This window comes from Lotus japonicus, chromosome 3 (genome assembly GCF_012489685.1).
Source record: "Lotus japonicus ecotype B-129 chromosome 3, LjGifu_v1.2".
Lineage (NCBI taxonomy): Eukaryota > Viridiplantae > Streptophyta > Magnoliopsida > Fabales > Fabaceae > Lotus > Lotus japonicus.
Window position 1 is genome coordinate 70,750,642 of NC_080043.1, and position 143,718 is coordinate 70,894,359.

The 143,718-nt window shown below is 38.1% G+C and overlaps 6 protein-coding genes across 10 annotated transcripts; 3 read left to right on the plus strand and 3 right to left on the minus strand.

Annotated features, from left to right (window-relative positions):
* The first annotated feature begins 31,387 nt into the window (after window positions 1–31,387).
* Window positions 31,388–36,569, plus strand: LOC130745604 (uncharacterized). Its single transcript, XM_057597950.1, has 5 exons — window positions 31,388–32,285; window positions 32,502–32,966; window positions 33,285–33,662; window positions 33,750–33,817; window positions 36,072–36,569. Exons 1-5 carry the CDS (start codon window positions 31,620–31,622, stop codon window positions 36,295–36,297), a joined length of 1,803 nt encoding a protein of 600 aa, XP_057453933.1. The 5' UTR covers window positions 31,388–31,619; the 3' UTR covers window positions 36,298–36,569.
* A 526-nt stretch (window positions 36,570–37,095) lies between these two features.
* On the minus strand, window positions 37,096–45,785 carry LOC130745605 (O-fucosyltransferase 9). 2 transcript variants are annotated; one of them, XM_057597953.1, is made up of 10 exons: window positions 45,053–45,785; window positions 44,882–44,954; window positions 44,689–44,756; window positions 43,644–43,732; window positions 42,353–42,550; window positions 40,241–40,445; window positions 38,974–39,141; window positions 38,125–38,292; window positions 37,823–38,013; window positions 37,096–37,519 (listed from the first exon to the last, which is right to left on the minus strand). In XM_057597953.1, exons 1-10 carry the CDS (start codon window positions 45,377–45,379, stop codon window positions 37,360–37,362), a joined length of 1,647 nt encoding a protein of 548 aa, XP_057453936.1. In that variant the 5' UTR covers window positions 45,380–45,785; the 3' UTR covers window positions 37,096–37,359. The 2 variants fall into 2 exon arrangements, with proteins under 2 accessions (XP_057453936.1, XP_057453934.1); XM_057597951.1 differs by having other exon boundaries at window positions 45,050–45,784.
* Window positions 45,786–47,925: 2,140 nt separating this feature from the next.
* LOC130745606 (uncharacterized) lies at window positions 47,926–69,800 on the plus strand. Of its 4 annotated transcripts, XM_057597955.1 has the most exons (17): window positions 47,926–48,396; window positions 48,651–49,411; window positions 49,488–49,562; window positions 49,659–49,721; window positions 50,360–50,536; window positions 53,617–54,186; window positions 54,307–55,062; window positions 56,305–56,586; window positions 56,738–56,893; window positions 57,744–58,111; window positions 59,073–59,550; window positions 59,665–59,991; window positions 60,714–61,482; window positions 61,603–61,661; window positions 68,024–68,491; window positions 68,914–68,952; window positions 69,490–69,800. In XM_057597955.1, exons 2-17 carry the CDS (start codon window positions 48,713–48,715, stop codon window positions 69,673–69,675), a joined length of 5,472 nt encoding a protein of 1,823 aa, XP_057453938.1. In that variant the 5' UTR covers window positions 47,926–48,396; window positions 48,651–48,712; the 3' UTR covers window positions 69,676–69,800. The 4 variants fall into 4 exon arrangements, with proteins under 4 accessions (XP_057453938.1, XP_057453940.1, XP_057453939.1 ...); XM_057597954.1 differs by lacking the exon at window positions 47,926–48,396 and having other exon boundaries at window positions 48,439–49,411; XM_057597956.1 differs by lacking the exons at window positions 47,926–48,396; window positions 68,914–68,952 and having other exon boundaries at window positions 48,436–49,411.
* Window positions 69,801–87,375: 17,575 nt separating this feature from the next.
* On the minus strand, window positions 87,376–89,743 carry LOC130742475 (kinesin-like protein KIN-7H). Its single transcript, XM_057594580.1, has 3 exons — window positions 89,323–89,743; window positions 88,915–89,170; window positions 87,376–87,612 (listed from the first exon to the last, which is right to left on the minus strand). The coding sequence occupies exons 1-3, from the start codon at window positions 89,529–89,531 to the stop codon at window positions 87,577–87,579; spliced, it is 501 nt and encodes a 166-aa protein (XP_057450563.1). The 5' UTR covers window positions 89,532–89,743; the 3' UTR covers window positions 87,376–87,576.
* A 3,993-nt stretch (window positions 89,744–93,736) lies between these two features.
* LOC130744632 (inactive poly [ADP-ribose] polymerase RCD1-like) lies at window positions 93,737–96,365 on the plus strand. Its single transcript, XM_057596802.1, has 5 exons — window positions 93,737–94,452; window positions 94,533–94,786; window positions 95,125–95,228; window positions 95,776–95,919; window positions 96,318–96,365. Exons 1-5 carry the CDS (start codon window positions 93,737–93,739, stop codon window positions 96,363–96,365), a joined length of 1,266 nt encoding a protein of 421 aa, XP_057452785.1.
* A 20,502-nt stretch (window positions 96,366–116,867) lies between these two features.
* Window positions 116,868–125,529, minus strand: LOC130745607 (cytochrome P450 93A3-like). Its single transcript, XM_057597958.1, has 2 exons — window positions 124,005–125,529; window positions 116,868–117,817 (listed from the first exon to the last, which is right to left on the minus strand). The coding sequence occupies exons 1-2, from the start codon at window positions 124,914–124,916 to the stop codon at window positions 117,170–117,172; spliced, it is 1,560 nt and encodes a 519-aa protein (XP_057453941.1). The 5' UTR covers window positions 124,917–125,529; the 3' UTR covers window positions 116,868–117,169.
* Window positions 125,530–143,718: the final 18,189 nt, after the last annotated feature.

Below are 143,718 nucleotides of genomic sequence, written 5' to 3' on the forward strand. Positions count from 1 at the left end.
CAAAGCTTCAGGTACCGGAGAGTCAGTGACAGGTCCAGTGCCGGAGTCAGAGCATGTTGTGGAGGAGGAGGAGGACGAGATGGAGGAAGATCCCGAAGAGGAGGAAACCCGGGGATGAAGTCGATGGTCCGATGATCTCATGATCATTATTTATGTTGTTTCGTATTATGACTTATTATTTGTATTTAGAGGACTTGTATCCTCATTAGACTTTCATGTGTGTGGCTGTGCTTCCGCGGTGGACTTATCCACTCTATGACTATGTTATGTTATGTTTGTTTGTTTCGCTAATCATTCGCATCGATAGGATAGGAGGTTGATTACCTGAGAGAAAGAAAGAGGGAACCCAAGGGTAGTAATCTACCCAAGTGATCCCGATGAATTAAGAGATACAAACACTAACAAGATAGAATAAAAAGGTCGCGTCGCTCGCTCCTAAGTGATGGAGTTGGGTGAATTCGTCACTCATGGAAGGGGGACGTGACACAAAACATGTATTTTTTGGAAGGATAAATGGATTGGGGATGGACCACTGAAAAATCAATTCATCAAACTGTTTTCTTTATCAGTGCAGAAGAATTTCAGGATCAAAGAAATGGGGTTGTGGCAGAGCGGTCTCTGAAACTGGAAATTTAGGTGGCGGAGAGAGCTAAGTGAGAGAGAGAAGGGCTTGCTGGATCAGATGTTGCAAATTTTGCAGTCTACCATCTATATGAGTCTGATGGGAGATATACTATTAGTTCTGCTTATCAAGTATTGTTGGACTCAATTACAGGGGAGGACTCTTTTCTCTTTAATAGGCTTTGGTCTGGTGCTGCGTTTGTGTGGAAGGTATTGATAGACAGAGTTCAATCAAAGGCTAACCTAAGGAGAAGGAATATCATAACAGATGAGGTGGAGGCAAGGTGTTGTTTTTGTGGTGGTTGCGGCGACAGTGGTGGATGGTAGCGGTCGTGGTGGTGGTGGTTGAGGGTGAATGGTGGAAGCAGTGGAGGGTGGTGGTGATGGTGGCTTATACGTCAAATCTTATCAGGCCTTATCCATCACATGTATGGTGGATTAAATAATACATCACTTTAATGTATAAAGGTGGGTTGATGGATAAGCTTATACAATACAATACAATTTTAGCCCCAAACAATGGAAAAACCCATAATGTATTATATAAGCTATACAATCATGCCTAATACGATATACAAAACGAGCCCTAGTGTAGAAGAGTGATTAACAGCGTATGCGCTAAACCTGTAAACTGAATACAAAGCTTGTTGAAGAAGCTTAACTAACTCTAGCTTTGTGTGCCTTATGTGCCTCGTAAACTCAGGTGAGGACCGAGCAACCCGTTCTCTGACAAAATGAATATCAAGAGCAAAATGTGTTGGTACGAGAATGCAAGATAGAATTGGCAGTAAGATGAACAACATTGAGGTTGTCAAAATGAATGATTGGACACACGTGCCATAGGTAGAGCGACAATCATCAGGGTTTGAGCCTCAATCAAAAACAAAACATTGAAAGAGTATGAGTGAGCTTGTCAAACAAGCAGGGGCGGAGCCAGGATTTTGACACTGGGGTGGCCAAATATCAAACAAAAAATTAATTTTACTTTCTTTTATGTAAACAATGTTTATTTTTAAACTTACTTTTACGCATAATTTCTATACACATTTAATATTTTATCTTTTATTTTATCAAACATAATTTTATCAAACAATTATCCTAATTATTCGATATGTAAATCCTTTAAAAAAAATATGTGAATCAATTGATATAATTGATACCAATTATGATATTAGGTTATGTATAAATATATAAAATTGTCAAACTTGTGGATAAAGTTCTTCTAGTATAGTGGTAAACATGTGTATCCGTTTTTATCCTAGGAGTAGGAGGTTCAATTCCCATTCCCAGCATTTATCCGTTTTCAAAGTCTAAAAATGAAAATAAATGGTACCAAAAGGATTTGAACCTAAGACCAAGAGAGAATCCACTCATGTGCAAACTGCTAGGCCATTGATTGTTATATGATTTGTGCTACCTTGCAATGTATATTAATTATCACGGAAAAATAATATACTAGTATCAATATGAATATCGAAAAGATTCGGGGGCGCGGAACACCGGTAAGCCACCCTGGTGGCTCCGCCCCTGCAACATGTCTTTTTCAATCGATAATAAAACTAATTCATTTGATCTTTATTCAGTTTTTCATGGAGTTTTATTCAATTAATCGGGAACTTGGAAAATTAAACGTTTGATAGACTAGTCAAATGTGGGATAAAGTATTTTTTTTCTTTTTATGGATACTATTACGCTTGGTTTTTTGAACTAAAACCTTGAATTTTGTTTGAGGTCTTCTTTACAAAAAGACTACTAGACTTATCATACGAATGAGAGGTCATTTTTTTTTTCTGGTCAAAGATAGATTGTATTTGGATAAAATACGGCCCAAGAACCGGCCCGAGACACAAAGTTCCCTTAAACAAGGTTCACACAAGATATACATGAGGTACTAGAACCTATACCGGACACGTGAAAAGCTAGGACTTAGCTAAAGGTTTTCAGAGGAGACAAAATCTACTAAAGTAAAAAGTCTATCTGCACAATCCAGAGAAAACTAGTGAGATCTTAAAGACAAGATAGAAGAGTAGGTGGCCAACTCTCCACGACCCACAACTAAGGCTAAGCACTTAGGGAGGCTGGAAAGAGCTTGCAACATGGCTTCTTTGGGAATTGAGACCTCCACCAGTGTCATTATTTGAGTTAACCTGAGGTCTCAAACCTTGAACATCCTTGAGAAGAGCTATGGTGAGACTCATAGGTCGGTGATAAACTCAGTTCTGAGGGAGGGAATTTGAGGCACAGGCCGCAACTAACTCATGAGCTGGTTGGTTTCCCTCACGATGGGTCCAGGAAAAGGAGCATTCCTCAAAGTTTCTAGTGAGGCTCCTGATGTCCTGAAGGATGTTCCAGATCTTTCCAATTTCCCCTTCCCTTCTGCAAGCTTTAATGACTTGTAAATTATCAGACTCAATGATGATTTTGCTGAATTGCAGGTTGTTTGCTAGTAGGATGGCTTCTCTTACAGAAAGAGCTTCAGCAGTCAAGGGGGAGGGAACAAGAGTGCGTTTAGCAAAACCACTAATGACCAAGCCATCACCGTCTCTCACTAGACCTGCTATGGAACAAACCGGGACATCCTTAGACCAGGCAGCATCCACATTTAGTTTAAGGTGGGAAGCACTAGGGGGTTTCCAAGGTGTGTTGCGCCTTCCAATGGGACGAGTGCTGTTCTGTTTGGGCGTTGGTTCCTTGCTCTGCAGCATGCACTCCTTATGGAGCTTGGTGGCCTTTTCAATAACCAACACTGGATTAGGTGGTCTGCCTTCAAACAAAGCCTCATTTCTGGTCTTCCAAATTTGCCAAAGGATGCAGGCCATGAGGGATAAGAGGTGATCAATATCTGATGATCCTCTTAGCATGGAGAACCGATCCAAAATCCAAGCGTCAAGTCTGAGTACATCTCTCCAGGCTGTTGAAAGATTTTTTTACCACTCTACGTTCGAATCTCTCAAGACTCAATTGTAGTATAGTAAAGGGTTTTGTCGTATCCACTGGGAGGTGTAATACTTATGTCGTTCAATAGTTAACAAACTCAAATGATGGTTAACAGAGATATTAGGGGTTTGTTTAAGAACATGAAAATATAAAGAAAGCAGATAAAGTAATTGGATTCACCAAGGTAGATAGTTTTGCTGGGATTAGAGTTTCGTTGTTTGGCCTCTATGTATTCTATTGATTCACATACAAATATTATTCTATGCAATTGATTCCTCCCACCATTTCTTATCTTACTACCCAGTCCCCCGGCGTAGAAGATTATCAACTCAACTATATTAACCTTCAATCCCTTGATCGATTAACAATAGTGAGTAGCATTAAGCATGGATGTTTGAATAGACTAATGATCTAACCCTATCCCTAGACCTTAGAATCATTAGATGATTTTACCTATTTCAGATTTAAATAGTTAGTTCCCACCATCCTATTAAATCTAAATTCATGTTCTAGGTGATCAATCCAAAACAAGCATGAAGCACAAGGTAAAAATCATTGAATCATGGAAAAGAAACATATGATTAACTCTAGTTCAGACTCAAGATCATGTGAGTTCCCTACACAAGTTTGAATCAATCAAAATACCCAAGGGGATCAACCTAAGATATAGCATGAAGCAAAAGAGAAAACCATTGATTCTTTAGCATAGAAACAAGAAATTTGCATGAAAGGAAATCAAATAGATTACATGAGCATCAAAACAACTAGTTCTAATCCCAACAAATGAGAAATTAGCTATCCACTTCCATGGATAGCTTTACAATGATAAAAGAGAAGAAGAGCGATGAAAAACCGACTCGTAACGGTTCCCCGGCGATGAAATCAGCTCCAATGCTTTCTCTCTAGTCTCCTAGGTCACCCTTGATGATATCCATTGAGTTCTCCCTTTCCCCAAGTGATGGGTTTGTGTATTTATCTCTGATTTTCGTGAACTCCCTGTTTTGTGCTGAACTTTGAGTTTTATAGCATTGCAGATCTGTTACAGGGTGCTTAGCACTCCACTTTAGGTGCTTAGCACCCTGTTTCTTCATGCTGAAGGATTCCCCACCGCCAGATGATGCTTAGCATTCCATTTTAAACGCTTAGCACTCTGTTACTTCATGCTGAAGGAGTCTCCATTGCCAGATGATGCTTAGCACCCTTTGGCTGATGCTTAGCACCTTTGGACCAAAAAACTTGAAAACCCTCATTACCTCACCAAATCTTGCATATTTCTTTGGATATTCGTCCCTACAACAAAACCCAAAGATTCATCATGATTTAGACTATATTTAAAGCATAATACTAGTAAAATCTAAATATATACAAACATATGAAAATGGGGATATTTGAATGATAATTCACATGTTTAGAACAAATAAGTGTCAATTATAATATGATAATTTAAGTAAATTTGGCACTTATCAACTCCCCCCAACTTAGCACTTTGTTTGTCCTCAAACAAAAGGTCAAGACTGTGATCAAACAAGCATGACTGAAAAATTTTCAAAGTTCAAATTGCAAGATTTCACACATATTGTATGAATGATCCAAAATAGAAACATGATACCCACAAGAGAATGCATAACATTGATACAATTTCTTATTCAACTTGGAACTCAATAGGCATACAGTTAATTACTTTTGATCAGGGAACACTCAATCAAGCCAAGATATGGCATGCAAATCAGGCAAGGTCAGTGTTTCACTCATGTACATCACTGAATTACAGAAGTCAAGATTGTTACCTGTCTCCACAATCATCAAAACTACATGTGCAATCAAGGATCACTAAGGTCTTTACAGGGTTGTAATGAGGCTAGGCTTCAAAGAGTTTGGTTTTTCAAGATATGCAAAGAAACTCAACAAGCTTAGAGAGCAATCACAACTTACTTTCATGATATTCACTCCCCTCAACTTTATTTAAACCAACTCTCATTCACCATTTTCTTTCAACTTAACCTTTTTCTTTCATCAATCTCTTCTTTATTCTCTTTTTGTTTTTTACACATTTTTTTTTGGATTTTTTTTTCTTTTACTTTTGAAGCATATACAAAGATGTTGAATCCAAAGCATACATAAAATTTAGGCTTAATCCTCAAATTAGTCCTTGTCTTTGTCTCGCCGTCTGAACTAGGTCCCTCATCGGAAAAATTTGTGGAATACGTCCCTATTTTTGCAAAACGTCTGGAGCCAGTCCTCGCCGGAGCCCGGAGCTCAGGCGAGTGATGAAATGGCATGATGACTGTGTAAATGAAGCTGACATGGCACTAAAAAAAAAATAAAAAATTAAAAAATTTACACATCATATAATTAATCTAATTAAACATATTTCTAATTGTAACTCAAATCTAATTAACCAATTTTAATTCTCCCCAAACTTATCCTAATTCTCCCCCCAAATTACCCCAATTCCCAATTGCATCTCCTCAGAAACATTTCATTAAATAGATCTCATCTTCTTCTTGTTTATCTTCATCTTCTTATTTATCTTCAGACTTTTTTTTTTTGAATGCCAAACTAATATTAATACAATAGAAAAAATGCACCAGGATTGCAAAGAGACAATTACAAGGAAAAAGAAAGAGTAGGAAACGCAAGCAGCAAAAGGCAAAACAGACCCAAAACAAGCTCACTAACACAGAGGAGCCATCTTCAGACCTTCTTCATCTTCATCATTTTCTTCATAACTAAAAACTCATATCTCAACCCAGAAAACCAACTTCTCACCCACCCTCTTCCCTCAACCCCACCCAAGACAACACTTATTTCAGATCCACAACCACCAACAAACCGACAACCACATCTACCCAGAAACACAGCGAACCAAACATCTCTCTCCCCTGCATCTCCAACCTTAACCCAAACTCAAAGCTTCCACGAACTCAGCCACTCCAACACCTCGACCCCTAATTGCACACCCAACCTGCCAACCAGATCAAAACGTGCAAGTACCAGATCGAAGCTTTGTAGCACTAAAGGTTGAAACTTTTCCAAAGGGGTTTTCTTCCTGTGCTTTGTGCCATATCGAAACATGCAAGTACCAGATCGAAGGTTTCTCTTCCTGGGTTTTGTTTTTAAAGCTTTGGCTCTGTCTGAAGCCCCTTTTCTCCTCCCTCAGTGCCTCTCCTACCGATCTCTCAATCTCTCGGATCTGGGTTTGTGCTAGGTGTGAAGGTTGGTTGTTTCTAAAGAAGAACGAAGGCAGGGTTAGAGTGGATGCTCGAATGCAATGGAGATGGAGAAGAAGAAAGAACTTAGGGTTCAGATTAGAAAAGGTTTCTGGGCTATGTTAGGTGATGCAATTGGGATTTTGGGTAATTTGGGGGGATTAGGATAAGTTTGGGGGAATTAAAATTGGTTAATTAGATTTGAGTTACAATTAGAAATATGTTTAATTAGATTAATTATATGATGTGTAAATTTTTTAATTTTTTAATTTTTTTTAGTGCCATGTCAGCTTCATTTACACAGTCATCATGCCATTTCATCACTCGCCGGAGCTCCGGGCTCCGGCGAGGACCGGCTCCAGACGTTTTGCAAAAATAGGGACGTATTCCACAAATTTTTCCGATGAAGGACCTAGTTCAGACGGCGAGACAAAGACAGGGACTAATTTGAGGATTAAGCCTAAAATTTAGCACAAAAGCCTTCTCTCCCCAACTTGCGTACAACCCACACAAATGAATGCTCTCTTAGCCTATCAAGCTTAAGAGAAGCCACTGTTTTTCTATTAGGCTTAGGGTCATAATCAATAACAAAACCAAATATTTAACTTTCAGGCTCAAGGGGTAGCAAATGGATTTTAAATGACATAGGTAGGCTATTTGGCTAAGTAACTATATATATAGAACAAAATATACCTTGATCCTTTCCTATCAATTCCATGCAACCAATGATATCAGAGACTCAAACAATATCAACTATGCAAAGCAGTGATGTTCGCTCAACTCACAGTGTATAGGAACACTCTCTCACAAGCTAAAAAGTTTTAAATTTTCCTGATTTTAAGTAATTTTCATGTATGCTTCAAGAATTCCAAGTAAATCATGCAATCATATCAAGTCATGGCGTCAATGAGTGCAAACACAATTTCTATCATGGAATCACTAAATCAATTCACTTTTAAGCACATATCAAGCAATTATCATAATAGTCATGCTAGTATTGAAAACAGTCTGAAAAACATGAAATCTAGGACACAAGCGCTATATATAAAACTATACGATTAAAAAGAAACTAGAAACAATGAAAAGTGGACTCCCTCATGATGTGAATGCTTTGAATCCAAGATCTCTCCTCAAATCCTTGATCTCTCACTCCCTCTGAGAAATGGACTGTCCTCAGGCCAAACTATATGATTTTCCTGTTAATTCGCCTTATAGTCACTTGAAACATGTTAGAATACAAGAGAGAAATGAGAAACTAAAAGTGTTATAATAAAAAAAAATCAAGTCCATATGAAAATAGACTTCAAGATCTTTCCAAAGAGTGGTCATTTGCTCAAATCCGATGAAAAATGAAGAAGTTATGTTCGTTTGAAACAAGGTGTTCAATGTTGTTAAGGGGATGGCGCTAAGCGCCCCTTACATGTGCTTAGCATGAAAATGACATTCTGGAGTGGAAATTCAGAGTGCTAAGCACCAAATATTGGTGCTAAGCATCTGTTTGATAGATCTCAATATCTGCATAATTATGCAGCAAAAAACAGTGCATTTTTAAAGACTTTTCAAAACCTTATACCCCAAAACTCATTTTAATCATAATTCTTGCTTCAAAATCAGTCAAGTACATGTCTTACTTTATTTTGAACTTGTGACAAACTTCAATTTCAACATTTTATCACAATTTACAAGATCAAAGTAAAGCCAAAATCACATGCATTTTAACATCTTTACACAACTCAATACCTCAAATTTCAATCCACTCATTTTTCTTACCTCAAAATTGAGCAAACCATCTATACACATCAAGCGAAACATGTGGAGAATTTAAAATCACACTTTAAAGTACTCAATCCACAAGATCAAAATTTCAAATCCTAAATAAAACACTTAAAAACCTACAACCTAAAGTAGTAAAACATATTATACCTAATCTTTAACACTCAAACTTGCACACACACAACACAAACATAAAAGAAAATTAGATTGACATAAGTTCACACCAAAACAATAATGATTTCATGCCATTTGGAAACATTATGCAGAATTTATGCAGTTTTGGACACAAAATGAGTTGAATTTCATCACAACTTCACAACCTCTATACCCAAAATCTTCAATACTCAGCATACCAACCTTCCATCATGCCATATGCATTATATATATTAAATTGGACCTGTTCAAAAGTTAAAACACATATTACAAGCAGATATACCACAGAATCCAATTTCACTCAAGAATACATGCATTTCCACAAGTCCATAACCTAGATTTTTAAATCTTCATTTCTAATGCTTCCAAACATCATGAACACATTTCAAATACTAATTAAGACATGTGAAGCACAAAGTTACTCAATTTTAAGCAAAACTCCACAAAATCACTACCCTAGTTCTAAAAGCACATGAAAACATATAAATATAACAAAAGCAATAAAAACACCGGGTTGCCTCCCAAGAAGCGCTTGTTTAACGTCATTAGCTTGACGCTTGCACACTTAAGGTGACCATAAACCAGGGTTATAATATAACCCCTTCCTTTTTTTAGGCCTTTTGACTTGGATTTCATCTAGTTTTCTAACAAAAGTTTTCCAAGCCATCAAAAACTCTTTTTTTTTCTTTCTTTTCTCAATCAAACCCAATTCACCTACATTCAACTCACATGCCAAGGTATTTACATGCATATGAATGAATGCAAATTTAAAGTTCTATGAAGAATTTGATGGAACTTGTTCATCAAACCTATCACCAAATACAGAGTCAATATGCTCAACATTAATAATTTCATCATTGCATTGATGATGTGATATGCTATCAAAATCTTCAACGCTTACCTCATCCTCATCATGTTTTACCTGTGGAGGGCTTGAAGGAATCTGTAAATGGTGAAGGGTTGGATCTCTTTCTTCTTTATTTGATTTTTCTTCTTCTTCCTCACTTTCTTCCACTTGTGCTTCAACCATTGCTCTTCCATGTTCTGCTACCATATTAGCTAGCTTTCCCAATTGATCCTCCAAGTTCTTGATGGAAGTCTCGGTATTCCTTTGATGAATCATTGACAATTGCATGAATTGCACCAAGGTATCATCAAGCTTAGAAATCCTATCCTCTTTAAGGGCATAATATGTCTGAGATGATTGAAACATTTTGAAAGTAGTGATTCAGAAGCTTCTTGTTGCTTCTCCTCTTGAACTAGCTAACTAACACAAGAGATTAGTAACAACAAGGAAAGTTAAACTGAGAGATTTTTGTTGAGAGATTTTTTCTACACCGATACTACTTTTAAAATCCTCAAGATTCAACTACAGTATAGCATAGGGTTTTTTTCGTATCAACAGGGAATTGCTAACACAAATGCCGTTCTCTAGTAAAATTACTCAAGCAATAGATTTCAAAAAGGTTGATGATTGTTTCGGTAGCCAAAGCACATGCAAATTAAACAAAGCGAGAATAAAAAGGATAGATATCAAGATGAGAAAACTGTTGGACTTGGAGTTCACCGTTTAACTACTAGTGTCCTATGATTCTATATGCAAATTCATTCCTATCTATGATTCATCTACACCAGTTCTACCCTACTTCATTGATTCCTCACATGAGTGGATATATATAACTCACTTTCCTAAACATTGATTCCTCACATGCATAGAAAAGCTAAGTTATCCTTAAGCTTAGGTGTTTAAATGACTAACAAGCCTAATTCCATTCCTAGACATTTGGTTTATTAGATGGTTAATCCTAGGTCGGACTCTAGACGCCGTAGCTTCCGCTCTTACGCCGAATCAAGCGATATGTTCTAGGTGCGCAAACTAAAACATAGCATTAAGAACCAGAGACAACCATTGAATCATGTAATAGAAACAATATTTTCATATAAAAATCAAGAAGAACAAGTCATAGTTAAAGGCTACATCCAAATCCAACAAAGAAACTTAGCAACCCATATCCATGGATTGCTTACAAAGCTTACAAGAGGAAACTAAGGTGAAAGCGGTGACCCGTGCCGTCCTCGGTGTGTCTCCAGCACGATGGATGGTGGATCAAAGCTCCCAAAGTTCCTTTCCTTCTTCTCTATGCAATTTTCTCTCTAAGAGGTCCAAAATATGTCAAGAGATGCCTCAATTCTGATCTGGTCGAGCCTTTTATAAAACAGGGCAACAGTTTCGCTTAAGCTGATAAAGGTGTCGCTTAAGCGAGCAGGTTTCTTCACCTTCAGGTAAGGTCTTTGGCTTAAGCGAGACCAATTCTCGCTTAAGCCGAATTGTCTTCCAGAACCACTGCTACTGCCATGTAATTTGGCTTAAGCAAGGAAACATTTGGCTTAAGCGGACTTCAATATTTTTAGCCCTTTTGATCTTCAAATGGTTGGATCTTCTTGACTTTTCTCCTACAATAAAAACCAAGGAGTCTAAATGATAAAACTAACATATCTTACATTTATCTATATAAAAACTATCTACTTACTAAATTAACCTATTTGAGGGAAAATTTGAAAGATAACTTACACATTTAAAACAGATAAGTACCCAAATTTATATAGAAAATCAGGTAAATTTGGCACTTATCACAGGCCCAATTCATAGAGGATCCAAACCAGACTGGTCTGGTCCAGGAGCATCTCAGGAGGGTATGCTCAATAGTTTCAGGTTCCTGGTTACAAATAGGACATATTGGACATCTTAGAATTCTCTTCTTGACCAGGTTTTCCTTTACTGGAACAGCATTGTGTCAAGCTCGCCAAACAAAGTGCTTTACTTTTTAGGGCACCTGGAGACTCCAGATTAAATTCCACAATTCCTTTGGTTGGAGGAAGGAAGAACCTGGGGGGGAAGCATGGGCTCTAAGGGATTTAGTTTCAGTGTTAGCTGCATGATAGCCAGACTTGACTGTGAAAGCTCCATCTTTTGAGTGTTGCCAAACTAGGTTGTCTTCACCTTCTGTGACTCTCAAGGGAGTCTGGAGAGCTGTTTTAATTAACTCTGGGGGGAGCTTTTCCTTGATTTTTGCAAAAGACCAGGTTCCTGGAGCTGCACCTAACAGATCTTTGACTAGGAGTGGTGGTTCGTTCCTCGGTTTTTCCAGCTTCTGGCCATTCCATAACCACCTGTCATTCCAAGCTGAGACTCTGTGCCCATCACCAATAGCCCATCTCCCTTGTCTTCTCAGAAAATCACGACCTTGCATAAGGATTTTCCATATCCATGAGCTTGCGGTGTGGCTTGGTACTTCAAGGAAGTCTTGGCCAGGGTAGTAGATGGCCTTGAGGACTCTAGCCCAAAGAGCACTCGGGTTGGTATAGGCTCTCCAAGCCTGCTTACCAAGGTAAGCAAGGTTCTGATCTGAGAATTCACGAAAGCCCATACCACCATTAACCTTGCTGGTAGTCAGGGAATCCCAATTTTTCCAATGGATTCCCCGGTCCTTCCCACGGATTTTCCACCAAAATCTAGCAACCATGGAGCAAAGAGAAGTACAAAAAGTTTTGGGGAATTGAATGACCGCCATGGCATAAGAGGGGACAACTTGTATAACCGCTTTGATGAGTATTTCTTTCCCATCCTGGTTAAGGAGGGCTTCTTTCCACCCCTCAATGTTTCTTTGAAGACGCTCCTTAACCCACTGAAGTGCTGCCACTTTGGATCTACCCCAAATTGAAGGTAGACCAAGATATATGCCCGGGTTGTCCCAAATTTGCATGTGAAGTATAGCAGCTAGATTCTGTTTTGTTGCGGTTTCCAGAGACTTATGGAAAATAATTCCAGATTTTTGGAGATTAATTCTTTGACCTGAGGCCTGGGAACAAATATTCATAATGCTCATGATTTGGTACAGCTCTTGAGTGGAGGCTTTTGCAAGAATTAGGGAATCATCCGCGAAGAAAAGGTGGGAGATGGTGGGGGCAGTTGGGGCTAGTTTGATTCCCTATAAATCCCCATCTCTTAGGGCATTAAGAAGCATGTGAGAGAGGGTGTCCATGGCAAGCACGAAAAAGGTAGGGAGAAAGTGGATCACCTTGCCTCAAACCTCGTTGTGGAAAGAGCCTTTTGCTAAGAAAGCCATTAAACTTGTATCTATAAGAAACTCCTCTCACAAGAATCAAGACCATTTTAACCCATGAGGCAGAGAAGCCATAGGCCAACATAACTTTTTCCAAGAAATGCCACTCTAACCTATCATAGGCCTTGCTCATATCCAACTTGATAACTAAGTTGTTCTTGTGGGATTCTCTTCTGCTCTTTAGTGAGTGGAAAACTTCATGGGCCACAAAAATATTGTCCTGGATCATCCGACCACCAATAAATGCACTCTGGTTCGGTGTCACAATTCTATCCATGAACGATTTCAATCTTGTAACAATGATTCTACTCATAACCTTATAAATAAAGTTACAGCAGCTAATTGGCCTCATTTATGTCACACTTTCTGGATTGGGAATTTTTGGAATAAGTGCTACTAATGTTTCATTAATATCACTATGCAGGTTACCATTGTTGAAGAAATCCCGAACTGCTGTACAGACTGCCTCCTTTATGCTCTGCCAGTGAGACTTGTAGAAGAATCCATTTAAACCGTCTGGCCCAGGAGCCTTTAGACTTCCCAAATCTTTGACCGCCTTCTCAATTTCATCATCTCGCACTTCCTCTGACAGGGTGTCGTTCATCTCCTGGGTAATGAGTTTTGGAATCCCTTGAATGCATTGGTTCAGGCCCTGGGACCCTTCAGAGGTAAAAATATTCTGGAAATGGTAAGTGACTGCATTCATGACACGGTCTTGCCCTTCAACCCACTCATTGTTCTCATTCCTAATTCTCTTGATTCTGTTCCTATCTCTTCTTTGGATGGTGGTGGCATGGAAGAATTTGGTGTTCTTGTCTCCCCACTTGATCCATTTCAAGCGAGAGCGTTGTCCCCAGTAAATCTCTTCTTGTTTCCATAACTCATGGATTTGTTTTTTAATTTCAGCAACAACATTCCAGTCTATATCATCATGTGGGAGATTTTGGATGTCCTTGAGCTGGCCTTTGAGCTTAGCAATCTCTCTTGATGCCACCTTAAAAGTTTTCCTGCTCCAATTGGTGAGGTTTCTCTTGCAGCTATTAAGTCTGTTAAGGCAATCTTTCCACGGTTCAGTGGCAGCTATCGGTTCAGACCATCCCTTCTTGACCACTTCCTAGCAATCACCATGCTCCTCCCAATAGGCTTCATACTTGAAGTGAGATCCACTAGAGGCAATAGGGTCAGGTTCAAAGAGGATGAAACAATGGTCAGAACTCACCGAAGGGAACGCAGTAGCAGAGGCATTTGGGTACAGAACTCTCCATTCCCAGTTGACAAGTCCTCTATCCAACCTATCTCGGGTGACAAAGCCTCCTCTAGGATTGCTAGTCCAGGTAAACCTTTGTCCATTTGTCTCCATATCCATAAGCTCAGAACGATTCAAGAAGTCTCTAAATCCTTGTAGTCTAGATGCAGGCTGAGGATGTAATCCTTCTTTTTCATGCTGGTATAAAACTTCATTAAAATCCCCTATGCACATCCAAGGGGTAGGGGACCCGAGCGGAGGCAAGCAATCTCTGACCAAATCCTGTCTCTTCTACTAGCAATTGGGTCACCATAGGTGAAAGTGCATAGCCAAACTTGTGCATCTTTCTTATTTGTTATGCAGGTGTGGATATAATTTTGCTTTGCTTCCAGGATTTCAATGTCAACATCTTTTCTCCAAAGTATACACAGACCACCAGCAGAACCATTTGCCTCTATAGTATGGAAATTGGTGAAATTTAGTCGGAACTTAACTCTGTTCATTCTATTTCTATTGGCTCTGGTTTCCATTAGAAATAGTATAGACGGCTTGTAGATATGGATGATATCTTTCAGCTCAACTGCTGTCGCGACCGTCGCCACTCCGCAACAGTTCCAACTTACTATCCTCATGGCCCATTTGGGGGCTTGATTTGGCCCGCCTCCTCGGCCTCAGAAAGGGGGGTGCTGAGAGTTCCCAAACCCGAGAGAGGGGTAGGATCAGCACACAAGTGGGGGCTCCCGTTAGTCAGGAGCTTCAGAACTTTGTTGTGATTCTGGACTGGATCCTCATGGCACATGCATTGTGACCAGGCCCTCTTCAGCTGCAGGGTTTTAGTGAAACCCTCTGTTAGTGATTGCTCTATTGACCCGTCTAAAGCCGCACCTGGGGAACTAGTCGTTGTGTCATCTTCTTCAGGGAATTCCACTGTGTAAGGGACATTGCTTGTTTTCTCCTTTGTTTTCCTAGCTTGAGCAGCAGCAAAGGCATCATTTCTCCTTTGGATTTCCTTAATTTTCCGCATGTGCTGCTCTCTAGATTTAGTCCATAGATCCTGGACATCCTTCTCCACTGCTATCCTGTGCCTTTCCTGAGCTTGCCATTGGGTGTGGTATAGGCCCCTAACTGTCTCCCTTGCTCTGTTGAGCTCCTCTTGTGTTAAATCAGCACCAAAAGAGCTATTTCCCCCCTTAGTAGGACTTGGGTAGTCTTGCAACGGGCTCTGGGGAACAATTCCAATGAACTCAGGTTGTATTCCTAAGTCACGAAGATGGAGGGGGCCCAAGCCAGGTTGTAGGGTGCCAGTGGCAAGATCAACCCTGGTGGGGCTAGGCTGTTGGGGTGTGGCAGCAACACTATCCGGAGTGGGAGATGGATTCTGAGAACCTCTTCTAGCAACCGGTTGCTGGGTAGGAGGTTGATTCCGGGGGGGAGTACCTTGAGGATCATGCTCTCTGGGCCTAACCTCTTTGATTACTATTTGAGAAGACTGCATCCCCAATCGCCTTTTCCAGTAGCGAAGCTCATCATTATCATTAGTGGGTGGGTTTGTTCTGGGGTTCGGGTTTTCTTGTTGAGTTGTACCAGAAGGCACCGTATTGGCTTCAGTGGTGCCTTGTCTACCAGCAGCCATGGCAGCTAGAGATTTCACCGAAGGAACCCCAAGAGAGGGATTGTATCGGGGAACTGAGGGGTTGAGGGCAAACATTGCACGTAGGGCCTTGCAATCCTTCTGTTCATGGCCTATAACTCCACATCCATAGCATAAGCCTTGTAGTTTTTCAAATTTCAGGAAAGCCCATACCTTTGGGAGCTGTCTTCTTGGAACCCAGAACCCAGTAGGAAGGGGCCTGGTGACATCTATGATAATCCTCACTCGAAAGAAGGTTCTCAGCATGGTACCACTCACGATAGGGTTTTCGATTTCCTGGATTTCCCCTATCCTGTTGGCAATCTTCGCTAAGTTCTCAGTTGACATGACCTCCATGGGTAATCCATGGATTTGTACCCAAAACGGTACAAGGTTAAAGTTAACCTCATAGATGGAAACTTGTGGTGCCCAGTATTGCAAGCTGAGTAAGTGACCCATCATATTCCATGGAGCTTCATTCATAACCCTAGTTGCGTCTTCTTCATACTGGAAGGTGAACATGAAAGAGTTGACCCCCATATCCCTAATTTGGAGGCCTTCTGGGTTGCTCCATGCCTTTGGCAAGATGTTCTTTATGGCACCTTTGTTGAGGGCTTTCGTATAGACTATTTTCCCCATTAGGGTTTTCTTTGCAATTTCTTGACTTCCATCTTCATCAAATTGCAGGTCAATAGTATCTCCGTCAAGTTCCAGAGGTGCTTCTCCTCGCACCGAGGTGGGATTTGAATCCTCCGATGTGGGATTTGAGGAAAAGGTGTAGGTTTCGAGGCCAGGGGGCATATCATCATTTAGTGAGCTCATAAAGATTCCTACTTCCTAGGTAAAGGGAAGAGGAGAAAGTAAACGGGACAAGAAAGAGGTCAAGATGCCTCAGAAAGCTTCCAATCAGGAAGAGACAACTCCGCTAGAAGGAGGGAAGGCTCTTCGTAGGTTAAGCTGAGGAAAACCCTAGCAGAGCCTAAAAGAGAGAAAGTGAACAAGTCGAGAAGTCATTTTTACTAAGTAAATATTTTTTTGGGCCTAAAACCCTTACTTGGGCCGGCCCTGATCATGAGTGATATCACCATCGAGAAATGTGTTGCTAAATTAAACTTGTATTGACAAACAAAAAAATCAAACCGTAGAATTGAACACGTAAGAACCACTATGATTGTAGTTGGCTTAGCATTTAGCAAGCGGACTAAAGGTTTCATTGTAATCAAAACTTACTTGGAACCAAGTCTAGCCTTATTCTTATTGGTTGTACCATTAGAATTGTACGTGGTGTTTGTTGTAGCGGTTAAATACGATCACTACAGCGTATTGCTACCAAATGTCAAGTAAAAATGGGATCTCTATATATCATTGTTAAAAAAAAATACCGTCAAAAGAAATATGCATTTATTATGTGAAAAAGAAGTGACAATAGGTAATCCCTCGGTGCATAATACATTTGTGAAAGGTTGTTCATAACTTGTGTCTCACTCGCTGTCTTCCTCTCCTGATGTCGCCACCACATTGTCTTGTACGAAAATATCAAATTTGAGATCGGCGGTCCAAAATCCAGTTGGATTCATACACTATTTGTATATAATTTGCTCTTGAGAACCAGTTGGATCAACACATAACACGTGATAAATGTTAAAATTAGTCCAAATCACTCAAAGACGAGTATAGCCATGATGTAAAGCTTTTGTAAGTTGTAACTGTACCTATCTTTTATTCTTAATGAATTAAAGCAATTTCAAAAAAAAAATTAAACATCTCTAAAAAAAATGCACATCCTATTTGAGCTTTTAGAAATGCTAGCAACAATTTGAGGTGGGAATTCTCTCAAGTGGGGAAAAACTTAAGGAAATAATGTGAGTAGATCTCAACCCTCCATTTCTTTTAAAACAGATCATAGACTGAAACTAAAGGAAACTTAAATAGTGTCTTTTATGTGTGATGTACCCAATCATTTCTTTATATAGATTAAATCAGTTTCTCTACCCAGTTCTCATATACTATAAGATTAACACACCAAACTCCATTTCATTTTCGTGTAGTATGATACATGTATGTAAATAGTATTAAGGTTTTCCAAAATTCATAAAATTAACACAGCCAATTTACTCTTTTCTTTTCTTGATACCTCTATTTTTTCTGGAACCAACAAATATCTAGTGACCATTTGAAAATTCTGATTGGGTAAAAGTCCTATCTTCAGCTTCCATGGACACGGTGGTGATGTGCAGTGCTTGATAAAGAAGATAGGTGAAGGAAGGGTTGAAGGAAATAGAAGAAATAATCAACCCACTTGAGAGAACCTTATCTAATCCACACAAGAAAATGATCGGGTACATCACACATAAAATACACTATTTAATTTTCTCTTAGTTTCAGCCTTTGATCTATTTTAAAAGAAATGGAGGGCTGAGATCTACTCACATTATTTCCTCAAGTTTTTCCCCACTTGAGATGATCCCAGCCCTTTCTTTTGGACACTCTTCTAAACACTCTCTTTATAATTGGTTAAAATACATGTAGGTCTCACCACTTTGGAATGGGACCTACTAATTTAGTGGGATCACATGAATTTTAATCAATCATAAAGAGAGTGTTCGAGAGAGTGTCCAAAAGAGAGTATTTAACATTTTTAGAGTTTTTAATCACTATACCCAACACTTATTGAGTATTAATATAAAAAAATCATTTCAAAAGATATAACAAAAAGTAACAAAAACACAAGGTTTTCCTTTATAAGCCATGGAATTATATATTGAATAAAGTAGAAGGGGTACTTCAACCCAATACAAATGGAGATTAATATACAATATACAAAGACCATACTACATCTTTTAGCATGAGACTAAAATAATCTTTTACAAAATAAAAGGTGAAAAAAAGGGTTGATGCACATAAATTTCTTTTACATGTGCATCTAATTGATTTTCACCACATTATATATTTATTTTTATTAAAATTTAAAAAATGTAACTGTTTGGTATTAAAAATGCAACTATAAGAGGACTACGATGGACATCGATGGCGAGATCGATGTGATCGCTGGCAAGGATACTGGGGATGGAAAGTCTCAACCGGTGAGATAGTCGTTCAAGGAGAAGTTGTTGGGGCTGAAGGGCAGTAAGGATGCATGGAAGAAGGCTGATATGATTAAGGAGAAGCTGATCCAGATAGAGCATGAGGATGATAACATGATGCTGCCTAAATGCATTTTTGATGATTTTATGTTCAAGGAATTATGGAAGCCATGGGGCAAGACCGTGATACCAAGATTTTGGGGAAGACGTTGGGGTTCATGGTAATGAAGGAGAAACTGAGGCAATTATGGAAACCTAAAGGTAGGATGGATGTTCTGGATATCGGGCATGGCTACTTTATGGTCTTTTTTGATGATCCTGCGGATAAGGAGAAAGCAATGGGTGAACGGCCATGAATAATTTTTTACCATTACCTATCGGTAAGAGAATGGGACCCGGACTTCGTCTCATCAGAGGCAAAGGTTGATAAGACCCTAGTCTGGATTCGGTTTTCCAGTCTGGGGTTAGCGTACTACGAGGAGAATGTTCTCCTAGCACTAGCCTCTACTGTGAGGTGTGTTATCAAGGTGGATAATAACACTCTGAGTATCAATAAAGGTCGTTTTGATAAGGTCGGCATGTGAGTGTTATGGGCATTTGGGAAGAAACTGCACACCGAGGGCTAGCCCAGTCCCTATTCCGCAGAAGACTCCAATTGTACCATCAGAGAATGTACCAGCACGGACGAGTGGGGTGGATCCTGAGCTAGGGCCGACAAGGGTGGCTGTCGCGGCGGGTCATGGTCCTGCGTTTTCCGAAGTTGAAAAGGCATGAGTTAAGGAGGGTGCTAAATCACATGAGAAACTGGTGGAGAATCCTGAGATGCAGGGGGATTAGCTGACGATTATGATGAGAAAACCCCCTCCTAAAAATCAGAGCTAATCAACAGTGAATGCCAATAAAGGTGGTTCTAAAAACAAGTTTGTTCTAATGAATGTTGACTTTTGTGTTGTGTTGACTTGTTTGGTTAACTTTGACTCATAGTTGTCTTGAGTGTTTTTGATTTTGAAATAATAATGTATGAGCATAGTATTATAAGATGAATATATTTGATAAAAATAATGACAATTAGTTTTATTTTCGTTATTATGGAGAATATTATTTGAAATTAATTAAAAATAAACTTTCCTTATAGAGAAAGAAAATATGATAAAATTTATTTTTGGTTAAGATAATTTTTAAAATCCGAGATTATTATTTTAAAAAGTTATCTAGAGGTTATTTTGAACCTTTGGAATTAATTTTGGAATTTTTAAAATTGATTATGAGATGTCAGTTAAAATTTAGTTTCTGCGAATAGAGTTGTTATATTGAAAAATTAGGAGATAAAGGTGGAAAATTAGAGGAGAGGTTAATTTTGAATTACATTCATAGATAATAGTTGTAGATATTCTTTATAAGATAATTATAATTTTTTGTGATTTATTTGGAAAAAATAGGATTATCTCTTATTTTAATTAAGAGTTAAGATAGAGATAAATTGGGGTTTGTTGGGTGGCCGTCGCGACGCCTTGCGCGGCGGCCACCCCTCTCGCTCCTCTGGCTTGCTTTCTTTGTTTCCCTTGTGCACTTTTCATTTAGGGTAAAATTAAGATTAGGTCTGAGGTGACTTAAAAAAAAATTATTAAACAAAATTATTTTCTTAAATAATTCGTAATTGTTTAATTTAATGATATTAAGGTAATACTTTGTATATCTAAATAAAAATCCTAAACGCTGCCATGAAAGGCTCTGCTAGGGTTTCTTGTGTTGCCAAAAAGGACGCTGCTTCTCCCTGTAGTGAAGATTCACCTCTAGAGAGGACGATGAAGAAGATGGGGTGTAGGGTGGTGGCTCTGCAAGAGTGGTTGGGGATGCAATGGTCTCTGCACGTCTGTGCTACCCCTTATTCATAGATGGGATTGCAGATAAAGTGGGTTATTCTCAGGTGAAGGATTTGTTCCAACAGCATGGGAGGCTGACAAACGTTTTCCTGCAACGCACGAAGAGAAGTGGGAGAAAGTTTCGCTTCAGATTTGTTCGGTACGCAAGTAAGGAAGACATTGTAAAAGAAATGGAACGCTTGGATGGAGTTTGATTGGGAGGCGCTTATTTATCTGTTAAACCTGAAATCTCCGCTGGCAAGATGAAGGGTCTCTCTCGTATAATGGTTCCTCTGTCGCCGGCGAAGGATTCTATCGTGCAGGGGCGGAAGCTCTCTCTGAGTTGCCTTTCTCAGTCGCGTTGCGCCTGGCGGGACGTGGTGAAAGGAGTCTCTGGTGAGAGTTCTGCAGAGGGTCTACAGCAGGCTTTGAGGCCATTTTCGTTGGGGTGGGTGGCTCTTTTCCATGTTCGCAGCGGATTTCAGACGGTTATCTCTTCCCTAAGCTGGGTTTTGCAGGTAGGGCAGAGGACAGAGAGGTGCCGCGTGTGAGCTACGCCTTTTTGTTCCCGGAGTCGGTTGCTTGGGCTGGCGGTGGTGCGGCTCTGCCCATGGCGGTTGAAACCGTTGGATCTGTGGAAGTTGTTGGGTCGCGATTGGAGGTAGATGAAGCAGTGTGGATACAACCTCATCCACGTCATATTAATTATGAGTATTTACTAGACTTTAAAGGAATGATTTGTTCTAGGATTGTTGTCAGGGACGGTTTATTTTCCTTTGATATAGGGGATTTGAATTTTAAAATATCATTGATTGCTTCCCTTGGAACTAGGTGTAATTTTTGGACTTGGATTAAATGACTATCTACTACATCAATCTGATATTTATTCTTCGATTTTTTCGAATTGCACTTCCGTTAACCATGCGGCGGCAGATTTTTGACCTCTAGGGAGGATGGTGGGGATCTGATATCCTCTGCTTACGATTTTGGTACTTTGAGTTGCGATGGGCTCGACCTTTTTCGTCCATCGCATTCAGTCTTTGAGTTGGCGCGTGCTCTACCGTTGGCTCTGCTCTTGTCAATGACACTCAAGGTTTCGTGGAAGCTTGATCAGTTCTTGTGAAGGAAGAAGACACCTATGAGGTGGATGGTGCTAGTGTTGGCGTTGATCCTGCTCTTGATTGTCCCCCCCCCCCGAGTCCTCGCCCACGTGGTCGGCCTAGGAAAATTAAAGAGGCTAAGCGTAACTTGGAGTGTTCTAGGCGGCCCAGGGGGCGTCCTAGTAAATCTGAGAGCTCGGCTCTCGTCTTTGCGTCAGCGCCGCCTAGTCCTCCTTCTCCTTCAGGTCCTTACTTCACGCGAGGTGTGAAGGCTTGGTGTCTTGCTAAGTTTTTAGGCATGACCTTCCCGGGTAGTGATGAAGAGGCTGTGCGAGGGTTGACAACAGTTATTAAAGAAAATTTTCCCTCTAGGGATTAGGGTGGTTGTTCCTTTTATTTGTTGGGTGGTTTTTTTTTATTTGCTTCTTGTTAGGCTTGGCGGTTTTTTTTTCATCTTTTATTTATTTATTAATAATATTTCTTTTGCCCTCACAAAAAATGATATTAAGGTAATTTAAAGACTATATAATTAGCATATCTTAGAAAAGTTTGAAATTTGGGTTAGTAAAAATAGTAGATAATATCTGAAGATAACCAACATTATTTGAAGTGGAAAATTGATTAAATTCGAAATTTTTTATTTTTAGTGATTAATTCATCAATTAAACCTTGTTTTGACTTAAAAGTTAAGCAAAATATGAGATAATGATTTGAAATTTTTCTAGGAGACTTCTAGAAGGTGAGGGAAACATGGGAGAATGAATGTGATCAACTTTTAGGGTTAAGGTAATTTATTTTCGAAATTTACCCTTTTTATTTTAATTAATTTCATCAAATTAAGGTTTAGTAGCTTGAAGGGCAAGCAAGCTAGGTTAACTTGGTTCTAGAACCTTGGAGGAGCTTATAGAGAAATGTTATAACCTTAAAAAACTGAATGGAAGTCATTTCTATCTTGTTTTTATTTGATTAATTAATTAGGGAATATTCTAGATATAATTTGTTGAGTTCTATCTAGTAATTCAAAAGAAATGGGGAAGAGAATGAACCAAGACTAGGGGTAAGGGAAAGGGGAGTTAAAAACAGAAAAGAAAAAAAAACACCCTCATATGATGGGCTGGTCGAGCTCTTTAAGGGGGATGAGTTGGTGAACCTCCCCTATAAATATAACCTCAGTCAGAAGGCTAAAATAATACAACTCAGTAGCTGCTTCCCTTACTAGAAAAACTACACTTGATCATCAATCTCAAGTGCTCCCTCTTCCTTTTGGTGGCCCAAACCCCTCCTTCCTCTGCTTTTTTTATAAGCTCATTCCTTTGGTAGATAATAGCACTTTTTCCATTCTCGAAGTTCTTCGAGATTTTGTTGACATATGAACTACAATCTACGAAGGTAAGGGTAGTTTCTTTCTTAGTGCGTGAGTCTGGCTGATATTTTATTCCTTGCATGGTATATGAGACGAAGATGTTATGGCGTTATGGTTGTTGTTGTATGTCTTATAACATGTTGATTAATTTCTCACATGATTATGCATGCTTGTTGTTGATGTATTTTATTCCCACAATTCGTCTATTTTATTCCCCGTCGTTATTGTGAAGGTTAGAGGTCCCCTATAAGTAGTCCTCCGCGTCACCAAATCAAAAGGTCCACGCATTGAGATCCTCCTTATCTTCTAGCTCAAAGTTCGCGATCCGTCGGATCGTCATCTAAAGCGTTAATCGCCCAAGTATACATATAGCAACCATTAAGGGTTAGTCTCAACAAACAAACAGCAACAATTCAAAATTTGAAAATAAGATAAGATCATGGATAACGACAATTCAAAATTCAATCTTTAACAACAAATTTTAGGATAACAACAATAAACAACTTATGAAGAATAACAAAAAGTCACATGAATTATCAAGGTTAGTCTTAATACCTACATGCTTCTACCAAGATGGATCGATCAAAGCCTCACAAGGCTAGACAACCACGTTGTCGATTAATTCAAAACACCCCCATGAGGTTGGACAACGGTGGGACAAATAACCACCGTGTTGCCAGTTCAAAACTCAAACCCTAGATGATCTTGTTAGAAATCAAAGGCCCACGACCAAACAACAACAAAAGAGGGTCGTTTATTTTTCAAAACTCCACTTTTAAACGACTTAAACCCAAATCATGGCATATCTCATACATCAACAACAAGCATGCATAATCATGTGAGAAATTAATCAACATTTTATAAGACATACAACAACAACCATAACACCATAACATCTTCATCTCATATACTATGCAAGGAAATAAAAATCAGGCAGACTCACACACTAAGAAAGAAACTACCTTTACCTTCGTAGATTGTAGTTCATATGCCAACAAAACCTTGAAGAACTTGGAGAATGGAAGAAGTGTTATTATCTACCAAAGGAAGGAAGGGTTCGGCCACCAAAAGGAAGAGGGAGCACTTCAGATTGATGAGTCTCAAGTGTAGTTTTTATAGTAAGGAAAGCAACAACTGAGTTGTGTGATTTTAGCCTTCTGACTGAGGTTCTATTGATAGGAGATGTTCACCAACCCATCCCCCTTAAAGAGCTCGACCATCCCATCATATGAGGGTGGTTTTTTTTCTTTCTGTTTTTAACTCTCCCATTTCCCTAAACCCTAGTCTTGGTTCATTCTCTTCCTCATTTCTTTTGAATTACTAGATAGAACTCAACAACTCATATCTAGAATATTCCCTAATTAATTAATTAAATAAACACTAGATAGAACTGACTTCCATTCAGTTTTCTAAGGTTATAACACTTCTCTAGAAGCTCCTCCAAGGTTCTAGAACTAAGTTAACCTACTTGTTTGCCCTTCAAGCTACTAAACCTTAATTTGATGAAATTAATTAAAATAAAAGGGTAAATTCCGAAAATAAATTTCCTTAACCCTAAAAGTTGATCACATCCATTCTCCTATGTTTCCCTCACCTTAAGTCTCCTAAAAAAATTTCAAATCATTATCTTCTAGTTTTATGAAGTTTTAAGTCGCCAACCTAGCTGTCGCCGTCGCTGTTTCGAGAAGGAGAAGAAGAGGATTCGCGGCCGTGGAAGAGAGGACGTGAAGGAGAGGGAAATACAGCAAGGAATCACTCTTCATATTCATCTTTTTCAATCCTCAAGGCCAAGGTAAGGGTTGATTCAGTCTTGGGTAGTGTCTAGGTTGTTTAACTGTTGAACTCATATGAGAAAAAAGGTGTGATTCTTGATGTTTTAGTGATGATTATATGTTGATATTCTTGGCTGCCATGTTAACATGAAATTATGAAGTTTCCCATCCTATTTCAATTCCCTCTTATGATCACATGAAAACATGTCAAAAATTGGTGGAATCTTGCTAAGTTTTCCTTGTTTTGCCATGAGATTTGTATTATATGATCTTTGTTGTTAAATCTGGAATTTTGATGATGAATATATGATGTATGTTACTGGAAAATGGCCTAGGAACCCTGAACTTGAATTTTCGGAAATTAAATTTGAGGCAGAAGTGTCTCTGCCAGTTTTCTGTACAGGGCAGCGAACTTCGTGGCCCATTATCACCTAGTTTTGGTCTTCAAATGAAACATTGGTAAACTAGAAAGTTGTAGGATTTTAAATTAGCTTTTCAGGCATGTGTAGAACATAAATTTTGGTTGAGAAATGAGTTATGGAGATCGTTTTTAGTGATCGCTGTATCTGCTGTTTTTTTTCTTCAGAAAACGACTGTGACACTTGATTTCAGAAAACTTGTATCTATCTGTTATTTAGTTGGGTGTTCTTCTGAATTTTGGAATATCTAATTTACTGGTACTGTTTTTGATGTAATTTGTTATTGGCTGGAATATTTTGTAAAGGTCACTCATGTAGCTGTAATTCCTACTGAGACTGTTTACATTCGACATGTTCAGTCAACTAGCATTCCTCACCATCACACACCCACCAAAACAGGGGACACACAGTACCACCCAAATCACAGGACACACAGTACCACCCAAAATCTCAAGGAGACCGCAGTCAACCTTATCTCGTGGAGCAGCAATGATCCACAAAACACCATCGCGTGCAAGTAACTGTTTGTCTCTAACTGTATCATCGTTCTCATGGTCCATAAACTACGCATAGCCCTATGTTCCAATTATTCTCAAAATTCTCATCTCTACTTGCATGCAATTTAATTCTCTTAGTTTTCTTGTTTAAGGCTCTAAGCCACAACTTAAGTCTTAAACGAATTAGCTGTAAATGTTACAATAGAATAAATATTCGACAGAAAGTAAACAATTCCACTAGGAATTACAACTAGATGAACGACCTTTACAGAATATTCCAGCCAGTAACAAATTACATCAAAAATAGTACCATTAAGTTAGATATTCCAAAATTCAGAAGAACACCCAACTAAATAACAGATAGATACAAGTTTTCTGAAATCAAGTGTCACAGTCGTTTTCTGAAGAAAAAAAAAACAGCAGATACAACGATCACTAAAAACAATCTCCAAAAATCATTTCTCAACCAAAATTTATGTTCTACATATGCCTGGAAAACTAATTTAAAATCCTACAACTTTATAGTTTACCACTTTTTCATTTGAAGACCAGAAACAGGTGATAATGGGCCACGAAGTTCTCTGTCCAGTACAGAAAACTGGCAGAGACACTTCTGCCTCAAATTTAAATTCTGAAAATTCAAGTTCAGGGTTCCTAGGCCATTTTCCAGTAACATACATCATATATTCATCATCAAAATTCCAGATTTAACAACAAAGATCATGTAATACAAATCTCATGACAAAACAAGGAAAATTTAGCAAGATTCCACCAATTTTTGACATGTTTTCATGTGATCATAAGATGGAATTGAAATAGGATGGGAAACTTCATAATTTCATGCTAACATGGGAGCCAAGAATATCAACATAGAATCATCACTAAAACATCAAGAATCACCCTTTTTCTCATGTGAGTTCACAGTAAAACAACCTAGACACTACCCAAGACTGAATCAGCCCTTACCTTGGCCTTAAGGATTGAAAAAGATGAATATGAAGAGCGATTCCTTGCTGTCTTTCCCTCTCCTTCACATCCTCTCTTCCACGACCGCGAATCCTCTTCTTCTCCTTCTCGAAACAGAGACGGCGGCGGCTAGGTTGGCGACTCCGCTTCTCTCTCCCTTACGGTCTCTCTCTTTCTCTCTTACGTCTCTCTCCCTTTTCTCTCTTCTTCTTAGTATTGTAACGTAAAAAGGATGGGAGAAAATAGGGTTTCTATTTCAGTTTTGAAAACAAAATTTCCCCCTCCCTCACTTAAACCAACCCGCGGCCACCGCCTCCAAGCCCATTAGGGTTTTAACTTTTTATCTTCTATTTCGAAAATAAAAATTAAATACTCAGCCTTTAATTGAAATTAAAAATTGATTATTAATTTTAAATAACCTCCTTCCTTGAATTTTGAGAATAAACTCGGAATTAAAACAATTCTTTTAGCAAAATCGCAGAATTGTACAGCCTGACCTTTGCTCACCAAAACTTGAATATCTTGAGCTACAGAGGTCGGAACGACACGAAATCAACGGGATAATTTTGCTAACTGAGAGAGCTACAACTCTCAAGAAGGAAGTTTATCAAGATTAGGTCATTAAGACCCTTCTAAAAATCATACAAGGTCACAGACAGATTTCCAATAACTCAACTTTACCAAAACTTCACATTTATTATTGATTTCACATAAATAGTACAATAATAGAATTAGGGCCTTACAACCGCCGCCATCACCACCTTCCAATACCACCACCGCCACTATTATCGCTACCAAATTATACAGTGTATGATCAAACGTTGTATAGTATTAAAATTTTATCAGGCCTTATCCTAGCAGGCCTAATACAATCAAGTCTTATACTATCAGACCTTATACAATAAGGGATACCAAACGAGCCCTGAAATTGTACACTTAAAGACTTGTTTGGAGCTCTATAGACGCAAAATTCACCGACAAAGGTAGCATCCATTCATGGCCACCACTATGCATCAAGAGGTCAACTCTAAGGTGATAAGTAAACCTAGTATCGGTCTTAACCGACGCTAATGAACATTTAGCCAACGCGAAGTTGTGTCAGCTTAACCAGTTCAAAGTTTAAGCTATTTTTTAGCTCTTTACGTCAATTTTGTGTCGGTTAATAGTTATTTACAAACTTGGCCTAATAAGCTTATGGAGCACGCACCTACAAATCCATATAGTGCAATGAGGAGCTTAGAGCCACGTGGTTCATGAGGGAACAAACTTGATATTTTGTTGTGTTTCTATTTTATTATATTTTGTAGAGATTTTTATCTTAAAGTTAGTGCATTTTTATGTTAAAGCCAAGTGCGAATATATTTTAGATTTTTAGTTCTAAATTATTAAAACAAAGGAAATAAAAGAATTAATTTAAAATGAAACCATGACCTTTTTATTCCCATTATTTTATTGCTCTATCAAATAATCTAATTAAGGCCTAATCCTTAACAACAACAAAAGAAAACCCTGGCTGAGGTGGAATAACAGCGTCGCTGCTTAGAAAAGGGAGGAAGGAAAAAAAGGAAGAAAGAGAATCTCATGTTCATAAGCAAGGATCACAATGAGTTAGGTTGTGTTTGATTTTCAATTTTAAAGTAAGTTTGGGAAATTGAAATTCAAGATCATACAATCAAATGTCTCAAACATGAAAGAGGCTTTAGACTTTCTTAGGTGAAAACAATTTTAAACTGAAAATCAATCAGACAGTTAAAGAACGCAAAGAATCAACCAGAGACATATGATTGAATAACCGATGGATTCTCATGCTAAAGTTTCCTTATAATATTCAAGCAATTTATAATCTAAGTTAAATAGGAGTAAAGACAAATAGACACAAAAAGCAAGCATAAAAAACGATAACATATTAGCATATTAGCATGAAAGGGAGAGTATGATATATTTGTTTAACCAAGCAAATAGCATAATGGAAAAGAGAGAACAAACTATTACTTGTTTCAGTTGTTTGAGTGATTCCTCTTGCGGTATTCTCCTTTGCTTCTTCTAGCTGTCAGTGCTGTCACCCTTGTATGCCTTATAGCTCTTCTTTTCCGCTCTGAACATCTTTTTCACCTGAAATCCTGATCTATTTATAACTGTTATGCTCTCCTAACTTGATATGATTTTTTTTTTAAAAGTAACTTGATATAATTTTGATTTACTTTGAAATAAATAGATTGACTTTTGATTTATTTCTCAAATCCTGATTTATATTTTATGATATGAAACATGACCATATTCATTTTCTATAGTATATCTTTTGGATTCGATTAACTTTGCAGATTTCCAATTGATTATAATCTTCTAAAATATTATTTTTATCTCTTGAATTTTTTTTTAAGAACAAAATAAAGATTTATTCAAATTAAGAAAGATAGAAGATGAGGACAACCCCTCAAGTTAGGGAAATACATGACTTCTACAAAACCTCCCTAAAAGTCCAAATAGGGGAAGATGCTTCACAACCCCTTTTCGCTAGGTAAACAGCAAGACCAATCCCCATTATTTTTTTTACTATTTTCTAGAACTACGTAATTTTTATTTTTTAGAATCATCTTATCATTGTTTCTCTAGTTTTCTAATTTCATTTATTTTTTTGGTTTCAAAAAAAACATTCATTTATTTTCTTTCAAAAAAAATTTCATTTATTTTGAATCTTCTATCACTTGTAAATTCCTTTAATTTTCATTTATTTTCGTTTTTTATTATTTACTATTTTTAATATTTTCAATTTTATTTGTTGATATTTTCAAATTTTTAATTAAACAATTAGTTGAATTTTTTAAATTAAAGTTTTTTTTGAACTAATTTTTTAAAATTAAAGTTAAAGGAAAGTAACTTAAGCAAAATTGGGTGCTGACAATGGAGCCCTTTACCTTGTTGGCTTTTTAGCTATGTTCATAACGATTTTGATCCTCTTCAAATAGACTTTGGTCCTCTCTTATTAGTAGGTTGTTTAGACGTCTTCTCCTTTCTTTTGAGAAAACGGTATGACGATGTATGATAAATCATATTGCAAATAGTACAACTTTTAGGTGGAACTTTAATAGACGATCTTAAGCCTTAAATTGTTTTTAACCTAACCTAATCCACTTTTCTCCATAAAGAATATATTAAATGAAAATCAAATACATTTAGTATCTTAAAATATTTTTTTGTTACACTTGTAAAAGTTAAAGAAAGCAAACAGGAAGGAGAAAACTTCGGTATTCGCCAATGAGCCGCATCTCGAGACACTTGATGAGCCAACACATCCGAAATCAAATTAAGTTCACGGGAAACATAAGAGAAAGTAACTAATGATTCTTTGCCCAACATCTCTCGCTCTTTCTCTCTTTCTCCCTCTCCCGATTTGTTACTATCTTCTCCCTCAGCCAATAGCTATGAACTTCAATATCATTAGTTAGAACATTAACAACTTTCATGCAATCAGATGCCCACACAACATAACAAAACCCAATTCTCGTACGTGTCAGAGACCCAACTCGACAACAAGTAACTTTACAAGAAAATAATTCCCCTCGTCAAAATTGTTCGAGAAGCCTGAAATCCATCTTCTATATGAATTGTGAATAGCCCCTCCTGCACCCATCACGTTTGCATCACGCTACAAATTTCCGTCCACTGTGAGACACATACTTGCTGAGTTTGTGACAACAATTACAACAGGAGGTGGATGTAGCAAGCTCCAATTCACATAGAGTTAGCAAGATCTGACGAAGAATGGAATTTATATGTCAGTCCTGAACCTTAAATATTGAACTATTTCTCCATTTCCAAAGCCACCATAATATTGCTATAATAAGAGTATTATTTCGCTGTTGCAGCAACATGAAAGCCCAGTTAGAAAACGTTTCATTTTTTTTTGGAAAAGCAGCCTAAACATCCTTGGACGCGGAAAATGTCGGAACAAGTGGTCCAAGTCTTTGATGGCAACTTCACACCCGGAGCAGTTTGCATTCACGTTGGGACGACAATGGTGCCTCTTAAAATTAGTTGAAAGAGCATTCTTCCCGATCAGCCAAAGGAAAAAATGAATCTTCTCAAGCACATCGCACATCCTATGACCATGACTTCCTTCATCAACAACCATGCATAAGGTGCTATATAGGTCATTTTGTGCTTGTTTACATCATACAACATCATTTTCCTCGACCTCATCAAGTATCATGATGTTTTGAAACTCATTTAGAATGAGCACATGACTAACAATAAAGAGTTGAACAAAATTCGAATGCCCAATATCTGACAAACTAGCATAAACGATATATGATCCCAAATCTTCCTCGTTCTCAACCGGTCCTCATACCATAAGTAAGAATTTCCATCTCCCAACTACACACCGAACCCATTACAAAGAGCATCTCTAGCCTTCATCGTTCCCTTCCAAACATACGAATCCCTCGACCGGTAAGTAGAAAAAAAACAACGCAATATTTCTCGATATATATGTAAATATATATTTTTTTCATTTGGTAAGTAGGAAGATAAAGTAGGAGTATATAAAATTATTTGTAAAAAATAATATCCTTCAAAAAATTATAGAATCAATTAAAATAATTACAATATTAATATGCCTCTCCTCAAACCCTCTGAATTCTAAAACCTTGTGTCTGTTCCTTTGTCCCTAATTTGTTCCTTGAAAACTGCGCAGCAGAGGAGACACTACACTAAAACCCTTCTTCTATCCAACAACAGAGCATGAGTTTGTGTCGCGCGGTCGCAGCCACCACACTCTGAACTGCAAACAGATAACCTGAAATGCTCAGAACACCACCGCCACCACCACCACCACCATCATCTTCTTCTTCTTGTTGTTGCTATTATGCAGAAACTGCTTCGTCCGTTTCCATCTTGTTCATTTCTCCCAGTCACAGTTCTCTCTGTGCCTCTGGGTAACGCTCCATTCCACGCTTCCCATAGAGCTTGCAACTTTATGACTGCAGCAATGGCAGCTTCTTCTTCTTCTTCTTCACTCACACCCTCACTTCCCCATAGCAGAAACCCTTCTTCTTTCTCTCTCAAACCCTCTTCTTCTCGATTCTCGTACAACACTGCTTGCTGTGTCAGAAGGTGTTTTTGCCGGCTAACCCTAACCCACAAACCCAGTGGAAGAAGTAGGAGTAGGAGTGGGAAGACAACGCCGTCTTGGCTTCTCCTTAACCACTCTCCAAATGCTGCCTCATTGTGTTGTTCTGCTTCTGATGCTTCTTTTCCTGTTGCTGAGGAAGGTGAAGTGAAGAGGGATGATGGTTGTGCTGTTGAGTTAACAGAGGAGGTGGAGGAGGAGAAGGAGGAGAAACCCTCTTCCTCTTCTTCCTCTTCCAACAGCTTCAGACTCAATAGGAGGCAAAAGGGTTCTTCCTCTTCCATCCCACCTTCTAATCCTGATTTGTTGGCCATTCCTGGTGTTGGTCCCAGAAATCTCAGAAAGCTCGTTCAGAAAGGTATTGAGGGTGTCGCTCAACTCAAGCAACTCTACAAAGATAAGGTACCCCCTCTTCATTTTTTTAGTACGTTCTTTTCAACTTAGATTTGTATTTTCTGTTTTGGGTATGTAACTGTTTGTCCTTTCTTGTTCTGCTATAGAGACTAATTGGCTGCCTCAAGTTATTGTACTAATACCCTTTTAAGTTTATCTGCTATTAAGAAAACAAAGAGCAATGTTGTGGTGGAGTTTTTGACAAATTTGTTTTGTTGGGTGTAGTTCTTTGGCAAATCTAGTGAAAAGATGGTTGAGTATCTGCAGAGTTCTGTTGGAATAATCCACAAGAACCATGCTGAAAGCATAACTACTTTCATAAAAAAGAGTGTTGAAGGTGATGAGGAGAAGGAAGATAAATCCTCGATGCCGTCACACCAGAAGAAACGCCTCACGTTCTGTGTTGAGGGTAACATCAGCGTTGGCAAGACTACCTTCCTTCAGAGAATAGCCAATGAAACTATTGAATTGCGTGACCTCGTTGAGGTGGTTCCTGAGCCAATTAGCAAGTGGCAGGATGTTGGACCTGACCACTTTAACATTTTGGATGCTTTTTACGCTGAGCCACAAAGGTATGCCTACACGTTTCAGAACTATGTATTTGTGACTAGGGTGATGCAGGAAAGAGAGTCATCTGGTGGAGTGAAGCCTCTTCGTTTGATGGAGAGGAGTGTTTTCAGTGACAGGATGGTTAGTATTCACTCCATTGAATCTACCCTCGTTTTTCTTGTGTAAAACCTTTTTGCTTGATGGTCCTTCTGTGTTACTCTATTTATTTATGTGCTTGGGGTATTGGAGTGACCGAGTGAGGTTGTTAGTCCACTTTTTTCTTTACATATGAAAGATAATTTTTTCTTTCAATATCTTACCTGTTTGAAAATGAAAGTGATTGATGGATTTGAATCTATGAAGTTCTTTCTTTTTACTGTTTGGTTTGATGTAAGAGGAAGGAAGTTGTGTTTTGAGAGTTTAAGAGGCTTATGTATTTTATCCCACTGTTCAATGAAGGTTTTTGTACGAGCCGTTCATGAAGCCAATTGGATGAATGAGATGGAGATCAGCATTTATGACTCATGGTTTGATCCTGTTGTGTCTTCTCTGCCTGGACTTATTCCTGACGCTTTTATCTACCTTAGGGCAAGTCCTGATACTTGCCACAAGAGAATGATGTTAAGGAAAAGAGCTGAAGAAGGTGGAGTCTCCCTAGACTATCTGCGTGACCTCCATGAAAAGCATGAAAGCTGGTTATTTCCCTTCCAAAGTGGTAATCATGGAGTATTGTCGGTCAATAAACTGCCCCATGATGTTGACAACCCTTTACACCCTGATATAAGAGACCGTGTGTTTTATCTGGAGGGTGATCACATGCATTCCAGCATTCAGAAGGTACCAAATTTGGAAATCCAGTGTCTGAATTGTCTGAATCTTTTATTTGTTATAATAAACTGGTTTAACCATTTTACTTACAAGCAGGTTCCTGCATTGGTTCTGGACTGTGAACCCAATATTGATTTCAGCAAAGATATTGAAGCAAAGAGAGAGTAAGATGTCTATCTTTTACTCAGATATTTGTTTTAATTTCTGTAAAATGGACTAAACTTTTGTCCTATCGGATGCTTATTTGTGTCTTTTAGAATATTATCATTCTTGTTGATCTAGGAGTCTTATTATGATTTGATTTTTATTGAGCATGGCTTTAACTAGTCGTATATTAGGTTCCAATTTCACGTTATGGGAATCAAATGTTGGGTTTATATGAACCTCAGCTCCGGACACCACAATGGCTAATTTTTGTGGTGTAGTTTCATATCAGTTGGTATTAGAGCCTTCCTTCATCTCTCAGTTAGTGAGGCAAGCTTTTGTAGTCTTTGCTTGGAACTAATTATGGGACTAGACTATTACACAGCCAACCTGCATACGTGCTGAGGGTGTGCAGCATGGTGTAATCAGGTTCCAATTGCAAGGTACTGGACTCAGTCCCGTGTTTGAAGTATGGGATTCCAGTGTAGAGTTTATTTGTGGGACTGGCTCCTCAAAAGTGAGGACTCACTTTTTAGGGTAAAGTAAGTCTTCACAACCATTGATTGAGCTGTTGTATTGACCTTTCAAAGTAGGTAATCACTATTAACGGTTGTGATGACTTACCTTTACCCTCACCTTAGAGGAGCCAAATACTGTCTCGATAGCTATGAAGCACGGATTCGGACACGGACACGGGACACGGACACGGGCGGGAACGCCGACACGGCTAAACTCCAAAAAGTAGGATACGGGGACACGGCTTATATATATATATTAGAGATAAAAGATAATATATATTGAAAATAGGAGTCAAAGTACAAAAAGCAAGAGGTTATAACCTCTGCAACATAAAACGGTTACAAGAAAGATACATATGCAGAAATAAAAAGAAAACAGAAGCAACAATAGCAGATAGATGACATGAATGTGAAGAGCCAGCTTGTGATTGAGCCCAAGTCTAGAACATGCACGATTACATAGAAAAAACAGGACAGTGCAACTATGAAATCAGCAGTCCAACAAGATGAATTCAAAGCTCAGAGTATATATATCTATATACATATATATATATATAAACATGATAATATGTTCACAAGATCTGATTTGATAAGGTTTTTTTGATTTTTAATTAGACAAGGTTTGTTTTATTTTTAATTTATCTTTGTTTTAAAGTCAGAAAATAATATAAAAAAAGTACAAGTGTCCCCTATATGTGTCCAGCCACAAAGGTGTGTCGGCTCAATAAACAAGCCGTGTCCAAGCCGTGTCTGAGCCAAGAAAGAATAATTTTTTATTCAGACACGCCCCGGATGTGTCCGACACGTGTCGGTGGCGTGTCCGTGTCGTCCGCGTGTCCGACACGCGGACACGCCTCTGTTTTAAAGTGTCCGTACTTCCTAGCTAGCAACTAACCCAGATTGTTGGTATAAATACGGAGTACTATTCTATTGTTTGTAATTTTAACCGTTAAAACTATACTGCACTATTAATTTTCATCGGGCCATATGATACTTAAGTTTTTACTTGGCTTGTTTTACGTTTAAATAATCAAAATTGCAATTTGATGGCTATGTTTAATTTCCCAACAAAAGGTCTCTCTAATGTGTTTCATAAATTAAACTTGGTGAATAGAAGGTGAGGGGCATTTTCTTTCCTTTGCCTTTGAATTAGAAACATAAAGGAGAAAGATAAAGGTTAATCTGTTCTATTGCAATATAATATGGCATTGTTTTTATATTAATGCTGAGTTTAAAGTATTAAACAGACTGCTTATTTCAGAACACAAATCAAAAAGTGCACTATGTTTTGAACTATTTTGCATTAAACTGGTAAATGACTTTCTGGTAGGTATTCTCATGAATTTTATGCTGTGATCATCATCTCAAATTATTTGGGGGAGGGAGTGGAGTTAATGTTTTGTACTAGTTAGGCTAAGCAGAATATTCCCCATTTGTGCATTTGTTACCCAGTCACATGTAATATTCTAAAGCTATGAACCTATGATCACTGCTACAAATTTTACTTCTTTATTCATTTAGGTAGTCACTGTTTTTGGAGGCTTAAGTAGGATTGTTGCAAAAAACATGTTTATCTTCTTTCATGTGTATCATCAGACTGTTTGTCTTTGCTTTATTCAGCAAAATTCTTTGATGTTACTATGCTCATTTTTTGAATACTAATGGGGGGAGGGGCTTATCTACAAGAATTTACTGTATTAAACTATTAGTCTAATAATCACAAACACATTATATTTTTTTGTCGCCTATTGTGCAGATATGCGCGCCAAGTTGCAGAGTTTTTTGAATTCGTCAAGAAAAAGAACGAAGTTTCATCCCAGGAAGCTGTTAAAGGTGGGAAAAATGGCCAAGCTCCACCACAGGTGCTGCTACCTCATGAAGGTGGCCTATGGCTACCTGGTGGAAAGCCTTTTCCCCAGTCATCCCTCAAACCTTTGGACTTCAGACGAGCAATGTCATTTGCGTCTGGTAGTGGCTCATAGCCTTGTGATTCACGGGCTAGATATATGCTATGCTAATGGTCCCTGGTTGACGTGTTCATGTTTTTTCTTGCGTGTAAAGATCTTTAACTCGGACCTTGACTGATGTAAAAAAGGTAGTAGTATTTTATCAAATGCTTCGGTAGTTGCTACTGTACTGCTTGGTTGTAGTTTTTTTCTCTTTAATTAGGAAAAAATTGTCTTGTGATGGATCATTTTATGTATCCCTTTTTGTGTTCAATGGGTAATTTTCTGAGCATTTGATTTTGCTCTCATGTTTATATGTCCGCACCCAGGTTCTGTCGATAAGGTTGGGTTCTGTGGTACAATATCATTTGGTATTGTTAACAAGCCTGAAGTAAAGATTCTAGTGAGAAAATTAAAGGATGGATATTAGCCGGCCAAGTTTTGAACCCGGTTACCATTTTTTCGGACAGAGGTGGTTTAAGGTCATCTATCCATTCCGTGTTAATTTGAGCTTCTACTGACATTTTTTTTAATTATTGATCTATTTTTTTATTCATGTGAACAACATGAAGTCCATGAACCACCGGCGTTAACCAGATTTACTAGTTTTTTTACCAGTTTAGTTTCTCTGGTTCTCAAGTTATTCTGCATTGGATGTAGACCTGTCCGGTCTTGATAACCATGGTTGATAATACAACATAACAATGAAACAAGTGCAACAATTGCTGAGGAAATGAACCGTTTAAGCTACATTTGCAATCAATTGTTGTTTATTGCTCGTCAAATAAATAGCCCGGTCTAGTAAGTAAAGTTGCCACAAATCTCCACGGTAGCTAGTGCTTCAAAAAATTAATATCATAATCAAGTGCAAGTCAATCTAGAGTTACAATAATCTGATATACAATGAATTGTGATTTCACAGCTAGCTTTCATCAGTGAATACAAAAAATGAAGCCTTAATATATGGCTTTTTTCAAGTTTGAATCAAACATTTTCTTTTTTGATTCTAAACTTAATGATACATACAACTATAAATTACACGTATTGCACAATTGGATTTCCTAAAGTCAATCCTATTACATTAGATTCTTTCATACATTATCTCTTGGTACCATTTTCAGTTTTGGGTTCTACCTGCTTACACATGCAATCTGGCATAGGGAAAGTATATAGGGAATCGCCAGCCTTTTTAAGCTCAGTTCCCTTTTGATCACTACGGCGAAGCATGTCTCTCATTTGTTGCTTGAATAAATCCCATCTGCAAAATCGGTAATAAAAATCTGGTTGTAAATTGAGTTCAGAAAGCTACCAAGTTCTCAAAATATTGGACAATAATCTGATGGATAAAGAACATTTTAGCCGTAAAAATTGTTGCTAAATGACCAAGAACATTTACACGTCCATTTAAGATTGATAGTTAGAAAGTATACAAATGTTAAAAATGGTGAACTATTTTTTTGTTTGTCCTACACAAGACTTTATCTCTTACAATATTTTACTGAAACGAGCCAAAAGCAACTGCAAAATCAAATATAAACCAGGAAAGAGCCAAAAGTTGTACCTTAGATTAGGATTATCAAATAACTGAGCCAATTTTCTCTTATCAGGTTTAACTGTCTTTGCATGTCCACCATACATATATCGCCTGTGACCCATCAAGAAATGTGGAAAATTTCCACCCTGAGTTGTCACAAATACTTCACTATAAAGGCAAACAGTATAATCGAGAGCAGCCAACCTAGACGAGTGGCCCTACATCATAAACACGTTCATGGATATTACTTTTTCCTGGAAGCACCTTTTCTATAATGAATAGAATGGAATTTTCTTGTTTCAAATAAGCATCAATCACTTTTTAAATACCATAAATTGAGCAAGCTCTTCTGGAGTTGCCAGTGTATTCTTAGTTTGCAAAAGCGGAAACATCTGTTTTAGTGGTGCCATGTACTTTTGTTCTTTATAAATCTTTCCTGCAGCAACATATACTGAGGTAGTATTATCAAAACCCATTCCTCTAAGCATCATTCCCACCTGCAGCATCAAATAAAATAAGTTGAAAAATGGAAACCATGACACAAATGTTTGTTTTCCTTGTAACTTTCTATTTTGATTTAGTGTTAGAACATATCTCAAACTCAGTTTGTGTATCTTCTCTTTTCTTTTTCAAAGAATTTCCAGTAACCATATCATGGGAATCTACGATTGCTATGCATCATATAAGTCTAAGATTTCAAATGGGTTCTTTAAGAAGCCTAATAGCAAGGAATAAATTTCAATTCAAAACCATGGGATATCTAGTTTCATGCTCTACTGCAGTCACCAGTACTGCCCCTACTGCTGCTAGCATTAGCTCTTCAGGAGACAAAATAGAGAATGTTCGAGAACATTTAAATTCATAGGAATCCTGTTTACGAATCAATTTAGTCTAATGTACACAGGTGCCTACTTATCAAGTTCATATTAAATTCCTTGGAAAACTGTTGGCTTGTTGCAACAGAATACTATGGATTCTGAGTACAAAACTTCTCCTAAATTCTATTCTATCAGGGGAGAAAAGGCTGAACAGTTGGACCCAAAGCACAAGAAACAAATAATTTCCAGAATTAGTATCTGTTTCTTTGAAGAATATAACACAGAGCAAAGATGAGGAAGATAAATGGAAAAGAATGAAGAAATCCAAGAAAGGAAGGAAATAAAAATGTAACTGCATACCTCCAATGGAGTCAATGGGCATTTTCCATCCACCCGATTTGCACCTGGCTTTATTATCCTATGCCTTCTTCTAAATTTACCTCGCCAACTCCTTTCACGAGCAATATCCATTTCATGTTTTTCCTCCACCCCACCATCGTACTCACAGCACGAAAATGCAACCATATCCTTTACACAGAAAAACTATTATGAATAATTGACACAGAATGAAGGAATCAAAGCACACAAGAAACACACATGAAATTGACAATGGCCTATTAATAATTTGCAGAAGATACCAACAAAAAGCAACCACTGTGTAGTTATAATACATTAGACATGCAGTCCCATCAAATACAGAAATAATAAAGCTAAAATATTATTATTTATTTAGATAAAAGCAAAAATCATTAAATTATAACTTATAAAAAAACCCGAATCATGTTTATTCCGTCTATACTATTCTCCCCCTCTGGGAAAACTCTGATATGGAGAGGTCAATATCTTGTATTATTCAAACAGGTTCAACAAGAATATTATTTCCCCCTATCTGCAATTTATAGAGCAGTATAGGTGTCGCATGGAGAATTATCCATTGCCCATAATGGCATATCCACAAGAACAGAGACAAGTCAGCAACTACTCTGGTATGTGGTGGTGCATGGAGACCACTAAGGACCTCCTGAATTTGTTGTCTTTTTTCATTGAACTCCTAGCCAGCAGAGATTTAACAGAAGACATAGAAATTAAATGCACTGATTTCAGCAGCCTTCAATGACAAAAGCTTGGTGTGGTATTTGTTGTTTTTGATCTATGCTCTTAGCAATCAGTGAATCTATGAAGGAATATGACAAATATCAACAAGTCTGTTGAATGAATCCATGGTACACAGGAAGTCAGGAACTATAGTGCTTCAAAGAAATTTGGCAGAGAAAAGGCTTGTGGCACAAAGAGCTGTTTGAACTCGCTGAACTAAGCTCTAATTATCAATTAATGCATAACCAAGGAACCCAAACATACAGAAAACTCAGAATTTAGTCTGTTCAATAATTTGCAAATTTTACACCAATGTACAGCAACCAACATAGTTTTTAAGTTATAATCATATAGAAGACATGTAGTCAATCTCCAATGAAAAACTAAAGATAAAATAGCTTATCTAGAAAAAGGGAAGACCCTTATAATCATAGATAAAATTAACATAAGTTATTCTAAATTAAGTGTATCCATCTGCACCAGTAATGCATCCACCAAATCTAACGTAAGTACAAGGATATTAGAGTAACACCTCCTCAAAACGAAGATGCACTGAAACATATTTCCCACCACTTTGGGAACTATGTTTAACCATCCGTTCAACCATTCTTTCTGCAAGTGTTCTTATAGGTTCTGAAAATATAAGAGCTCCAAAGTTGGCAAAGCACCTAAGCTCTTGGATCTTTGAGGGTACTGACTCAGCTAATCTGTTGGAGAAAGGTGCAATGCGAACAGCCCTGCAACAAGCATGAGAAAAGTTCTCTTAAGAGGCATAGACACTATATGGCAATGAGAACATAAAAGAACATTGGTAATAATAATAATAGAAGGACCCGAGTCCAGAAATAGTTCAATAGAATGACTAAAATTGGTTGGGTTTTTTTTTGTAACATGAATCTTGACCTGGAAATAATATAAGCCTACCTTTTTTTCAAGTCAGCAGGAGGGCACCATAAAGCCAACAATCTATTCATAAATCTTTGGCAATTATTAAATTCAACCTACACAAAAAATTTATACATATTGTGCTACTCATTTCTATTTTCATGTCCTCAGTGTGTGTCTATTTGTTTATATGAGCCTATGCCAACTAAACTGTTGCAAACCCGAGTACCAGGCCCAGATTTGGTAAAGTCTATGTTGGGAGGCCCAAGCAGGTGCAAGCTCTGATGACCAAACCTTCTTGAAGTTAGTATTCCAAAATAACCACCTGATGAGGTGGCAGCACCTATGTGGGTGAGGAGGGGACCATAGGAAATCAGCCTTAGGGAATATGTTAGTTATGGAGAGAGAATCTCCTTAGGCTGAATTTGGCTAGGACTTGGGAGAGATAGAGCACTCTCGAAATTGCTCTTCTTATCTTTTCATTTAGTGATATAATACAATTCCATCTCTATTTTCTAGCTCTGTTTCTGGTACCTAACATAAACGCACTCAACAAAATCTAACCCATAAATCCATCTACTTTCAGCAAAAAGAGCATCAACAACAAAGGGGAAAAATGACTGGAAGTATGTCTCAGGTGTTGTGAGAGGCCTAAACTCTCCTGAGGTTCCAGTCTGAAATTCCAGCCTACCATCACTATCCCCTCTTCCCATGCCTACTCTCTCTCTCTCTCACATTAGTACATTACAGCAGAACAGACCCACATGTATTCCCAACCCACTATTGCCGACTATGTAGTTAGCCATGACTTTTTCCCCTTTTTAACCTACATTTGAGTATTTTTGGGCTTGGGTCTTTGGTCCACATCTACAGCAGGTTAGTACAATAGGGTGTCTGGTTTGGTTCAGTTTTGCAAAGATTTAAAAAACAACTGGATCATCGTTGGCCAATATTGGTCAATTGTAGGTTCTTTTATGTGACAAGGAGGGAAAAGGTAGTCAGAAGATCATTGCTATATGACTGCAAAATATTCATCAAAGTAGGGTCCGATTTACATAATAAAAAACAAAATTATAGCACAATTCAAGCAAAGAATTGACATTAGAGCATGGAGTGTAACCTTCATTGTGTGAATACTTAAGTGCATTGTCCCTTACGTCTCTTTCTTATTTATACTGTAAGAATGGGTTGTGTACAGTGAGTTAGTAAAATATATATGTGTCAGTGAAGTAGTAACTATAGACAGCTACTCAACGGGTATACTTTGGTAACTTTCTGTCATTTGTATGGGGGACCTAAAATCAGGTACTTAGTTGTGCCTATGTACAGGTTTTGAATTTTAAGTCCTTTCCGTACTGTCTTATTATTTGGGATTTTATTTATGTTAATGGGTTTTGGACACCTTATTCCACAAGTTTTAGTGATTAATGCAATTTTAAAAGTCACGCATTCAGCTACCAAACTACCAGTGAATGAAGTGATTATTCTTCAATGAAACCCAAGCAGCCAGACATGGCATGGGAATATGATTGAGTTGCCAATATAATAAATATCTCTATCTATCTTCCATTTTTTAAGTCGTTCGGCACATCATTTAACATCTTTAGCAATTGAGCAATTTGTAACTACTATTAAAAACACTAGAACTTGCTTGAAAAAATAATGCAATTTAAAAATCCAGCTAGAAACACTTTCAGTCAGAAGAATTGGCAGCCAACCAGTAATGAGGAAACAGAAGAAGATAGAAAAGCACACACACCTCATTTCCAAAAGCTGAGGAAGGACTTTTTTAAGATAATGAGCTGGACTAGACCAAGCTTTTACTCTAAGATTGACAATGTTACTTATGTTATTGTCAAACTGTTGAAGTACGTCATCAGGAAGTTCTCTCACCACATGCACACGGTTTCCAAGTGTTTGTATGAAGAAATTTTCATCGAAAATGTCACCAAATTTGCTGCAAGATATTAAGATGAAGAATATGTTAACTTTCTAATTTTGACAAGATCACAAAGCAATGCATGGATTAGCAAATGGCCATTCCTTTAACTTCAATCGTCCAACAAAGATGAAATAAATATACACGGAAAAAAATACACTAAGGTAATTTTAATTTCTAAGATCTAAAAGACTCTGTTCTACATATACTAAACTTAGTAAAAGTTAAATCATTCAATCAAAGAGAAGTTCCTTTGAACGATGCAGAATATGCCTATAGCAAATAATGTACTTCAATTCAACATTTGTGACTGTTACTTATGAGCCTGGCATCAGTAGTACTAAGCTTAACATTTATGAAGTGGTTTGATGTTCAATGAATGATGCTTCTACCATTTTCAACGTAAAAGGTATGAAATGTCATGAAGCAAAAGACCAAAACTCAAAACTGCATGTCTGTTTCCATTTCAAAACTTTCAATTTGCTTGCTGAGATAAATTGTATAGAGAATGGAGATTATTAGTAAGAATTAAGAAACCATCTAACAGTAACCACAACCAAAGCCTTTTCCCACTAGGTGGGGATGGCTACACGGATTAAATGATACCATCAATTTTATTTTATACTAAAACGGAAGTATGCTTTATATAGTACCTAACCTCGCAACTGATACAGTTGTGGAAGTTTTACCTTCATCCTATGAATACATTAGAATCCTTATATCTTTAGTCCGCTCCAAGGATTTAACACAACAACCTTAGCCTCTTCCAACAAGGTGAATTGGCTATACAAATAGTCAAAAAAGAAAAACAAAATACAAGATGATCTCCAATCCTCATACCCTCTAATCTTTCTGAACTGAAATCATATCTAGCCTATCCTGCATATGAGTCATGTAAATGGTGGACCTACCTAGTGGAAGGACAATGATGAAGCATGATTTACTTTTCAAACTCAAACTCCTTCTATGTGAATGATACGGTTGAGCAAAAACTAAAAAATAGATTCAGAACTTCAGCAATGAGATTCGACAGCTATTAAACATGAATAAATGAAACAACCACCATAATCATGTAGCAATTTTAAAAATTAAGCATAACAAAAGCAAATACCTCGAGTCGCGCCATACACTATTAAAATGAAATATTGGAATAAGAAGAGTTGCATTTAGTAGTCCAGCCACAGCAACTGCATCAGATATCTGCATTAAAAGTAGTGTCATAAGAGCCACAGAACAATATGGGCATATGATGACTATAAACAGTCATCCACAGAACTGATGTTCTTCATCAAACTGCATTAAGCGTGTATGCCTCACAGTCTACCATCATACTTCCACTCAGCAAAATTGACAAGGACAAGATCCTGGAGAAAAATATTCACAAATTCATAGAGCATGCACTAGATATGCTCACTGGACATCCATTTTCAAAAACAAATGCTTTCTGTAGAAAATCGCCATCAACAGCAATTCAATCCCTCCCCTACATGATTTCAAGTTTCCCTACACCCATTCATAAGGAACATGGATCATAATGGTGTGTTTCATACACGGAATGATGATTCCAAGTAACGAGAGTGGGATGAAATGGCCATTACCAGTCTAAATTGGTAGCCTTAGGATCCTTTGACATTTGGAATCAATGTAGAACAACAATGAAGTTTATCTAAATTATACACATGCCCCTCATGTGAAAAATGAAGTTTAACTTCCCTCATGTTTATCTTATATATGCAATGTGAATTAAGATTTTTTGGAGTGATGTTCAAGTTTATTTATTTATATATTAATTCATTTATTCTTTTTACAAATTGTTGTGCAAAAAATAAGCATGATCATTATTGTCTGAAAAAAGTTGAGATCTGTGAAGTCATTGCAAAAATGAATGTGGGTTTTCCCATTTCATAGAGTATGAAATCCCAACCCCCACCTGTCTAGGAAGGAACCGGATTACATGCTTCATTCATGGTTGTGTCATGTGTGGAATGAGTCCTAGAACTGAATTACCACTACATTTACTTTATTAGTTAACGAAAACAGAAATCACACAAATTACATGGAATAGAATCACTACTCTGTATTCTGAACATGATGTTAAGCTCTGAGACTCAAAAAATTAATAATAAACAAATATTTAGTCTAATCAATATGCATACCGCCAAGCGCTGCTGATTCAATCCACCATTAGCTTCAATTATAAAGAACCCATTTGACTTCGGCAACTCTAAGGGCGAAAAAAGGACAAGAAAAAATTAGCTAAAATGTAATCTATAGCTCTACACAACAACCAACTAAAACAATTTTTTCAGAATTTCACAAATTTGCATTCCAGGAAAAGAAAAGTATCACCTCTTTCAGGAACACTTTTATTAGCACAGGGCTTCCACTCTCCACCCTCCTTCACATTCCACGCTTTCATCAACTGCAAACAACAGTCATCACTAAGCAAACTAGTAACATCAATTGAAATTTGAAAAAAACAACAAGAAGCTAGAATTAAAGGATTGTTAAACTCACAACATTTTGAGTAGCATTGGCAGCATCAGCTTGCATGAGAGGCCAGAGATTCTGAAAAACCTGAGGACTCCGATAAACAGAACCAGGAATATGACGCTTATGTACAAAAACGACGCCGTTGTTTATGCTAACAACATCAAAGCTCAACGAACCCATGTACAGAAGCATCCCAGTAATGTACAACAAGGGCGCGAAGAGGAGCAAGCCTCGGCGCCTGAAAACCGCCGACATGAGAAGGAACACCAGCTTCTCCATAGAATTCCCCTCCTTCGCCGCCGCGGAGGAGGAGGAGGAACTGCTGCTCCGTCCCAAGCGGCTGTACCCATGCATTGGATCCAGAAACGAGACGAAGAATCGGTGATTCTACGCAGCCGCCGCGAAACTCAGCTGCGTTTGAATCACATCACGCGTTTGGGGTTGGTTTGGTGAATTTGAACCCCGAACGGAGAAGAAGAAGAAGAATGGTGTGTGTTTGGTTGAGAGAGGAAGGGAATGGCGAAATTTGAGAGCTGTATTTTTTTTTTTTTTTTTTGTGAATAGATAATTGTATTTTGGGTAAGGGAATAATAATATTATTATATTATTATATTTAGAGGGAGTGGTGGTGATGGTAATAGTGAAGGGGAAAGAGGCACTGTGTTTGTTGGAAGTGGAAGCACGGACCACTCGGCTCAGTGGTATTGATTGATTCTATTGATGGTGGTGGGGAAGATGAGGACTGAAGAGGAAAGAATGATAAATAAAACATTTTTGGGTCCAATGATAAATAGTAGTCTACTTTTGATGTTGGTAGCCATATAGTATAGTTTCAAAGCTAGTGTCGGTGATGGATTAGTATGTATTGAATGCTAGTCTACTCCAACTTATTAAATGGTGGGACTCTCTATAACGTGGATTAGTTCCTTTTTTCTTCTTAATCACAGTGTAAAATCATTTTTTATTAATAAGGACAAAAATATCATTCTCATGATATTTCTTATTCTCATTATCATTTTCATTCCTACTCATGGTTATACCACCACTCTCTCTCCCATCTCACTAGATTCCACCATTGTTGGGTCATGTCTTTTTCTTTCTTTGTTGTCGTTCAACTTAGATCTGAGGTTGAAAACCATTAAACCACCACCCTCCACTAAGCATGTCACGCCACCTTGCCTCCTTTTCTGCTGCCTCAGCCTAAGATCTCGTTGTCTGCGTTCGCCTCCTTGCTCCTAGGAATCTGGTTGGCCACCATGCATGGTCACCGTGCATGTAACGTCCTAATTTCTTAATTACGGATCACATTAGTAAGTAATAACCATTCAAAATCTAGAGCCAATTTTGATATTTCCAAAATTTAGGTTTAAAAGCCACTTGCTTTCACAAGCATAAGCATCCGAGAGGTTCCTAGGAAAGTGAGGTGTGTCATATGGTCAACTTAAATACCAAGACTTTCCTAAACAAAAATAACTTAAGAATTCCTCACTCAAGATCAACAAGTATAACTGTCGCCTCGTTTGATAAAACAAGTTCAAATTTCAAGAACGATATCAAAAGCTATAATACTCAATTACGTAATAACCAAAATTCGAAATAAATCACAACAAACTAAAGCAACCGATAATCCAAAGTAAATAATAATCCAACGAAAAGAAAATAGTATCAAAGTCAAAGTGAAACGATTAAGATTGGTTAGCTAAATTATCGATAACGAATTCAAAAATCTCTTCATGAACAACATCAATCTTCTCATCCAATCGTTGCTCAATCGTCTTTGGCTCAACCTTCATAGGTACTGACACAAGCTCTTTAGTATCCTCTTCAATTTCTTCGTCAGAGGACAAACTTCACAAATCTACTACTTCAACACCCAAACCCTCGTCACACACGATATTAGATGTAGGTAGATTGAAGCTAACTTCTCCAACGTGAAAGTCATGAAGAACTTGGTCATCTGATCTCCTAGCTACTATCTTAAAGGGTTCACTATAAACAACTTTGCGGGCAACCAAATCAAACGTCCACGCAGTAGGTCATCATGCTCGAAAAGATCAAATGTCACACGGTGGGTCGACATTGTCACCTATGGCATTAAGCGTCCAAACAATAAGTAACAAGCAAAAATGATTAACTCAAAGACAAATAATAATAAGGAACAACAGTACTTCCAAATTAAGCATACTCATATTCAACAAAAGATTTAATCGTGTTATCATCAACATTATGAGGTTAGTAACTTAGAGTGCAGGCTACATGCTACTACCAACAATGGATCGATCAAAACATCTTGCAAGACGAGACAATCAAACGGAACAAACACTGTCACATGCCACGTGTAATTAAAAACACCTATGCAAGGTGGGACAATCGCATAGGACAAATAACTATCACATTGCCACTTAAGTCAACTCTTACAAATGCATTATGTCATGCACAACAACCTCAAGAGACTTCTTAGTCCTTTTTCAATAATTCCAAATTTAATATCCAATTCAAAATGACAACTATGCAATTTGCACAAATTTTTCATCAAGCAATAGTCATGTTATTCATGCCATAATCTCAACAAAATAACAATAAATAGACAATAATCCTAAAAAATCAACAAGCATTAATCATGCAAAAACATACCACAACCTCATCAAAATAGACAATCAAGACAATAAGAGCACCTTCATCGCAAACACATGCAATTCATTATAAGACATGCAAGACTCGAGACACTCTAAGACCGAGTTACTCTTACCTTCGAAGATAGTAGTGCATAAACTCGAACAACCTTAAACAATAAAACAAGCCTAAATCAATACGAGTTCTAAAACGGAAGAAAATGAACCCAAACCCCCTATAGAACTTGCGACCAACAATTGGAAATAGAAGTTCGAAAATGTTTTTTGACACCCTAACTAGTGCTTGAACCCGCGGACCAAAAAGAGAGAAGGAGATGGATTTTCTTTCAAAACTCAAGCAAGGAACTAACATGATTTTCCCATAGAATTTTTCAGCAAAAGAAAGAGACATGTTTTCATAAACTTTTTCCTCAACAAAAGTTTATAAAAAGAGTAGTGAGATGAAGAGAGGTTGCCCAACAAGTGAAGAAAATGGATTGGAACTTACCCTTGTTGCTTGAGCAATAAGGAAAAGAAGAGCTTGAGCAATAAGGGAACTTACCCTTGATGCTTGAGTCGTGGTCATAAAGATGTCATCTGTGAGGTTAATTGCGCTGAGCTTATGAAGATGAAGAAAGCAGAAAATTCATGATAGTACTTATGGAGATCTGGGTTTGGCTCGGCAAGGAGTGGACGGCGGCGCTGAACTGTATTCGAAGAGATTGCAATGCTGTTGCAAACTATCTTACTAGATTGGAGGCGAGTTCTCTTCTTTGAATGTCCGCATTATGAAAGGCCTCAAATAGAATTGCAAAATTTTATTTTCAAGGACTCCACTTTTGTTTTCCATTAATTTTGGTTTCTCTTCAAATTTTCGAAGTAACTAAAAGAAATTTGCCAAGTGATCAATCAAAGGCCCTTGCTGTCAAAAAAAAAAAATTCCCCTTCAAATTCAACTCATGCTATCTAATTATCTATGCTTACTCCTTATATGATTTCACACTCCGTGCCAGTTTAGTTTCTGTTTGACGGTGGTGGTGACGGTGGTGGACACTGAATTGCACGGTTCCGATCAATGGACGCCGTCGTGAACGCGGCGGTGGAAGAGATATGCGCGCAGGTTGAAGAAGGACTCACCGTCTCAGCCCTATGGACCAAGCTCGAAGCCTCACCCTCTCTTCCTCTCTCCCCCTTCGACCTCCCTCTCTCCCCTTCCGTCAAGCGAGCCATATGGACCAACCTCCTCCGCGTCCCCACGCTCCGTTTCGAGCCCCAACCCTCCTCCACCGAACTCGAAGAAGCCGAGAATCTCAATCTCACGATCTTCGCCGCACAAACCCTCGTCGACAGCTTCGTCGGCCTCTACGGCGCACAAACCCTACAACAGGCTCAAACCCGCGTCCTTCAACTCCTCGCGAAAGCCAGAGCCAGCGGCGTCACGCAGAGTCGCCTCTCGAAGCTCTTGCGCATTGATGGCAACAGTTTCCATTACGTTCTGAGGACTCTTGAGTGCCAGGGCTTGATTCTCAAGCGCACTGCGCTTGAGAAGAAGAAACCAACCTCCTCGTTTTCTGGCATTGCAACTACTAATTTGGTGTTCTTGCGTCGCTATGCCGCGAAAGTTACCTCTCATCAGAGGTTTGAACTTGACCACTTGGAGGAGGAAGAGGAGGAAGAAGAGGAAGGATCCGCGACGCCAAAAGACATGCTTCTTAAGGATTACGCGCCTCAGATGAATGCTATTCGCGAGAAGCTAGCAATAGCGAATGGCAAGGTTGAATTTACCAACTAACTTAACTGTTGATGCTGGCTCATCTTGTTTGGTAATGATTTTTTCCTTGTTATTCTAGGTTCTTCTTGTGTCTGATATTAAGAAGGATCTTGGTTATACCGGATCGGCCAAGAGACACAAAGCTTGGAGACAAGTATGTTATTTTTTTATTCGAGCTCTGGGGTTTTGATTGTGTTTTTCTGTTATGTAGCTCTAGATTGCCTTATTACTCTTTGCATTGTGTGAACAGATTTCTCACAGGTTGAAAGTGAATGGTATTGTGGAGCAGTTTGATGCTAAGGTGAATGGCAAGGTTAGTTAATTTATGCCGGTTTATGACGATTGTCTCTGCTCCATTGCTTTTATGTTTCAAATTCTGTTTGATGAATGGTGATTTGGGTTTCTTCGGAATGGAATTAACTCATTGATGTCTCTCTTGGCAAGCATTAGAAATCTTCTCCTTATGGGAAGTGAGTTCAACTTTGCAGCCAGCCACACTGCATGCATTATAAAAAATAAATAAGCAGTCACATGAAGGGCAAACACGGTTTGTTTTTGGTTTCAGTTTCTTCACATCCCTGAATTTCTAATAGCCTCTTTTTCTGTTCCAAGAATAATGAACCAGATTCATCTTTGAATTGCCTGAAAACATACAGTGTGATTATTTTGGGGTTCTATGTTATAACACGATCCTCCCAAATAACATGAACTGGTGACAAACTCTCCACTACTCATGTGGTGCGATGTGAGATTGATATTGAATGCCTGAGTAACCAAGCCTTGTTTCTGCTTTTTTAGTATACCTTGTGTTTACAGAGTCAAGTGGCACTATATATGTAAATTGAATCATTCTATACTTTGAAGTTTGAACATTAACTTCTTTTTCCGGCCATAAGTTAACCTAACTTGGTTGCGATGATATTGTAGCCTTATGTTTTTACTTGTTTGCAGATTGAGGCTTGCCTACGGCTTATTGACCCAATAACTACTGGATCTGGAAATGATGACAAAAATTCAAATTCTGGTAAAACATGTCAAGTCATTGGTCAGTTTGTGGAGCTTCCCGTTGAGCACCAAATTTTTGATATTATTGATGCTGCTGGATCAGATGGCATTACTTTGAAGGAGGTACACATTTTATTCTAATGTTACCTTCCTGGTAGGATATTAAAAGATTTCATTATTTCAATGCCAAGAAAAGAGAAATAATTATACAAAAAGTTAGAAGCTATTTATGTTGTCCGGACATTAATAATTATGAGACAGATTAAAGGTGGGTTATTCCTTTCTAAAAGCATTTTGATAAGCTTGCTGACCAATTTTATGTGTAACCTTATTTTGTTGTTACTCAGAGAAGATGTCAAGGAAATATTTGGCAATGGTATATAATTTGTGATTTTAAATTTGCAACCGACAATAAAATGGCTGTAGAGAATGAGATATACTTGTAGAGTTTGTGAAATTTAAGCAGATTGACTATCCCCTCTTGAAAATGGTCTTTGAGCTTGAAGCATGAACAGGACATAAGGTCACCCAGACTTTGTGATGGAGTTTAAGTTAGGGTGCAAGTGGAGATTGAAACCCCTGATTATTTTAGCCAAAAAGACTCCAAAACTATGTTAAGCAACTAACTACTGAAAATGCTTAAGTTGGAAGCATATTGGACTAGTCTATCAAGATTCGTGGAGTGGAAAATTATTTGAATGGCAATCTCCAAGACAATGTTTCTCCTTGTGAAGAGATGATGATGAAGAGTGTCTTTTGTTTTCCTGGTACAATCGTGATTCCTCCTTGCGCTCTCTTTCTGCCTGTCCCTAGTTCTTTAGAAGTTTCTTCTTTAGCAGTTAAACCTAGGTGTCCTCTTTAGGCTGATAGGTATTGAAAAGAGATTAAGTTATATTACAGGAAATATAGAAGAAATCTCTTTGGTAGTCACAAAATTACTAGTGTTCGAGAGCCAGTCTCTCCCTAAGACTTTTATGCCGAATTTCTGGATGAATCCTAACAGCTGATACAACTCCTAATAAATAACTACCCTTGGACAGTTTTGTATTCAAACATAATTAATTAACTAGTAAAATTAACTACTAATAACTAACCCCAAATTTCTAAGCACTCTTAAGTGCCCCTTAACTGCCTGCAGCAGTTGGGCGCCCTCCTTCCCCATGCTTCCTTGGCTGCGCCGTAGTTCCAAAGATGGCAGTGGCTGCTGTGCCACCCTCTGTGGTGGTGGCTGGCCTGAATTTCATCCTTTTACAGCTGTATACATGTATGATTGTGGTCGCCTCTAGCATAGGCCCAACCCATAAAAAGAAATAAAGAATTAAAGAGTCCAATACCATCTACATAAAAATAACCCAAAAAAAATATCTAAAACTAAAAAATAATAAAATTACTAACAATGCAATTTAAAATATAAATTAGGAATATATATATATATATATATACAGTGTAATTAATCGCGGATCGCGGCAAATCGCGATGAGCCCAAAATCCGCTATGACATATAACGGATAGCGTAGCGGGCAAATAGCGGAAACCGCATAGCGGTTAAAATAAGTAAAGTTTTATATAAAAAATAGCTTGTCACAAGCTATTATTTCAAAAAAAAAAACTGCTGCACAAAATAAAAACAAGACATGTAATGAAAATGCATGAAATAACCATTCATAACTCAAAAATATTAAAATATCCAAGGCAGTTCCAAATAACCAGACATGGTAAACTCAAAACAGTGAAAATAAAAACACAAAACCAGTCACTGTAAACTCAAAACAGTGAGAATAAAAACACAAAAAGGTTCAGGTTTCCTAATTTAATGCCCCAATCAACAATGAGGAAGAGAGAAAGAGAATTCAGAAGAGAGCGTAAGGAGAATGAAGTGAATAGGTCTTAATAAAGGGAAAAAAAAACGTTCAGGTTTCCTAATTTAATGCCCCAATCACCAATTTCCTAATTCAATGCTCCAATTAACCAATTTCCTAATTCAATGCACCAATCAAGCAATTTCCTTATTCGATGCTCCAATCAGCCAAAAAAAACGTTTAGGTTTCCAGGAAATCCGCTATTTCCGCTTCAGTGTCCATAGCCGCTATGGCTTTCGCGGCCGCGATTGCGTTTATCGCGGTGGCCGCGACGTCGCGGCGTCGCGATCGCGCCAGCCCTAAAATCCGCTACGTTATAACGGCATAGCGCCGTTATAACTGCTATTTGATTACACTGTATATATATATATATTAATCTATAATAAAGATGCATGGTCCTAATAATATTAAATGTAAAATGAAATGAAAAGTAATATTTAAAATATGCACATACCACACAGTCACAGCTGTTATTGTTGTGTGGGTTAAAGTTAAACGCAGTTTAAGGGTTCTGGCAATTAGTTAAATAGGGGGAATGGTTTGTGGAAAGGGCATCCCATTAAATTTTCTCGAAAAACTGAGCTACTCAGTTGTGAAGGGAGTTTCTCTAATGAAGTGGAATTTTCCTCTTGTTACTTTCATCAAATAAGAATGATTATTTCTCCATTTTATCTTTCTTTCCTCTAAGTTTCTATCATGAGCTGATAGGACTCAGCTCATTTAAATCCTTTAGGGACTGTGTTATGTTTATGGCTTCTATTTGGTATTATGTGTAGAGTTGCTTCTGGGGAGTTGCTACCTCTGATATGCAGGGAGAAAAAGGGGGCAGGCATAAATTAGACGGAGTAACTGCTTTTGCTTCCCACAATGGGAACTGATAGGTTTTTAGCTCATTTAAATTCTATAGGGGACTATTTTTGTTCATGGCTTCTATGCTGAGCCTTGCTTCTGGGGAGTTCCTAGGTTTGATATGCAGAGAGAAAGGTGGGGTGGGAAGGCTTGGCTGCACTATTTTGCTTCTAGTTCTTTTTATGCTACTCTGGATCTTGGAGGATATCTTACCCGCTACCCCATTCTATTCTCTCCTTTCTCTGTAATTTTCTTTTCCTATAAAAAAAGTTTTACTTAGCCTGCTTTTTTTCTTCATTTGGGACTGTGCCGGTGTTTGTCTCCTGTATGCTTGTGTGAACTTTTTAGCTGTTCAACTGCAATGAGCTTCATCTTTTCTCTTCAAATGAAGTTTTTTTCATTTTCCTTTTCAGGGCTGGTTCTCAAAGATGCTTTCTTAAATGTGCTAATGTTGCCTTTCCTCTACTAATTTATTTCGATGCTTCTTCTTAACAGATCTGCGAGAGGCTAGGGATTGAACTAAAAAAGAGCCACCTTCGACTCGTAAATATGTGCCATAGATTTGGAATGAAAGTGCAGGAAGAACACTGCCTGAAAACGAAGACAATTCGTGTTTGGACATCTAAAAATTTCAACCCTGAACCAGAAGTTGCACTCATTCGCAAGCTTGATGAAAATAAAATAATAGACCAACATGTCCCAGAAAGTTCTTTAAAATTATTATCTGAGTTTGATGCTTCAGCTTTCAATGGAGAACTTGTTGACCTTGCCAAATCAAAAGATATAGGTACTGGTGCAAAACCATCTTGTGTATCTCCAAAAAATTCAGAGTCTAACTATGTTGAAACACCAACTGAGTTGCAAGAGTTGCCACTTGAGCATAGGGGTGCTGTTTCTAACAGCAAATCGGTCAGTTTATCAACAGAAGCAGAGGTTGGGACATCAGGAGCTTTTCCATCTGATGTATTGAAGCCATTTTCTACTGGATCATCTCAACAATGTGCAAGTTTATATTTCACTTTGGATAACACTAGAAGGGCAAATAGGATACTAGAAAGACTGAAGGTCTCTACTCTGTCATATTTTTATATTATGAATCCTACTGCTGATGTAGCAAGTCTTTATTGCCTTAAAATTTTCACTCTCAAAATTCTAAGCATCTGTTTTCTGTTTTTACTAGTGCAGGATGAAAGGTTTATTTTGAGATCAGAGATAACTAGGTGGCTTAGTAGCTTTGAGAAAAGTAAGACTACAAAATTGGACCGCAAGACTATAGACCGAATATTGGCTAAACTTCAGGAACAAGGGCTGTGCAAATGCATAACAGTACATTCCCCTGTTCTTACTGAATACTCAAGGACAAAAGATTCTACGGTGGTTGTGCATCCATCCGTAAGTCTATCTCCTGAGTTATTTGATGATATTCAAGATAAAGTGAGATCATTTAATAATTTTATCCGCAGCAAAAGTACTTCTCATCAGAAAAATGATGAATTGATACCTGTAATGGAAGGCATTCAGAAATCTCAAAGCCTTCTAATTCCTGGTCAGCGGGCTGGAAAAGCAGAAAGCATTTTTGCTAATGGCTTTATATTAGCCAAAATGATCCGTGCAAAGCTTCTGCACAGTTTTCTTTGGGATTATCTGCATAGCTCAGCAAGCCATGATGATGCTTTATCATCGAAAATTTGTGTCAATCAGTTAACTAATAATCCTCACAGTAGCAGCAAACCATTTTCTCTAGAATCAGCTATTAAAGCAATTCCAGTTGAACTATTCTCGCAAGTTGTTGGATGCACTAACAAATACGAAGAAATAGTTGAAAAGTGCAAGCTGGGCTTACGTCTATCTGACCTTCCTCTTGAGGAGTACAAGCGTTTAATGGATACTTGTGCAACTGGAAGGCTGTCATTAGTTATTGACATTTTAAGGCGGTTGAAGGTATTTACGTTAACTGTTCAGTAATTTGAGGTCTTTGTTTTTTTTGGAATGCTTTAAAATTTATCTTCTGCAATTTCATTAGTTTTTGGAACTGCTTCATGATTTATATCTTAATAAAGGTTTTGGGAATGGTGGACTACATGCTTAGTGGTATCACTGTAATGGTTTTTGCGAAAAAATTATTGCTGAAGTTTTGTAAGAGTGAGCTTGCATTTTTCTTCAAGATATTTCTTTGGCCCTAAGCTTGCTCTTTATGGCATCTTTTTGGTTTTCAGGTTGTTTCTGTTTCTAGATATTTGCTCGAACTGCCAATACAAAGATTTGGCAGCCATGCTATATTTTTTAGTACTTATTCCTTTTTAATATAGAATTTTCCTTTTTAGAGGGTAGCTTATCCTCCCCCTACCTTTTCTTCTTTCATCTCATAAATTTTTTATGACGTTTTAATTTGTCTGTGAAATCATTTCATCTGCTGGCTCCTTTGCAGAAAATTTCGCAGCATATTTTTTGTAGATTTAGTTAGCCAATGATTAATTAAATCAAAACTTCTCCTTCATGAGCTTACAATATGGAATCTGAGTGGTGTATTTGTAGTAAGAAAAGGATCCTAATCATTGGGCATGAGAAGGGCCATATTTATAATACATAGATATAAAGAAAGGGAATATAATTAATGTTGTATGATTGGCTGCACTGCTGTTATTAAAAAATGATAATCATATACTTAAGAAAACTGGAGAAAATGAAAACCATTTTACTTGACAAACTGCTAGAGTATTATAAGTTTGTCATAAACCAATATACCTGAAATATGCTACATCCTTCAGCTCATTGCTTCCTGAAACTTGAATGCATTTGTTGTTATTCTTAACATAGCTATTTGGCCATTTTTTTAACCCCCACTTAGGGATTTTGTATGCCAGCATTTTTATTTGGTTATTTCATTTGAGTTTAGGTGACTGCAAATATAATTAAAGTTGGATTTAATTCTGTTAATCTTATTTGTTACTTCATAATGTATTGTATCTTGGATAAGATTACTCTTTTACTGCCATTGTAAAAATAAGTTTCTGAAAGTCAAAGAAAAGAAAGCTGCAAATTAGAGGATAATAAGTCCCCCAAAACAGAAAGTAAGAAACTGCAAGGGAACACAAAAGTAGAAGGTTAACTGAACTGAGTAAGGTTACTATTTACATTGAAAAATTTAAATGATGCCTGCTTGATGTGGGTTTATTTGTGTAGCTGATTCGGATGGTAACTGATTTGCAATCTAGAGATGGAGTTAAATCCCCAGATACGTTCACACACGTGATGGAACTTAGGCCTTACATCGAGGAACCCCTTTCAAATGCTGCATCATCTTTAAATTTTATGTCTCTTGATCTTCGACCAAGAATCAGGCATGATTTTATTCTGTCCAATAGAGATGCAGTTAAGAAATATTGGCAGACATTAGAGTACTGCTATGCTGCTGCTAATAAGAAATCTGCTTCATATGCATTTCCTGGATCTGTGGTCCCTGAGGTAATCTCCAAGTCTGTTTACTATAGGCAACTTCAAAAGCTCTAAGTTTTGGTGCCTTAAATCAAGTTCCTGCTTAATATTATATTTTGATGCCACAGTTCCAGTCCAACTTTAAATATAGTATACTTTTTTGTTTTGTTTACATTGTTAGGTTTTCCGCACCCGTTCATGGGCATCTACTCGTCTCATGACAGCTGAACAACGTGCTGAGCTTTTGAAGCGTCTAACAAAGGATGATCTTGGTGAAAAGATTTCATATAGGGACTGTGAGAAGATCGCAAAGGAGCTAAATCTTACCTTGGAGCAGGTTAGATGTTTCAAAATCTGGTTTTTGAAAAATGTAATATCAGCATCCCCCCCCCCCCCCCAACCCAAAGAATCAATATCAGGAGGTCTTTGTGTCCGCAAGGGAACATGGATTTCAGTATTTCACAGTCCGCAGTCTTGTCTCCATTAAATACTCACTGGTGCAGATTATCTGGCCTAATTAAACTGTTACATGTATATCATTCTTAGATTCTGCCTCAATACATTTTTAGTACTATTTTGTATTTATCCGAGAAAGCATGGTTTTCTAGTTGAAAAAGAAACATTCGTAGATCAACTATAGTGATAAATGTAATGGCTTATCTAGGATTAATTAATCATGCATATTAACAATGCGGGCCAGTTCTCTTCTTGAACCTGTTGTTTTTTGTTGAGAATCATGAATAGGATAGAATTTGATAGAAAATGAAAATTCTGTATTGTGTATTTTCTGGATGAATGAGAGAGTTACAAATCATCTAAAATATATAGCCTGATGAGGCTTACAATGGAAGCTAACAGAAAGCTAGTAAGCTCGAACTAACTAACAATCAACTGAGCAGCTGTACTGAAAACTAGTTGTTACATCTCAAAGCACTAAACAGAGTTCAACAAATTAACCAAGACTACAACATTTCTTTTTGTTTTAGAGACACAAGGTATGGTAGATTACACTGAGAGCTGTCAGTGGGAAGTGAACTTGAATTTAGAACTTCAAATAAGGATTTTTTTTAGTGTAGTAATATTTAGCTCATTTGAGTATTGTTGCTACTGTTTACTGTTTCCAGATGAGTGATTGTTGCTATTGTTTCCAATATGTACTTATTTTTAAAATTTAATGACACTTGCAGGTACTAAGCATGTATTATAGCAAGCGTCACCATTACCCAAATCAATTCAATGATGAAGAGAATGAGAATAATTCACTTGAGCGCGAAGGTAGTTCATCTCGTCGCAGGAAAGAAATATCTACTGAGTGCAGGCCAACAAAGTATGCAAGAATTGATGCAGCAACTGACATTGTGGGCATGCCTATGGAAGAACAATATAATTTGGGAATCCATTCAGGAAAGCATGCTACTCAAAGGCAAGAGTTTGAGGAGGATAATAATGAAGTTGAGGGTTCTCAAGACTGTTATCCCCGTATTAGCCAGTGTCTCTTAACCAAAATGAAGCCAACACGCCAAAGGAGATTTGTCTGGTCAGACGACACTGATAGGTAGGGATCCTGTTAAACGGTAACCCCCAAAAATGTTGTTTTACTGTATGTTATAGTGGGTGTGGAAGTAATGGCTCTTCGAATATGGTTCATTTAGATATTCAATACAGCTTCCTGTTGCATGCATTTTTAGCTGTAGTATTACTTGGTTTTAGTTGTTTCTTTAATTTGCACAGTTTCTGCTTTTCCTTTTATTTGTACAGTTGTATTTACCTATTTCTGTTTGTGTGACAGATTTATTTCCCCTAATTCTTGAATAGTAATTAATAGGATATATGTTCACTTTTCTATAGTATAGTTGTAATTTTAGTCTACTTCAAAATCATCTGAAGTAATACAGTTTTCCATCTATTCCCTTTTAACTTTATTTTATTGGGAAGCAATGAATATGATATGAACCAACTATCCCAAAAGGTTAAACTGTTGGGTGCACATGAATGGTTTTTAATTAATATTTCTAACACGCCCCCTCATGCAAGAGCCCATTGAACTTAAAGCGTGGCCAATGTATATCCCCACCTACTTGGTGCTCGAAATTCAACTTTTTATTAGAACAATGGGATTAACAAGGATTGAACTCTACACCATTGGTCGTGGACTCTGATACCTTGACATGAACCAACTATCCTAAAAGCTTAAGCTCTTGGGTGAAGACACATGGATGATTTTATTATATTTCTAACAAAATACATTAACTGTATCTTCTTATGCTATTGTCATTAATAGTGGCTCCTGTAATGCAAGATTAAATTAAAAAGTTTTTGAAGGCTTTATTTTTTAGACACAAGCATCTTGTCATATTTATTGCTATTTTTGTGATAAATTTTCACCAAATTTATCTGTGATTATTGTTCCATATAATTAAGACTTAAGAGCATAGATTTTTTTTTTCACCTCTACTGGGCTACAGACATGATATTTTCCACCTTGTCTTAGTTTCTATGGTTGTATCTTATTTCAGGCAGATGGTGATCCAATATGTGAGACACCGTGCTGCTCTTGGTGTCAAATATCATCGCATAGAATGGGCCTCGCTTTCTGATCTTCCAGCTCCTCCAAGAACTTGTAGGAGAAGAATGAATTTGCTGAATGGCAACTTAAGATTTAGGAAAGCTGTGAATAAACTCTGTAACATGCTCAGTGAGCGATATGCAAAGCAGCTGGAGAAGTCTCAGAACTTGTCATTGAATAAAGATGATTGCAGACAATTTGTGCGACCCCAGTCAAGTAAAGGTGTACAAAATATTTTAAGTCCTGCTGTTGAAATTCAAACGACAAGTCTAAATGGAGAAGCTTGGGATGACTTTGAGAACAAAAGTATCAAGACAGCCCTTGATGAGATTTTTCGCTGCAAGATGATGGCTAAGTTGGAAGCCTCCTCCCAAAAAGTTCAATCACAATATGAAGAGTGGTCAGATGTGAATGAAAATGATGGATATGTAATTCTCAAAGACTTGAATAATGGATTGTGTTCTTTCGTTATATAATTCATGTTATATTCTTACAATTATTCTGGAACTTGTCTGACTAAATGAATCATTTTTTGGGGGCAGGAATCTCAAGAAAAGGAAATCACATCAGCTATTCCTGGCGAGATTGCTAAGAGCCCTCATGGGAAACCCCATACAATTTCTGCTCAAAAATCACATCGTCGTCGGCCTGATAAGAAATTTACTAGGTCTCTGAATAACAAGGCTATTGTTTTTGAAAAAGTATACAAATCATTGGCCGTTTCAAATGCGGTGGAGCTATTTAAGCTTGTTTTTCTGAGCACCTCAACAGGTCCACAGGCACCAAATTTACTAGCAGACATTCTACGGCATTACTCAGAGCATGATCTATGTGCTGCTTTTAACTACCTCAGAGAGAAAAAAACAATGGTAAGTCGTTCTTAAATTAATTGCATGCTATGAGACAGATCAGTTATGTGCTTAAATTTAGCCCTATATTGTTACACTTTCTAGTCATGTTTATATTGGTCATCATGAAATTGATAATATGAAGCGTGTTCATATGTTTGTGTAAGGCATAAAGTCAGGATTATGTTTTCTCATCATGCTTGCCCATATTATAGTGATTGTCTACTACTGAACTTCTTTGGCTCCAAACTCTCCTAGATGAGCTACTATGATCTGTAATTCTGTATAATGTGACAGGTGACATCTTAAGCATGGTTTCCCTCTCTTACAACCCAATCCTGCATGCACCAATGAAAATAGGAATATAAATCTGTTGTAGTAAAAAGATATATCAATCCCCAACTAATATAAAAAGGGAATAGATTCTGTCCTACATGCTCGGGCTTGAGAGGGAGTGTTGGTATGATTTATCTGATAACCCATGAAAATAGAAATAAAATTCTGTTTTAGTTAGGAGATATATCAATCCCTGAATTTTTATCATTTAGGTGTTTTAGATGTATTTATATTGTATCTAGTTGTAATTATAAAGTTGAGTGCTAGGGTTTCTCTCAAGCAAATGAAGCAATCCAACCAGTTCAAGTTATGTTTTTTCATTATTGCTGCCATTTATTTTAATTTAATTTGATTCTACATTTTGAGATTTTTGGCTACCTGATTTCTTTTTCTTCCCCCCCTGACAGGTTGAGGGCAACGGCAGTGAACGTTTTGAACTGTCACTACAGTTCTTGCACAGTGTTTCCAAGTCACCTTTTCCATTAAATACTGGAAAGCGAGCTGTTAAATTTTCTGCACGGCTGCAGGAAAGAGACAAAGATCTCATTGAAATGGGGACTAATCTTGCTGAAGATCTACAGTGTGGGGACATTTTTCATTTGTTTGCTTTAGTCTCATTAGGTGAACTTTCAATTTCCCCATGTTTACCAGATAATGGTGTAGGGGAGGCCGATGACTTGAGAAATGCAAAGCGTAAAGTTGATGCTAATGAGCCTTCCTTTAGTGATAAAGCTAAGAAACTGAAATCATTGTTTGGAACAGAAGGTGAAATTATTTCCCGCCGGGAAAAAGGTTTTCCTGGCATCATCATTTCTGCACGCCGTACAGCAATTTCAAGAACTGATATTTTAGATATGTTCATGGATGATGATAACAATGGCCAATGTTTTGATGCGAATTTTCAATTAAACACCGGCCAAAGTAGCAATGATTCACTTCCTGATCATATGCCAGAACTCTTTAACTCTTGTAACTCTGTACCAGTGGAAGAGAATCAAGTTGACTCGCCCTGGGAAGCTATGGCAGGCTATGCACGACGTTTGATGTTGGGACCTTCCAATCAAGAAGTACAAACCATGTGTGCTGATGTCTTCAGAGTTGTTTATGCTGCCATTCAGAAGGCTGGTGACCAAGGATTGAGCATCGAAGAAATTTCCCAACTTATAAAAGGGCCAGGTATTGTAAGTGCTGAGATTTAACCTAGTATATGGTTGACTTAAAATTGATTAATTTTTTTTTAATTATTTAAACTTCTCTGTGATAGTTTATTGTTTTATATGGCTTTATGTCTTTCAGGAGCAGGGGTAGATGGACTGATTGTTGATGCTCTTCAAGCATTTGGAAAAGCCTTAAAGGTACTCTCCCTTCCTTGGTCCAATGATTCATAGCATGCTTGGATTCCAGTCTGTTAATTGTGGTCTGCCCCAATGAAAAAGCTTTTTTTTTTTTTTTTTACTTATACTCAAATTATAGTTCGAGACTGAAATCATGTTCAAACACAACCCCGTCATTATTTCCTAAACATGTTATTTGTGGATGAAACTTAAGTTACACACCCCAAGCTATGATTTGTGGTGTGTAAACTATATACAAGTGTTAAAAATATAATATAAAACCATTCATATGTCTTCACCCAATAACTTAATCGTTTGAGATAGTTGGTTCACGGTGTAGTGTCGAAACCTTTATGACCATGTTGAAAACTCTATTCTATGAATCTCATTCTCATTGATTTTCAAAGTTACTGAATACAAGAGTGAATACTGTTTATATAGTGAACACTCTAGCTTGTCAATCAAGCTAACCAATCTTAACAAACTCTAACAAATGCAGTTATGACAACTCAGCATGACAGCTAAGCAAAACTAACTTTGACAGCTAGCATAACTAACTCTAAAATTGACTGTATACACAGTCAGCAGCTACTTAATAGTAGCTTCTAGTACACGGTCGGTATATGATGTACTCTAATAGACCCCCTCAAACTCAAGGTGGGTGAGAAGGAACTTTCTCAATCACATTGAGTTTGGAACGAAGAAGCTCAAACCGGGTAGGAGAGAGGGCTTTAGTGAAGAGATCTGCTAGCTGATCCTCAGAAGGAATGTGATGAACAAAGAGTGACTTAGCAAGAACTTTCTCCCGCACAAAGAAGATATCAAGCTCCATATGCTTAGTTCTGGTGTGAAGAACTGGATTATGAGTAAGAGCAACAGCCCCCATATTATCACAGAACACTCTTGGAGGAGTAAAGGGAACCTGAAGTTCCTGTAACAAGGATTGAACCCAAAGTAACTCTGCTGAGGTATTGGCCAAGCTGCGGTATTCAGCCTCTGTGCTAGACCTAGCCACCAAGGTCTGCTTCTTGGAGCTCCAGGAGACTAGATTGGGACCAAAAAAGACACAAGTCCCGGAGGTTGATCTTCTGTCATCAGGATCTGATCCCCAGTCAGCATCACAAAAAGCAACAAGGGGAACAGAAGTATGCAAGGAACAAGGTCTAAGATGAAGACCATGATGTAAAGTGCCTTTAAGATACCTAAGTATGCGTTTCACTGCCTTCCAATGATCTTCCAAGGGCTGACTGAGAAACTGACACACTTTATTGACAGCAAAACTAATTTCTGGTCTTGTCAAAGTAGCATACTGCAGTGCACCAACAATTGATCTGTATAGAGTAGGATCTGCAAAATAGTCTGAGCCATATTTGCTTAGTTTGGCACCTCCAATCATGGGAGTAGAAATGCCTCTAGCATCCCCCATTTCAGCTCTGTCAAGTAAATCAGTGATGTACTTTGTTTGAGTTAAAAGTAAAGACTGATCCTTCAAGTGAAGAACTTGTACTCCCAAGAAATAATCAAGCTGCCCCAATTGCTTCAAAGAGAACTCTGAATCAAGATTCTGAACCACTTGCTGAACCTGAGGCAGTGAATTGCCAGTGATGATAATGTCATCTACATAAACAAGAATGTAGATGCATCACCCTTTAGTGTAAAATGTGAACAAAGAAGGGTCACATTTGCTAGGAGCAAAACCATACTTTACTAGGGCTGCTCGCAGCCTCTCAAACCAAGCCCTTGGAGCTTGTTTGAGGCCATAGAGGGCTTTGTGCAGCTTGCACACAAGAGACCTATCTGCACATTGAAAACCAGAGGGTTGAGTCATATAGACTTCCTCTTGAAGTGCCCCATTGAGAAATGCATTATTCACATCAAGCTGATGAATGTGCCACTTCTTAGTGATGGCCAATGTGAGGATAATGCGAATAGTTATAGGCTTTACTACTGGAGAAAAGGTTTCAGAGTAGTCAAAACCTTTCACTTGATGATAACCCTTGGCTACCAACCTTGCCTTGTATCTATTGATGGTCCCATCTGGATTCTCTTTAATCCTGAATACCCATTTACAGCCAATAGGCTTCCTATCCTTAGGAAGAGGGACCAAAGTCCAGGTATCATTAGCCATTAAAGCATCATATTCTGCCTGCATAGCAGCTTTCCACTTAGGATCCTTAAGAGCTTGAGTAGAGGTTGTAGGTTCTGCCTGTGTGAGAAGTAAAGTAGGAAACAACCTTGGCATAACAATGCCAGACTTTGCCCTTGTTTGCATGGGATGAACATTCCCAATAGGCTGAGGAATAGCTCCAGCAGAAGACTCTGAGTGATTGTCCACTTGGTTGGCTGAACCAAAAGGTGAGGCAGGCATAGAAAAGGGACTAAGCTGCTGCTGTACTGAAGGGTCACTATGATGACTAGCCTCTGAAGATGAGGCAGAAGCTGCAGGAGGGTGTGAAACAGTAGCAGCAGGTTGCTCAGCAGTCACAGTAGGAGGAACAATAGGAATAACTGAAGAAACACCTTGGTCAGAACCAACAGCCTCAGAAGAGGGAAACATATGTGAGTATGGGAAGTTGAACTCATCAAAGACCACATCTCTTGAGACATAGATCTTACCCTCATTGTCCATACACTTGTAACCTTGATGTTGTGAAGAATATCCCAAGAACACACACAGCTTAGACCGGAGAGACAGCTTAGAGTGTGTATAAGGCCTTAAATGTGGATAACAAGCACAACCAAAAACCTTAAGCAGGTTGTAGTCAGGGTGTGTGTTAAAAAGCTTGAAATGTGGACTCATGTTGCCTAAAACTGAGGTAGGTAATCTGTTAATAAGAAAAACAGCTGCTAGAAAAGCATGATCCCAAAACTGATATGGCAAATGAGCATGTGCTAGCAAGGAAAGACCAGTCTCAACAATATGGCGATGCTTTCGTTCTACACTACCATTTTGATGGTGTGTATAGGGACAAGTTAGTCTATGAACAATCCCTAATTTTGTAAAATAGGGTGTGAGTGGTTTGAACTCTGTGCCATTATCAGTTTGTACAGACTTAAGTTTCAAGTTAAATTTCAATTCAACCATAGCTTGAAACTGGAGAAAAACAGAACATGTATCAGACTTCTTTCTCATTGGAAAAATCCAAGTGAAACGAGAGAAGGCATCCACACAAGTGAGAAAGTAAGAGAAACCACAAGAAGACTCAATAGAAGCAGGCCCCCATAGGTCAGCAAAAACCAGTTCCAAAGGTAAAGTATAGACAGTATTAGAAGAATGTGAAGGCAATCTATGTGACTTTGAAAGACAACATGCTGAACAAACAGTGAACTTTGTTTTATTAGGTACTGGAATATTACAAGAAGTTAAAGCTGAATGTAAAGCCTCATGATGAGGATGACCTAGTCTAGAGTGCCATAAACCATAAGAGGTTGGGCTTACAATAGTAGATGACTTGTTACTAGAACTAGGTAAAACAGCTGACAAGGCAGAAACTGAATCTGAAACAGCAACTGGAGGCAAGGAATTTGGAACTTGAACAGAAGAACTCTTGGAAAGAGAAGGAGTGTGCATGCCTTCAAAGGCATACAAGCCATCTGGACCAACAAGACCTTTAAGAAGGACCCTAGAGGTGACCTGACATTTCACAACACAAAAAGAGGAGTGAAACTCAAAGTAAACATGATTATCTCTTGCAAATTTACTCACACTAACCAGATTTTTGGTTATATCAGGAACTAAAAGCAGATTTTTGAGAGTGAGTGTTGTGTTAGGAAGATAGGGAGAGGGAAAAGAAGCAGATCCTATAGAGAGGATTGGCAAACCTTGTCCATTCCCCATGAAGATGTGATCATTACCAGCAAGAGAAACACTATCTGAGACAACTGATGCATCATTAGTCACATGGTGAGTGGCATCAGAATCAGGGAACCAAGTGCTCAGATTTGCTGAAGCAGAAGAGCCTCCTGCTTGTGATGGACCAGTAATCATAGCTTGAGGTGGTCTTGCATTGTAATTCCCAGATCTGTGCCCTCCACTTGTGAACTGAGAAGAGGATGAATTATTCCAAGGTGTACCAGCAAAAGGATGAAAACCAAACTGCTGAGGACCAAAAGGAAATCCTGGAAAAGAAGAACCAGGTCCAGAATATTGCTGTTGTCCAAACTGAGTTGGATTTCCAAACTGAGGAGAACCACAGTAAGGAGAGAAACCAAACTGAGGCATAGAAACCATAGGGAAATTAGGAAATTGCATTCCATAGCCTGAGTTCATGCCAAACATGCCAGAAGAAGGAGTGGAAGAAGCACGATGATAGCAGATACTGGCATCATGACCATACTTCTTGCAGATCTGACATTGCACACTGCGATTGTTGCCTCTGCCTCCGCCACGTCCATTGTAGCCACCGCGAGAGTTGTTGCCTCCACCACGTCCATTGTAACCACCACGACCACGCGAATCAGAGAAACCACTGCGTTCATCACCGCGCTCATCAAACGAGCGCTCCTCATAGGAAGAATCAACGGAGCTGGAAGCATAATTTGCCTCAGAAGCCACCGGCGACGGCGTCGACGGTGGAGGTTGCGTCACTGGCGGTGGCGAAGCCTGCGTCAGTAGCGCCGATGGAGGATTCGCATTCAACTGACGAGATCGAGCGCGATCCAAACGCGCTTCATGTGCGATAATCATCGCCTCAACTTGCGTAACAGGAGTCGGAGCTTCACGATTATACACGATCGTCATGAGAGGACTATAGTCATCGGGAAGTCCATCGAAGACAGCTTCAAGGTGCTCGCGATAGGTGACGGGATCACCGATGGTGATCAACGCATTCACGATCGATTTGATGCGTTTGAGATATTCCGACGTGCTCTTCGATCCTTTGGTTATGGATCGCAACTCAGATCTGAGTTGCGTGCTCTGCACCAGTGAGTGCGCTTGGAAGAAATCGAGCACCGCCTCCCAGATCTGCCACGACTGAGTGCAATTGACCACCGTAGGAAGCACCGATGGCGAGAGCGAGGAGAGAAGCCATGTGAATAGAGCAGAATCTTGCTGCTCCCAAGCAAGATACGCAGGATTCTCAATGGCGTTCATGCGATCAACTTCATTGAGAAAGCGAGGTGGAATATCGGGACTGTTGAGGAAGTGCTGCAATCGATGAGTGCGAGCAATGCCTTCAACGTGTTGCTTCCATGAAAGGAAGTTAGTGTCATCAAGCTTCAGAGTAATCTTGTGAGTCAGAGAAGAAGCACTCGCAGCAACAGAAACTGGAACTGGAGTTGCAGGAATCGCAGTTCCTGAGCAGGTTCTTCATCAGCCATGGTGATGAAGTAGAAGAAGAGAAAAAATGAGAGAAAAATCTCAGGGATCGTACTGAGCTCTTGATACCATGTTGAAAACTCTATTCTATGAATCTCATTCTCATTGATTTTCAAAGTTACTGAATACAAGAGTGAATACTGTTTATATGAACACTCTAGCTTGTCAATCAAGCTAACCAATCTTAACAAACTCTAACAAATGCAGTTATGACAACTCAGCATGACAGCTAAGCAAAACTAACTTTGACAGCTAGCATAACTAACTCTAAGATTGACTGTATACACAGTCAGCAGCTACTTAATAGTAGCTTCTAGTACACGGTATATGATGTACTCTAATAGACCAAGTGGTCTAGAGTTCAATCCTTATTGTCCACATTATTCTAGTAGAAAGTTGAATTTCAGCCTAAGGTAAGTGGGCTGTGTGTTGTCCACGCTTCAAGCCCAATAGACTCTTGCATGAGGAGCATGTTATAAATATAATAAAAAACCTCTGAAGCACAAGTACGGCTAAATTCCTTCCTGCATATGCATTGTGTACACCTACCAGAATTAATTTCCAAAAAACATTTTTGGGTACCTCATGAGGACTCCTTAGGTAAACACACAAAACTATGTGGATTTGGGTCTTGTTTTCCTACTCAGACTTACTGATCCTTCTCCTTACATCAAACATACCTAAACCCCAAATTGCTTGCGGTGTTGTTCTTCGAAGTCTCCTGCTCAAGCATCCGTCATTCCCATGTCCTCTCTCTTGCCATTCATGCGTCCTGCATGTTTCTTCTCTATAGCCGAACTGTCTTTTCCAGCATTTGTAGCTCATGTTCCTTCTCCGTGCCTCCTTTTCTCTAGCTTTTTCAATTATTCTTTCTATGCGCAATTTGACATAGTATATAGAAATTTTTCCCTTGGCTCTTCTCATGTGGTTTGAATCATAAAATGGTACACTGCATATTGGAATACTGGAATGTATGTGGTCAGTGGTCAGGAATGTGGTTTTCGTAGTTCTTCTATATGCAGTTTGAAAATTTGTTGTCTAATTATGTTCTGTTGATGTACAGGTCAATGCTTATGATTCTGTTCGTGTTGTTGATGCTTTATATCGTCACAAGTACTTTTTGACACCTGTGTCTGGTTTTCGTCATCGTGTTGTTCAACCTTCCTCAACCATTGAGAAAAGTGATGATACATGTAATCTTTCCAAATCAGAAGAATGTGATACTGTTTTTGCTAACCTTTTGGGAGAAAGAAACGCTGGTGTTGATGATGTGCACAAAGTGACAATTCTTAATCATCCATGTGGGGATGTGGATCCTGAAAGTCGAGGCTGTAATGAAAGCTGCACTGAAGACAGACTTGGCACATCTAGTGTGGATGGCGAAAACGAAATGCTTACATTTTCTACTGGTGAGTTATGTATGCCAATATTGCCATGGATCAATGGAGATGGGACCATCAACAACATTGTTTACAAGGGTCTGAGACGTCAGGTCCTTGGAATAGTGATGCAAAACCCAGGGATGTTGGAGGTACATGAATCTTTAAACTGTTATTTGAGTTTTAGTATATTTTAATTTGCACTGCATATAACTTTGAAGTCAGGTTGCTAGTGAGTGTATTTGAATACTAATATTTTGCACTGGTCCAATTTTGATTTCCCCACAGCTTAACTTAAAGGGCCTAAGGAAAATACTAAAAGGACTAACTATATAATAATTGGGTGTGTACTGTCTTTGTTTTACGACCTTAAATTGTTTGTGGTTTCAATTCAGCAAATACCAGTTTTTAAATATTAAAGCAAAAAATGTTGAATGAAACGTTGTAATGCAGGGTGACAGCTTTACTTATGTTAAATATAATAATCCTGGGATGCAAATCAAGTTATATCTATTTTAGTACTTCAACAAGAAAGGGAAAACAATGACAATTTCATTTTTTATCTTTGTATCAGGATGACATTCTACATCAGATGTATTTGTTGAACCCCCAGGTATTCTACCAAGATTTAAATTTTCTAAAACTTCTATTCTGAAATTGCTAGTCTCTAGTTTCATGTTATCTTCTTTCAGAAATAGTAATTACCACCAGTAATCTTTAACTCAGTCGGGATAACCTGATTGAGGGAAGTATGTTATAAGTTATTTCCATTTTTTAGAATCATTTCAAGGTAAGAAATAGTGGATAACTCTTTTCCAGAGGTATACTGAAACCTGCCACCCCACCCTACTAGTTTCAAATTATGAAAAAGCCCCAGGTCTTTTCAGAATCTATTCCATATAACTAATGTCTGGATAGTCAATATTGGTTTTGGTTTAAATCTAATCTTGACCATCCATATATAGTCAAGATTAGCTCTTAGCGAAAGAAAGTGGTATAGTCAATATTGGTTTTGGCTTAAATCTAATCATGACCATCCTGCTGATTATATACCTAGACTTTAATATGATTTTGTTTATTTTATTGCTGCCTGTGTTTCCTTGTGTGTGCTCTCTTGTTGAGTGTAAATACTGATTGGAGTTTCTAACAGAGCTGTAGAACTCTTCTGGAATTGATGGTTCTGGAGAAACACCTAATTGTGAGGAAAATGCATCAAAACATATCTGGCGGGGGACCCTCCATGCTACAGGGTCTCATTGGAAGCAAATCCAGTCAGTCAAAGTTGATTTCCCGAGATCATTTCTTTGCCAATTCCATGAGCACTTCCTTGTTGTAGGGAATCTGTGGTGTGGACATGTAAAACCAAAAGCTATCAATGTGTATATATGCGCGAACTCATGTATCGACAATTTTGGATATCGTCTTCAAAGTTTATATTTGGGAGAATTACATATTAGACAATCCTAGTAATATATTTTCAGCTTTGGATTTTGGATAGCATTGGGTGCTATCCTGGATTAGTAAACCCTGGTTTATAGTGGGTTTGAATACAAGATAGAGTTAAAAATGAAAGTGCTTTTTCTTAATTCAGTTCCATTTACTTTTTTGCTTTTGAAAGAGGGAAATGTGTTTTTTTAGTTAAAACAACTTATATCTAAACGTGTTTATGTTTGAATTTGAAACTGTCCAAGGGTAGTTATTTATTAGGAGTTGTATCTGCTGATAGGATTCATCCAGAAATTCAGCATAGAAGTCTTAGGGAGAGACTGGCTCTCGAACACCAGTAATTTTGTGACTGCCAAGGAGATTTCTTCTATATTTCCTTTAATATAACATCTCTTTTCAATACCTATCAGCCTAAAGAGGACACCTATGTTTAACTGCTAAAGAAGACACTTCTAAAGAACTGGGGACAGGTAGAAAGAGAGCGCAGGGAGGAATCATGATTGTACCAGGAAACAAAAGACACTCTTCATCATCATCTCTTCGCAAGGAGAAACATTGTCTTGGAGATTGCCATTCAAATAAATTTTCCACTTTACGAATGTTGATAGACCAGTCCAATATGCTTCCAACTTAAGCATTTCCAGTAGTTAGTTACTTAACATAGGAGTCTTTTTGACTAAAAAAATCAGGGGTTTCAATCTCCACTTGCACCCACTTAAACTCCATCACAAGGTCTGGGTGAGCTTATGTCCTGTTCATGCTTCAAGCTCAAAGACCATTTGCAAGAGGGGATAGTCAATCTGCATTAATTTCACCAACCCTGGCTACAAGTATATCTCATTCTCTACAGCCATTTTCTTGTTTAAAATCAGAAATTATATACCATTGCCAAATATTTCCTTGACATCTTCTCTAAGTAACAACAAAATAAGGTTACCCATAAATTGACCAGCAAGCTTATCAAAATGCTTTTAGAAAGGAATAACTACCAACGGGGTGGTTGGTTCAAGTGGTACATGCTTGATTCCCCTTAAGTAAGGTCTCGGGTTCAAGTCTTATGGATGGAAAAAATCCCTGTTGGGAGAGTTGCCCAACCATGAAGTTGATGTTCCTAACTCGAATATTATTGCCTCCGAAGGAGGACACCTGTCTAAAAAAAGAAAAGAAAGGAATAACACATCTTTAGTCTGTCTAGTAATTATTAATGCCTCGAAGACCCGGACAACATAAATCGCCTCTAAATTTTTTTAAGATTAATTTCTATGAACTGACGGTGTCACATTCTTCAATTTCATATTTTAAATATTATTAAATTTAAAATTAATTATGAGTTAGCAAAAAGGAGGGATATGATTGAATGACTTAGTAAAACTTATTTACATTTTCAGTGTATAAAAATTAATCTATTTTTTTATAAATATTTCTCTTGGCATTGAAATCTTTTAATATATCCTACCAGGAAGGTAACAACTTATAAAACTATCCCATATTTTTATCGATCACATTAGTCTTTAGCAAAGGACTATACTGATATATCATAATAAACCCACTTGGTCACTCTCATCATTTGGAAAGCTCATTGCCCACCATTAGGGCCCAACCACATATAAGCAAAAGTTCCAACTGTTTACTTCATTGTATCTATCAATGAGCCTGTACTCCAACCAGACAGAAACTATATATCCCTCAGAAGCTTGATGACAGAATCTCCTCATGAACAAAATAGACCTCAAAGTAAGCTTCTTTAGTAAATCTTGACACAAAGCTGCACCTCATGTAGCTTGAATTAAGGAGATAGAATCTCAATCTTCTAGCGTCTTGTGATGGCCTTAAATGTTGGTTCAATAGTAAATCTTGACACAAAGCTGCACCTCATGTAGCTTGAATTAAGGAGATAGAATCTCAATCTTCTAGCGTCTTGTGATGGCCTTAAATGTTGGTTCAAATTGAAAGGCCAAAATTGTCCCAGACTAGGAATGAAAATGGGTAGGGTACTATAGTACCTATCTCCATACCTGCGTTTTCAAAAGATATTCGTACCCGTTCTTATACCCGTGTTGGTAGCAATTTGAATGTTTGTCCCCGTAACCTTTGGGTACCTATATGCTCGTATATGTACCCATTACCCGCAATTTAGTTAAGACTTAATTGCACTTTTGGTCCCCCAACTATTGCCTTCCGGTGAAAATCGTCCCCAAACTTCAAAATTAGCAAAAAACGTCCTCAAACTATACATGCCGTTGCACTTTTGGTATGTCGTTTGTCTTCCGTGAGAAAACTAACATGAGGAGCTGATGTGGCTCCCTCACGCGTGTCTCACGTGATTTTCTTTAGAGAGCTTGATGACTGGACAAGTCACGTGACTCTAAAAGGCTCCAACAGTCATCTCCCTCCTCCATCGTCTTCTTCACCATGGAACCCTTAAAAGAGGGGTTTTTCATTCCTTGCCTCTCCCTCTGAAGCATGTGACTTGTCCAGTCATCAAGCTCTCTGAAGAAAGTCACGTGAGACACGCGTGAGGGAGCCACATCAGCTTCTCATGTTAGTTTTCTCACGGAAGGTAAACGACAGACCAAAAGTGCAACAACATGTATAGTTGGGGGGCGTTTTATGCTAATTTTAAAGTTTATGGATGATTTTCGCAGGAAGACAATAGTTGGGGGATCAAAAGTGCAATTAAGCCTTTAGTTAACGAAAATGCATTTTCATTATTCAACAGAAAATAATATAACTACTATTATAAAATAAAGATCATTAATTAAAAATATAAAAGACTATTCAAATATTTAATAAGTAAAATCATTTATTTTTAAAAGGGTAAGTTAGGAAGTTAGAAACTTTGACTAAGTTTGTTGATATATATACTTCCAAGTGTGTATATATATAATAAAAATAATTAATAAAGTGTGTGGGTATGGGGCGGGTTGGGTACTATAATACCCATACCCGCACTCACTAATTTTTACTGGTAATTACTCATACCCAATCCCATACCCATCTAGCAGGTTTTTACCCTACCCATTTTGGATAATTTTAGCAGGTACCCAATGAGTCTGAGATCTATTGCCATCCCTATTCCCTATCCCAGACTCCCAGTGACAATTTTGATGTCTATAAGTGTCATGAAAAATACATGTAAGATTGTTATCCCCATTGACACCAAACAAAATAATTCATATATTTTTCTCAGGAAGCATTTTGAGCTGAATATAACTCCCCCGTCAAAAGTCAATGAAAAGAAAGATGGACCGGTAGGCCTCCTGGTAGAATTTCTTCTCTTTAACTCCACTCAAAGATTTGAATACCACTGGCTCTACACGGCAAAAATGTGGACGCTCTACATATGAAAGAAAACATAGGAGAAGTTAAACTCCAAAGCTAACATTCTCATGATGAAATATTCAAAACTAAGAGGGATGGAATATCTCATCTTTAACTACTATTTCATGCTTGTTTATGCATAAAGGAAAGAAAATATATTATGAGCAAGGTAAAGGGTTCCAAATGAAAATTATGTCATTTTCTGAGATTTGAGATGGTAGAACTTGATGTATTTATTTTTACACTTTTCATATACAACCTTGTTTCTGTTCCTAACTCTTATCACTTGAGCTATAATTCGGGGACGACATTTTTATATTCATTGTGCAATTTGGAAAATTATTTATCATTATAGTGCAACTTTTTATTTTTATTTACCTATATAGTGCAAATCGCCGGTCTTAGAGGTGATACCTTTTTTTTTCTTTAAAATCCCCAACTTAGTGGTATCTAGTATCTATAACTGTACTAGTATGGATAGCCTAAATGGTACTTGATCGATTAAAATTTCTCAAGTCCTGGGTTCAAATCCTACTGGTACCTAGATACCAAAAAAAAAGTATCTACAACTGTTTTTTTCTACTCTCATTGTGACGGAAACATTATTCGTCACAAAATCCTAGTAAATACTAAAAAAGGAATTAGTGAATGAATATGAAGAGAGAATATTTTCATCGTAAATAATATTATGTTGCTAAAAATTCCCTTTCAACATTCTGTTACTAATTTGTTTTGTATTATTCACTAGGATTTTGTGACGAATTGAACATACGTGGCAAAAACTACCCTGTTGTTGAATACTTTGCGACAAATAACTTCTCCCTCCATATTCGGTTGCTAATTTCTTTTTTATTATTCACTAAGTTCTTGTGACGAATTATGTTTCTGTCACAACGAGAGTAAAAAAACTAAAATGGAAAATAACTTTTCAAACTGCACCATCAATGTAGAAAATAAGTTGTGTAAATGACTCATGTGAGTTATTAAGCCACAACTTCTTTCAAAAAAAAAAATAAACACAACTCAATGGACCAATCAACTAGTTAGTATCCCCTGCCTGAAATGCATTGATTGTTTTATGAAAATGTAAAAAGATTGAATTAGAAGGTAAAGTATAATTTTTTTATTTAGAAATATTTCAAAATTAGTTTATTATCAAAAATTTGATTTATAAATATTTGGTATGATTTGATGTGATTATAATTAATTCAAAATTGAATGATTTTACAGCAACGAAAATTTCAAAAAAAAAAATATTTTAGAGCAATGTAAGGAAAAGAAATATTTTCATTTTAATATAAATATTAAATTATCATATAAATTAAATAATTATTTATTTTAATATTTTATATTTTGTATTGAATGAACAATAAAGCAAGTTTTTTTTTTGAAAGTATGAAGTGTAACTTTTACTGGTTAGATTCTGTACCCTTGTTGAGAAGGGGTTGTTTTTCAACACTTCATATATATATATATATATATATATATATATATATATATATATATATATATATATATATATATATATATATATGCTTTCAAAAAATAGTATGACGTGTAAAGTCAGTAGTTTTTTTGTATTGAAATGTATAAAATCAATTATATTCATACTATTTCACAATGAAGATAACAAAATATAGACATTAAATTTAAATTGAAAATTATTAAAATGTATTTATTAATTTTCTATTTCTTATCAACATATAAATATTCTTCTATTTTACATCATTTGAAAATTATTAAATTGTGAAGAGTGCTTATAATCAACTCTGTTAAGGATACACTTTTTTTTGAACGTTTTAAGGATACACTTTAAAACACTCATAATGATTGGTTTAAAGTAAATTGCTTTCGTCTTTTTTTTTTGAACTCAAAAACAATAATATTGAAATTAAATCGAATCCGACATGGAAGCCGATACATCAACCCTCAAAAAACTAGATAACCCCGGAGGCCCTTCCTCTATCCAGATAACATCTGAAAAAGAAGAGACATTCCTATCAAGGTAATCAACACACATGTTCCCTTCACGACGAACAAATGAAAAAATAAACTTATCAAAACCAAAAACTAATCTATGACAATCCTCGATAATGGAAAACAAATAAGAAGCTCCCAAAGCTGTCTTCCACGCCTGCAACAAGGGTAAACAATCAGTCTTAAAATGAACTCGTCGAAAGCCAAGCTGGATGGACAGCTCCATCGCCCAACGAAGGCTAAGTGCTTCTGCCACAGTTGGAGAGAGAGCATGAAGGTATGAAAAACGGTAGAAAGGGGGGTTTGAATAACGTTTTCAGAATAAAACTTCCACCTTAAGATTTTATCAAATCTTTCGTGAACAAATAAAGTGCTTAAGATAAGAGATAGGAAAGCACACACGGATTTTATCCTGGTTCACTTGATGAATCACTCAAGCTAATCCAGTCCACCCGTTAAGGTGATTTCTTCCTTCTTAGAATGAAGGCAATCCACTAATCAGGTAAATGTTACAACTGCACTTGAAACCTACAAGTGACTAACAATACACTGACTTAGCTCACACTAAGATTCACTCTCTTAGTCTTCTCTAGGATCCGATCAACCTTGATCTCCTAAAGGTAAACTAAACAATTGTTTAATTGAGAAACGTTTACAAGGAGATTGCTTCTAAAAAGCTTGTAGTAAACACAATGAATTCAGAGATGAAAGAATGCTTAGAAGGTTTGAATATAGCTTGCGCGTGTGAGATTCTTCCAACCGCATCTTTCAATCTTCAGCCTCTATTTATACTCCAAGGATTAGGGTTTGAACACTGCATGAGAATGCTACCGTTGGAGGGCAGGTCTGGAATTTCCAGCTTCTGCTGTGGCTGAGAATGTTAGGTAGGTCGTCAGGATAGTACATTTGCTTTTGTACTTTGGATAGTGACTTGACCTTAAACCTAGTAGACTTCTGATCAGAGTAATGCTTCGTGTTGGAACTTGTGAAGCTCGTTGATCAGAGTCAGAGGGAAGCAAGGATCCTCTGACCATTGTATCTTCTGATTCTGAACTCAGAGCGAAGTACTTGGTCTTCAGAGCCATCTTGCTTCTGGACTTCAGAGTCTCCACTTTTCAGCTTCTGGATCTTTAGAGTCTTCTACACCATCAGATCATCTGAACCTTCAGAGTGTCTGGGTTTTCAGAACGTCTGGATCATCAGAACTTCAAGTGACTGAGTCCACATCAGAGTTTGATATACTTCAGATCTTCTGAAGCTTTTCTACTGTTCAGACTGAACATAGAGATTGCGAAAGCGTTGCTTGGGACACTCTTTAAGCACAGTGCTTCTGATTTGTGTGATTAGATATAGGTCAGAGCCTGTAAAAGCACACTCAGAGAAACACGTTAGAGTATCAAAATTGTTCATACTAAAATGTTAACTTGTAATCATCAAAACATAAAGTTGTACTACTCGATCAAAACTTGATCTTACAGAGCAATCGTTGGGTACTTTACAGTCGAAGCCAAAACCTCCCCAACGTTGTATCTAGCCACCATACCAAAACCTACTAGACGATCCTTCCTCACTGTCGCATCAAAGTTTACCTTTATCATCTCCTCCGCTGGTTGTTTCCACCTCGCGTCGCTGTGCCTCCCTCTAGCCGTGGCCGCCAAGCTCGCCGTGGGATATGGTGCAATAAGCGTTGAGGCACGGGCAAGGACAAAAGCTGTCTCGAACGACTTCTCCTCAAACACAAGCTTGTTCCTAGCCTCCCACAAAGTAAACAAAATCCGCTGGACATGTGCCACCACCTCGAGATCCAAGTCGCGTATCACCGTGCTCATGAAGTCCATGATCTTCATACCAGGAGCCACTCGAATACCAAGCTGGCTAGCAAACCAGCATCCTCTAGCTACGTGACAGCCCAAGAAAAGGTGATCAATTGTTTCATCCTCTTGTGCACAAAACGGGTAGTAAGAGTCGACATCTACACTTCGCCGACGAAGCTTTGTTCTCACCGGAATCCCCCTGTACAGGCTCGCCAAGCAACCTCACGAACCCTTGGTAAGCTTGGTGCTTTCCAAATTTTTTTCCACAAAGATGGTTCAAGTCCCACCATAGCCGAGGAGGACGACAATCCGGAAAGCAGTAGCTGGACAAAATGTCCACTCAATCAAAGGAGTATTCCAACCACCATGACCTAGTACCATAAGATCCACAACTGTCTCAAGCCCTAACTCAGCCACCACATCTTGTCTGAAATTAACTGGTTGTCCGGTGGTGAGCCAATTGTCATCCCAAATTCGAATACTTGTACCATCCCCAACCCGTCAACAACTACCCTTCTGAATCATAGAGGAAGTTTTCAAAATACTACTCCACGCATAACTCGGTCTATACCCTTTCTTAGCACAAACCATACTCCCAGTTGGGAAGTAGACAACTTTAAAAAACCCGTTCAAGAAGAGAGTCAGGGTAATTATTAATTCTCCACCGATTCCTTGCCACCAATGACAAATTGAAAAACTTGAAGTCCCTAAAGCCAAGCCCCCAACATGCTTGGGCAGGCACATAGTTTACCATTTTATCCAATGGATACCGCGTTTAGTGACATCACCACCCCAATAGAATCGAGAGACCATACTCTCAATCTGATTACATAAACCATCCGGCAAGACAAAACAAGACATGACATATGAAGGTATTGCTTGCGCCACTGATTTAATCAACACTTCTCTACCAGCCCGAGTGAGAGTTCGCTCTTTCAAATCTTTTAATTTTTTCCACACTCGTTCTTTCACAAAATTAAAAATCTGACTCATCGATTTACCAATTATAGTGGGCAAACCTATATACTTGTCATAGCTATCCAATCCCTTTACTCACAACAACAGTTGCAAATCCACAAAACATTTCTCCGACACATTTCGGCTTACCGACAGCATAGACGTATCCAAGTTAATTACCTGCCCAGAAGCCCGTTCATAAGTAGACATAATGTTTTTTATGCATTCCGCTTCCTGAACCGTAGCCCGGGCAAAAAAAACACTATCATCTGCAAAAAGAAGATGAGAAATTATAGAAGCAGTACGGGCAATTCTTACACCATGCAAAGCAGAGGAAGAAATAGCTTTCTGGATCAAAGCTAAAAAAGCTTCACCACAAAGGATAAAAAGATAAGGGGAGAGAGGATCTCCCTGTCGCAAACCCCGATAGGGTGCGAAATTCGGTTGCGGATTACCATCTAAAATAATGGAAAAATTCACAGAACTAACACAACTCATAATTAGAGTAACCCAATGCACATGAAACCCCATATGAGTGAGAATGCTTTTCAGGAAAGGCCATTCCACCCTATCATACACTTTTGACATGTCAAGCTTAAGAGCTATCATGCCATTACGACCTGTAACTCGTTTCTTCATGTAGTGAAAGCATTCAAAAGCAATCAATGCATTATATGTTATTAACCTGCATGGAACAAAGGCGCTCTGGGCCTCACTAATTAAATCATGCAAGATCAATTTCAATCTATTTGCAATGGTTTTGGAAATAATCTTAAAGAGAACATTGCAAAGGCTTATGGGCCTAAATTGACTTGCAAGTACAGATTTCTTAACTTTAGGGATTAAAACAATCAAAGTCTGATTCACCATACCTGGAGAAATTTCACCATGAAGGACCTTCAAGAAAAATCAGAAACATCATCACCCACTATTGGCCAAATCTTATGATAGAAGAGTGCTGGAAAACCATCCAAGTCTGGAGCCTTAGTTGGGTGCATTTGGAATAACACATCCTCCACCTCTTCCCGGGTAAAAGGGGTCTCAGAACCCTCCTATGAGCTTCGGTCACCCACCCTCCCACCATGGATGACACCTCTTCAATCCCCGTAGGGTCACTAGTTGCAAAGATCCCCTAGAAGTAGCTCGCCAAGACTCTAGCTATGCCCACATCCCTTGTAAACTTCCTGCCATGCTCATCCTGAATCTCCTCTATGGTGTTTCTTTTCCTCCTTTGGGTTGCTTTTGTATGGAAAAACCTCGTGTTCTGATCATCATGCTTTAGCCAATTTTCCCTCGATCTCTGACACCACACAACCTCTTCCTGTTTCAGCAGGTCATCTAGACTTTTCTCTGCTTCTCTACTTCTCTGCTTGCAATGATCACTTGCTCAGTTTGGGTCTCTCCTTGAAGACGCAGGAGGAGAGATCTTGCCTCCTTTATCCTCTTTGCTAAATCCCCATATTTTGCTCTCCCCCAGGAATCAAGAGATCGCCCCACCAACTCAATCCTAGAAAGAATGGAGTGGTCCGGGCTCCCCCACCCTTCAGCAACAATCTCAGCACACTCTTCCCCGCTCTCAAGCCACATCTCCTCAAACCGGAACAGGCTCACCCGATGCCGTTGGACCTCAGATTTGCGAGCTCCGCAGTGTAGCATGATCGGGCTATGATCAGATTGGTGTCTAATTAAGTGTGACACCGAATAAACAGGTCATAACTCAGCCCAAGCCTGATTAACTAAAGCTTAATCCAAACGCTCCTCCACACTACCTGGGCCATCCCTGTTATTTGACCAAGTACAATCATTACCAATGTAGTCCACCCTGGTTAGCCCACAGTCCACACAAGCTTGATTGGCGACCTGCAATTGCCCAAGGGCAGGTGGGTCGCCACCAGACTTGTCATACGAGGAACGTATATCATTAAAATCTCCAATACAGAGCCATGACATACGTGCAATAGGCCGCGCAAGTCGGACTAATTCCCATGTTCTTATTTTTTTTGTGTTTCAGGGAATCCATAAATAGCATATACCTGCATGGGCACAATCACATGATCCGAATGGACAATATTAAATAAAATATGATGTAAAGAAGAATTAACATTAGTTACCTCAACCTCTGACCGCCACAAAAGGCACATACCTCCTGCACGGGACCTTCCACGACCCCCACACTAGACCGAGAAAATGTTACAAAGACTACTCATGCCATGATGCCTCAACATCTCTGAAGTGTAAAGTTTAGTTTCCATAAGGAACACTATGTCGAGAGCTTCTGAGTGGATGAGCTTCCGCAAAGCCCGTACTGCCTCCAGGTTCCCAAGCCCGCGACAGTTCCACGATAAAATCCTCATTGAGATGGGGGGGGGGACCGCCTAGCTGTCGCCGCCGATCCCAATCCATCTAAGTTAAGCCTCTTCAATGGGGGAGAAGCCCCCGTGCCAGACGTGCCAAGTGTTGAAGAGAACACACCTGTACGCTTCTTCTGATTAATAGGCAATTGTTCCTTCTCCACATTATCAGCTATGTGCACTCCTTTAAGTCTTTTTTTCCACTTGTTGCTCATACTGGTCCTCTTGATAACCACCTATAAACTCTTCCAGTTCCTCATCAAGCCAATCCTCATCATCCTCACCTAGAGCCTTGCCATTATTATCTTGCTTTTGATCCCCATCATCATTAGATTCATTATGTACCACCTCTTCCTCACGTGTATCCACCGCTTCCTCACATCTAACCTCTTGTTCACGTACCACAGTCCTCCTCTTGCCCACGTCCCTGGTTCCCAGACACATGGTTTCCACGCTGCACCCCCATTGCATGCGCTCCTTCTCTAACAGCTCCTCCCACAAATCGGCAATACTCCCCACGCGGGTTCCCTTGGCTGCCCATGAAGGCCCGAAGCCAAGCACCAAACTTTGGCGGCTGTCCCGCCGCTCCCCTCTCAATCAAACAATCCCGCTCAATGTGATCAAGATGCCCATAGCGGAAGCAGAAATCATACAACTTTTCATACTTAAAAATTGCCTTGCAGGGACCTCGACCTGCCACAACCACCATCTGACCCTTGCGGAGTGGCTTCTCAATACTCACCCATACTCTGGTACGAAGGCTTTCACCATCCCTACGCTTGTCCCAGTCCAGGAAACCTTCGAACCCTTGCGCCATTGATTTCGCCACTGCTTCCGTACGGTAGGTGTAGGGCAAGCCGTGGACTTGAACCCAGAATGGGACTTGGGTCATAGGAATCTTGGCTGGGTTAATAGTGACATCAAACTTATTCAGCGCCAACATGTGCCTGTTGAAGAACTAAGGGTCTGATTTGAGAACCAGATCCCTGTCCTTAGGAGACTTGAGACAGAAAGAAAACATGTTGATCCCAACATGCCTTATCTCCAAGCAGTTTCGGGACGTCCATAAATTCTGCATCACTGCATGCAGAGGGCCAAATCCTACTCCGGAATGAGTGAGGTCCTTTCCCAGTAACCAGACATCATCCCCCAGCAGCGGGTCGAAGTCAATCGCACCAAGTTCACGTCCCCTTCGAGGACAACATCGATCTCATTCACCATCCTTGTCTCAATTGCTAAAAGCAGCCACCGACAATTGTTGAAGGCAGGTAGCAGAAAAAATGAAACAAAAGGGAGCATAAGACTGTAGAACCCCAAACCGTCCTGGTCCCAAACCGTTCTGGTGGGGAGATCGTGTGCACGTTAAAACACCGTGGAAACATGATGGCGGAGACCAGAAGTCAACAGTGGCGCACTGAAACCTAGACGTTGACGAGACTAGATGAAACCCTATCAGAGCAACGCAGGGACACGTCATCCTTTGTGTGTAAGGATTTTGATATGATAGATTGGTTTAGTCTTTAAAAATAAAGGTGAATTCTGTGGTGCCTCTGTCAAAATGTGGGTGTGGTGCCTCCATGAGATCTGTCAAATAGGAAAGTGACATGTGTAATATTTTTTCCATATTTTCCATTTTCATTTGTTTTTTATAAATAAAAAATAAATTGTTTTAAATTTGGGAAAGGGTTTTTTAGCAAATATTTGAAAGTTACTTCTGATAAGTTTTGTTTTTACCATGGGTGAGATTTGGTGGTGCATATTCTTTTGGTTCATCATCAACCAACCAAGAACCCTAACTTCACACTTCTTCATCTCCAATTTTCATTTTTCAGAGATGAGGAACCAAATATCACCCTTCTTCATCTTCCATTCTCGTTCTGTTTCGCCGATCAAAGATCAAGGTGCGTTTGTTCTGTTTAGTGTGTTCTCTTCGTTTTGGGTTTATGGTTTTCGTTTATTATGGAGTTGAATCGGTGAAATTTCATTTATTCGTTTTAGTTTCGCCGTCTTCGCCATATGCGAATCATTGTATCGAGGTTCTTCTTCTGGGTTTTCAATTCATATTCTTTTTGAAAGTTAGGGTTTCTTCAATTGCAACTCTGGGAATGAGTTGGTTGAACGAAGGCGATTCACAGCGTCTATGTCAAGGTCGTTGTCGTCTAACTACTGGGTTTGTGGCGTGGGGTGGTTCTGGATTTCTTTTTTGAACAAATGCGATTGAAGGGGTCCAACTTCGTGGCCGTCATCAAGCGACTGACGGGTTTGTATGGATGGTTAGATACTGACGGAACTTCAACACCTTCTCCACAGTCGAAACCCTAAAGTTTTAATCCGATATTCCGAGATAGCATGTTCAAAAGCACTCTGGATGGGTTGGGGGCTTCAAGATTGCGACAAGCACCAGGAGTAGAAAATGGAAGAAGTTGTGTTGCTGATTGATGATTTGAAATTAGTTTATGGGATTTCTCGCTGTAGAATGTCATGAGGAAGAATTTGAGAGCTTCAAATTATCATAAGCACCCTCTGTGCATGTTCTGCCACCATTAAGGTAATAAGACCAGAAATTCTAATACTATTGTGGGGTTTTCCTCTTCCATTGTGGGATTTAGCTCTTGTGCTATATGCCTGCTCATAGACTCTTTAATCTCCATTGTGTGATTGCAGCAACACCTTTTGGGGTTCGTCAGTCTCACATGTATATCAACTTGGTTCTGAATTGAGTGAGGTTTGGCTCTGGACAATGCATAATAGTTTTATTTTTCTGCCACTCTTATCAAAGTTGCAGGTGTGGTGCTTGCCTAATTTTTTTATGACAAAAAAAGGACAACCAAAACCAACAATATGTGGCACGATCAACACAAGTGTAGTGCTTGCCTAATTAAACCATAAAAAATGGGTGGCAGGTTGAGTCTTAGTGTGCCTTGTCCATGCTGGTTGTTGGAAGGGGGCTAGTGTGGGGAATAAATGGTTGGAGTGGCAGGGACCAAAATTCTCTACTTAAACCATTGGCTAAATGGAATGTAATTTTTGTATTTTGCTGCTGTGTAATGAGTGGGAATTGACCATGTCAAGACACCATGGAACAAGTCTTGGAGAGATGGATCAGACTTGCTGGAAGGTGCTCAAATCAAAACCTGGCATTGGCTTACTGGGAAGTTTAAGGGTTCACATTTTTCACTGTATGAATGGCTTGAGCAACCCATTCTTTGTCTCAAATCGGTGGCTTAATTATTTCATCTGATCTGCTGGGAGCTGGAGGCATTTGTTTCTGTGTGCTATTATTTGCTGGATTGTGAAAAGCTGGTGATTTAGTATGGCTCTGTGATGTTATTCTAGAAGGTGTACTTTTTTGGGCAGCTCGTTTCTCTTATTTAGCTAGTGAGAGGTGATACAATAAAGGCTTAACTGCACTTTTGGTCCCCCAACTTTGACCTTCATGTGAAAATCGTCCCCAAACTTCAAAATTAGCAAAAAACATCCCTAACGTTTACACTCGGTTGCAAAATTGGTTTTCCGTCCAACTTCTGTCCAAAATCTAACAGATTGCTGACGTGGTATTATTTAATAATATTTTAATTTAAAAAACATTAATAATTTAATTAAGAAATAGATTTTTTTTATTTTTAAGACTAGTGACGGAGATAATCTGTCACAATTTTTTATTTGCATGTGCATTCCCGTCCCTAAGCATCCGCACCTTTTGTTTCTTCTTCTTTTCTTTACTTTTCTTCCCTAAATTTCATCTCCTTTCTTCTCCATCCTCTCTTCTTCTTCACCACCCCCAACCCCAACAACCACCACCACCAATAGACTCCATTACCAAGCCTTCCTTCGCCATCTTCAACGTTCATCTTCTTCGTTTCATTTCCTGTTTGAGATCTGGGTCTGTGTTCTTTAATTTTCTGGGTTATGGGTTTTCGATGTGGGCTGGGGTTGAGGTTCTGGGTTATTCTGGGTTTATGGTTCTGGAAGATGATAATAAAAAAATGGCAGTACAAAAGTTTGATTAAGTTGCTGGGTTCTTCGATTTCAGATCTAGGTTTTTTGGGGCTCAGATCTGGATTTTTGGGATTCAGATATGGGTTTTTTTTATTCATATCCCTGAAGTTCTGGGTTATTCTTTGATTCAGATTTTTGGGATTCCAATATAAGCTCTTGCAAACATGAAAGATCATGCCCCTGAAGTTTAACGAAGCAGGAATTATCATTAGAAATTTCAAATCATTACATGACACATTCATCTATTTCACTGTAATTTACGTGTTTTTGTAATCAAAGAATAGGCAACATAGAAACATATGAAGCATATCTGTTTATACACTCTACACTCATCAAAGAATAGGCCACATGTGAAACATATTTGGGTTTCTTAATTAGATTAGGGTTAATTTTGTTAATTTTCCTAACATTTTCATCACCTTCATCCTCAAAATTTGGTGGTGTTGGGTGAGGGGGTTGGCAGTGATGGTGCTGCAGGGAGGGGGGTTTGATGAAGATGAACAATAATTAATGAAAATGGAGACGGGAAGATTTTAATTTTAGTAGTTATAAATTTGCTGGGTTTGTATTGATGAAGATGGAGAAAGTGAGGAATGAGGAGAGGAAAATGAGTGGTGGTTATAGAGTGGGGGACTAAAAATGCAACTGATTAAATGTTATTTAATTAAAAAAAAATTCAGTTAAAATTAATTTAGAAATGCCACATCAGCAATCTGTTAGATTTTGGACGGAAGTTGGACGGAAAACCAATTTTGCAACCGGGTGTAAACGTTAGGGATGTTTTTTTGCTAATTTTGAAGTTTGGGGACGATTTTCGCAGGAAGGCTAAAGTTGGGGGACCAAAAGTGCAATTAAGCCTACAATAAAACACTTGTTGGATGCTCTCATCATTCCTGCCTTGTTTTCGCTGTTGGTGTGCTATGTTTCGTTGGTTGTTCTTTTTCCTCCCTGTTTCCTCTATTGTATTGTTTTTTCTGTCTTTATGTTTTGTAATGTACTCTTTCTTTTTGACTTTGTATTGGGTGGCACCCTTGTGCCTTTTAATTGATTAATTGCTTACCCAAAAGAAGTCTTGGGGAGAAATGAATGGTGCTTTTACTGGTTATTTATTTATTTATTGTAATCTTATGTTTTTACTTATGTGTTTATGCATAAGAAAGCTTAATAGTGATGCAAGTTACATTAGAAAGAGCATTGGCTGGATGAGGGTTTAACTTGTGGTTGGCAGAATGCATACTTATGGTTTGCAATATGTTTTTATGGTCTTGCAATTTAATACTTCCATTGCAGTGTTAGTTTGGATATGTTTAGAATGGAAAGTCCTTGTTCTTTATTCATCAATTTCAATTGATTATACTGCATCGGTTTTGTAGAAATTCATTTTGTGCAATATTGGCGGTTTTAAACCCCCACCTATATTCGTTACAGCCGCCAAAATTGCATATATGATTTAAATATAAACTTGTGGAGTTTGGTCATAGAGAAGTCCCGGTGAGGAATGCAAAATGGTGTTAAAAATTTCAATTGATTATGTTGCAGAGTTATTTGCATCAGTTTTTGTGTAGAAAATCATTTTGTACATTAGTGGCAGTTTTAAACCCCCACTTGCATGCGTTACAGCCCCCACAAATTGTGCAAGATGGTGTTAAAAATTGAAGGGTAACGCTTGATATTAAAAAAGTTTTTTTTTTGTCAAATTGATATTAAAAAAGTTAGCCACGAAAGATCGAACGAAGGACCCCTAAGACACATACATTTCTAAACCACTAAGCTAGCAACAATTTTAATAATTATTTGTCAAAAAATAGAATTAATTGGGTTCATGACTAACTAAGACTCATTTTGGGCCACCACTATTCCTTATGAAGCTCAATAAGGTATTTCTTCGACTTTCTCATCACAGGACCTATGTTGGGCCACCACTTCCTCATGAGGCCCAATAATCTCCAATAAGGTCTTTCTTCGACTTTCTCATCACCGGGGCTCATGTTGGGCCACCGCTATTCCTTATGAGGCCCAATAAGGTCTTTCTTCGACTTTACCATCACCGGACTTATGTTGGGTCACTCTTTCTTATGAGGCCCAATATGGTCTTCCTTCGACTTCCCCACCACCGGAACTCATGTTGGGCCACCATTCCTCCTTATAAGGCCCAATAAGGTCCAATAAGGTCTTTCTTCGAATTTCTCATCACTGGGACTCATGTTGGACCACTCTTCCTTATGAGGCCCAATACGATCTTCCTTCGACTTCACCATCACCGGGACCCATGTTGGGCCACCACTTCCTTATGAGGCCCAATAATGTTCAATAAGGTATTTCTTCGGCTTTTCATCACCGGGACTCATGTTGGGCCACAACTTTTCCTTATGAGGTCCAATAAGGTCTTCCTTCGACTTCCCTATTATCGAGACTCATGTTGGGCCACCATTCTTCATTATGAGTCCCAATAAGGTCCAATAATGTCTTTCTTCAACTTTTCCATTATCGGGACTCATGTTGTGCCATTCTTCCTTATGAGACCCAATATGGTCTTCCTTCGACATCCATATCAACGGGACTCATGTTTGGCCACTAATCCTCCTTATGAGGCCCAATAAGGTCGAATTAGGTCTTTCTTCGACTTTCACATCACCGGGACTCATATTGTGCCACTCTTTCTTATGAAAAGGAAGGGATGACCCAATAAGAGCCTGAGACATGACCAGAACTGATATTTACCCTTATCGAGTATGACAATGAAGGATGGTCCAATATGAGTCTTTGACATAAGGTACATATAAATGAATTATTTTTACTATTTTTAAACTATTTATAGTCTCAACATTAACTATTTATAGTCTTAATATTTTAATTTTTTGAATTTTATAAATTATTTCATCCTAAAATGTAAATAAATATAAACATTGTCATTTTTAACACAAAAACATGTATAAATATTATATATCTATAATTTTTTTTTAAAGGAATTATATATCTATAATTTGAAAATTATACTTATAGTATTTTTTTTGAAATTCGTGTATATATATATAGAATTATATACGTATATATATATGTATATAATAATAGAAACAACTAACTTATTGCTGTCAGAAAAGAAACAACTAAATTATTTTTTCTCCTTTGTAGGAACAAGATTTTATTTGAAATTATGTTTTATTGGCGGTTTGGAGTTTACTCTCTAGCAGTTTGTAACCGCCACGAGTAGCGCAAAGACAAATTTACAATTTACATGGTTGGTGCTGACTTCTTATCAGAAATACAAATCAACAGGGGATTATCTACATATCAGAAATACAATTTGGCCCCTCCACTTCATGCGCCCAGTAAATGCACCTTCTCTTGCCTGCTGGCCAAATTGTTGCGCCCTCATTCAAATACCCCACTTGGAGGCCTTATGAACCACTGCAGCAGCAAGAACATATATAATAGTAAATATATAACATCTCCAGCAATTTGTCAACAACATCTAAACCAGCCCCCACTATGAGAAAAGCCCCAGAAGCAACAACATTCCATCATCTTTCAAGCTATACCATCCATACAAGACCTGAATTTTATTAGATCAAATATTTTATCAGCATGAACACCTGCAGACTTAAACAACACTTCATTTCTCATTAGCCATGGAGACCAAATACAAGTACACCAAACTAATAACCATCCCATCTTCTTCTTTGACCCAACCTCAACACAATAATGATTAAAATGCATTTTACAGTCTTGGGACAGAACAGTTTGGACGCCAATCCAGTTATAATACTTCATCCAGATGTTCCATACGAACCTGCAGGAGAAAAGTAAATGATCTAAACTTTTCTCCCCCTCTCTCAGGAATGTCACCAAACATCTCGTGTGACAACCCAAAAGAGATGAAATAAGCCCAAATTACTAACACCAATACCTGGATACCCATCTGCTAGTAATACATTGACTATCCATTAGATTGAAAGCTTTGCAATAAAGAAGGTGAAAAACTTATTCATTTTCTACCAGAGAAACATGAATAAATCCCTTGAAGTAGCGAGCTGAGATAAAAATGAAAACTGCAACTTGCAAGTAAATGCTATAAATTAAGTGGAAAATAACGAAACCAATCAAGGACAAAATTAAATTAGTAAAGGCTTCATGGGCTATCTATTTCTTGCTATACCCATAACCTGCTACTCTGTTACGGTTACGAGTCTGTGTGGCAAGAACATAAACCCTCAGAGAGGAAAACTAGCCCTCAGAGAATCCTCTCACTCATGTAAAACTAGCCCTCACTACATAAATCCTCATATGTGTGTGTGTTCAGATCAAGCTTGTGCAAATATATTGATGGATTACCAGGGGTTCAAAGCAAACACGAGTATAAAGGGAGTGCTACAAACCAAATGATCCCAAGTTTTATAACTAAAAAACATTTTGCGGCACAAGTGGAAATATTCGAAGAAACAACATTAGATAAGGTGGAAGCCTCATATAGAGAGTAGGACAGCTCAATATAAAAGTATGTGTGGAAAAACTAGCTAACCAATGATGCAACGGTTCAGATGATATGTGATTAGATGTGTACAGAATAACATTGAAGAACCAATAACAAATAGTAGAATCAACAATCCAATAAAAACAGATACTAAACACATGGCTGATGGCACAGGTATACTATAACTTATATTAGAACATACAAAATTATGAATTTAGTTTCAAAAGTTTTATTATTACCATCTCAATTTGGAGGTCCTTTTCTCTCAACAATGCTGCAGAATCAGATGTAGGGCGGGCAGACCCCGAATTTCTCAATTCACTTTCCATTCTAGCCAACTCTTTCTGCAATTGCTTGACTAGTGCTTTATCAGACATCACCACATTCACTTGTGCATTAGTTGCCACTTCTTTAGCAAAACTTGCAAATAAGAGGGTGTTTATGGATTGCTCAACATGGCTCCGTGCAGGGCTCATGGTGCAGATAATTGCAGTCCTAGCATTACACATAGCCTCCTTGATTTGTGTCTTTCCAATAACCGTTATCAGATACATTTTCCACCATTATCATAAACCCTAATCCCATTCTAAGACATAAATTGTGGGTAACCAAGAGCTACAGAAGAAAAAAAATCAATCTTTTCTCACCTGAGAGAGCCAGCAGGGGAATTAATGAAAAGCTTGATATCTTTAGAGGGGTCTTGAGCATCCAAGAGCAGCAATTGACTCATGATAGCATCAGCCACAAAGTCATCGATGCCACTCTCCAAGAACACGATCATCTCGCTCAACAACAGCCCCATGGCATCAGTTTCCGCGCCTTTCATGGCCGTGGCCGGCGTCTGGGGCGAAGACATTTGAAAAGTGATTCTGGGTTTCAGAGATTCGGACTCAAAGTTTGCATTTTTGGAGTGTTTTGGTGCGGCGGTGAGGACGCACCTGAGTGGGGTTGTTCGGTGACATGGTGAGGGGAAAGAGGATTTAGGGTTGAAAGAGGAAGTGGGTGGCTTTGAGAAAAAGGTGCGAATGCTGGTGAGGGAGAAGTTCCAGACGAGAGAGGAGAAGATGAAGTTGCAGAGACGATTGAGACGAGAAGAACAATTGTCATATGGAGGGATGTTAAAAAATTATTTTTACCGTGGTAACTGATTTAGTTAGGGACCAGTTAGCAAATATATAAACTTTTTTTTCTAAAACAATATTATTTAAAAATATTTCAGGATAAATGGAAAAGAGACCTCATTAAATACATGTTTTGTTGCTACTGGTCCAACTAAGCAGAGGTACCATACCTGCATCTGGAAGGAGGCACCACAGCAGGCACCTTAAAAATAAAGTAAATTGCTTCATTAGTTTCTTTATAACAAGTTTATACAAAAGCAATTATAATTAGATAATTTTCTGTTTTACATAAATATTTTTGAAGTGGTTTATGTTTCATTTCATAAATGTATTTCTATTCAACTCTATATTTCTTATAAAAATAAAATTTATTAACATATTTCCATTAAAAATTATATAATATAATTTAAATGTCATTCCATTAAATTCTAAATATTTCATAACTAATCATTTAACCTGTGCAATGTGTGTGCAATTCAAAGGAATTATTTTGAATATATAAACTTATAAAAATATATTATTTTTTATAACATTTATATAATAATTTTAAAATAAATAATTCAAATTTATATGTAGATACTAAACTATAATTCTTAAAAAAATAAGTTTTAAGTTTATAATGAATTATAGATATTATATATTTGATTAGGTAATTTATTGTTTTGCCATGAATTCAATTTATCAGCTTAACCATATGTACCAATTTTTTTATTTATCAGCTTAACCATCTAAGTCAAAAGAATTTTCATTCAATATTAGTTAGATAATTTAAATTTATTGTTAAAAATTCAATTCCAAAAACTACGAATGACAAATTAACTTTATAATTTAAATTCTTTTTCGATGAAAGAATAAATGCAGTCTCATTTGAAAGAATTGACATTTGGGGCTTTCCCCTCCTTGTAACAAAAATAAAAAATAAAATAAAAAGAATTGACATTAGATATAAAATATATTTGGTAAAAAAATTTAAATGAATTTAAATTTTACTTTCTAAATAAATCATTCAATTGATTTAATTGTTACTTTTTTGTTTTATTTTATATATTGTTAATAATTTGTCAAATTTAAATATTTTTATGTAATTGGATTACTTTATATAGTTTATTTCTTCAAAGATATGAAACTTTAAAAGGAAAATCATTATTATGATTTTAATATCTAAAAAATGAATATCATAGGAAAATATTTATATATATATATATATCTATAAATATATAATATTTAATAAAATAGTTAGAACCCCGAGAAATGAACTAATAGTTTTATGAAAGTGTAAATATATTATATTAATATTTAAATTATTACATTTTATTTAGAAATATTTTTAAACCATTTTATCGGTAATAATTTCACAATTTTTAAAAAAATATTTTTTATTATTGGATGTGATTTTAATGGATTCAAAATTTATTGAGTATATTGTAACAAATCATTTTTTTCTAGTATAAATTGAAATAATAAATATTTTTAATAAATATTTTCTATTTCAAAAAAATAAAATATTTATTTATATAAAAGAAATATTTTACCAGATAAAAATATTTTAGGAAAAAAATAAACAGGGAAGTGTAATATGGTATCGTACCCATTTGAAATTTATTGAATTTAATTGTTAAAATATATTTGATAAATTAATTGAATTGAAAAAAGTTCCTTGGAAATAAATCATTAAATTCAGAATAAAATTTTTAGTATTTTTAGAATCATAATTTGTATTTATTAGAATCCCTGCAGGGGTAATTTCATGGAAAAGAAAAGTTAAAAAGGAAATAGTGATTTTCAAAAATAAAAAAATAGAAAAACTACTTTAGTAGTATGAATAAATAAAGTATTACTAAAATAAAAAATTCCTTTACAGCCTTGTTTCTTCCATAACTGCGGATTTTCCCACATCCCTCTAAGAATTTGTGTATAAATAGGATTTCTTCTCCCTGAAAACACTTAGTAAAAGTAAAGTAAATGGTGAAAGATTTGTCAAGGCTTATTCTTGTTGCTTTTTCTGTTTTGAGGCTCAGGTATAATTCCCAAGCTTTCTACATCAGTTTTTTTTTTCTTTTTTCATTCCACGTTGTTTCTGTTTAGAATTACAGTGATTTATGGGATCTTTTGCAAAACTTTCGTGTTTGATACATTTTTTTATAATTTGGGACTCGGGTTCATCATTTCTGAGTCAGATTGTATTATTCTCTGCGGTTGAGCCTTTTTTGTCTTAATTTCTTCAGAGCTAATTTCTCTATTTAAAGTGATATTGATAGACAGGGTGGGATTTTGTTTTGGTATTTGTTTTGATCATTTTGAAGAGTGTATTTGGCTCAGATAATTAGCTATTGCTATGACTTTGTTTTGTTTTTTAACTTATGCAAAGTGCACGTACAATTTCAATGCTAACTGTAGTTCTAGTATGCATGAAATCATTTATGTGTAGATTTGTCAATTTAGTGACATTTTTCAAGTTTATATGATTTTTTCCATATGCTTTAATTTTGATGTTTGTGCTTTATTCTTTGTATTTTAGAAATATTTGTATTTTGTACAAAAAGAAGAAGAAATATTTGTATTTTTACTACGATGGTTGTTATGTTATTTGTTCCCCTTTCACATAAAGTTTTTCAATCCTTTTGAAGCACATGATCCTTTACTGTAAAATTGTGAGTAGGATGTATTAAGTCTTTTGTGCTATAGAAGCAGCGGAAAATTGCACCTATCATGGTTGATGGGGGAGATTTTATAAAAATTGTTTGTCAAAATAGATTTTGAATTCAAAAAATTGAGAAGGGAGCCAAACAAACTTTATACCATTAGGATGGACAGATAAAGGAAAGAACCAAATTTAATTAAAACATTTACTTTTGTTTGCTTTGTTGGATCTAGAATATGAAAGTTAGAAGCAAGAGGATGAATTGATAGACAAACTTAAGCTTTTTAAAAAGATTGAAATAGGTCATATTTATCAATTTAGCTTTTCTGGTGGGTCCCACATATATTGTTTTCCGACCCTTTTCTTTGCTCAAACTAATAGAAGAACTTCTAATTTTTTCATTCATCTTCTCTCTCTTCATTTCTTTTTCTACTCAAACAAATTTTTGACTGTTAAGAAATATATATGAAAAAATTGTCGTGTTAACTTGTATTTTCTTAAGCTTTGCTGTCAATGACCTCATAAAGATCAAATGACATTATATAGTTAGCAATATTAGATGTAGAATTGAATAAATTTTGCTTGGAACAAAATGCCATTCTCTTTTTTATTTTAATGTTCAGGTTAAGGGAATTTTTTTTTTTGGGTAACATAGAGGGGCAAAGCCCCGAATGTTCATGTTAAAGTTTTTAAAGTTAAAGTTCACGTACAAATTGGGTGTTATAATTTTTTTTTCACATTATCATTTTTTGAATTTTTTTATCAAATCCCTGAAGGTATAATTTATCTTTCTGAAGCAATATTATATTTGTTTGTGCATGAAAGGAATGATTTTATTAATTAACTCCCCATTATCTATTATGTCAAATTTATATGCGATCCTACATGTTAGTCCTATGTTCTGAAATGTTTTAAACATCCAAGGATTGCCAATTTTTCTTGATGTCATTGTCTGTCATTGCCATTTTGACTTTAAAATTGTTCAAGGTATAGGGTTCTATTTGACTACTGCATTTGAGCTTTTCTATTTGTGTGTTTATAGATATTCATCAAGTATACAAAAGGGGAAGTTAAAACTGAAGTGAAGAAAAAGAAGGTTGCATGTTGTGATGCACATTTAAACTGAGCTTTGCGACCGACGATATATCAACAACCATCACTTGCATCACCCACAAGCAGAGTTGTCAAAAAATGGGATCGGGTGATTATGAAAACCAAAGGACAATTATTGGTTCTCGTAGTGGACAATCCTTTCTTAGGCATTATTTAAACTATTAGAAGAGTGAAAGATTTGTAAATATGATGCTCTATAGTAATGGCGAATGGTTGGAATATGCTAGAGAAGTCTTTGACTTGTTTAAGAATGACTTTGAAATAAAAAAGGCAGCTGTGGAAATAAGGTTAAATGGTCGTGATCTTATGCTAGATTTTCTACACATGTGTCAGGTGGACTTGAAAACTGGTTTGCATCAACCCATAGCATGGATTGATGAAGCAGGGGGATGCTTTTTCCCCGAAGTCTATGTTGCTTCTCATGAAGAATCTTATAACTCATACGAACCCGAGTGTATGAAATTACGTATCGAAATAAAAGTGAATGGGGTTGATGAATCCATGTCGAGGAAGTGTGCTAGGGAGTCCAGTGGCGGTGAAGCCATTTCGCAAAATCATGTAGGTTTAGTTCCTTACATTGAACCTGTACAGGGAAAACCAGATTTAAATTTTGTACGAGAGATGTTCCTTAATGGAATGAGTTGTCTTGGCAGTAATGATTTTGAGATAATAGAGATAAAACATTGCTTAGGTGCATCAATGCAAGCACAATTGAAGCTATTCCAGATGCAAGCTAAAATTACAAAGGAATCCCATGGGGAAGCTAATGTTAGATACGCTTGGCTTCATTTTTCTAAAGAAGAACTATCTACAATGATGGAATGTGGACTTGGGCATTGTGCAACCAAATGCACATACGGTGTTGGTGTTTTGCTTGCAGCTGTTACTTGCCCTTATGCTAGGTCAGTTTTCAAATGATCAACTTATGAAAAGTAATATCTTTTACATACTAGTAATAAGATTCATTTTTCCATATTTACAGTGCTCGTTATTGTGATATTGACGAAAATGGTGTTCGGCACTTAGTCCTTTGTCGTGTAATAATGGGGAACATGGAAGTCCTTCATGCTGGCATTGGCACCAACAATGAACAGTTTCAACCCAACATCTCTGTATATGATAATGGGGTGGATGACATCCAATGTCCAAGATACTATATAGTATGGAATATGAATATAAGCACTCACATCTATCCACAATTTGTTGTTAGTTTCAAGATCTCTGAGGATGCTGAAGGTAATATACATTATTCCTTTTTTGTGTGAATTTTCTATTGAGATAGTAGCATTGATAAGTTGTATAATTAGTGTTCAATGGTTTGATCAAAGGAAAACCAATTCATATCTACGATTCATTGTTTCCATTTAGATGAAAAATCTATCAAAAATCATTTTGGTATTAGGAAATACGGTTTCATTCATAGATTATAATCTACTTGTGGTTTGACTCTCTTACATTCAACATATTGATGAGTTCACTCTGTTTAAATGAAACCAACCTGCTAAGTTATTTAGTGTTATTCCTTTTAAGAAAAAGTTTCTTCTCAAACACTAATACATGATGCTTTGTTATAGGACACTTTTGTGGAACCATGGGAGAGAATAATGATTATGGTGCTAATTTTTCTATGGATGATTCGGCTAGTTATCATTCTGGTGACATATTACAACCAGTCTCTGTAAGTTACTTGATATGAGTTTCGCATTTTATGTTTTTGAAGTTTCTATGTAAAAGGCAATGTTAATACCAATATTTTAATTGCATGTTTTTTATCTAAGAATACTTACACCTTTTTAACTTGTACTTTAAATATAATTTTTGTTCAGTTTTATTCTCTTGATAAGAAAGATGATGTGGTTGTTCTATTCTTAAATATTACAAGTGGTTAGCTTGATATGCCTTTATTTTCTGGAAGAATTTCTGATGGTACCAGTAAACATGTTGTCGATTTTAAGGAATGTAATCATGTAAGTATTTTTATGTAATTGCTTTACTAACTCATTGTTTAAGAAATGTAGCTCCTTAAGCTATCATTGCTTTACTAACTCATTTTGTTTCCTGTAATGTTTTATGTGTGAGGTTGGTTGTTTGATAAACATATTTATGTGTTCACATACAACTTGTAGGGGTTTTGTATTTTTAGATTTTTCTTATGGTCTTAAATCCTAAGATTTTTAGCTTTAATTCCTTTATGAAGAACTTCTTTTGATTGTGAGATACCTCAGGGAATAACTGCTAATGGGATTGCTACCACCCTGAAAATTCCAAAATCTCCTTGGCTTCCTTTTCCTATGCTTATTAATGCTATCAATGACAAGGTTCCTGACAATGATATGAGTTTTATCAAAGAACATTATGAACTATACAAGGTATGTAAAATAGCTCCAATTCTTGCCTGTTTGTCTTGATTAATAAAATGTCTCTAATATATCATGTCGTTCTAGTTCAGGCAAAACAAATTTCCCGTCATGATTTTGTGAAGGAGTTAAGGTTGATAGTTGGAGATACTGTATTGAGAGCTACAATAACAATTCTTCAATTCAAGGTGCCTACTTTTTTTCTTTTTCATAAAGATTCAATTTAACTTTGAATTATATATTGTGCTTATGCATTGTCTTCCTCCGTGCTTATACATCCTTGAGGGAATTTCTTGTTAAGTATAATAGACTATAATTTTCATTTACTTGAGAAATAAATTGCAAATTCTTATGTGCAGTCTTTTTGTTATGTGCTTATGTCTCTTAAATGTTTGACTGTCTACTTGCAGATACCATCAAATGGTAAATTGGAAGGCTCAAGACAGAATGAAGGTTGAGTCTTTTTATCTATGAGGAGTTGAAGTTATTTTCCCTAAGAGTTAAATGTTGTCAACTTTTTGAGCTTCATGAAGTTGTGATATTGTTAGCTCCTAGACAAATTGGGTTTTTCATTACCTTTTATCATTTATAATTTGGCATACAGCTCCTAGGCTCAAGAAAAAAGTCGTTAGTGGAATATTGGCAATTGCATTTTTTTCTCTTTTAAAATGAACGCACTTTGTATTGAACTTTGCATGCCGCCTATTGGAATAAGTGAATGAAATTTAGTTTTCTTCAAATAAAGTAGAGTTCGGGTGTCATGATTGGAAAAAAAAGAGCCTTGCTATATCTCCTACTAAATGGTGTGAATCATCTCCAAAAATCCAAAAGACCCACTTGTTACCATTGATTACCATTTAAAAAAAAGCAAATGTGGCCACATGGAAACTCCAGGTTGATTACGGGACTGGCTTGCTTTGAATGTATGCAGGGTGAAGTTTCAAATTGAAACAAGGCACTGTCCTAGTATTTTAGCTATTGTGTTTTTTTTTTTTTCTTTGCTTCTATCGTTCCTAGTCTTCTTTGTATCCCATGCTTTTTCCCCCGTTTCTGGTTTATTACTTCTTCTGCTTGTAACTTTCTTTCCTCTATATCCTTGTATTTGGGTGGCACCCCTTGTGCCTATTAATGTTAATTTGGCCTATCTAAAAAAACACGTATTTATGGTTCGGATGATCATTTGGGTGAAGTTTTCGGAGGAAGTAGCATTTTTTGGAAAAGAAAAAATGAATGATTAGTTGTTTGTTGTTTGGGCTCATATCATATTAGTACACATTTTTGTGTGGCTTTTGGATATTAAGAATCTAAAATGATTTTAAAAGGGTTCTAATTTGGTAACAAATTCAGTTGATATCATGGTTCTAGTTTCTGAGAGAATTGCAAACATATTTAAAAACACAATACTTATAAGAAAAAATGAAATAATCTGGTGATAATTATAAGTATGCAAATTAATATTTTCCCTGTATAAGTTGAAATTGATTTTTACACCTTAAATTTTTTTTTTGGCACTTTTCATCAATTTTTTTCTTTTCAATATCTTCTATCAAGTAGTTATAAATCAATTGAAGAGTTCCTACAAGATTGAGGCTATAAGCTGGGCCTTTCACTATGAGGTTTGGTTGCCTTTTAGGGTCAGCCTAGTTAGAATAGTATATCTGATATGGAATTAGGTGATGATTTTCATAGATGAATACATGAGTATTATATACAGCAATGACTACTAATTCTAATCCTATAATCATGCTAGTCATCATGACAGCAATTCTATAATAACTACAGTTGACTAATGCTATTGATTACATTGAATGATATGATTATAGGGATTGACTATTGACCACATGATTGACAACATCGAGGATTTCATTCTCTAACTCCCCCTCTCTGTAGGCAGTGGTGGATGGTGCCTTTGAGATACCTCAAAATTCTCTTTATGCCCCGCCAATGATCTAAAGTGGGAGCGCTCATGAATTGACTAAGCTTGTTAACATAAAATGCAATGTCAGGTCTTGTGTTTGTCAAGTACTGCAATGCCCCTATGGCCTGTCTGAACACAGTTGGATCTTTTAGTTTCTCCCCTTCAACTGTAAACTGCCTGCCAGTTATCATAGGAGTTGGACATGATGGTGCACTTTCCATCTTGAATTTTCTTAGCAAATCCTTTATGTACTTTGACTGTTTTAAGTACATACCACTTGCATCCCTGTGAACTTCTATGCCCAAGAAATAATGTAAGTGCCCGAGATCCTTTAGGGAGAACACAATGTTGAGTTGCTTGATAAAAGCTTCCAAGAACTTGGTGTTGGTCCCTGTCACAATTATATCATCTACATATATTAGAAGGAAAGTGATATGATTTGTACCTCTTAGAGTGAAGAGTGACGAGTCACTTTTTGTGTTTTGAAACCCCCAGCTAAGCAAGGCATTTTTAAGACTGTCAAACCAGGCTCTTGGTGCCTGTTTAAGTCCATAGATTGCCTTAGATAGTTTGCAGACATGATTAGGTTTGGTTGGATCTACAAAACCTTCTGGTTGATTCATAAACACAGTTTCCTTTAGATAACCATTGAGGAAAGCATTATTTATGTCAAGCTGTTTGACTTCCCAATTGAGGTGCACTGCAATTGTGAGTATAATTCTGATTGTGCTGGCCTTGACAACAGGATTGAAAGTTTCTTCATAGTCTAATCCAGCTGTTTGTTGAAACCCTTTTGCAACTAGTCTTGCTTTTCTCCTTCCAATTGTGCCATCTGCTTTGGACTTATTTTTGAAAACCCACTTGGAGTCAATGATGTTCTATTGGTCTTAAAATGGTACTAATGTCCAAGTCTGATTGGTCATAAATAAGCGCCTGAAACTCTTTCTGCATGGCTTCTTTCCATTGTGGTCTTTTGAGTGCTTCTTTTGCATTTTCTGGTTCCCTTTCTTCTATGCAAGTATCAGCTAATCCAATATATGGTAGCTTTGGCTTGCGGATCCCATCTTTGCTTCTGGTGCGCATCCAATGAGTGTTGTGGCTTGTGCCTACCTCAGCAGTGATGAATTCTGCAGGGCACTCCTTTTTCCCTAACATGTAACCATCGAGCCTGACACCTCTGATTATAGGTAACACCGGTGATTTTCATAGTGGATATTTGTCTATGTCCAGCTTGACAGATACAGTGGATGGAAGGTCATTTTTGTGGTTTGAATTGGTAGCGGATGACATGGTTTGTTTTGGATCAAGAGCCTTCAAGGCTTAAGTGCTCTGATGCCAAGTTAGAATAGTATAACTGATATGGAATTAGGTGATGATTTTCATAGATGAATACATGAGTATTATATACAGCAATGACTACTAATTCTAATCCTATAATCGTGCTAGTCATCATGACAACAATTCTATAATAACTACAGTTGACTAATGCTATTGATTACATTGAATGATATGATTATAGGAATAGCATAATTATAGGGATTGACTATTGACCACATGATTGACCACATCAAGGGATTTCATTCTCTAACTAGGTATTGCTTCCAATTGTCATGATAAACTTGGTTAATTGCTTCCTAGGTATTGTATTTCCATGTCCCATTTTGTGCTGAATAGTTTGCAAATTATTAGTTTCGTGTTTGGGATGAGATTGTCATTCTCTCGAGTATTTTAGACCAATATTACCAAAATCTATAAGAAAGAAGTTTGGTGATTGTTCAAATTCCCTTTTAAAGTCTAAAAAAACACTTTAAGGTTAACTAGGTTTTGATCTCTGTAATAATCCGTAAGGCTTAGCCTTTTAAACAGTGTTATAGTTTTTTTCGAAAATAGAATGATTATATAGATATAAGAATCCTTGAGACCAACCTTCTCAAGTAGGTGAAACAAAGGTACTAAGCATAAAGAAAAGCTAGAGAAACTACAGTACAGAAGAAAAAGGAAGCTACATATCAGTAAAGCATAAAAGCTAATAGAAAGAAAATCAAGCAGAGCCCAAGCCAAAGAAAGCAGATAGAGGGGAAGGTCTCTCACACCCCGTTTTGGCTAAGTAGTCAGCAAGAGGATTAGCCTCTCTGTAGATAACAGTGTTATAGTTTAGCTTCAAAATGGCTGTAGATCACAACAAATAGATTTTTCTGATCTGGTTCTTAAGCAGTGCCTTCGAGTCCCTCTAAATAACAAGTCTTGAAGCTTGTATCAAATGGTTTTGTCTATTATTTTACAAAATTGGACTAGTTACTTTAATTTGTCATAGTTTAGTGCAGATTCCTCTGTCAATTGTCATGCATTCATTAATTGAATTGGTTTTACAATAAAGGTAGATCATAATGGCAACTTAATTTTTCAATCCAGTTTGTAAGGTTTAACCTTTAAACACTATAAAATGACAAAAATAGAAAAGTACACATGCCGTAGATCACCACAAATAGATTTTTTTGCCATAGGAACAGAATCATAAACTACTACTCCTTGTTCCAAAGTTTGGTCCTCCTCAGACTCCTCAGCCTCATCATATCTTCAATGTCTGAAACTGGTCTACAGTGTCTTCTTAGAGGCAACAATCTGCCATTGGCAGTTCTGACATGCGGGGTTTGGTTTATTAAGTTAATTAAGCCTCTCCAGCCTCCTCGCATAATACTCTGATTGTGGTCTAGAGTGTCTTAGAGGCAAATATCTGCCATTGACAGTTTTGAGGCAGGGTTGGGGTTTGGCTCTGAAAGCCTTCTCTAGCCTGCAATGTCTGCAACCTTCAAGATCAGAACTAACTCTTCTCATTTCAAATGCCTTTCCCGGATCATCATCATCATCAGCCGCACCGCCACCACTATCAGTTTCCATAGCATCAGAATCATGACTAGTTACCGTGTCTACTGTCTACTACTTCACCAGGAGCATCCTCATCAGCTTGTTGCAAGGTAGTACGGTCATAAGCAGTGACGGATCCTGACTTTAATTATTGTGGGGGCAATATATACACATAGTTTATATAAAAATAATTTATTACTATTAAAATTTAAGCACTCACCGTTATTGTTCTTTACAAGTTTTTCATATTTTAGAAACATTGCAATTTTTTTCACTAACAACATAGAATATTTAATCATAAAAAATAAAATAAAATAAAATATATCAAGTGCTATTGAATTCAAAATGCATTAATAACAAAATTATTTTTAAAATATGGTTTTAACCCAATATAAACACCGTAAATTTTCACTAGAATGACAGTCATAATCATACCGTAACTAATATAATAGAGAAGATTTCTCTGAAAGGACAATGTGATAGTCTCTTGGATAATAAATGACAAAGTTATGGGGCATTTAAAATCAATCTATAAAGTTATGGGGGCATTTATCTCATTGTGGGGGTAATTAAACCCTTAATATTATCACAACTAGGATTGTACCCGTGCGATGCACGGCGCCTAATTTCTCTCCTTTGTTCGCATTTTTTTTAGATCAAGTGTATAATAAAATCGGCCCTGTTAATTTTATACATTTAAATGGTTTGTTCTTACATAAACAATTAATGTATATAGATAGCATATTAAAAAGAAGGTGCTTGCTGTGATACCTTGAGTCAATTCAAGACGTGGTACCCAAAATGAGTTAAATGAGTAGTAAAAACTTATATATCCGTTGAAAGTTTAATTTTATTATATTATAGTAATGTAGTATTCCATTGTTAGAGACGTAAAATTTCTTTGTTGTGTTTTGTTAACTTTTGTTCTTCCGTCAAATATGGTCAATTGACGCGCATCGTCACCACCTTCGTTCGTCTTCACTACTCATCTATTTTTCATTAAAAAATAAATTTTATTGAATGAAGTTAATTGAAAAGTAAAATAAAATTTGGAAATGTAAAATTTACATTGAAAAACATAGTAATAATCTATTAAATAACATATTGTGGGTATCACACCCAAACAAAATTATGGGTACCACAGAATTTTCCTAAAAAGAATACCATCACCATACTATAGTTGAGGGAAGATGATATAGTTGAGGGAAGTAAATATGATGCATATCAGAAACAAACTCTATTTTATCTTATCATTGTAAATGATGATAAAAATCAAACTTTTACTATAGTTGGACCCTAATCCATTAAACCACTCGTCCCTACCTAGCCATGGAAATCTATCATAACAATTTCAAGTAAACTAAATTTAACCCCATAATGAAACAATTAACAGCATAACACATAGAATACACCACACACTTCTCACTATTTTTCCCTGCTAACTATTTAACTTAATGATAATCATACCACTAATTACTTGCAAAACTGACTATGTTCTTAGTATAACTTCATTTTAAGGTGCCAATTTTCTACACCTGTACTCATTAGGCAACAACTAAAAGGAGTTGTGCCTCTGTCTCTATTTTGTGTATGGCATATGTACTCCATAATTAATTGTGTAATTTAAGAGTTAAGAATGAGCTAAATAGAGTTGAGATGTAATATATGTAAGATATACTTAAAAGATTCACTATCTCTCAGTATGGGGTGTGGATCTCATAATACAAAAGATTAGTAATTATTAGCCATTTTATAAATAGTGTATGAACCAATGGTAGAAAAAATAACTCATCTCAGTCACATAAAAGAAACCGAGTAAAGATAAATGCATAGAAAGAAAATAGAAAAATATACACAATCAAAGCAGATATGTATTAAAGAAACCATTGCATACATAGATAGGTCCACAGTACAACATATACTGGATATGTCAGTTACATGACAGAGATTCCTACATGATACATTAAAACATAAACATAAAAGCATTGAATTGGAGTGTGTAACTGTGGTCAGGGTACAATGACCAAATTCAATTCATGCATCAAAAAGTGAGGACTGATTTTGACAACAATACTAATCCTACTAATACTATAACAAAAAGTTTTTGGAGCTATTGTCAGATAAGGCAATCTGCATCTTTTTCAGCACATCAGACTATATAGTATGAAACCTCCTAGTAATAGGTAGAGATAAGCTCAGGGAGCAACCTCATCATCATCTGAGATCACAATCACCTCATCACCATATACACCTTTCTTCAGCACTTTGTCATTGTCATCATCAACAGGTTCAATCTTGACCTTGTATTTAAGGCCACATTCATCCAAATTATCCACCATGTCTTCTCATTCAGAAGGATCACTGTCCTCAGTGCTTTCATCTGCATACACTATGCCATCAAGTTCATCATCTTCCACAGCAAAGTCAATAAACTTCTTCCCAACAACAGCTTCACTTAAAGTGAATCCAGATTTAGATTCCTCAGTTTCAACAGCCTTTGTGATACAGCGAAAGTCGTACTAGGATTGCAAGCGCAAATCCTAAGGAAAAGGTTTCTGGAATCCACCAGAAAGGAAATTAGCAAGCGCTAAAACCCTAGAAAATACACTGGAATCCACCAGAGAAGAAGAGAAAACTCTTAAATTTTATTATCAATCAAAACTCAATAGGCTATGCCTTACAATTGCTTAAATAGGAAAAGAAAGAAAATCCTAACCAAAAAGAAATAAGATCTTGAAAGATCCTAATTGAAAATAAAAGATCCTAATTGAAATAAATAAGTTTCTAACAAAAAATAAATAATATCCTAAAAGATCTTAATTGAAAATTAAAGATCCTAATAAATAAAATCCTAATAAAATACTTAGATTTTGTTTTGCGGGCCCGAGACTGATTAGATGGGCTAAAATCCGATCGAGGGCTCATTCGACGAGCGACATCATCGTCGAAGCGCGCAGCCAGCCGCGCTACATCAGTCTCCTCCACCCCTGAGGAACTCGACCCCGAGTTCTCATCGTGATAAAGGGCCGCATCTTCCTGATACTCATAGATGTCAGCTACGTTGAAAGTATTTGAGATATTCATGTCATCTGGGAGAGCCACCACATAAGCATTGTCATTGACCTTTCGAATCACCTTGAATGGACCATACTTGCGTGGCTTCAACTTGTTGTAAGTACCAACTGGGAACCTCTCCTTCCGTAAGAACACCATCACATCGTCTCCCACATTGAAAACTTTAGCTCTCCTGCGTTTGTCGACGGCAGCCTTGTTCTTCATTCCAGTAGCCTCCAACCGGGCCTTTACAGCTTCTTTAACAGTCATAATCTCCTTAGCCATTGTCTCAGCCGCTGCACTAACCCCAGGTGCTTTAGGCAATTGTAACAAATCCACCACATGTCTGGGCACAGAAGTGTAAACGAGAGAAAAAGGTGACTTTCCGGTAGCTGAGTGCACAACACTGTTATAAGCAAATTCCACCTGTGGAAGAGCTAGATCCCACTGCTTCGGTTTATCCCTGCAAATACTCCGAATCATATTTCCCAAAGTCCTATTGGTTACCTCAGTTTGTCCATCAGTCTGTGGATGTGCCGTAGAACTTCGGTTCAGCGCTGTTCCAAATAACCTCCAAAGAGTAACCCAGAAATGACTGAGAAATTTGGTGTCCCTGTCTGAAGTAATCGACGTAGGAACCCCGTGAAGGCGCACCACCTCCCTGAAGAACAGTTTGGCTATGTTGGACGCATCAGCAGTCTTCTTACAGGCAATGAAGTGCGTCATCTTGGAGAATCTGTCTACAACAACAAACACAGAATCCACACCTCGTTGTGTACGAGGCAAGCCCAACACGAAATCCATAGCCAAATCTTGCCAGATATCATCAGGAATAGGCAAAGGCATATAAAGACCAGTGTTTTGTGACTGACCTTTAGAAACCTGACAAGTGTAACACCTCTTGACTATAGTACCAACGTCCCTCCTTAAGTGTGGCCAATAATACCTCTCTTCCAGGCTAGCAATGGTCTTGTCTCTGCCCAAGTGACCGCTGAGTCCGCCACCATGTAAATCTCGGATCAACTTTTCCCTTAAAGAGGAGCAAGGGATGCACAGCTGATCCCCTTTAAAAAGATAGCCAACACGGATATGATAATCTGCCGAAGGATGCTTACCACTACACTTGGCCCATAATTCCTTGAAGTCAACATCACCTTCATACAGCTCTTTAAGGCACTCAAAGCCTACGATCTCCTGCGCTAAAGTAATTAGCAAGGAAGCTCTCCTACTCAACGCATCTGCTACCTTGTTAAGAGCTCCCGATTTATGCTGAATAATAAAAGGAAACTTCTGTAAGAAACTCACCCACCGAGCATGCATCTTGTTTATCACTTTCTGGCTGTGAAGAAACTTCAAAGCTTGGTGGTCAGTAAACAGAATGAACTCTCTCTGAATTAGGTAATGTTCCCACTGGCGTAGAGCTCTAAAGACTGCATAGAACTCCTGGTCATAAGTGCTCCACTTCTGGCGAGCATCACTCAACTTCTCGCTGAAAAAGGCCACCGGTCTCTTCTCTTGAGACAACACCGCTCCTATGCCAACTCCACTAGCATCACATTCAACTTGGAACACTTTATCAAAATCAGGGAGTGCTAGCACCGGTGCAGAGCATAATTTCTCCTTAATCAGGCCAAAACTTTGCTCCTGTTCAAATCCCCATTTGAACTTTCCTTTCTTTAGACATTCAGTGATAGGTGCAGTGATAGTGCTTAAATCTCTGATAAACCTCCTATAAAAAGTAGCCAAACCATGAAAACTGCGTACTTCAGTTACTGACTTTGGTGTGGGCCAATCCCGGATTGCACTCACCTTCTCTTCGTCAACATGAATCCCTTCTTCTCCAACAATAAAACCTAGGAAGAGTAATTTGTTGGTGCTAAATGTACACTTTTTCATATTAATGTATAACTGGTTCTCCTGTAAAACTTGCAACACCTGCTTCACATGCTCCAGGTGTTCTTTCTTGTTCTTACTATAAATCAGAATATCATCAAAGTAAACAACCACAAAAGAACCAATAAATGGACGCAGAACCTGATTCATCAACCTCATGAAGGTGCTGGGGGCATTTGATAACCCGAAAGGCATCACCAACCACTGATACAATCCATCCTTGCTCTTGAAAGCTGTCTTCCACTCATCTCCAGGCCTGATTCTGATCTGGTGATAGCCACTACGCAAGTCTATCTTTGAAAACACCTTAGAACCAGCTAATTCATCAAGCATATCTTCCAAACGGGGAATTGGGAATCGATACTTGATAGTTATCTTATTGATGGCTCTACTATCAACACACATTCGCCACTGACCTCCTTTCTTAGGGACAAGGAGGACTGGTACAGCACATGGGCTCATGCTCTCACGAATGAATCCTTTCTTCAGCAAGTCTTCAATCTGCTCCCTTAAGATTTCATTCTCTTTCGGGCTCATCCTGTAGTGAGGAAGATTTGGCAAGCTAGACCCCGGAATCAGATCAATGTGGTGCTGAATATCTCGCATCGGAGGCAACTCGTTGGGTAGCTCATCTGCAGTCAGCTCTTTAAAGTCCTCTAGAATCTCTAGGACCTCTTCTGGAATTATCGGTTCCTCTTTGACAACGCTCATCAATCCTTTAATTACCACTGGACAGAAGCATTTAGTTTCTTTTACATCCTCATCAAGCTCCTTTTCATTCTGTGTCATCACCAAGAAACTGGACTTCTTTTCTACTGGACCCTTGTCAAAGTGCAAAACAGGAGCCATAGCAATTTTGTGTGTTCCCCATGTAAACAACATCACATTATCCCTTCCTTTGTATGTAGTATCAGTATCATACATCCAAGGCCGCCCAAGTAAAATATGACAAACATCCATACTCAAAACGTCACACAATACCTCCTCTCTGTAGTGCTTCCCAATGGAAATAGGTACCTTGCAAGTCTGTGAAACTTTCACATGTGGCCCTTTACTCACCCACCCCAAGGTGTACGGTTTCTCATGAGGCTCTGTTGTCAGCTTCAAGTACTCTACCAGCTTTTGGGAAACCAAATTCTCAGTGCTGCCGTTGTCCACGATCAAGTTACACACCTTGTTCTTAACAGAACAGTGTGATCGAAACAAATTCTTCCTTTGACTTTCTTCTTTGGATGATAGCAGGATCCTCAAGAGCACAAAGTTTACTCTTTCCTCAGACTCCTCTTCAGCAAACTCAACCCCTTCATAGTCATTGTTCTCCTCTTCCTCCTCAGTCTCCTCATTCAGAATGGCGGCGGTTCTCCTAGAAGGACAAACATTGGATCGATGACCTTGCCCACCACAACGAAAACACTTATCAATTGCCGGTCTCGCATAAGGATTAGTTGGTTTCTGGTTGGGTGTCTTGCTCTGTTGCACACTGCTAGAACTGTTGGCTCCTTTGTTTCCTGAATTGGGATCCTTGGTTGTTGGGCTCTTTTCCTTATCGCATGCTGACTCGATGTTGTTTTGGGGAGAGTATCTTCGGAAAGATGGGAAATTTCGAGGGGACTTCTCTATCAATTCAGCCTTCAAAGCTAGACTGGATGCTTCAGCCACAGTCCACACAGTTTGCAAACCCATCTTCTCCTGCAAAGAACCCTTTAAGCCACTGATGTATCGAGCCACCTTCTGATTTTCAGATTCTCCCAGTTCGTTACGCTCAGAAAGACGTAAGAACTCAGTTGTATACTCCGTCACAGACTTCTTTCCTTGCTCACAATCGATATACATCTTATAAAGAATCTGCTCGTAATCTTCTGGTAGAAATCGCTCCATCATCAATTGTTTCATTCTTCGCCAAGTTCTGACTGGCCCTTTTCTCTGTCTCTGCCTCTGGATAACAAGCTTATCCCACCACACAGCAGCAGTACTCTTCAGCCTGATTGCCACCATCTTGACTTGCTTATTCTCGGGGACGCCCATGACGTCGAAAAATCTGTCAACATCAATCTGCCAGTCTAGAAACTCCTCCACTCCCATAGTTCCGTAGAACAATGGAATATCAGCTTTCACTCGGTAGTCCCGGTTATGATTCTGATTCCCTTGGTCAACTATTTCTTCTTCATCAGCTTCATCTCCTTCAGAACTTGAATTTTCCGTAATAATGGCATGACCGTTGTTGCCACCGTGCGGAACCCTACGCGGTACTCTTCCCCCGTCTCTTCGCTGGTTCATGTTGTTGATGCTGTCAGTTAAAGGCGTCATTAACGTCGCCATCTGTTGTGTCATCTGTTCTGTCATCTGTTGTGTCATAGCAGTTAGGGCCGCGGTAAGAGCCGCGGTAACATCCTTCAGGTCTGCTTTGGTCAATGGTTGATCTTCCATGGTTGATCAAGCAAAGAAAGGAGACAGGAGAAAGCCTGCTCTGATGCCACTTGATACAGCGGAAGTCGTACTAGGATTGCAAGCGCAAATCCTAAGGAAAAGGTTTCTGGAATCCACCAGAAAGGAAATTAGCAAGCGCTAAAACCCTAGAAAATACACTGGAATCCACCAGAGAAGAAGAGAAAACTCTTAAATTTTATTATCAATCAAAACTCAATAGGCTATGCCTTACAATTGCTTAAATAGGAAAAGAAAGAAAATCCTAACCAAAAAGAAATAAGATCTTGAAAGATCCTAATTGAAAATAAAAGATCCTAATTGAAATAAATAAGTTTCTAACAAAAAATAAATAATATCCTAAAAGATCTTAATTGAAAATTAAAGATCCTAATAAATAAAATCCTAATAAAATACTTAGATTTTGTTTTGCGGGCCCGAGACTGATTAGATGGGCTAAAATCCGATCGGGCTCATTCGACGAGCGACATCATCGTCGAAGCGCGCAGCCAGCCGCGCTACATCACTTTGGAGTACCATCAATGGAAACAACTCTTTCTCCATCTGCAACTAAAGATTCAGTCCCAGCTACATCTTTGGTTTCAGTTTCAGCATTTGTCTCCTTTGGCTCATCATTCAGATCAAACTCAGTATCAGCAACATGTTTCTTTCCTTTGATCTAAGCAGCAGCTTCCTCAACAGCATTAACATCCTCATATTCTGACTCAAAGTCAATCACCAGCTTCCTTCGCAGGCGACGATTACCTCTTTCAAGACTGCTGGATTCAGATAACCCAAGACTCTTGTCACTCATGTTCAAGCTACTTTCATCAGCAGATGATTTCTTCCCCATCTTAGGGAAAGATGGCATGAACTTGGCCTGTTGTACAACAACATAGATCAGCAAAAAACCTATCAAATGAAAATATACAAAAAGTGTACACTAAATAAATTTATTGCAATGCTATTCAATGCAGAATTCTACTGTGAATATTGATCAAAATAGGACATGTGTAATGTATGAACCAAATATCCAAAGAATCAACCTTATTGGGTGTAACTATTGCATCATGATCATGCAACATAGCAATTATGTCCAAATCACAGCAAATCCTCATCACCTCAAAGAAATCATCCTTGCCATACATCATACCAACTTTGTTGCGGACCATAAAAGCATCTCCAAGCCAGCTACACGGTTTTCAATGTCCTCAGGATACTCCCCTTCAAGAATGCTTTTGTTCTCAAGCTGAAATGTAAAGTTAAAAAGATGGGTTAAAAGCTTTAGCAGCAGTATACACGTGGTGGAAAAAATGCAAGATCCATAAGTGCAAAATCAAGAATTCAGAATAAGTTACTGCAATGTTATTGATCAATTCTTCACATGAAAAGCCAGTAAACTGTTCTGCCTCAGGGTCGTATAACACAAATACAGCGCTGTCGACGCCGTCAAAAACCTCTACTTTGAACTGAAACATGTACACATTTTAGGTGCAATTTATTCTACCATTAGTTATCTAAGGAATTTTTATCTTAGATAAATATACAAAATCTGGCTTCTTAGAAATACCTGTTAATCATTTCACCAATGATACATCCACATTTTAGACAGTCATACTTAACACCATTCATTCTAAGTTCACTGAAACATCTACATGCTTGATATGACCATTGCCCATCCCTAAGGACCCCGACTATTGCAGCATGCACTATGAATATCCCCCCCTATTTAGTGAAATAATCAAAGTAGATACAAAAACAATCTATGAACACAAATAATGGAGCTAAATTAGAAAAGAATGAATTTGATCACCTCTTTAGTTTCCAGCAGCTGAGTTAATGTTTTCCTAGGGTAGGTATTAAGCATTTCATCCCTAAGGCTCAGATTAGACTCATTAGTGGGAATAAATCCAACAGGTCCATGGTAATTCAAACCAAGAACATCCAATCTGAAGATAGCAGCATTACATATAGATCAGATATAATGTTATACGACATTTTTAAAAAAATATTAGTCATTATATGGCAGATGGTTTATACCTTTTAGTTAACTCAATAGCATCATGAATGTTTGGGTTGAAATGAACTTTTGAAGATACAGGTGTGCCTTCAATGTGAAATTTGTCTGCAAATACAAGTGTTTTCAGTTATTAAAGAGTAAGATACAAATTGCATTATATACAATGCTTCAAATCAGATTATGTAGAGGAATTGTGAGTACTATTGAAAAGAGTTTTCACATACCTTTGAAGCTTTTGACCTTAACAAACTGAAATGCAATTACAGGCCTCTTAGTCCAGTTAGAAGCCAAATAGTCAGCAACAATGTTCACCAAACTCCCAATAAGAAGACATCTAATTTTTCCCTGAAATAGAATGTGGTTGAGAGATAAGTTCATAATCATCAGGTTTATTAGCTATAAGCCATAAATAAATCTGCCAACAATACCTTGAATCTTGCAGATCAATATGCAACATCTTAGTGAGCTGACTGTCTTTTATGAAGAGCTTCTCTTGACCAGCAGCAGAAATAACTCCCAAACAATCTGATTATAAATTCCAGAATTTAGGTTTGTGTTTGGTATTTAAATGGATACATTAAGGTAATATTGAATGAACTAAAGCTTTTACATACCAATCAGGTGGGTAAAATCACCAACCCTGTTACGAATAATCTGAGTATTGTAAAAAGACCAGCCATTGCGAGGGATTCGAACATCAAAGCTTTCAGCAACACTTGTGCAGGTATGGAATATCAACCTAAAGTCATGAGGGGTCAATCGAATGCCATCATTTAAAACAACCTTGAAATGAGATATGTTGTACACCCTTCCAACTTCAATAGGACGAGTAATAGGGTGCCTCCTGCACACAGAAGCTTGTATCTTTGTCCCCTAACAACCATAATAGTTACAACAAACAGTTCAGAATTTACATGTTGAAAGTGTAAAAATAATGGTGTATATAAAAGGAATTCAGCTTACCCTTCTGTCCATCAAGATCATATCCAAGCAAGAGGGTGTCAGTGTAATGTGGTCAAATGGTATTCTCCACACAGCAACAGCACGGACCCTGATGCTCCATGACCGTCCCTGTTGTTGAATTGAAGTAACATGATCAATCGCTGACAACTGAGTATCCATTGGAAGTTCAGGAAAATTAACACAAAAGCAAATTTGATGGGAAAGGAGCTTCTAGAACTCAGGCAAGTGTGTATTCAATCGGAAACAATGTAATGTATTTATAGCAGATGAGGGTAACAATTCAATTAATTTAAGGATTAAATTAAAAAAAAGAACTAACCTCTAGCTGGTTCAGTACTATAAAGAGATGAGAGCACTGAGTTGTCGACTATGGAAGGGATTCTTACATCACAAAGGACATGGAAATCTTCCAAAACAGTGCACAATCGGCTTCAAGGGATCATTCACAGGGGATACTTCCCACATCCGGATAACTCTAGTCCTAATTTTGAAGAAATTTTTCCCAGGGCATAGACTCTTGATTGGATTCACATGAACACCCATGTCTCCGATCAAAATTGGGGAAAATTGATCACCTAAAACCAAAATAGGAGCGGGAGAATGAAGTAAAAAAAACACAGTGAAACAACTTATGGACATCTCAGACCATAAGGGTCCAATTTATAGCAAGGAGCTCACAGTTCCACAACCAAATTTTCGAATTGAAATGATTTCAGCTATAATAGACTTAGGGCATCAGATAGGGTGTAAGAAAAGAACCTGTAAAGCGATAGCCATAGCTGCCTGAGTAAGCAATAGTTGTCAAAAGTACCATGGTTTATGAAAATTGAGAAGGGGAAATAGATAATAGTCATCCTCCATAGCTTAATAGGACATAACAATGGCATAAAAAAAATCTCAACAGATAAGAACATAACGTAGGACAACTGTCGAAGAAGATAACAAAGGCTAACAAAGTGCATAGATAGGGACTCAGTAGGTTGTGTGGAATCCTTGCTGCTAAACCTAATTTACAAATAGCCTGACCTGGAACATACAGAGCCCATTATAGGCCCATATAGCAACATTTTGAAACCAAAAAAAAAATTGTGCACATGAACAGTGCAACTGAACCTTGCATTTTAAGTTAGTAGATATAGTATGTTACTATTAAAAATTGAAAATCAAGTGGGGTCAATTGACCCCATAACCCCTCAAGTGAATCCGTCCCTGGTCATAAGAACCCTCTGAGGCATCTACTATGGTGGAGCTGAATTCATTCATCAAGAAACGTCTGCCCCGAAGATTAGCAATAGCTGTTTCCTTTTCCCTTTCATCTTCCTCACCACCGCCGCCGCCTCCATCGTCACCACCACTGCCGCCGCCGCCTCCTCCTCCACCACCACCACCAACTCCTCCACTACCTCCTCCTCCGCCACCACCACCACCTCCTCCACCGCCACCACCACCAGCTCCGCCACCACCTCCTCCTCCCGCACCTCCTCCACCACCACCACCACCTCCGCCACCACTGCCGCCTCCTCCTCCACCACCACCACCAGTTCCGCCACCACCTTCTCCACCGCCTCCTCCCCCACCACCACCGCCACCGCCTCCTCCACTACCACCACCTCCGCCACCACCACCGCCACCACCACCGCCACCGCCTCCTCCACTACCACCACCTCCGCCATCACCATCACCATCACAATCACCGCCACCTCCGCCACCACCACCACCATCAAAATCATCATCACCATCACCATCACCATCGTCATCGCCATCACCACCTCATCCACCACCTCCTCCACCACCACCTCCGCCACCACCAACACCACCATCACCATCACCATCACCATCACCATCACCATCACCATCACCATCACCATCACCATCACAACCTCCTCCACCACTTCCTCCACCTCCACCTCCGCCTCCGCCACCACCACCACCACCACCACCATCAAAATCACCATCACCATCATCATCACCATCACCACTTCTTTCCATAACATCACAATCATAAGTTACTTGGTCTACTACTTCACAAGGAGCATCATCAGCATTTTGCAACTTCAACCAGTCCTCTGAAAAAGCCAAGAGCAGTAAACAATTAAAGAATTAATGGAAAGAAATAGTTTATACTTAGTCTCCATGATCCATAGCCTCCTAGGTCAGGACTATTGACTCATTGCAGCACTGGCTGCTATGAATTAGGCATCACTAGAAACAAGTATTTCAATTTTCCATTGAAGAATCAAACATATATAGGGAAACTTGTCACCCTCTTTCTTAAACTTTAAAATCTTCTAGTATTGTTTGGCTCAAAAGACAAAATATTACTTAGATAATTACAATCACTTCCTCTGACAACTCAATTTGAAAGCAATATGAAAAGAAACCTCTTTGTTTAAAGAAGTTTATCAACATTTACCTTGTATGAGGCTATGACTTTGACGTTGCATTGACTCTAAAGATTTTGGCCGAACTTGTCGCAGTGCCCTATATCATTAGATTTTTAAGGCAATAAATTAATTCAAGAACATCACTAAGACTTATAATAATATCCAACTTGATTATTCAACGTTAAAAGTTTAAGAGTCCTTTACCACCAGAAAGCTGAACAAGTCGATGCCTTGCACGAACCTAAAAAGACATAATATAAGGAATTTCATTGAGATTATTTTCAAATGCATCAATCTCACATTGGAGAAACCAGGATGCCTTGCAAAGAAGTTTATTATACGTTTTCCTTTGTTTGTCCCCTACATAGATTATGTTTCCCACATTCATGCATACCTCTTGAACTAGTCTGTAACAAGCCGCAGGCATTGGAGAAACCACATAAGCAACATCTGTGTCTTCATGATCTCTATATGTTAGACATATGTCACCACCATAAGGGCTGTAAATCTTGCAAGACTTGAGTATGTTCAACCATCTCCCTTGACGTGGTGGTTGCCGCCGACAGTAGAGTGAGAGTTTTTATATTATCATTAAAAGATTGGGACAAACCCAACACTTTCTTAATCATCTCTCTATATATAATTCCAAGACCAACATTAACAATTGAAATCACACATATGAATAGAAATTCAGTAAGCAGATTAGAAAACCAACCCCTAAAGAGAAGAGAAGAGAACAATTGAATGAATGACTATTACCGAATGAGAAGCAGGCGGCGTGAATTTGTTTCCGCTGGCGAGAGGTAAAAACGTTAAAATGGGCTTGAGCCCATAATTCACTGGACCAATTTTTACAGTTTCCGCACTATGTATGTTCTAAAAAAATATGTAGTACATTAAACTCTTTGACCAAAAACAAAAATAGTACATTAAACTTTTGGAACACAATTTTTTTTTAAATTAATGGTTATATATTGTATAATATAATGCCTCATATCATGACCGATTGTATTAGGCATGATAGGATAAAATTTGATAAAAGTTTAATAATGTACATCGTTTGGTCATACACTATAACTTATCATGTCGCTTAAATTAATATAATCTCATGTTTTGTGAAATATTTACAAATAATAGATAGTATACAAATGTGGTTGGTGTTAATGGGTGGTGAAGATGGTGGCGATGGGTGGTGGTGGTTGCGGTGATGAAGTGTGGTGGTTTCATCGGTGGTGGTGGTTGCGGTGATGGAGTGTGGTGGTTTCATCAGTGGTGGTTGAGGTGGCAGTGGTAATGTTGAGTGATGACAACGGTGGAGGGGGTGGTTATGGTGGTAATGGTGACGGTGAGTGGTGGGTCGTGGCGGTAGGTAGTGGTAGTGGTGGTTAGGGTGGAGGGTGGTGGAGGCGGTGGTTGTGGAGGGTGGTGATGGATGGTGTTGGTGGAGATATAATGGTGGTGACAGTGTTGTAGGGTGGTGGTGGCGGCAATGACGAAGGCGGTTCAAGTGGTGTGGTGGTGTTGAAAAGTGATAATGAGGATGGTGGTAGTGATGAGTGATGGCGACAATAGTTAGAGAGACTATAACAATGGCAGCAACAATGCAGGGAAATTTGCGACAAAAGGTTCAACATAGTGGAGATATATGTTAAAGATATGTGGAGAAGAGGAAGGGTGGTTCGAGACGCAACTGGGTAAGAGAATGGAAGAAGGGGATAACACAAATTTATGGGAGCATAAATGGATAAGGGCAGGTCAAACTCTGAAGAGTAAATACCAGGGATTATTCACGGTCTCCACACAACAACACAGTTTGGTGAAGGAAGTAGGCGAGTGGGATGCCACTCATTGGATTTGGCAACTCAATTGGCGTAGAAACCTTTTTGACTGGGAGAAATTGCAATTGGAAAACTTGATGCAAGACATTAATTTTGTACCTCTAGAGAAAGGGAGGAAAGATTCATAGGTCTGGGAGGCATCTGCAGATGAGATTTTCTCAGTTAAATCAGCGTATGAAGTGCTTTTAGGACCAGAATCAGTTGAAGACTTGTCAATTTTCAAAAAGATTTGGAGAGTCACTGCCCCCTCAAATATTCTTGCTTTCTCTTGGAGGGTAATGATGGATAGAATACAAACAAAGACAAACCTCATGAAAAGAGGAATTTTCTAGACATGTTTACTGAGTAAATGCGTCATGTGTAAGGGTCAAGCAGAAGAAGACTTGAAACATTTGTTCTTCTCTTGTCAATTCGCCTGGGAAATTTGGATGCACATCTATAATTGGTTGGGGATTGACACCGTTCTTCATGAGGAAGCTGCCCCAAATTTCGAGCAACATGGACAATTACTGTTTCAGTCTTTGGATTCAGGGTGGTGGACCGTCTGGGACGCAACTATCTGGATGATTTGGATGCACAAAAACGATTATATTAGAAGTCTCACATTGGCTAGAGATAGAGCATATATAGTCTTTATAAGGATAGTGCAAACCTCACCTCTTGAACTAACTTTTGTGGTTGAGTATAGGCCTCCTAATTTCTAATATGGTATCAGAGCCTGTCCTAGATCCATTTTTTGTTTGTTGTGGAGACCTCCTATAATTGGGTCACCCGCTGTTGTTGATTCCACGTTCCAGGTTGTTCAGTCCTGGACGTGAGGGGGGTGTTAGAAGTACCACATTGGCTAGAGATAGAGCATAGATAGTCTTTATAAGGGTAGTGCAAACCTCAACTCTTGAGTTAGCTTTTGTGGTTGAGTATATGCCTCCCAATTTCTAATTGATTCTGTTTTTAAAGGAGGACAATCGAACCCTGAAAAGGTAATTGATCTCATAAAATTCAAGGCCTGCAAATGGTTATACTGCAAACAGAAGAGTTTCACTTATTCTTGGTCAGATTGGATAGATAATCCAAGGGTCTGCCTGGGGGGGGGGAACCGTTCTAATGTTTCAAGCCTCGAAGGCGTGAATTGCAGAGTAGGGAGGAGAGGATGATGGGATATGTTTTGCCTGGTTTTTTCGCTGCACTGTTTCAATTGAAGATTGTAACTCTGTAGCGTGTTTAACTTGTTTTTTTTTCTTTCTGCTGCTCTTATGTACGATGGTTTATTAGCAACCTAAATGCTAATCTTTATTCATTCTTTCTTTTTTGCTGTTCAAAAAAAAATCTTTTATATCAATAATGATTTTAGTATAAAGAATGAAATATCTTAATAAGTAGGAAGACTAGACAATTTCTTCCTAGTACAATTATTCTCATGCTTGCCGCTGATATGAGAAAATAGTTCTTTTTTTAAGTTTTTCCCATGCTTGTAGCTGATATGAGAACTTGGTTTCTTTCTGTTTTTAACTTGTGAGTTGTGATGTGCCAAAAAAAAAGTCTAGAGAAATGTGGTAGGACACAATAGTACCAAAAAGTTCAAATCCATTTAAGTGGCCTCGAAATTGTTATAAGAACAGTAACAAAAAAAATATAGAAAGTTGGGAAAAATTTATTCATCTCCCCTTATTCAACAGCAAAAAGATAATAATAAGAAAAACACACACATGGACATGGTATGCATGAATCACCCACGAGCACATTATACCAATACATGACCATGTAACAATTTTGAACTTAAAAGAAAGTGGAAGCGAAGGAGATGGGTTACGGTGGATAAAAACAACTTTCCTTAAATCGCTTTTATGTTTATCCACTGTTGTCTTAGTTTTACGTAATTTTCTATTATGTATTCAAACATGCCCTAAACGATACTCTCTTGAACTAAAATCTTGGATACACTCCTTGGCATGAGGGCACAAATCAAAGGATGAGCTCTGGGAAGAGAAATGGCTGGTTTCTCTTCCATGTTAACAATCCCATTCCTTTCCCCATGAAGTACCTTCCATTCAAAACATTGAATCATGGCAGCAAGATTAGTTGGCACAACCAGAAGTGCTAGTGAGGCTCCAGGACACACCCTCCTCCCGGTCCCGAATGGCATGAGTTTGAAATTCTGTCCCCTCACATCAAATTTTTTCATCTCTTCACTCATAAATCTCTCAGGCTTGAACTCAAGTGGGTTCTCCCACACATTGGGGTCCCTTCCCATAGACCACAAGTTAACAAACAATGGACACTTTGCTGGGATATCATAACCACCAACATTGCAACTTTCTGTTGATCTTCTGCCTATAAGTGGCAATGTGGGGTGGATTCTTAGTGATTCTTTGACTATAGCTCGAATATAAGGAAGGTTGAGAAGATCTGACTCTTGTACTAATCTTTTATTCCCCGTTACTGAATCGATCTCTTGTCTTGCTCTCTCCATCACTTGCGGGTGGTTGATTAACTCTGCCATAGCCCACTCGATAGTTACGGCAGATGAGTCAGTTCCGGCCATAAATATGTCCTGCATGACAATGATTCAAAATGAGTGAAAATGAAATAAAATATAAAGTCCATGTAAATCAATCAAAACACTTTTTTTCTTGTCCCAAATGGATACTGTGCGTTAGCAATTTTGTTTTTAAGCGTATAAAATTAATTTTGAATATTGGCCTTAACTTAAAAAAAAATTAAAATTTGTATTTGAAGACAAGTGAATATGGAGGAAAAATATATAATCCCTCAAAGGGGGGGTGTGCGAGCAAGGGCGGGCTCTTTTGTGGCTGTTGCTATGTGGGGTTTGTTTAGAGAGCAAAGTACACTAGTGAGGCTTTTTGTGGAGAGTTTGGCTTGTAAGGTTGGAAGAGGTGATGGGGTTCGATTCTGGGAAGATGTGTGGGTGGGTGATATGCCGTTAAGGGAAGCATTTCCGAGGCTATTCGCGATTGCTGTAAATAAAAATGCAGCAGTTGTGGAAATGGGAAGACAAATGCAAGGGAGGTGGGAATGGTCTGTTAATTTCAGGAGAGGATTTTTTGAGTGGGAGTTAGAACAGCTACACCAATTTAAAAAATTGATAGGTATGGTGCTCCCTTCCGAGGAAAATGATATGGTTTTCTGGAAAGGAGAGGTTTCGGGGTGGTTCTCAGTGAAGGGCTTATGTGCTGCTGTGGAGGAAAGTGAGGTTCAGCATGTTAATTGGACGATACCGAAGGCTGTGAGGAATTTGATGCCCCCAAAGGTAGCAACATTCATGTGGATGCTTCAACGAGATAGAGTGGCAACAAAGGTTAATTTATCAGCTCGAGGGGTGTATTTGGTGGAGGGAGATATGTGTGTGTTATGTAGGCAATGTGCAGAGTCAGCAGCTCACTTGTTTTTACATTGTGAAATGGTGTGGAGGTTGTGGGGTAGCTTCGTGTGTAGGGAGGGGATGGCGTGGGTGGTCCCGAGTTCTGTGCAGGGGATGCTATTGGAGTGGGACTGCTTGAGATGGAAGTCTGATAAGGATTTATGGGGTCTGATTCCATATGCTTTATGCTGGACAATTTGGCTAGAAAGGAACAATTGTGTTTTCAATAATGTGTCTTTTACCCCAGAATCAGTGTGGGATCTTTGCTTGGCAAGAGTGGCTTGGTGGGTGAAAGCGTGGTGAAGATCATGTCCCTATAGCATTGATCAATTTGTCCTGGGTTATGAACATATTCGGATGCCTACAAAGGTCAAGGTCAGATTGGCTCAAGAGTGGGTGCCACCGGAGGCGGGAAGGGTTAAATTCAATGTAGATGGTTCATCCTTGGGCTGCCCGGGGGTGAGTGGGGTGGGGGGAATTCTGTGCAATGATAAGAGGGAAGTGCTGGGGTGCTTTTCAAAGGCAACCAGGAATTTGTGGGCGTATGAGGCAGAGGTTCAGGCCATTTATCATGCTTTGTTATTCTGTCAGGAATTCAGAATTAGCTCGGTCTTAGTGGAGAGCGATTCCTCCTTAGTAGTGGGGTGGGTGAATAGAAAGGAGCACAGACCTTGGAAGTTATTTCATGTTTTGGAATGTATTGACAGGTTGGTTGTGGAGGTAAATTGTGTGGGGATTCAGCATATTCTAAGAGAAGGGAATGGTATGGCTGATTGTTTAGCAAAAAGAGGAAGAGATAGGGTGATTCCACTGTGGGCTTACTTTGCGTGATGCAGAAATTATTTTGACACAAGAAGTGACTACTATTTTTGTTCTGCTACTTATTTTCTTGTTTGAGAAACTGAATCCTGTATTATGATTGTAACAGAGATGTGGGTGAAGTACTTATTGGTGGGTGTGTGTTCATATACTTGAATAATGTGTTTGCTGTGTGCACAGGTATTTGTACTTTGTAACCTATCTTGGACGTGGACTACATGGTATTACTGGGAGGATGCAGGCAGCTCAAGAACTATGCATTTGATTTTGCAAAAACTGCTTCTGGTACAGAGCTTGGATAGAAAGAAGGTTGATATAATAAATTGAGGTGAAGACATTGTAGGCTGTTTTGAGCTTTTCAAGTAATGTCTTGGGTTTTAATTTATGTTGGTGTAGACTTGCTTTGGGTTTGAGTACTCTTTTTCCTTGCTAGGTTTTTTCCCACAGGGTTTTTCTTAGCAAGGTTTTAATGAGGCTTATTCCCTTGACATTGTTTGGGTCTACACGGGGGATGTGTTTGGGGGTTTTTGGACTTATTGCCTTACCTTGAGAGGGGTGTTCTCTTGGATTTCTTTATGGTTAATCAATAATATGTTGTGTTTTCAAAAAAAAATAACTCAACTATATATCTATTAAAATATATTACCGCTTGTTTTGTACATCGTATGAGGTATAAAAGTATAAACTTATACAATATATTATGGTATTAATTATCATTGGTTCTAACATTGTATTGTATAAGATTATCCGTCAATCCACTTTTATACAATACAATGATGAATTATTTAATTCACTATATAGATGATGGATAAGGCATGAGAAGACTGTGATGTATAAGCTACATGAAAATATTTAATCAATTGTGTAAACTCCACCACGCTCCACCACTGCCAACACAACCTTTGCTACCATCGTTATCGCCAATCATACCGTCGTCTCCGCCGCTACAACCACCCTCTGCCACTACCACCACCATCATCTTCCAATAACATCATTGTCGCCACCACCCGAATTGCCACCGCCACTACCGCCCCACAACACTGCAACCACCACCACCATCCTCCACCGTTGAAGGGAGGGGTAACTCATTTGATAAGCTAAGGGAAATGAAGGGATTTGCAGGGTGAAGGACCAAGGTTCAAATCCTGGCGAATGAACTAATTTACTAACAATTAACATTTGCCTATAAAAAAAAAACCATCATCCACCGTCATCGTCACCACCACCACTACCATTACTTACCGCCATGACCCACCATCATTGTCACCACCACCACAAGCACCTCCCTCCATCGCCGCCATTTCTCAGCATCACCACATCAACCACCGCAGGACCCCCACCCTCCATCAGCGCCACCACTACTGTCGACGCCGCTACCACCATCATCTTCACAACTCACTGACATCATCTTCATTATTATACTATTTATAATTATTCAATATTTCACGAAATATATGATGATATTAATTTAAACGATAGAATAAGTGATGTAGGAGCTTTTTAGGATATTTTTAGTATTTTAGTAATTTTCTTAATTTGTGGTTAGGATCTTTTTATTCTGTGAATAGGGTCTTTTAATTTGATTAGGATCTTTTTATTTTCATATTAGGATATTTTTATTTTCAGAATAGGATCTTTTAATTTTAGAATAGAATATTTTTAGTTTTATTAGGGTTTTCCTATTTCTCTATTTAAGCAGTTGTAAGGCATAAGTCATAGGAAGTTTTTGATTATTATTAAAAAGAGTTTTCTCTTCTTCTCTGGTGGATTCCAATTTATCAACACTGGTGGATTCCAGTTTAATTTTTAGGGTTTTAGCGCTGGCTATCTCCCTTTCTGGTGGATTCTAGAAACCTTTTCTTTTAGGATTTGCGCTTGCAATCCTAGTACGACTTCCGCTGCATCAAGTGGTATCAGAGCAGCTTCTTCGGATGATTGGTGCAGCGAGAGCACGCCGACACACAGTTCTCTTCTATCTAGATATGACGACATCTCTGAGGTTGCATCCCATGTTATATCTGAGGCAGACACCTCTGTCAATTTGGGCATCGATGCACTAGTCACACCTTACAATGCAACACTTATGGTTGTGCCTCAGGTTCGATCTGTCCCTGTTCCCAAGTTTGCACCCCATCTGTTTGGTAATATGCCTAAGCAAGAGGAAGTGCAATCCAACTTGTCTAACTCACAATTCAGAAAATTGATTCCATGCCACTGGAAGTTGTTTCAATCACTGCTTGTTCATCCAGAAAACACACTCTTTCACTTTCATGGTATTCGGCGAAAACAATTTGATCCTGGCACCAACAAGATGGACGCTAGTGTTTCAAAACAGGAGTCTCCACACTCTTTTTCATGTGCTTTTATTATGTATTCAACACTCACTCTCCTTGGTTTAATTTGGAAGCCTTTTGATCCTGGTATTTTGAGGCAGCTGAAGTCCTTTATTGTTATGAGAACTCGGGGTCGAGTTCTTCACAAGAATAGGAGACTGATGTAGGAGCTTTTTAGGATATTTTTAGTATTTTAGTAATTTTATTTATTTGTGGTTTGGATCTTTTTATTCTGTGAATAGGGTCTTTTAGTTTGATTAGAATCTTTTTATTTTCATATTATGATATTTTTATTTTCAGAATATGATCTTTTAATTTTAGAATAGAATATTTTTAGTTTTATTAGGGTTTTCCTATTTCTCTATTTAAGCAGTTGTAAGGCATAAGCCATAGGAAGTTTTTGATTATTATTAAAAAGAGTTTTCTCTTCTTCTCTGGTGGATTCCAGTTTATCAACTCTGGTGGATTCCAGTTTAATTTTTAGGGTTTTAGCGCTGGCTATCTCCCTTTCTGGTGGATTCCAGAAACCTTTTCTTTTAGGATTTGCGCTTGCAATCCTAGTACGACTTCCGCTGCATCAATAAGTTATAAAGTGTATGACCAAACACTATATAATATTAAATTTTTATCATATTTTATTCTATTAGGTTTCATACAATTAGACCGGATTCTATCGGAACTTCTTCTATATAACGAACCAATCAGACCTTACAATCAAAAAATGTAAGTAACTTGTGCTATTTTTTTTTTGTTCTAAAGTGCAACAATGAAGAGTTTTTTTTTTTTTGCGCGAACCTCCCCATGAGATAATTCATTTGTTAATGGCTGTCGGCTGATACTATACTATTATAGGCTTTAGTTTTGTCCGGATGCAGCTTCTTTGTTTTTCCTTTTTTTTTCTTTTTTCTTGGGGCTTGCCCGTTCTTTTAATAAAAAGTTACCCCCTAGTTTTATCAGATTCTCCTCGTCCATCAGAATATAAAATATCAATTACATAGTATATTTTATTAGGCTCCATAGTTAAGTTCAGGGACGGATGCATGTGTGACATGAGGGGGGCAAATACCCCCACTAAAATTTGTAAAAATACACCAATAATATACAAAGATTCAGCTAGTAGATAGTAATTGAAAATTTTATGCTGCCAATAATACACAAGGTTAAGCAAGCATTTGCTCCCAATAAAGTAGTAGTTGTGCCCCACTAAAACACGATAGTTTGACTTGTGAATTGAATTACACGAACCTGTTATTTTGTTCTATGATTTCAAGTTTCACTTCTTGTGGTTGCTCTATTTCATACGGGTTATCTAAATGATCCATAATAAAGTTTGGGTTAAATAACTCAGCATCCAATCACATTGAAGATAAATGAGTTGGAAATAAATTAATAAATAAAATATAGAAATTTCAACTCACTTATCTCTAATATGATTGGATGGTAGGTTATTTAACCCAAACTTTATCATTGGTCATTTAAACAACTTCTTTCATACATCATATGTTTACGTACTCCAATATCTTGTGTTCTGAAATTTTTGGTGTTTAACGTGTTCTCTCCCTAACCTTATACATTATATGTTTAACATACTCTAATTAACATCTTGCGTTCTGAAATTCTTGGTGTTTAACGTGTTCTCCCCACAACCTTATGCACTCTGTAAAACATTATGTCCAATCATATGAAAAAAAGATTTCTAGATTTTGACTCAAAGATTTTTAAATTTTTTTAGATTTCAAATCAATTGTTTCGAACCGCTTCACCAATTTAAAGACAGCTAGTCAGCTAATATTTTATTTCGAAAGCAAATTATTATTTTTTTGAACGTAAATATCCTAATTATTTTTTTGAACGTAAATGCTCCGAAGCTTAAAATTTCTAAATCTGTCACTAAGTTCAAATATTTTATTATTATTATTATTATTATTATTATTATTATTATTATTATTATTATCAATCAATATCTTTTGTTGAGAGTGATAAAACTAAATTTTTTTAGGCTTTGACATCACATAATTAAATGGGTAGACATCTCCTTAAAAACTATTCTCCATACATATTATCTAGGGTTTGAATTTTCAACTAAATGCTTAAGAAATTTAATTATATCTACTAATTATGGTGGACTCGTTACTAAGTTCATAGCAGGGTTTGCATCTAGTTAACAAATCAAACAAGAGAGAATTAAAGTTAGAAGAGATGTTTACCATGATGAAAGCCTTGATATTGTCTCTGCTCAATTTTATCTTGGTGCTCTCATCCTCATGTATCTCCAACAAAATATCAAGCAGATCCCTAATTTGAGCACCATCATCACCTCTTTCCTTCCTTTCCACTTCATGCTCCTTTATCACCCTCTCCATTATGGTGTCGAACTTGTCCCGAATCTCCTTGAGCTTTTTATACCTTCCATGAAAATCCCAATTCTTAAAAAATCGAAAAAAGTCTAACACATGAAATTTCCCTACAAGTTCTGCAGTGTCAGTCACCATCTTCCTTATATCATCCACATCTTTGCCATCATTTCCAGAACACACTATGCTCATAGTCATTCTTGTTATAACACAATTGGTGAGAGTCAAGAGCTCGCTACCGACATCGACGGTCGCACCGGCCTCCCCTTTATTTTTTAAAACTCTAAGAAACCTCAGAGTCTCTTGTTGCCTCAAGGGAAGGTGCTGATGAAGGGTTTTGCTACCAAGAAGCTCGGACATGCATACCTTTTTCATGAACTTCCAATACCCTCCATATGGTGCAAATAAGAAGCCCTTAGAGCCATATGATAAGTAGTGAATGGCTGGATTTCTAACACGGTTGGAGAAGCAAGATTCATGGGTTTTGAGAAACTCCTTGGCAATTTCTGGAGTGGAAGCTACCACACAAGGAACTGATCCTAGGAAAAGTTTCACTATGGGTCCATAACTAGTTAAGAGCTTGTGAAAACTTTGGTGAGGTAGCTTAGAAATAAGGTGAAGGTGTCCAACAATAGGTAATATATGAGGGCTCGGGGGGTGATGGCCCTTGTTCTTTTTCCTGGTTAGTATGGCTTGAACCACAATGGTGGAGAGTAGCAAAATGAAGAAAAGTTGCATATAGGCTTGAATCTCAATCACAGCCATTGCTTAATAATTTTTCAGGAAAAAGGCATACTATATATGGTGGTTTTATGTTTTCTTAACTTTGTCATTATGTGACTTCTGACATGGAGAAATAACAAGTGTTATACCTAGTACCCGCTCTTGCTTTTTTTTTTTTTTTACCTTTTTTCCCCCTAATTTCCGAAACCAAAATATTCCCATTGGCTAAATATAACATATATCATGCCTGGTGACGCTGCATGTGCTTCGTGCCATGTGCGTGTAAATGAATAGGAAAATGAGTTTGTGCACAGTCCTCCACATTCACTTTATAATCTTGACTAAAACAAACCGTCCATGGAAACTGCTAAATGATTTGAACCAGATAGATATGTTGTTGTTAGAGGTTCATTGTCTGGGGGTGCATCATGTCTACAAATTAAAGAAGCAAATAGTTCCGTTGATACCCTTGCGAAATCTGGAGTAAATAGATCAACAAATCTCTGGTGGTGCTCAAGTTCTGCTCGGTGATCTTGTTGCGTTCGATATGCGCTTTCACCTTCCTTTGGTGCTGCTTGCGGGTGTCCTGTTTTTATTAGATGTGCTTCTCGTTCCCCCCTGCCACTGTGTTTTTTTGTTTGCGTTCTCTTCTTGTCTTAATTTCCTGTTTTATGTATATTACTTTCTCTTTCTATTATCTGTATTCTGTTACTTTGCTTGCTTGGCTTTCTTGCCCAGCCTTTTTTAATATATATATCTCTATATTTCTCAAAAAAAATAAAATAATGAGTAGAATAGGAAAAGAAGGAGAATTGAGCGATTTAATAAGTGATATAATAGTAATTAAAGAGAAGAGAGATAAGAAAAAAACTAGTAAATATGAGACGAAAGTAAAAGTCAAGTGTGAATATATGATTGTTGAAATTAATATATGTTACTTGCTCAACAAATATATAGGATTTCAACGACAGGTTGTGTGCAAGGATCAAAGTATATACTAGCAACACTTACTCTAATATTCTTTCTTTAATTTGTTGAGATTCATGTAAATTCTCACTATAAATTGAAAGTGAAGAATATATTTTTAATAAACTTCACATTAATTTTAACCAATTAAAAAAAGAGTGATAATGATAAAGTGACTAAGTGAGTGTTACTAGCTTATAAAAAAAAAAGTGAGTGTTACTAATATTTTAAGTGCGCAATTGCACCACTTACAACATAATTTTAGAGATGACAAATGGATGAGTTTGATGGGCTTTGAATTAGAAGCGGTGGATGAATAAAAAACAATAGGTAATTGTTAAACGCATCCCCCTGACAGCTAAATGCGCCCCCAAAAATGGTGAAGAATCAAAAATACCCCTTTAAAAACAAAACTTTCCAATGTTGTCCCCACCCTCCCACCCACCCTTATTCCTCATACCCCCCCCCCCCACCTTTCCCAAACACCTCCCTTTCGTTTCCACTCTCTAACCCACAAATCTCACTCTCCTCATCCTTTAAAGTGTGATGCAAGTGCGTGTGCATCGCACTTTAACGTGTGTTTTGTTTAGTTTTTCTTCATTTTGACGTTCAAATTACACGCACGTCCATGTGCGTGTGGAACACACTTTCAGGTGCGTTCACTACGGTTCGTGCCACAACGCACCTGCAAGTGCGTTTGGTAACGCACTTTGATATGCGTGTTCAACGTACTTGCAGGTGCGAAAATTATCAGAAAAATTGTATTGTAAATTGCATTCCAAGTTGGATAAAATTCAAACAATTGCATATTTGAGTATGTATAGGTTTTTTACTTTACATAAGGTATTACAATGAGCCCAGTGAAGTCTTACGAAGTTGACAAGCCCGAAGAAAATGCATTATTTACCAAAGTAATAAAGACAGAGGAAGTTGATCCCCCCGATCCACTTTTAGTGGACTTTACGCAATTTTTAAGACAGATAAGGTATCTTATTGACTATGTCAGTGACATTAAATATTTAATCATAATTAAATCTGTGTTGACCATTTAAATATGTGCTTCTAGGTGTTTGTTATTCGGAAAGAAGTATTAGAATGGGCTCGTGCTCTTGGTGAATTGGACGGTCACGCACCTTCATGTGCGTAGACGCACATGCATGTGCGTCAACAAGACGCACATATATGTGCGTGATTGACGCACCCGGAGGTGCGTTTAGGTGTCGGGGGTGCGTTAACAATTACCAAAATAATATGCTACCCATTTATGACCTATTATAACTTTTATAATTAATCCAATTCATCCGAACTTTTAAAATGAAAAGAGAAACACTGACAACACATTTGGGTGGTTTTTATAAACACACTTCATAAAACAGTTATGGCTTTAGAGTCTTTGGGTGGTTCTTTTTGTATTGTGCCTTTTTATTTAATTAAAAGTTAGAATTGGTGGGCGTTTTATTTGACTTTTTGCTGGATGTTTTATGTTTATCATAAGATAGTTATTCTTAAAAAAAAATTGTTTTTAAAACAGAAACTCTTATTAGATAGATAATGATTGTTAGCGTTGTAGTTTTTTTCCTTTTTTTAAGCTTTTTGTACCCAAAAAAAATACAGATAATGGTCGATATTCGATAAAACAATTAACAAATAACAGTGTGAGCAAAGTCCCCCAATACTAACATAGCAAAACCTAAAACCAAGGTCGCCCCATAAAGCAATACAAGATAGCAACATAATCTTTCTTGTAAATAATATATAGCTAGTCAAACCCAAAGCCACAATTATAAGGGTCAAGCCCGGATCAAGCATTAAACGACCAACGAGAATAGGCACCCATTGGGGACCTAGATGTGGCAAGGAGAAAGCCTCGCAAACCCAACAAAAACAGAGCCTCATCTCAGCATTGGAGGGAACACGAAACAACACGAAACATCGATCAAAGAAAAAAAACAACATAACCGAGCCATTCTTCCAGGTGCGATAGCACTAACAACAAGTCCAAAACTCAGGGAGCGAGCAAGCCACACCCGAAGGACCTGCTGCCCACTCTAATTTGGCTGGACTAGTAGACCAGACAACGAGATTAGAGCAAAGTCAATACACCACACCCTCGGAAGCATGAGCAACACGAAACCCACAGAACTCAGAAATCATCGCCACTCTGCCCATCCTGCACAACACAAGCCTAGATCCGCCATGGACGATCCCAAACTGCACACCAAAAATCCAAAACAAGAGCCCTCGAACCTTAATAAAGATCCAACCTATGCAAAAGGAGGAGCATCATTCTGCCCAATAAGTCCCTGGTTCAAACAAGGTTGTCATAGTGGAAAGGACATCAGGGACGAAGGACGTCAAAACTGCCACGTCAACAAAGTCGGAGGGAGATCCGCACAACCAAAACCTCGCACGTGACGAACCACGACACAAACACATTAGAGACGAACAAACGACGCAACCACGAAGCAAAGCAGAAGAGCAATTTGCAGCATCAGAGACTCTCTCTCTCTCTCTCTCTCTCTCTCTCTCTCTCGCTCATCGAAGCAACATCGTGAATAGCATGAGAGAAGATGCGAGAGAGCCAAACCCAAACTTGTTCTGTTAATGGGAGACCAGAACCGGAGGCGGCGAAGACCACCACAGATCTAAGCGCAACGAAAGGCAGAGGAAACATGGCTGAATCTGGAAGTGAAAACAGGGGAGAAGGCAGAAAGGAAACTGAGAGAAGGATAAACAGAACGCAAAAAGAGCAAGACATAAAGAAAAAAGAGGGGTTGTCGCTGTGCCGAAAGGGACGGTGTGACGAACGCACTGTCGGGGGTGCGTGTCAAAGTATTTTTGCTTTGAATGCAGTACAAGGTGATGAACACCAGGATCGTTCTCACAAGGACTTGATGAATTATTAATTGATAATAGAGTAAAATAAAATCAAATAAAAAGGGGGGTTTTGATTGATTTGATAGAAGGTAACAAAGAAATAATTAAATAGATCAGACAGAAGAGAGAAAACGTTAGTCATCAGATTATAACATTCAAGTGCAACAAACCTTCATTGGTTACAAAAGATTACTCTTCCTTATCAATTCCCTAATTCGTGAGAACTAATTAACTAAGCGAAAATTAATTCACAGTTTCCTAAACTAAGCAATTAAGAAACAGTACGAACTAACATGAACTAAGCGAACATGCATCAACTCTTATTTCTAAAACTACAGAATTAAGCAAACCCTAGATCAGAAATAGAGATGAAAAGAATTAATAAAGAAAAAATTTGCATTAAGAACATAACCTCAAGTTTGCAAACACAAGAATATTAAAAGTCCTAAGACTAACTAGAGAGTTTAGCAACTCATATTAGAAAAGAGGGAGAGATATGAGAGGGGAGGAGGTGAGGTGGTGTAATGGTGAGGTGGTGGTGTCTAACAAAAGCCTAAACTCACTTATTTATACTAATAAATAAACTTGTTCATCAAGTAACAATCCTTGTTACCTAAATCTTTTCTAAATCTTCACAAAATCGGGCCCACATAAAGGAGTAATCTGCTGAACACTCATGCATTCGCGGGTCCCACAATAAGTCTAAATCTTCAATTGAGGTAAACATGAGAATTGTAGATCTTTAAGTTAGCTTCGCGGGCCTTCAATCGGATCCTAATTCGAAGTTTTGTAGCCCAAGATATGATCATTTTAGTGCAGACTGTTCCAAACTCGCAGGATTAGCGACAACAACTTTGAAAGAAAATTCTGATCATGTTAGAAGCTTTTTATCGAATTGTGCTACACATGAAAGTTGTAGTGCTTTGAGTTAGCTTTCCAACGACATATTATTCACCTTATTTGGATATTTGTAGCTCCAGATTCAACCTGTTCTAGCATAACAGTCACAGAAACTAAAAGTGTAGAATTAAGCATTTTTCTATGAATAATCCAAATAAGCACTAATGGTCAAAACATGGCTAAGTAATAACAATTAAGCAAAAGAATGTAAATAATGAAGCTTAGAAAGACAAACATAAAGTGCATCAATTATACGCTCATCACGGTGTTGCAACAACCACCCAGGAAAGGGAAAGGCTGCTTCGAAGGGTTTAGAGAGAAAATGAGTTACAAATGAACTTTTGTTTTCTAAATAAAATGGACACACTCCAACACATTTATTCTAAAAAGTCAACACATTTTTAAGAAGAAAGATAAATTTGTTGACTTTAAAAAAATGAACCAATCGCAATGAGTTTGTTGGTGTGTGTCATTTGTATTAAGGGACTTAGGGGTGTTCGCGGTTCGGTTTGAACCGGTTTTAGGTGAAACCAAAAACCGATCAAATCAAAATTCATTGGTTCGGTTTTGATCGTTTGTTAGCAAAAAAATTCCAAAACCGAACCGATCCGATGATGAACGATGTTCCGTGCTAGAACATAGAGATGAGAGATAGTACCCAAAGTGTGAGGAAAGTGAAGTGAATGCTTAGAGAGAGAAACTCTAACCGCTTAGAGAGAGAAAATATAACTGAATTGCAATGCTATTATTTCTCAAATGAGCTAAGAGTCCCTTACAATTGGTATTCCTCTCCTATTTATAGAGGTGGAGTTGGGCTTTGGCGCCCTTAGTTTGTCCAAATGGGCCAGTTGGGCCTCGGGAAGGGAGGCCCAAGGTCATGACGCGTCCCACGCCCAAAGTTGAGTCTCCTAGGCGAGGGACCCTGGGGTCTCGCCCAGTCCACAAGTCCACAAGACACCGAGCTCGAAGCATGAGAGCTAAGTGTGTCTTTAAGTAAGAAATAAGGCGAGATCCCTAAGGATACTGACTAAAACATAAAAATTTAAAATTTAGAAGTGAAAAACAATGGCCAACATGGCCTGATAAATAAAGCCTTTTGCAATCAACACTTTTGGACCTCCAGTCGCGTCCTCTTCTTCCGGGCGACCCAAGTCCACAAGCAGGCTTGTGGCGATGACCTTTAGTCCGCCCGCCTCAGCATAGTTGCGCACGTTGTGTCTATCTCACGCGTCGTGCCTTGAAGTGACGCCAAGGTCAGTGAATCCACAGAGTCTCAACCGCTACCTTTGACATGTCCTTTCCAGCCACGTCACAACTTTGACAATTTGAATTTCAATCAACCGGCAGCAACCGTTGCAGCTTTCACTCAATGCGGCACCCCCGTTTTTCCAAAATCTATGCCACGTCTCCTGAGGCAATCATTCCACCTTTGTCATGATGGGGCACGATTTCCCAACCGTTTCTTATCCTAACTTTTAAATTCAACTTCTTTCTCTCACTTGCCCCCTTTGAAACCCTCCACAGCCTTGCAAAGTTACCCAATTTATTACCCTAGCATCTTCTACTCTTCCGTCTCAGTTCCTTTCTGCAAAAGATGACTCCTCAACGCCGCACCAAAGGACCCTCTCGACTCCAGAGCCCCGCTCAAACATCCCGCGCCCCGGCCATTCCACCTCCAGTCGGGGGACTTCCCCTTAATGAAAATGAGAAAAATGCCTTCTGGCACCAAGTCCTTTCCACCCTCCCTCCGTCTGCCACCCGGGAACCCATTCTGAAAGCTATCTGCCAACACTCTGAGTTGTCCACCGACAAATCCATCGCCGAGTTGGCCCGCCGGGTCGGAGGGTTATGCCACGAAAAGTCCCTCGAAGATGTCCTTATCACCAGCCGGGGCTTGAGCATCTGTCGCCCTTGGAAGTGCCGCACACTCGAACAAGGCGCGGAAGAGCCTCACTTCTTTTATGTTTATGAGTACTTCTTTCTTGATCTGGGGATCAAACTACCCTTCTCCCCTTTTCTTTGCCAGGTTTTGAGGGAGATCAATGTAGCCCCAAGCCAACTTCATTTGAACGCCTGTGCTTTCATTCGATGCTACGAGATTATGTGTGACGCCGTCAACCTCGAAGCTAAAACCTCTCATTTCTTCTACTTCTACGGCGTGGAGCCAAGATCCTTGAAAGCCGAGACTCCCGGGTGGGTCTCCCTGAGTCCCGAACGAGTCGGCAACGTCTCCAACCTTATAAGAGCAATATCAAGATGGGGCCCGGGCGCCGATATTTTCGCATAATCGTGCACCCCTCCTACCCTGAAGCTTTCACACGCCGGGATGGGACTGCTTTGTTCCCTTTTTATTGGACCGAGGATCTCCGCGACGTTCCTCCGCCACCTAACGCATCACTGAATAATGAAGATAAAGCCATCCACGGCTTCCTCGCCGGGTTCCCCATCCTTGAATGCTCTCAGTTGCTCGAAGCCGCTCGTATAAACACACTCCACACCCTCCTAGAAGGAATTGACTTTACTGTGGCCGCGCTACAGCGCGCCTTAACTGCTGATTCGCTCGAGTTTCCTTCTGTTTTCAATACCCAGGTGAGCAAGAGGAAATGCGTCGTCGCCGATTCTGACGTCGAGACTGTCGTTCTTCCGTCGAAGAAGGTCAAAAGATCTTCTTCAATTGACCCTGCTCCAGGTGCCGCTGGGTATGATGAGGCTACACCGGGTGTCGCCCCATTGCCCACAACTGACGATCTGGTTCCCAGATCCCATGATGACGCTGCTCCGCCTTCCTCCCCCCCGAAGAGGTCCCAGAAATCCAAAAACGTTAACCCCGATCCAGAGGGAAAATCTGGGGTCGAGACATCCTCGCCTCAGAATTTGAAAAAGAAGAAAAAGAAGGGTAAGAAACCTCCAGCTGGCGAAGCATCTTCCCCACACTTGGCGGGCGAAGAGACTTTGAAGCCCTTGGGCGGTGCTGAGTCTTCACCTTGTCCAGAGGGAGTTTCCGCTGGTCAACAACCTCCTGAAGATTATCCCCAAACAGTTCTTTCCTCTGGTCAAGTCGGGGCGGACCCAGCTGAAGTATCTTCCGCCCGACTGGTGAGCCCTCAGGACGAATGTGCAACCCCCCAAGCATCGCCAGTATTTTGCCCCCCAGTCCTGAAATCAATCATGCTACTACTGGCGATCAAACAGGATCTTCACCAAGCCAACAACCTTCCACCATCGTCTTCATGTTGTCCAACGCCTTTCTCGGCAATATGAGAGCAGCTGAGATTCCTGACCTTGACATTGCAGCGCAGGAAGCCCTCAACCACCTCTTACGGGCGGGGTGTCTCTTCGCCGAACTATCCCAAGACTCAGCTTCTTCCGCAAAAGTGGAGAAACTTCAACAAGAGGCTGAAGGTTACCGCGCGGCCACGCAGGAGGCTCATAATGAATGGGACAAGTTGCTGACCCAGGTGGTAGCTCAAACGAGGAAACTGACCAACGTAGGCGTTGATATGAACTACCACGAGGAGGACCTGGCTGCTTGCAAGGAAAGGACTGATAATTTGGATTTGGATTGGTATGAACTTCAGCAAGAGGTAAAGGCAAAAGACGGAGACAATCAACTCCGGCAGGGCCACTTGCATCGTCCAAGGCAAGGAGATCACGTTCCTTCTTAGTGAGTTGGGTGCGACGAACGAGGCCCTGGGTGATGTGAGGTCATAACTTGAGGTAGAAAACCAAGCCCTCGCGGATATGGACTCCAAAATCAAAACCTCTCAAGCTCGGCTTATTCTAGCTTTCTGTCGGCTTATTCTAGCTATTTCTGTGCTCAAAGTTTAGAGCTTTTTGTAAAAATGTCTGATTACCTCGATTTTTCTTTCCAACTATCTTCTACTGCAACCCAACATGCTATAATCACTGTTGGATCGTTCGGATTTTCACCGAGTCGCTGTAGATCTGAAAAACTGACTAAAAACCCATTTTATGCTGAGGTTCCGCTTTTTGAGTCAAAAACTCTCGACTAAGCTTAGCGTCAGTAGGATTAGTCGTCATAATCGTCGTTGGTATCGACCCCATCTAATTTGTTTTTCAAAATTCTGATTTTGAGTTTCCGAGCTAAAAATATTGACCAAAATACCCCTGCGACAGTTTTCGACCCGATAATTTTTCTGAGAGTTTCCCTGGCCTAGATATCGCGTAAGAATACCTAGGAATTGATTTAGATCGAAGAAAAAGTTCGGAAACCCTATTTTCTAAATGGCCGAAACCTGTTTGTTAGAGTACCGTGTCCAAAAATAATTTTTGGGTCTCTATGACCTGAGCCATTGCGTAGCTCTTTCAATTGTCGAAATTTTGGCGTTGGTTTCGTGTCATTCCGAGTTCTGTAGCTCGAGTTATGCGCATTTTAGCGAAAACCTGTCTTATTGTCCATTCGTGCCTAAATGTCGAACTCTAGAGCTTCGAAAGCTTCTTTTCGGGTTTTGATAGTGTTATTAGTTATTTTGTTTCTTAGCAACTAAGCAATGATACTTTGCTTAAGGTTTGGAACGAGTTGAGCTGAGGAAAGGGATTTTGGAGCAATTGGTGAGGTTTCAAAACTGAGGAGGACACCCGGGGAACTTGCTGGGTTCGGGAGCTTTATTTTGGATTGGACTGGGATGTTGAGCTTGGATGGAGAAATTGGCTAAGGTAAGGGTAACTCAGTTTTAGCGTGTCTTTGAGTCTTGCCTGCTTTTATCGCACTGCCTGCGTTAGAGATGAAGATGTTTATATTGATTGACATTGGATTATGATTATTATGCTTGCAATGTTGTATGCTTGCTTATGTTGAATGTTCCTGAGGCTTGTGCTAAATGTTTTCTGAAGGCTTTGGCCGAGTGAACTTATTGAGACGTGTGTCTCCGTTTTCTGAGAGGCTTCGACCGTTTACTGGTTTTTGTCATTGAACTGATCTGGTATGCATTGAATTGATTTATGTTTGTCGATAATATGAATAACATGTGATTATCTTGATTTGATTATGGAATTTGGGATTGTTGTTTGAGTGACTACTGAGTTGGATGAGATGTTTTGGTTTGCTTGAAGTGGCGATGAGGTGGGTTTGTCCCACGGGATTGTCCCGTCTTTCGAGGCGTTATAAAGTGACATTCAGGGGAGAACGTTCTCCGTCTGTCCCGTCTTTCATGGGCGTTATTAAGTGGCAGTGGAGTGGATATTTTCACATGACTATCCCGTCTTTCATGGTCGTTATTAAGTGGCATTCAGGGGAGTCCGTTCTCCGTCTGTCCCGTCTTTCATGGGCGCTATTTGGTGATAGTTCAGGGGAGTCCGTTCCTCGCTCTGTCCCGTCTTGCGAGACATTATTGATCGATCCATTTTGGTTGCAGCATATAGTTGCATTATAGGGCAATAATATTTGCTTCTGATGTTTTGGTTGATAGCTGATTTGATGTTATATTGTTGAGGTTATTGATATCTGATTTGATGTATATTGTTGAAGTTGTTGATATCCGATTTGATGTTATATTTTTAAGGTTGTTGATATCTGATTTGTTGTTATATTGTTGAGGATTGTTGATATCTGATTTGATGTATATTTTTAAGGTTGTTGATATCTGATTTGAGGTTATTGTCATATGAGTTGATTCTATGTTGTTGAGGTTGTTTATATCTGGTTTAATTCTATGTTGCTGCTTCTATTGATATCTATCTTTGATTATATTGTTAGCTTATCTCTTTGTGGTATCTATGTTGTTAAGTTGTTGATATCTGAGTTAAATTCATATCGTTGATTTTGCTGATATATGATTTGATTTCATGTTGTTGGATATATGTTGTCATTTATCTTGAAATAAGTTGCTAGTTTATGTGCCATGATATGCACTTAAATTTGAATAACATGTTTTTCTTTTTTCTACGTGGTAATTGCATGGAGTTAACCCTTTCTGTTTGTTATTTGTTGTTTGGGCGCTTAACGCTATTAGGCGATGGAGAATCTTCGAAGGAGCTCAACCTTTGTGCAAGTAGAGATGAGGACTTGAAGGATAGTGGAGTACTCGACGAGTAGAGTCTGATTTAAGGCTAGAGCCTTGGGTTAGAGAGCTTACCGTTATTGGTTTAAGCTTGCATAAAGATTTTAGGAATTTATATTTGAGGTTTCGGGTAGGTTCCGATGCATTGCTTTCTTGCGGTTCCCCGATGTGGAGATCGTAGGGAGTATGTCGGATTCATGGTGTCATTGCATAATAGTTTTGTTGAGTTGTTTCTATTGGTTAGGCTTTGTAGTTGGGAGTATGCATGACATGTTTTGGAAATACACTTCGAAAAGAAAAAAAAATAATACTCGTGTTTATACATTCGTTTGGAAAATATTGCATATTTACTTTGATAGGTTACTAAAGTGACACCCGAAATTCGGGGCGTTACACGTGACATGGTAAATAAGTTAACAACTTACTTCAAGACTGATGGCAACACATCCAACAACATAGAATTAAATTAGCTATCAACAAAATCAAATGTTAGTGCCCTATAATGCGACTATATGCTACTATCAATATGGATCGATCAGTATCGTCTCGCAAGAAGGGATGATCATGTGGGACAAACACCACCTCATCGCCACTTTAGGACGCCCTGAAAGACGAGACAATCTCGTGGGACAAACACCACCTCATTGCCAATTTATAACGTCTCGAAAGACGTGACAATCACGTGGGATAAACACCACCTCATTGCCACTTAAGTTCCAGCCCTATATGCCAAGTTAGTCAACAACATTTTGTGACCTTACTAGTCATTCGATCAACAACTTCAAATTCATTAATCAAGTCAGAATACATGTTATTCCAAATTTCAACATGTGCAAGTCAAATCAGTTATGCTTAAGAATTCATCAAATCAATATTAATAACAAATAGATTCTCATATAATTCACATGAAGCAAGTGATTGAGCAGTTCATGTTATATACAAAACAGGGAAATCAATTAAACCAATAATGTTTCTCAAACATCCAGCAAACATACAACATAGAAAAGCATGCCAATATTTCAATCAAACGACAATCAACTGAACACCTTCATCTTAAACGCAAACAGATCAATTAAAGCATGCAAGACTCAAATGACACTTCTATACTGAGTTACCTTTACCTTAGTGAGTAGTAGTGCATAGGAGTTTCAGACCTAGAACAAAGAAACACGGCCAATTAAAACAAGTTCTGCAAGAAGCAACCAAACCCCGACCCCCATACTCAACCTAGTTCATGCATTAATTCTAAGGTTTCGCGAAAAAGATTTTCTCCCCCACCCTATAGCTGCTCACGACCACAAGCCTAAAAATAGGGTTCCCAAACTTTTTCTTCGATCAAATTTAATTCCTAGGTATTCTTAGGTGATATCTAGGCCAGGAAAACACTCAGAACAATTTTGGGACCTCAAACTAAAATAAGGGCATTTTGGTCCACTTTAAAAGTTCAAAAACTCAAAGTTGATATTTTTCAAAACGGGTTTTCAATAACTATAAACAACGCATTTACTAACAAATAATCCTTCAGTCGCTAAGCAGGATCAAGACTTTAAGCATAAAAAAGTAACAGTTGATCAAAAATGGGTTTATGACTGAAATTTTATATCTACGATACCACGACGAGAATCTAAGCGCATGGATCATGATTATGAAGTATATAGAAGGTATATAAGGTATTTGAAAGAAGAAATGAAGCTAATCTGACATTTTATCAAAAAGCTCCAAACTTTGAGCATAGAAAGACATGGAAAAAGACAAGAGAAAGAAGAAAAGGTTGCAAGGATGATGATCCTTACCTCTGTGCCTATCCAACACAACTAAAATCACGACGATCGGGCAACCGGTCGCAAAGTTCTTCTTCTCTCTCTCCCTCTCTAGCAACTCACGACCTCTTTCTCTAAAAAGTGAGGGGAATTCCTTTTATAGGGAAGGAAAAGGAAGACTTCCCGGGTCCGGTCGTTTTGGTACTTTCATATGCTGATTTAAAGTAACTATTCAGCGATAGAATGTCGAAACTTATTTCAGAGCTCATTTAAAATGAGGAAATTGTTTAAACGCAGTTTGCTTCAAAAACGCCACATGACTACTTTTTGCAATTGATATCAGATGAGAAAACTTGCTTCACAAGAAAGATTCCTAGTAGTGAAGGAATTAAGACAACGATGGTGGAATTTCTGAAAGAAGCTCCGAATGGAAAAACTTTTCATACATGGTCTCGCATAAGTCCATGCGGAGATAAAGTCTAGTTTTATCGAGTTTCCGGAAAGTGAAAACGGACACAGTCGAAAGTTATGTAATGGAACAATGGTCAAGGAAAAAATACCCTAAGGTTCTTATTCTCTTGCCGATTTGAAATATAACCTAAACAGTGCTCTAGAAGCGGAATTAGCATTTTTCGGACACTCCGAACCATATTCGAGTGTGAAAACGACTCGAGCTATCATACAGACTGATTATAATGTTATAATTAAACGTATATTGAATATCCTACATTGTTCCACTTGTCAAACACTTGTTCATGTTCCCCTCACGCTTACACAACATCCTATCTGTGAGTCGGAAATGATTGATTATTCTCATACAAAAAACTGGGTCATACACACGGAATGTGGGAAGGAAAAATGTATTTATTGTAGTAATCACTAGGTCTGAAAACAGAGGTATGTTTAGTAAAGCTTTTGTATTGCTGGGGTGCGAAAAAAGTGAAAAATACAAGTCGTATAAGGATCCTTTAACATTCAAGTATGCAACAATTGGTAATAGAAAATTTGAGTGTCCGTTTAGACTAAAAGGAAGACCGAATAAGGTTGCAGGAGGGTGGTGGTTGAAAGTAATGTGTGGTATACACAACCATGAAGCAACGAAGACACTAGTTGGTCATGCGTACGTTGGTCAATTAACAATTGATGAAAAAAGTATGGTTGAAAATATGGCAAAAAATGTGGTTGCACCAAAAACATGTTACTTTCGCTGAAAGATCAGAATCTGGACAACTTGACTACCATCCAACAAGTGGATAGTTTTTTTCAATCAATTCTTAGAACAACAAGGAGACAGTTAACCGAAATGCAACATTTGATGAAGTTGTTGATCCGTGACAAATACGTGCACTTTTAGGGATATTTTTTGGGCACACCCTGATGCTATACAACTTTTCAATACCTTTCCTATTGTAGTTGTGATTGATAATACCTACAAGACTAACAAGTACATGATTCCTTTGCTTGAAATGGTTGGTATGACGTCAACTGATATGTCGTTCTCTATAGCCTTTGCGTACTTCATATTTGAGCGCAGAGGCGAAACCAGGAATTTTGTGAAGCCTGGGCAAACTTTAGAACCGTAAATCTCACGAGTTCACGATCCACACCGCCGGCGCGACCACCACTCACCGTCGGCCGCCTTTGGCTCACACAACCCAAACAGAGGAAAAATCTCTTGGATATCATCCTTGTAAACTAGTTTTACTTCACAAATTGCTTGCTTTGTTTGTTTGGATTAACATTAAAATTCAACTATATTAATAAAAATGTTTGCATTTTAATTGACCAAATATTGAGAAAGGGGAATCTGAGCCACACATCAGTAGAAGTTTGTCACATTGCATGTATAACACGTGTAAGCAAATAACATTGTAATATCATTAAAAAATAGATTCTAGAAGTATAACTTTCGTATTCGTTTTCTCTCTAATTCTTCTGTAAGATCAAGATTTGGTCATGTGGTACAACTCTATGTTTTGATGATAACAAGTATTTATTTGTGGATGAACAATGATGTTACTCTAACGTTTGTCTTGAGTGTTTTGACAAACAGGTTCTGATTCTGACACCAGAAGATATATTCATCAGAAGATCTGAAGACCAGAAGATCTGAAGATCAGAAGATCTGAAGACCAGAAGATCTGAAGACCAGAAGTTTTGAAGATCAGAAGTTTTGAAGATCAGAAGATCTGAAGGACCAGAAGTTCGGAAGGTCCAGAAACAGAAGTTACGAAGATCAGAGGATCCAAGCTTCCCTCTGACTCTGATCACCTAGCTTCACAAGTTCCAACACGAAGCATTCCTCTGATCAGAAGTCAATGGTTAAAGGCAAATGTCTCTATCAAGTAGTACAAGAGCAGTGTACTATTCTGACAAGCCTACCTACCAAGGTTCAGCCACAGCAGGCTCTGGAAGTTCCAGAAATGCCCTCCAACGGTCATATTCTCTCAACAGAAATATCCTTTGCACCTTGGACTATTTAAGGCTGAAGAAAAGAAGAAAGCTCGAAGAGAGAGAAACCAAGAGCTGCAATACAAGAAAAGATTCAAGCCTCTACTTTCTTCATCTGTTCTTATTTAGTTTACACTCAGCTTATTCAGAAGCAAACATTTGTAAACACCAACCTCAAACAGTTGTTTGATTTTCCTTAAGGGACCGGGTAGGTCAGTATCCTTAAGAAGACTAGGATCTGTGTATCTTAGTGGTGATTCCTTTAGGAGATCAAGGTTGATCGGATCCTAGAGAAGACTAAGAGAGTGAATCTTTGTGTGAGCTAAGTCAGTGTATTGTTAGTCACTTGTAGGTTTCAAGTGCAGTTGTAACAATTATCTGATTAGTGGATTGCCTTTATTCTAAGAAGGAAGAAATCACCTTAACGGGTGGACTGGATTAGCTTGAGGGATTTATCAAGTGAACTAGGATAAAATACTTGTGTGCTTCTCTCTTCTCTCTATCTTTATCCGCTGCACCATCTATCTCAGATTAACCGAAAAGATTTACTTTAAATCTTAAGGGGAAAGTTTTTATATTCAAAACTCTGTTCAACCCCCCCTTCTAGTCGTTTTTCACACCTTCAATTGGTATCAGAGCGCAAGTTCTGATTACCACACTTAACAGTGTTCAGTAGATCCGGGCCAGTGTGAAAAACTCATGGATTCCACCACTACTACAATCTAATATCAATACAGTGCAAGACCACCTATCTTTGATGGTCAGAGATTTGATTTTTGGAAAGATAGAATCAAAAGCTTCTTTCTTGGCTTTGATCCTGATCTCTGGGATTTTGTTGTTGATGGCTACACCCCTCCTGTTGATGAACATGGTGTAAAGATCCCAAGGGAGAAGATGAGTGAAGATCAAAAGAAAGAGTTCAGAGATCATCACAGATCAAGAGCTATTCTGCAAAGTGTCATTTCATATGAAGAACATGAGAAAATTACTGATCGTGATTCCGCTAAGTGTATCCTTGATTCCTTAAAGATGACACATGAAGGAAACAAGAAAGTGAAAGAATCAAAGGCACTGTATTTGATCCAGAAATATGAATCCTTCCAAATGGAACCTGAAGAATCCATTGAGGATATGTTTTCCAGATTCCAGTTGATTATTGCTGGAATAAGACCCCTCAACAATAGCTACACCACTGCGGATCATGTCATGAGGATCCTTAGAGGTCTTCCTGAAAGCTGGATGCCTTTGATAACTTCCTTGGAGCTCACAAGAGATGTTGAGCAGATGATTTTGGAAGAACTCATAAGAATTTTGAAATGCCATGAGCTGAAGCGCTCTGAGATGCAAGATCTGAGGAAAAAGTCTATAGCCTTGAAATCCAAATCTGAGAAGGCTAAGTCTGAGAAGTCAAAGGCTCTCCAAGCTGAAGCAGAAGAATCTGAAGAAGCATCAGAAGATTCTGATGAAGATGAGCTGACTCTGATCTCCAAGAGACTCAACTGCATCTGGAAGCACAGGCAGAGCAAATACAAAGGCTCGTCAAAGGACAAAAAGTCAAAGAAGCACTTCAAAACAAAGAAAAGTCTGATGGTGACTTTTGATGAATCAGAGTCAGAGGATGTTGACTCTGATGGTGAAGTTCAAGGACTCATGGCTATTGTCAAAGACAAAGAAGCAGAGTCAAAGGATGTTGTTGACTCTGACTCAGAATCAGAAGGAGATCCTAACTCAGACGATGAAAATGAGGTATTTGCTTCTTTCTCAACCTCTGAACTGAAACATGCTTTGTCTGATATCATGGATAAGTATAACTCTTTATTGTCTAAGCATAAAAAGTTGAAAAAGAACTTATCTGCTGCTTTTAAGACTCCTTCTGAACATGAGAAAATTATTTCTGAGTTGAAAAATGATAATCATGCTTTGATAATTTCTAACTCTGTGCTTAAGAACCAGATTGCTAAGTTAGAAGAAATAGTTGCTTGTGATGCCTCTAATTGTAGAAATGAATCTAAATATGAAAAATCTTTTCAAAGATTCCTGGCTAAAAGCGTAGACAGAAGCTTAATGGCTTCAATGATCTATAGCGTAAGCAGAAATGGAATATATGACATTGGTTATTCTAAACCTTCTGAAGTTGCTCCATCATCTCTTAAGAAAGGAACTTTCTCTATGTCAAAATATCATGCTCAAATTCCTTTATATTATCCTGTTGAAAGACCCAAAGTTGTCAGAACTTCTGGGCTAACTAACAAGAAAGGACCCAGAAAGTGGGTACCTAGGGATAAGATTATATATGTTGCAGATATCTTCAATAGGTCCATCGAAACTCCAACCATGGAACCTGGACAGTGGATGCAGGCAACACATGACAAGAGAAAGGCATATGTCCCAAGATCCAAAACTTGAACCTGAAGGTGAAGTTGTTCTTGGAGGCATCAGTAGAGTAAGATTTGGTCAAGGAATCATTGGTTTTTGATAAGAACCCCTCTGTTGATATTCTGAACGCTATTCATGTTAGAATTAATGATAAGCTTGACTCTGACAAGTCAAAGCTAGCTGAAAAAGCTTGCAGAGATGAGCATGACCGTTTCAGAAAGAAACAAAGACTCAGAACTTGTCAAACCAGAAGCAACAACATCAGAAGATGCTACTACAACTTCTGACTTGCGTCCTCAGAAGAAGAGAGGGTTCCTAGCTTCTCATTCTGAAGATATACTAATCAGAAGCCAAGTATCCCTTGGTATTCCTTTGGAGGGGGAGTATTTCGTTTTATGCTCTTACTAATTTTTTTCACCTTCATTCTTTTTGCTTATGACAAAAAGGGGGAGAACTAATAGTATCTTGACAACTCCCTTATGTGATCATTTTCTATGCTCTAACGATACATTCTGATTGATGTCATCTCTCTCAATGCTATGATACATCTTATGACTCAATTAACTCTGATCACATACTTCAATATAGCTCAGAATCTAGATACTTCTAACGTGGTTGATAAGTATTAGATTTAGGGGGAGCTTAGCTCAGAATTAAGCTCGAGTCTTGGATTCAGAAGGAGCAAGATAAACTATACACATCAGGATAAGTTTTAACTCTGATACCTTATACTCTGAGTGTATTCAGTTTATTTGTTTAGAGTTGTTCATCAAAATACATGGTTTTGTCATCATCAAAAAGGGGAAGATTGTAAGATCAAGATTTGGTCATGTGGTACAACTCTATGTTTTGATGATAACAAGTATTTATTTGTGGATGAACAATGATGTTACTCTAACGTTTGTCTTGAGTGTTTTGACAAACAGGTTTTGATTCTGACACCAGAAGATCTGAAGACCAGAAGTTCTGAAGATCAGAAGTTCTGAAGATCAGAAGATCTGAAGGACCAGAAGTTCTGAAGGTCCAGAAGTTCTGAAGGTCCAGAAGAAGAAGTTACGAAGATCAGAGGATCCAAGCTTCCCTCTGACTCTGATCACCTAGCTTCACAAGTTCCAACACGAAGCATTCCTCTGATCAGAAGTCAATGGTTAAAGGCAAATGTCTCTATCAAGTAGTACAAGAGCAGTGTACTATTCTGACAAGCCTACCTACCAAGGTTCAGCCACAGCAGGTTCTGGAAGTTCCAGAAATGCCCTCCAACGGTCATATTCTCTCAACAGAAATATCATTTGCACCTTGGACTATTTAAGGCTGAAGAAAAGAAGAAAGCTCGAAGAGAGAGAAACCAAGAGCTGCAATTAGGGGTGGAAATAGGCCGAGCCGAGCCAAGCTTTGCGTGGCCTAGGCCTGGCCTGCATTTTTTTTTCGTGGCCCAAGCCTGGCCTGTGGCCTATCAATAGGCCAAATTTTATGGCTTGGCCTGGCCTTTTCTAG

Excerpts from the sequence above, each read along its gene's own strand:
- LOC130745604 (XM_057597950.1), top strand. The coding sequence starts at position 31,620 with ATGCAGAAACTGCTTCGTCCGTTTCCATCTTGTTCATTTCTCCCAGTC. Across the intron at positions 32,286-32,501 it reads AGCAACTCTACAAAGATAAG|TTCTTTGGCAAATCTAGTGA; the intron begins GTACCCCCTCTT and ends TGTTGGGTGTAG. Across the intron at positions 32,967-33,284 it reads GTGTTTTCAGTGACAGGATG|GTTTTTGTACGAGCCGTTCA; the intron begins GTTAGTATTCAC and ends TGTTCAATGAAG.
- LOC130745607 (XM_057597958.1), bottom strand. The coding sequence starts at position 124,916 with ATGGCTGTGATTGAGATTCAAGCCTATATGCAACTTTTCTTCATTTTG. Across the intron at positions 117,818-124,004 it reads ATATCAAGGCTTTCATCATG|GACATATTTATGGCCGGAAC; the intron begins GTAAACATCTCT and ends ATTGTCATGCAG.
- LOC130742475 (XM_057594580.1), bottom strand. The coding sequence starts at position 89,531 with ATGTCTTCGCCCCAGACGCCGGCCACGGCCATGAAAGGCGCGGAAACT. Across the intron at positions 89,171-89,322 it reads TCCCCTGCTGGCTCTCTCAG|GACTGCAATTATCTGCACCA; the intron begins GTGAGAAAAGAT and ends GTGTAATGCTAG. Across the intron at positions 87,613-88,914 it reads AGGACCTCCAAATTGAGATG|TGGTTCATAAGGCCTCCAAG; the intron begins GTAATAATAAAA and ends TTGCTGCTGCAG.
- LOC130745605 (XM_057597951.1), bottom strand. The coding sequence starts at position 45,379 with ATGCATGGGTACAGCCGCTTGGGACGGAGCAGCAGTTCCTCCTCCTCC. Across the intron at positions 44,757-44,881 it reads TAAAAGTGTTCCTGAAAGAG|AGTTGCCGAAGTCAAATGGG; the intron begins GTGATACTTTTC and ends TTTCGCCCTTAG. Across the intron at positions 43,733-44,688 it reads TGAATCAGCAGCGCTTGGCG|ATATCTGATGCAGTTGCTGT; the intron begins GTATGCATATTG and ends CTTTTAATGCAG.
- LOC130744632 (XM_057596802.1), top strand. The coding sequence starts at position 93,737 with ATGATGCTCTATAGTAATGGCGAATGGTTGGAATATGCTAGAGAAGTC. Across the intron at positions 94,453-94,532 it reads GTTACTTGCCCTTATGCTAG|TGCTCGTTATTGTGATATTG; the intron begins GTCAGTTTTCAA and ends CCATATTTACAG. Across the intron at positions 94,787-95,124 it reads GATCTCTGAGGATGCTGAAG|GACACTTTTGTGGAACCATG; the intron begins GTAATATACATT and ends GCTTTGTTATAG.
- LOC130745606 (XM_057597955.1), top strand. The coding sequence starts at position 48,713 with ATGGACGCCGTCGTGAACGCGGCGGTGGAAGAGATATGCGCGCAGGTT. Across the intron at positions 50,537-53,616 it reads ATGGCATTACTTTGAAGGAG|ATCTGCGAGAGGCTAGGGAT; the intron begins GTACACATTTTA and ends TCTTCTTAACAG. Across the intron at positions 68,953-69,489 it reads TGTATTTGTTGAACCCCCAG|AGCTGTAGAACTCTTCTGGA; the intron begins GTATTCTACCAA and ends AGTTTCTAACAG.